We start from the raw sequence: 144179 nt of genomic DNA on the forward strand, positions 1-144179 counted from the left end.
ATAAGGAAGTGAAAAAGAAAGTGACTATAATTACAGCTACAATACTACAAGTTACCCTGAGGCTGATATACATTTCCCAGCATTTTTGACACACTATTTCATTGCAATTGATCACATAAGGGCTGAAGTATTTTAGTCTGGACCACAGGATCAACAGCCTAAGAGCTAAAAATGTAATATTGCTATGTCCAGATTTTTCAAATGACTTTCTCGGTTTAATATCATGTTTGGGTGTATTTATTTTGGTCTAATTTCTATAATACTTCACTTTGGGCAATAATAACTTGTATTGGTAAATCTTCCCTTTTTAAAAAACAAAACACATAATCAGGCAAAAGCAAAAAATCTTGATACAGCAGACAGTTCATTCAATCACACACTCTGTAAGTGTGATAGCGGTTGGTGTTTTCCAATGCCTTTACTTGCTATAACTATATTGCTTTCTCCCAACCCTTTAAGTCATCTATCCCACACTCCCTCTATCCCAGGGTGCTTGTTTTAAAGTAAGAAATGTGCAGCACAGTCCATCTCTACCTGCTGGCTCGTTCTCTTCTACATGAGCTCAAGTCATCGCTCCATGTACTCTAAACAACAAAGAAGTGTTGAATAAATACTTCAGCTCCCTCTGTCATATATTCTCTTACTGAACTTCCACTTGCCTCCGTATGCTGCTGTCTTAAACTACACTTGAATGTACTCACACCCGCCTCTTGTTTCTGTCATTGATCATTCTGTTCCACGTTCTATCGTTAATCATTTCATGGATTGTGTCACTTGTTAGGGCTCTTTGGCTTTGACCCCTGCACTACCGGCTGGCTCACATACTGATACCCTTTAATATGTGTTCTCCAGTGTGCACAGCTGACATCCATCCAAATCAGACTTTAAACAAATGTGACAGTGTTAAGTTCCTCTCTTCTTGTTATCGATAGTTTGAAAGAATCAAGATGTCTAATATATGATGAATTATAAAAAATGTAGGACCTACTGCTTCTGGAGCCTTAGGGATATCAGGGATACAAGTCAGACTATCTGGCATCAAGCTGCTTTGATTATTACCACTCTTTGTCTATCATGTGTCTATTTTGTGATTCCTTCGTCTTTAAATGTTCTATATTTAATTCAATATTATCTCTATTTGGTTTTACAGCAAACATTTCATTCTAAAAATAAATCACAACATGTTTATTATCTCAATAAGACTAATATTGACAACACATTATAATGGATGAGTCTGACTTAAATGCTGTCCACACTAAAGAATATGTATGGTTAGGATACAACTGTTGCCAAGTCACAAGACTGTAGGTACTGAAGCTCTTCTCATTTGAATGAGTGAGTTGTCTGTCCTCAGGGGCTTCAGGTTTATCCATATCTCCGGATTAATAAAATGTCATGCTAACATTCTTCTGACTCAGAAGCTTGACCTGCTTTTGGCTAAAAAACAAGCCTGCAAACCGCAGAGGACTTCAGGGTAACAGCTGATATATCATTTAGTCAATTTCTCTGCAAATATGCTAATCATTCAAACATTTCAGCAGAACAAAAGCATGCACTGACTTTACAGCTGCGCTTCAGCTGTACCGTGTAAAGGGTTTGTTCCTATTCGGTTTGAGTGCTTACACTAATCTCTTTTCAAGAGAAAACCAGCGATACAGTCTGCTAACTGGTCCGGTTGATTAACGGACACATTCGGCTACATAGCATATTTCACAAAACCTTTAACATGAGAGCAGAGTTTAACATCAAAGTGACAGCATCATCACACAAAAGGGCCTATTGCAATAATAGCTCAAGTGCAGAAGCAAAACATTTGAAATAGTTTTATGAAGAGAGAAGAGTGGAGCTTTTGGATATACTGCACAACTTTTTCTATAATTTCCACGTGTCAGAAAAGAGATGAGGCCTGCTGTTTTCTCAGTGTGATAACATTACCTTGATCGCAAGATTATTGAATGTCAGGGGTCAGTCACTTTGGTCAGGACAGAGAGGAAAGTGTTGGCGGGAAATGTAATGTCTCAGTCGGTTACTCCTGCACTGACGTGTGATATTTCATGAGTGTCGACAATGCGCTGCATATGTTACAACAAGACAAGATTTAGACAGCTTAAAAGAACAATTTAAAATGTTACTTGTGGAAAAAATACAAACCTGTTTATTTAAGCAACATGTCATGTGACACAAAGATTACAAGTCAAAGTTGGATAGGCGGTAGGTTTCTTTAATAAAAGGACAAGCAGCTGTTTAAGTCTCCATGATAACGCTTGCAGGAGGTGTAATCTTCAACGCACCCCTTACAGTAGCACTTACTGGCCACGGGGTAGGTGACAGGCTCTGCACACCCGTCAATGTGCGTCACCTCGTAGGACCAGTCCCCGTTACAGGTCTCCTGTTTCCTCTTGTATACACGCACTGTATAACGCTCAGGCAAGATCGAATCCTGTGAGGAACAGAACACGATTAGAAGTTCACGATGACTGATTCAAAAGGTACCCTTCTAACCTTTGTTGAACTGTCTGTTTTTATTATGAGATCCAGCATAATTGTATTTATTATGTTTTATTTGTAGTGTCAAATAAAGTTGTATTAGGCTGAACTGAGGCAAAAATCCGTTCTTATCAGCAGAGCGGGAAAAAGTACTCAGATCCTTTATAAATATGATGGTGTTAAAATACTCAATTACAACTCAAAGACCTGTACAAAAAACAAGTAAAAAATACAAAAGTATTAGCACCGAAACCGAAAATATTGTATTTCTGCACATTAGACATCAAAAGTAAAAGTACTCTTCTAGTTAATATTAAAGAATATTTTCTTATTCTGTTTTTTAAATCTTAGAAAATACAGGGCACATCATATAATTTCAATGTTTAAGTTTGTAAATGTTGATACGTTGATAGCCGTTAAGTAGTAAAGAAGTGTGTCATATCATTTAAGCTTCTGTTTTTATAAGTAAAAGTAACTATAAGTGCATAAAAACGGTAGTGCAGTAAAAAGTACTTATTTTTCCTCTGAAATGTTATGAAGTTAAAGTATAAAGTAGCAAAAGAAAAACAGGTAAAGGACAATTATGTCATAAAAATACTTACAGTAAGAACTATGCTAGAGTAAATGCACTACATTCCACCTCTGCTTATCAGACGTTTCTAAAACTCTATAAGTATACAGTGGCAGCTCCGTACACCGGGCAGAGCCTATCAGAATCATGCATATCAGCTAAATGAATGCACCTGCAGTTTGAATCACCTCAGAGGGATAATCGTTCTCTACCTCATTGGGACACTGTCCGACACAAATGGTGGTGTTGATCTCCTTCTTTATGCCACAGCCCCTCATGGTGATGGGGACCGTGGTCGGGTAACACCTGGACCTGCAGGGCTGCCCCGCCCCCGCCAGAGCCAGCACTGCTGCCATGACAACCAGCTGCATCATCTTCCTGGTGCAGCACAGACGCCTGCCACGTGACAAGATCAAGTAGATGAGGATTACATTGAGGCACAGTTTGACTTTGTCCAGAGTTGTTGTGATACAAAATGTTGTGGGTCAGTTGTGGACATATTTATCTTTTGTGTCTCCTAAAACAAAACGAAATGATCTCTGGATGCAAAAATATCTTGATATATCCGAGCAGCTTTGCTTTTGACATCACTATTTAAGTTGGTCAAGTAGAAGTATATGTTCCTGCTGTGGAAAAAACATGTAAAAAGAAATATGTATATATATATAGAGAGAAGATTAGATTTGATTAGAGAACTGCGATACATTAATTTCAAGAATTGGTACGATCAACATAAACAGATTTGAATTTGTTTCACCTAAGTTACATCTATCTTTCTACACAGATGATTCAGGTATTTGTTATGGAGATCAATGTCATTTTGTTTGTGATAATCTAAGCTTTTTTTCCCTGTAAAAAGTCGAACCCTCACACATTTCTTCAGACTTTGCAGGACACAAGTATATAATTAAAACATTACGACTGCATTAAATCCACATGAATCTTCACCACGTCTAAAAGGTGTACCTGTAGATCTCCGTTGTTGCGTTGAACCTCCGCTGTGTCTGTCGTTTCTTCTGTTACTCTCTCAACATCTGCAGCAGCTGTGAACCTGCGGCTGTGCTGTCTCCCTCTTAAATAGCGCTGCTCATAAAGCCCGTTAATCTATTCATCCTTGGCCTCGGTGCTACTTCCCCACCTGTTTAGTCTGAAAAGCTACATTTTCCCTCAACAGTTTGGGGGAGGGCCCAGGGTTCAAGGATGCTTTGTTTCCAACATATGAGAAGGAGCGAGTCGCTATCTACAGATAATCTTGTTAAGATTACACGAATGGAGGATTGGATGGACCACACAAATGTAAAAATAAATCTGCCCCCACAGTGAGATGGAAAACACTGACATGAGCATCATTCATTTGTCACACTCCGTCTTCCACGCTTTGTGTCTGCCATTTTCCAGTGTTTGAATGTCATGTTATATCTTTCTACATACATATATGTCAGATTGTATAACTATCTACATATATATAAATATATATGTTCTGTATTGACAGAGAAGCATTGACCAGTCAGTGTTTTTCTCTGAAACCGCCTATGTTTTACACAATTACAGCTTTCCTCCAAATCATTTCTGTATTGCTTTTTGTGTTTTAAAAAAAAAGACATCATCACAGTGATTATTCCCCAATCTTAGTTGCTGTCGTGAATTCATCCTTCACAGACCATTTTGTAAACTTAATTATATGGGATGCACAAGTGAAAGAAACCGCAGGGAACTTTGTTGGCACTGTCTGTCCGTAACATAATTATATTATGATGTGAAATGTAGTTTTCATGTGGATGCAGTGATTGTGAAAGTATTCAAATCATGAAGATAATAACAGGCACACAAAGTAATCAGTCAAATGTACTTTATATTCCTGCATCCTCGTCAATAAAACACTTGAACAACTAAGTGCAACTCATTTCTAACTAATGTTCTTTCATCACTTCACGTCCACAATAAGCTACACTGTGCTGAGCATCACAATGACATTGCATAGTTCAATATTATGTAGGTTTACATGTTAAAGTACGACTTATTAAACAATGTGTACATACATATATCTTAATAATGACACTTACAATTCAGTTCAGTTGAAACTAAGTGAAGTGACCTGAAAACAAAGTCATTAAAACAGATTGTGAGTTTCATGATCAGCACCATGGACAACACTACACATCAAACACATTGTGAGGTGTGCAGCTCAAGTTGTATTGTATTGTGTTGGACTCTTTCATATTTACATCACTCAATATTCATATTTTAACCACCTCAAATCTGGAAAATAATTCAGAAAGAAACTGCTTCCACATACATTGTGAGGCAAACACATCACTTTAAAACAAGGTTAAACTAGTGCAGCTCAAATAAAGCATCCATTTTCCAACCTGTCTGCTCTCAAGCCTTTCTCTGATTTTCACCATACTGCTATTTAGTCAACATAGATTTGCATTTGTATTTGTTTATTTAGGAAAGGATAATTAATCAGCAGGAGCACTTGAGTCCATCGTGTAAATGTGCCAGATGTAGCCATCGAGGCACATTTCCATCTGCACTACCGAGCAGGTCGATGGCATTAAAAGAACACGTATAATCTAGTCCTGCATCCCATGGTTATTTATGTTTTGTTTCTGTTTATATTTCCTTCCAACCACCTGCATTGTGCTACTCAAAAATGTAAAATCATGTCGGCTAATTTGATTTGTTGGCCTCTTATCACCTGTCTCTTGCTATGCACATTATATAAAACATTAAATACAATTGTGTATTTCTGTAAGTCTTTTATTTCCAAGTTGTTTTTCTGTTTGTTTTTCTTCGTGGGAAGATGTGTTCTGTGCAGTGACACATGATGGTATTTGTCACTGGACTGGTATTATAGTTATGGAAGTTAATAAAGTACACATTAGTGATCCAAATAAGTCTGTTTGGGACCCATTTTTATAATTGTAGTAATGCGCTTTGCTAGAATGACCAATTAGCATGAAGGTATACATTGTCACACTTGTGATGTCAGCAGGTATTCATTTTATAGCTCCAAAGACAAAGAATGAAACAGACTTTGTTTATAGCTAAATGAGCTTTGTTCTACCCTGTTCTCTAATCTGAAAAATACAATTCTTAAATGTGAATATACTTTAGCCATGTTGTTTTCAGGTTATTGAAATTAAACACGCCAAAGATATGCTTATTAATTAATCAGGGATATCAAATGTATACAAATACGTGCACCTTACGATCAAAGGACTACTTCATGTAAGCTTTCTTTCTTTGTTAAAGCTTTATATTTGTCATGTTTAAGGGAAGCGGCAGAAACTAAAAGGGGGAGCTATTTCTCCTAAAGAGAGAAAAATAAAAAAGGAGAACCAGCTGCACGAGCATAACTGAACAAATAAATCCTAGTAGAAGGTATAAGAGACGTTAAAATGTCTAAAATATCTGATCATATCTACTACAAACTATTTTCCATTGACATCTGTTCAATTTGAACTCCAGGTGTGTTTAATTGCAGAAACGGGTTGGGTAAGGGGAAATATTCAGAATTAAAAACGGAGATTGTAGATGAGAAATTAGAGATGTTTTTGTTTGCCCAAATATGGAAAGCAGCAGAAATGCTGTACTATACAAGAAACTGCTGCACAACCATTTGTATCCTAGTAGCCTTTACTTAAACCAAAAATATGAGATTTGGTAAAAGGCCTCTGTCACGTATGTGCATCAATGTCATGGAAACGGAACGTTGGGCCTGCAGTTAGAGCTGTTGACCATTCTGAGCTCACTTTGCACTTGGCCAAGAGCACATCTTCTGCAAAACTCACCTGTGGAGAGAAAAGTCTTTGAGATTCAACCCGCTGGAAAACAGAACTTCTGAAAAACAAAACTACTGCATCCCTGATCTGCTGTGGAAACCCTGAGAGGCTCAACAAAACCCCCCGGTCTCCCAGAGGAGAAGAAGCACCTGCCGCTGGCCATCGGCCGCGTTGGGAAACTACACTCCAGGTAAAAAAAGAAAAATACACTTTTAAAAATCTTAGCCTTTTAATTGTTTAGTTATCCCCTTAAAATCACACAAAGCTGTTTCTGTGTGGACATTAGTGAGATTGTTTTAGTTTAAAGTTCAGTGCATTACTTTTGGTCAAAATCAAATTTGGAGAAAGCAGAGACTCACTCTGTGAAATTCATATTTGTGGATAAGACTGACATTCTTTTGCGGTTGAGGTGTGGAATGTATTTACAAAGGGTGTATTGATTTGAAAAACACTGTTATTTTTGATTTAATTGCGAAATATCGTCGAAAAATGACCAAAAAACGAAAACAAACAAATGGCGATTGAGCCTAATTTCATAAAATGCAAAAAAGATGGCCAAGTTATGCACCATGGCAACGACGCACAATTCCCTGCAGGGCATGTTTTTCTGTGTGGTTGCCTCCCTGAGCTTTTGTTTGTTTGATTGTTTTTTTTTTAAATTTATTGTAGAAATTGCTACTCCTAATTTATCATTAAATAAACTTTCCTTTTAACATTAATTATTAAAATGCGCTTTTCTCATTTAGTTTTTGAGGGAACACAGATGTGTGTGCGTCCAAGACGACACACGCCTACTTATAAACTAGGAACATAATGACTAATAAACTCTAGAAATGTCTGCAAACTGCTGTGGTACTTTGATATAAATGCATACATACATTCATTTTGCTGTTTATTGTAACCAATTAGAGTTTGTCCACACATACACGTTTGGTTTTTTTGGGATCCCGGTGTTGCATTCTCCACAGTCAGCATTTATGTATCTTGTTGCACATATTTCTCTTGGTCTAAAGAAGGCTTTGCAGATGTGGAAAAATGCAATTTACTTTATTTACAATTATAGAGCGTTGTTTATGTGCAGTTGTATTATCAATCGTACACTGTTTGGAGATGTTATAACTTATAACACAAATAATATTGCAAAAAAAATACTGATAATACGTATTTTAATAGTTGTTGCTGTTTATCAGGAAAATGATAATGTATAATTCACAATGTTATTCAAATCACATTTAGCAGGCTTTTAATATGTTCTCCTGTCAGCTTGGTGAATTAAAGTCATGGTTAAGATATGGTTATCCTACTTTTTTTTAAATTGAAGAATACATTTTTCTCCTCAGGTTCTGAGAACTTGGTCATGGAGAGTCCTGAAGGCGTTGAAGGTTATCCCCCTGTCTTCAACGCTCCTGATGAGGAAGAGGTAGGTGAGGTCAGGAACGCTGTCGAGGATGAAGGTGAGGTTGCTGTTGGTGTTATAGGTGGTGGCCATGGACTGATGGAAGAGGAGGAGGAGGAGGAGGAGGAGGAGGAGGAGGAGGAGGAGGAGGAGGAGGAGGAGGAGGAGGAGGAGGAGGAGGAGGAGGAGGAGGAGGAGGAGGAGGAAGAGGAGGAGGAGGAGGAGGAGGAGGAGGAGGAGGAAGAGGAAGAGGAGGATGAGGAGATGGAAGAGGATGAGGAGATGGAAGAGAGGGAGGAAGAAGAGGAGGAGCAGGAGCAGGAGCAGGAGGAGGAGGAGGAGGAGGAGGAGGAGGAGGAGGAGGAGGAGGAGGAAGAGGAAGAGGAGGATGAGGAGATGGAAGAGGATGAGGAGATGGAAGAGAGGGAGGAAGAAGAGGAGGAGGAGGAGGAGGAGGAGGAGGAGGAGGAGGAGGAGGAGGAGGAGGAGGAGGAGGAGGAGGAGGAGGAGGAGGAGGAGGAGGAGGAAGAGGAAGGCTGGGTGTCCGAAGATTCTGGATACGAGTCCATGTCCTCCGAGGAAGAAGATGAAGAGGAGGAGCAGGAAGAAGATCAAGAGGAAGAAGAGATCAATGAAGATGATGGTGATGCCGACATCGGACGTCTCTTGCCTCTCGTCCAGGTGTTCCCGCCGGTTGGTTTTCGGCGGGTATTGCTTTGGAACTTCACCCCAAGCTTCCCCCCTGGACCTCCCTGCACCTTCCCTTTTGGTGTTGCTCCTCCTGAGGCTTCTGCGCCGCAAGTGGAACGTCCTGAAGAAGCGCCACCCTCAGCCCCTCCAAGGTCGGAGGGGTCCGCTCCATCGACCTCAGGCCTTGGCCTCCCCACCAAGAGGACCTGGGAAGAGGACTGCAGGGAAGAGGACTACAGGGACTTGCCAACCCCCACCTCAGGCCTCAGCCTCTTAACCAAGAGGACCAGGATAGAGGACTTCAGTGACTCGACACCCTCCACCTCAGGCCTCTGCCGTCCCATGGAAAAGAGATACCGTCCGGAGGACCAGACGCCCTCTGAGGACAGCGACTCAGACTGAGACGAACACCTGCTGCAAGATTTGAAAACCTTTGCGTCTGGCAGGACTGATGAAGCCGCAGGCAGCTTCCAACATGTCTTGCTGGGTTTGCGATATGTCAAATCTTGCACCGGGACCTTTTATTAATATATAGGTTATCTTTTGAATATTGTTTGTTTGTTTTGATAATATCCGATGATGGTCGATGCTCATACCAGCTGACCCCATCTGCACATTTTTAGCAGGCATTGTGTCTGAATTGTTCTCCTAGCTTTCCCCCTGGACATACCTGCTCCTTCTCTTTTGGTGTTACGCCTCTGGAGGCTTCTGCGTCGCAGGTGGAACGTCATGGAGAAGCTCCACCTTCAGCCCGTCCAAGGTCACAAGAGTCCGCTCCATCAACACCAGGCTTTGTCTTCTCAACCAATAGGACCAGGGAAGAGGACTGCAGGGACTCCACCTCGGGCCTCTGGCACCCCATGGACAAGAAATACCACCCAGAGGCCCTCTGAGGACAGCCACTCGGACTGTGACAGACCGTTGTTGCAGGATTTGAAAACCTTTGCATCCGGCAGGACTGTTGAAGCTGCAGGCAATTTCAAACATGTCTTGTTGAGTTGGCGATTTGTCCAAACTTGCACCGGGGATTTTATTCATATATTACTGTATTTTATAAAAAATACCAGAGTCTGAAAATGACTTTGAAGACGATGGTGATGCCGACATTGGACTTCTCTCCCCTCTCGGTCAGCAGCTCCCATCCGCAAGTTTTTCGGCAGGTGTGTAGCGGGAAATGTTCTCCTAGCTTCCCCTCTGGACATCACTGCTACTTCCCTTTTGGTGTTGCCCCTCCGGAAGCTTCTGCGTAGCAAGTGGGACGTCCTGAAGAAAGTCCACCCTCAGCCCCTCCAAGGTCGAAAGAGTCCGCTCCAACGACAGGGAAGAAGACTGCAGGGGACTCAACACCCTTCACCTCAGGCGCCCCAGGGACAAGAGATACCATGTGGAGGACCACAGACCCCCTGAGGACAGCGACTGAGACTGAGACGGACAGCTGCTGCAGGATTTGAAATGCGTCCGACAGGACTGATGAAGCCCCAGGCAGCTTCAAAAAGGTCTTGCTGGGTTGGCGATTTGTATTAATATATTCCTATCTTTTTAATATTGTTTTTTCTTTTGGATAAATGTGATGATGGTGGATGCTGATACCAGAGGTAAGTTAACATGGTATGGTTGTTCTCTCTGAATTTCTCCTTTTTAAAGTATAGATGGCTAGACAAGACCGGTAAGTAAATAGTTAAGTTAGTGGTTAAAAAAATGCAAGCGCATATACTCAAGCACTATTTAAGTTCACTTTGTTTCTTGTGGGTAGCAGCAACATACGGTACAGTGTTAAAGCAATGACAAATAACGTTAGGGAAAGTCTCCAAGTCTCTTGCAGGTATTGTAACAGGTCTCCGGCATTACACGCGATGTGTCAACCTCCATTCAAGACGCAACTCTGTGGAAGACTGAAACTCAACATTCAGATAGTTCAAACTAGGAAGATGAGTTTACTGCAGACCAGACCAAAAGAAAGGATGACTTCTGATGAAGAGCGTGGGTCGCCTTTCTATCCAAAGGCTAAGTAAGTAATCCCCTCACAAGGATTGTATTTATTACGTGAGTTTTATCATATGTTTTCATCATTGGAGTTTACATTTAACAGCTTGCAACAGTTCAGAGGTTGTATATCTAGGTTTACTCCTCTTTGTGTTTTTGGCAGCTGAGAGTGGACCACCAACCGCTGATTTAGGAAGACTCTGCACCACAGCAGAGCGCTCTCAGCACCATAGTTAGTCCCAGACCCTGTGAGTACAGAAAGGAGCTCCATGTCCTCCACCTCAACAACCCCCGCTCCACCCACCAGCCGAGAGGACGAGGAGCTCCCCGGCTCCACCAGCACAGAGGACATTGTTACTACTTCTTCTTCTTCTTCTTCTTCTTCTTCTTCTTCTTCTTCTTCTTCTTCTTCTTCTTCTTCTTCTTCTTCTTCTTCTTCTTCTTCTTCTTCTTCTGTGTTGGTAGGATCGAGAAGCTCCTCAAAAACACAGGAAGCTGTCACCACCTCCACATCTGTGCTCAGGAATCAACAAGAAAATATGACTTTGTATGACATCTTAAAAAACTAAATAATTCTAATGTAAATATGATTTTGTTTGCCATTTTTGTTTTACTCAAAGGCTGTTATTACTGTAAAGTGTATGTATGTATAATATAACATGTTGATATTGATGCCCAATCTAACCCTTTTTATTTTTGTAAGTAACCCAAGTAAAGGCAACACACATTAAGATGAGTACTTTCTTAGTGGCGACTGGTCATTAGGGGCAGGTGGGGCACAGCCCCACCTAGTGTCAGCAGAAAGTATTACAAATAATGATTACAAAAAAATGCAAAAAATAAATTAAAAATATATAAAATATATCTTAAGATCATGTTTAATCATCTGATTCGTCTGTACATTGCTGTTTTAGTCTGTGTTCTTCTAATGAGTGTCCGCAGCCAGACTCTATTGCCTATTGAGCTGTTTTGAGCCATGTGGGACAACACCCGATCCTGCCCCTCCCTCTCCCTGTTTAAGTCAATGGTGACTGTAAAAACTACACTGCGCATGCTCAGAATATTGTCCTATGTAATGTGTGTGGCAAAAAAAGAATGACCATAGTGCTGCCATCCCGACCATACGTCATCTCACATAATTCAGAGCTGATTGGCTGTAAGTACGTGTGCCGCGAAAAGTGTGGTGTGTGAAGAGGAGACGAGAGAGCTGCAGTAGAGGCTTCTCAATACTCAAATTTCCCCTCCTCGACTCCTCGACTCCTCGGTCCTCCGGTAGTGACCCGGAAATGAATTTCAGCGCGCCATTTTGAAGGACGTCTCATTTCTCTAAATGCACACCGAGGACCGAGGATCGAGCATCGAGGAAGCTCTCTGGAGGAGCTATAACCGAGGATACACTGATGGTTCCTCCACGGCTCCTCCACGGATGCATTTCCGGGAACGGTGGAGGCGTGACGCACGGCCGGACTTATCTCAGCCAATGACAGCTCTGCATGCATCCCCTGGATATTATTTGAGAACCTGCTCTCATCGCAACGCGATGTTTACAGTGAGAACAGCTGTGAGGCCCGTGCAGAAAGCAGAGCAGTGTGTAAAATATATATCACTCAGTAGAACAGACCTACTCTCTTTATTTGCTTTAGTTTAGTAGATATCTACAAAGAGTCCATATTTTTCTAAAACCATTTAGTGCTTCACATAATAAAATACACAACGGCTGTAGCCTGATTATGCTTTAGCAGCTGTAGGTATGTGTGGTACAGTATGTAAGTGTGTGTTGTACAGTGTGTAGGTGTGTGTTGTACAGTGTGTAGGTGCGTGTTGTACAGTGTGTAGGTGTGTGTTGTACAGTGTGTAGGTGCGTGTTGTACAGTGTGTATGTGTGTGTGTTGTACAGTGTGTAGGTGTGTGTTGTACAGTGCGCAGATGCCGCGGACAGACGGGTCTCAGTTGGTTTGATGTCCTTACTTTTAATACTTGCAAATACAACTTTTGGCCCGTAATTTCAATTCCCCATTTCAGCGACCAGAGAGAGAGAGGGGGGGATATATCCAGTCTCTGATTGTGTTACGTTATTATGAGAGTGCTCTCATACTTTAAATTGCATATATTTATATAAATATATTTGTGTGTGTGTGTGTCCGCATCTGTAGCCTGTTATTGTCTCATTATACCGCACTCTCAATGAATTCAAAGTAAATATGTGGGGGAACAATGTTCAGCTGATCTAACAGAGATGATAAAATATGACAAAACACTCGACAGCTGATGCAGCTGTTGTAATAATGAACGGACGTCGCTTTAATATGACCGCTCAGAGGAGAGGAGTTCTCATTTCTTTAAACGCCTGCTGCTTCCCCTCCTCTCTCCTCGGTTCCCCTCCTCGGTCCTCCGCTCGCATCTCCTGTGGGCGGGTCTAAGTCTCGAGGAGGGGAGTCGAGGAGGGGAAATTTGAGTATTGAGAAGCCTCTAGTGACGCGTCCTAAAACCCGGAAGTAAACTGCGCATGGCTTCCCTCGACCTAAAAGCAATGAGATTTCTCCATAGGATTTTAGAAAATAGCTCAAAATAAGATCTGTGGGAAACAAACCTGTTAGATAAATGCATGTTTTGTTCAGCCGGATAATATCCACATGTCTACCCTACTTTTATAATTTTCGAATCATAAATCTATTGATTAGATTAGATTTATGATAGACTTTTGAAACTACAAGAAGATAAGGAGGACTTTTACAAAAAAGTAATAGAGATTTTTGTCCAGAAGGATAGGCAAATGGACTTCATCTTCATGTCAAGGTAAGACTGCAATTGTATTGAAAATGGGATCTTACTAAGAGAGAACAATTCAATATTTAAATGATAAAATTACATGTTTTGGGTATCCTTTTGTTGAACTGTCTGTTTAAAATTAATTGAAGCGTCAGACAAAAAAAGCTTTTGAAAATAATATTATATTTTGATTTAGGTCAAAATATAATATTTGTAAACCTGAAGAGTCAGTGCCAGTGCCTCACCAGCCATGAACCTCACTGCAGAAGCTTATATATAGACATCTACGTTTTTTGGGCCCCACCACTTTTGTACATATAGAAACGCAAACTGTTTTGGGGAAAGAATCAGGTTATGTAACTCATATCCCTACATTACTTCATATGTATAAGGAGGTGTAAAAAGCAGTTGCATGCACAGAGTGTTAAGTTTGTTCTCGAGTTTACAAATAAATAGTGTTTATCTAGTTATTTTCACTTACTCCAAGGACCATTTTTGAAACAAATAAAAGAAAATGGTGGATAATATTAACATATACTATATGTAAACGCATTCGGACATAAAAACTATGTGTATCATTTGGCAACGCATACAACATAAGCTCAACATTTGTGCGTCAAATAAAACTTCAGGATCAAATAAAAATGCTCACAACTCAGATTCCATAATTTCCGACTGTTTGTTTTACAGAAACCCGGTAGTCTGCTGCACTCAGAATAGAGTCATCTCTGCAGCAGGAGCTGTACAGTGCAGTGACAGAGCAATATAAGCTCTTGGGCAGCCGCCACAGTTCATCCTGCTCCGTCTGCCCTTGCAGCCCCCAGGGACTCCGGCTCCCAGCATCCTGCCGACTGCCATACCGTCCTAACAAGGCTGCAAGGACTTTTATAGACTGTCACTCTTGTCCTCTAAGGCGCTACTTCCTTTAGCTGAAATACATCATTCTTATCATATATTTTGTCCTTTAATGAACACCAGTCAAAGTTCATTAATCTTGACACATCATTAGTCACTTTCTGACTCGTCTGTATAACAGCGGGTAACTCCTCTTAAATGAGCGCATCTGCAATGAGGAATGATTTATTAAGTATGGAGCTGAACCTATTGATATGCTAATTACATGAATAACACCTTATTTACAGTGACGCAGGAATTTGAAGAGGGTAGACGTTTTAAGACGTTTAAGATCATATCAAGATTTTGGTTCTAAAAATAGTGACTTTGTGTTGCAGCAAATTTAAAGACAACAATACTAAAGAAGCATTACATCGATGTCCTAGTGAGAATATAATGCAAGCTATGAGATCATAAGGCCTGCACTGAGATGTCACATTATTGTCCACTGGGAGGCCATTTAGACGTGATGGATGAGGTAAAGGTTTCAGTGCCCCGGATGGTTTCTTGGATCATAACTTTAAGCACTATTATAACAAATAAAAAAGCTCATTTGGGGTGCTCAAACAAGCTTTATATGGAGCTGCACATAAAACAGCTCAGAGCAGTACATCTTGTGGACATCTCATATTTGAGTGATGGGTCATTTGGTTTTGAGCTCTGTGTATCAACACACCGTAAACACTGCAAAAAGAACACACACTCAGTCACAGCCTGCTGCCTGCAGAGCCCCTTCCATCATGCTGGAGGGGACAGCAGTTTAAAAAATCAATGGGCTTCATCCAGGAAAAGAGAAGAAAGAGAAGAAATGTGTTCTTATATCACATAAGAATAAATGTCTTCTCTTTTTCTCGTATCCATAATTTGATCTTATTTGGTTACTACTCGTTGATTTATGGAACCCCCTGATGTTTTCTTATTTTGGCTCTTCTTTCCAAGAGTATCTTTTACAAGAGATAGAAAGCACTCTTGCCATGATAAGACAATAGCATCTCGTTTTTTACAGTCGACAGATTTTCCAAGGTGGGGAAACACAAGTTTAAAACTGCGGGACAAAAAAATGGCACGCAATTAGAAGTTTGAATATTTTAGATTTTAGAGTAATTATGTTTATTAGATTATTACATTTGTCGGCAAAATAAATTTGATTCAGTTAAGACTAAAACAACTCTTCTATTGGCTTACATACTGCTCTTACTAGATGCTATTTTTCCTCTAACGCCAGTATTGACGCTCTGTAAAATCACATTTAATTTGTTTAAGTTCATTAAGAAGTACCTGGAATTCAATACTGCGGAGGTTCTTCACCTTTTTGACTTTTTGTTGGCATCTGTCCAATTCCTGTGCATACGCCAGAGTATTTGCACACCTGCCCTTGTACAGTGGTTAGGAGGCATTACACTACAATAAAGCAATCAACAACATGTCTCCAATTGAGACAGATTATAAGATACATTACACAGAATCTTGCTGCATAAGGCTGGTTGTGTCGCACGCAAAAACACCCACTGAGGCCCCAACAACCTGCACCCCCCCTCCCATTTCCCCCTCCTTACATCAGGTCTATACAAACGCCTCCACATCGCTGCCAAGGACAGGACCTTTGTTTGTTGACAAACTGGATGTTTGTGCCTGGATGTAGGTGGTAGAGGTGTTTGTGTATCGACAACTGATTATTTCTCCTCTGTTGTCTCTTCATATATCATTTCAGATCTGTTGTTTTATGTATTATATTAGCATATCTGTGTTTTATTGTTTGTTCAATATCTTACGATCACATCATTCAGAACATACTTGCTGTGGTATTAAAAATAGGCCGTAGACAGGATTGAAACATATATACAACGATTTTCCCCAATGCAAACCCACTGACGCTTTTTTAAAAAGTCATTAAACACTTCTGCCATATTTTATACTTGTACAAATTCTGATATTCTTAAATTGTATTAATTCATTAAAATAGTAGTATTTAAGTGCATTAGGGTCTAAATGTTACAACCCTCTGAATGCAACACAGACTCAAGTGATGTCTTTTGAGGATTGTGGACAGTTACAGTGAGATATACAAAACGTTTTTAGTATAACTTTGCTGTTTCATATTCGTGGAGTTCCCATTTAACAGACAAACTGCCTTCTCTTTGATCCTGTACATTGTTTTTGTTATTTGTTGCAGCTGCAGCCATACTGTACCTGTAGTGTGATGTCACCTGTAGATCACTGCAGCAAGGTGAGACGTCCAACCACTAGAGGTCAGCAAAGACTATTTAGAAGGGGCAACTCTTTATATAGTTTTTTCTTTTTATATTTGCAGAAAAGAACACTGCAGATCAAAAGTTAATTGTGATCTTATGATATTCATGTTCACTACATTTCCGAGCTAAATCATAACAGAATGAAATTCATCGTGGGGCTCCAACAGTGACATCTAACACCAACAATATCTAGACTGATAAATAAAACTCAAGGTAGGAGAAAAATAAAATATGTTTGGGTGAGTGGTCCTTTTAGGAAGTTATTGTTCAAATAATAACTTTTACACTTTAGTGACAAAACCCAAACTTCTCTGACCTCATCGGCTATAACACAAAGGGAACACATTTTTACATTATTCATAATCATTTTCATGGGTAAAAGTACTTACTTTAATTATAAATAATTAAATAGTTGATTGAGTATGCTGGTTTGTTCACTGTGTATGTTTATAGGGTGTGTCAGCTGATGCAGCTGTGTTGCAGCTCTGGCATCAGTTCAAAGTGCACCTACATGTGTGTGTGTGTGTAATAAGGTGCCCTCTATCCTCACTCTAGCACCTCTTATCATTACTGACCTCACATCTCCCCCTGGTGCTGACTGAGGCGGATGCTCAATGAACTGCAAAAGGAGTGTGCAGGATCTGTGTGTGTGTGTGTGTGTGTGTGTGTGTGTGTGTGTGTGTGTGTGTGTGTGTGTGTGTGTGTGTGTGTGTGTGTGTGTGTGTGTGTGTGTGTGTGTGTGTGTGTGTGTGTGTGTGTGTGTGTGTGTGTGTGTGTGTGTGTGTGTGTGTGTGTGTGTGTGTGTGTGTGTGTGTGTGTGTGTGTGTGGTTGCAGTTGCCTACATGTTCTGCAGACTAAAAGAGTTCTTCTTATGTCTTAGCTAAGTATAAAATACAGAAATTGAACACGAGCTCTTCAAAAGAAAAACAGTGATATGTGCACTGTCAGCGGCACAGATTATTTCACAAGCAAAAACCTCCGCATTGGATTTTAAATGTCCTCTTAAGAAAAAGAAGCAGAGGCAACCAAAAACATCCCTAAAGGAATATTACAACGAGAGATTTCAGAAACACCTGAGGGAATGATTAGGATTCCTTAGAGGGATATTGCATCAGGGTTCTGCTCTGGAATAACAGTTTATAGACAGACATTTATATACATGATGTGGGTCAAAGTATTGATGCCTCTGTACATCTATATGCAGATGATACTGTTGTGTACGGTTGTGCTAGCACTGTTGCCCTTGCATTTGAACGTCTGCAGTCTGCTTTTGACACTTTTCAGTCACATCTGTTCCACCTTAGGTTGGTGTTAACTTCAGATAAAACAAAAGTCATGTTGTTTTCCAATAAGAAAAAGTTACAAACTGTTCTTCTCTGCATCATGTCTGCACAGCATAACCCCATTGAAGCTGTTCACACCTACAGATACTTAGGCGTCACCATAGATGAAAATCTCTGCTTCAAACCACATAATGACAATCTCTTAAGGAAATTGAAATTAAAACTGGGATTCTTTTTTAGAAACAAGGCCTGCTTCTCCACAAGTGCGAGGAAACGGCTTGTAGCTGCCACATTGTTGCCGCTCTTGGACTACGGGGATGTTGTGTACATGAACGCACGCCTCAGCTCACTCCCTTCATCTGCTGGACGCTGTCTGCATGGGGCTCTGAGGTTCATAACCAACTGTAAACCCCTCACACACCGTTGCACGCTGTACTCTTTAGTCAACTGGACATCATTATCAATGCGCAGAATCACTGCACTGGTAAAACTCATCTATACCGCTATGCTTGGACTGCTGCCCCTCTACATATCCACTTACTATCACACAAACAGTACAGCTATAGACTACGCTCTCAAAATGACATCACTCTGTCCGTCCCCTCAGTACGCACGGTGCTTGGGGAAAAAGCCAAATCATACTCTGCCCCCTCGACCTGGAACACACTTCAGCAGGAACTTAAGCTCACCAGTTTGATACCCATCACGGATTTTAAACTCATTTTAAAAAAGCTGGAGAAATCATCTGTGGGTGTTTGCACCCGCTATATCTGACTACTGTATATGGATTTCAAAGACTACTTTTTTTACGATGTTGTATTTGAGTGTTGCCTCTGTGTTTAGTGTCCTGTCTGTCTGTAACTTTGTGTGGTAGTGTTACCACTGAACAGGTCTCTCTTGAAAATGAGACCTTGTGTCTCAATGAGATTTTACACCTGTATAAATAAAGGCTAAATAAAAAAAAATAAAAAAACAGGCTGTTCTTGTCCTCATTAGAGTTTTGGAGTTAAACACACTGGATTGAATATAGCAACTGATTGCTGTGTATCCCAGCTCCAGGCTTGTGGTGGTATACCTGCAGAAAAACTAATTATCCAAACAATTAAATTAAACCTGGGAAGTTTCAAAGGGGCAATGAATAAGAACTTTACTGTCCCATAGCGCAAAACGATCCAAATAAATCTGTGGTGGCAAGAGGGGGCTAATCAATAACTGTGACTCAACGGATACATCACCAGGGGCTGCAATGTCTGGTTCTTAAAGTTTAAAAAACGTTTTTAAAGACTACATTCATTTCTGATTCCTCAAGGAAGGGCCAACAGTAAAAACATCTGTTTTTCTTCAGAATATTTTTGAAGCCTTCATACTTCTTCATACCAAGCACTCACAAGGTTCGGCTAAAATGTACTAGTCTGTAAATCTTAGACTAATCTTCAAAATATGGTACATTATTCCAGAATCGAACCTGGAACAAACAATGTAAATCAATGTGTTTGACCCGTGGATAGTCACCTAGATATTAGATGTTGTTGTTGTCATGATCAATGCTGGTATAATCCAATCCAGAAAGTAACTTCTCCCACCTCAGAGCTGCTGCTTTGTCCTATGGAAATGACTGCCACTGTCAGAGGGGAGAGACACAAGTTACACACTGCAGCTTTAAGATTAATGATGTAAACAAACCTCTTACAGGTTAGGAATCATGATTGACTTCAATTTAGTGATTGTCCGGTGCTTAACTCTGCATTAAGAGTTCTTCTTCCACGTTTTTAAGGTGTGTTGTTCGTAGGTGACTCTTGAATCAGGGACTGTTGATTTAGGAGGGATACATCACACAAGAAGTACTTCCTTAGAGTTAATTAATGTTGGTTAATTAATGTTTCCCTGCAACAACTCTGTGGTTTTCCATCTGATTTCTATTGACAAAAACTGAGACGCAGGGAAAGATAAAGAATGAATACATGACATCCGTAGCCATTTACTTTGAAGTGCTCCGATGAAGGGGTTGCAGAAACACTGGACAATAATGATGTTTAGCTGTCCTGTTAACTCATGAGGGACATTTAACATACATTTACATTTTTGTAATGTTTGTAAAAAATGGAGTTAAACATCTAAAATGTGTCATTAGGGGAATAATCATTTCAGGATTAAATACTTCCAATGATTTACATATTCTGAATGTAAACTGTGATACCCAGACGTGTGAAGATTAAGGTAAAAATATATTTATGGTTTTTTCTTAATGGGTACAATTGATGAAAAGATAGGGAAAAAAGTGTTCCAAAAGCCCTTATGAGCAATACTAAAACATACAGGAATTTAACATACAGGAGAAATAACTACAACAATTGTTTTGTTAAATTGGGAGAATATATTCAATTGTTGGCAAATGTACTTCGTTTTACGCTGTTCTGCCAGCAAGGTACACGTATCTACGTTACTTTAGGAATGGATGGATAGTAATGGATTACATTTCGGGGTAAGGACACCGGTTGCCACCCAGCAGTGGAGATGAAGGGCATGGAGGCTCGGGTGTGAGACTGCAGCACGGTGCGCAGTGACCGGCTGCGTCCACTGGGGGAGGACCGAGGACCGCCTGCATGCGCTGCGGTACACTAACGACTTTCTCACAGAAGCTCTCCAGCATCACACACACTTATACACAAATGCACACACGTGGGCGCACACACACGGAAACACACACACACACACACACACACACACACACACACACACACACACACACACACACACACACACACACACACACACACACACACACACACACACACACACACACACACACACACACACACACACACACACACACACACACACACACAATGGGAGGGATACAGGAGTATAGGTAGGGCTACAGCGGCAGACAGACAGATGTGTGATGCTCAGACTCCACCATGGGGCCATTTCCCCTCGCCTGTGTGAAGGTAAACTTTTACCCACCATCACATCTTTACGCCGTGACCGTGTGGAGCTGTCATTGATGCCAACTCGCTGATTGCACACCTGCTTCTGTTTTTGTTTTTTTTAATCATATCATAATTGCTGCCGGTACACTGGGAACGATGCAGCAGAAACGGGGAAGTGGCGGTAGATCCTGTTGAATTGAGAGCAGACGTCGAGACACAGCCACAAAGTGTCCTCCTCGGAGTGCGTCAGAGCATGGATGTATAGAGTGGATGATATATTCGCTGGTTGGATACAACGAAGGATTTGTGAAATTACCCCCGAAATCAAGACGTGAATTTGGGCAGAAACGAAGAACTGCATCCTCACCTAGCCTTCCTCCCCCTCCTCCTCCATCAGATTTGTTTGAAGGGGCGCTTAGGCTATTTCGTTTGGCCCCTTTTAACATGTAAGTATAAATGTAAGAATGAATGGAGGCTATTTTAATAAGCAGGAAAATGTCATGCGTTATGTCGGTTCTCAACCTAAATGCATTCATTTCCGAAAGCTTACCTCCATGCTACTCAATGATAATAAACCCCAGCTAATTCATAAAAAATAAAACACTATAATTATATTATGCCAATGAAGTGTACCACCCTTTTATTTCAAAACATGCGTTATATCGTGGACTATGGAGTCGCCAAAACAACGGACATATATGTGAATTAATCATTTGTTTTGGTTAAACCAACTGCTATGCTCTCTTGTCTTTTTCCTCGCAGCTCCAGGGAGCGTCGGCGAAATAAAGTCCTTCAGATTCACTGGAGCTATACAATATACCAGCAAATTCAGTTGTTTTTGTATCACATAAAATGGCAACCAGGAGTGACCACGGATAATCAAGAGACGCATTTGGGCGCAAGCCGCGGCCGTGGATAATTTAACCACCTGATGGGCACCGGATAAACCGAGGAGAGACTGCTTTGGTAGCTTGTTGACTTGATGATTAATAATGCCGAACAAATAAACGGCGCTGCAAGTTTGCAACAGAGCGCCTGCGTAACAGGCTTTGTCACCGGCCCTCACGTTTTTTGGATATGGTAATGATGTCATAACATATTGGGGGCCAGTGCCTAAAAAGAAAGATAGGCTGATCAATGCCCCCTATCACGTAAGTAGCCACATGGACTGCTCTCAACATGGACCTATGTAAGGTGTGTTTGTTATTCTGACTTTCTCATATTCACAACTGATTGGTCGAACCGGTTGATGTCTCATTTTCTCTCTCTGCGCGCGCCGAGCTGCAACTTTTATCCTCTGGCCTCCTTCCACATCGTCCCGAGGCGGTCACTCTAGCTCACGGACCGAACCGCTCGTTGACTCAAGATGGAGTTTGCCATGGTGGGTGCGGACGGCGGGTGCAATAGTCACCTGCCTTACGGATATGCCCAAGCTCGCGCACGGGAGAAGGAGCGCGAGAGGGAGCGCCAGGCTGCCCAGTCGGGAACGGCGGCTACTGAAAGTGGGTCCGGTGCGGAGGAAGGAGGTGGTGTTGGTGGAGGTGCTAGGGACGGCGTGGGGGAGTCCACCTCCTCCTCGAGCGCTCATCTCCTTAACAACCGCCAGCATCAGTCTCGCGCCACCTCCTTCACGAACGCCAACATCAGCAGCGGTGGTACCGCCTCGCGCCCCTCCTCCTCCTCCTCTTCCTCCTCCTCTTCCTCCGAGCAGCCGCCACAGCACCAGCAGGACCCCGAGCAGCAGCACAGGGTTCTCAGAGAGCGGAAAAAGCAGCGCGGCGTCGGACGCTGGAGACGCAACCGGACGACTCTCGGCGGGGACCTGCGCCACTCGGAGCTGGCGCTGCTCGGATCCGAGGAGGACATGATGATAGAGGAGGAAGAGGCCGAAGGAGCCGAGGAGGAGGAGGAGGAGGAGGAGGAAGAGGAGGACCGGGTTAGCAAGAGGTCCAGCTTTCTGTGTAACATGGATGATGAGGAGACCGTTTCGCTCACTGACAGACGTCCTCAGTCCGGATACGAAAATGTTTACAACGAGTGCGGCTGCTGCGAGAGAGTGGTCATCAACGTGTCGGGGCTGAAGTTTGAAACTCAGTTCAAGACTCTCGCTCAGTTCCCGGACACGCTCCTGGGAGACCCTGACAGGCGAATCAGGTACTTCGACCCGCTAAGGAACGAATACTTCTTCGACCGGAACCGACCGAGCTTTGACGCCATTCTTTACTATTACCAGTCAGGGGGGCGTTTGAAAAGACCCGCAAACGTCCCATTTGACATTTTCTCCGAGGAGGTGAAGTTTTATGAGCTCGGGGAAGAGGCAATACTCAAGTTTCGGGAGGATGAGGGTTTTGTGAAAGAAGAGGAAAAACCTCTGCCGGAGGACGAGTTCAAGCGCCAAATTTGGCTGCTGTTTGAGTATCCGGAGAGCTCGAGCCCTGCCAGGGGGATAGCGGTGGTGTCCGTGCTGGTTATAGTAATTTCTATTGTCATTTTCTGCATGGAGACGCTGCCGGAGTTTAGGGATGAAAAAGAGTATCTACAGCCACGACTCAACTCCACTCACCCTGATCATGGATTTACTCCTTTCAACGACCCGTTTTTCATCGTGGAAACGGTTTGCATCATCTGGTTTTCCTTTGAGATTACAGTGCGCTTCTTTGCGTGTCCGAGCAAACCGGTTTTCTTTAAAAACATTATGAACACAATAGACATTGTATCCATTTTGCCTTATTTCATAACTCTCGGCACGGACCTGGCGCAGCACCAAGAAAACGGGCAACAGGCGATGAGCTTTGCCATCCTGAGAATAATCCGTTTGGTCCGGGTGTTCCGCATCTTCAAGCTGTCCCGGCACTCCAAGGGGCTGCAGATCCTGGGCCACACTCTGCGCGCTAGCATGAGGGAGCTGGCCCTCCTCATTTTCTTCCTGGTCATCGGTGTCATCCTGTTCTCCAGCGCGGTGTACTTCGCAGAGGCGGACGAGCCCTCCTCGCAGTTCACGAGCATCCCTGACGCGTTCTGGTGGGCCGTGGTGACCATGACCACGGTGGGCTACGGGGACATGAAGCCCATCACTGTCGGTGGGAAGATAGTTGGCTCCCTCTGTGCGATAGCTGGCGTGTTAACCATCGCGCTCCCGGTGCCGGTCATAGTGTCCAACTTCAACTACTTTTACCACAGGGAGACGGATAACGAGGACCAGGCGCCGGTGGTGGAGAGCTTGCCCCCGGGCTGCCCGTATTTCCCGGACTTTTTAAGGAAGTGTAAAGGCTCGCCTTCTGGCTCCACGCTGGGGGACAAAGCGGAATATATGGAGATGGAGGAGGGGGTCACGGAGTCTCTTTGCGGGCTGGACAAGAGCCCAAGTAAAGGAAACGGCACAGACATAGGCAGGAGAAACAGTACTAACTCAAAATCCATACAGACTGACGTGTGATTACAAGTAGAATTTAGTTTTACCATTTTTTCCTAAAGAAGATTACGCCCTATAAGATACTGTTTGCCTATAAGCAGGTGGTCCCCATGACACACGTTTTACGCACACAAACATACACACGTAACACTCGTTCACAGTTCACCAATTGGAAGATTATAATGTTTCATTATCTCCATCTCACAACGATGGTTTCTCCTAAACCTCTCCTTAACCTGTAGGAACAATTATGATGAATATTTGCCTAATATAAATAATTATTTTGTCTAACCTTCGGGCTTCCAAATCTGTCATAAATTAAAAGGCTATACAAGACAGGCTATGCATTCGCACTTTATCAGTTTCATCTGTCAGTATAAAGGTAGGGACGATCGTTTTGCTGTTATGCAATAATGTTAACATTTGTTTGCACTATGTAGAATTTGCGCTGGGTTAGGTTGATTTTTATTTCAGAGACAGAAACTGTAGGCCATGCAAATGACATTAATTGAGTCATCCTCTGACCATTTAGATGAAGAATGTTTGAGTAACTTCCTTTAAGAGGCAAACTGAGGTTATTAATAACCTCTTTCATACTCTGCCAATACAAATTGGACTCTAAGAAAGGAAAAGCCTGGGATAGATAAGATACTTTTGTTACTGCTCCAACTCTTAGAACAAAAACTAATTAAAACATAGCATTTACCAGACATCAAATAACCCAGTGCTAGAATTATTTGTATTACATCTACACAAATATGCTTTTCCATAAAAAGCCTTGTGTTGTTGACCCGCAATGAGAGCTAAGCACAGGAAACATCAGAGTTCGAAAAAGGCTGGAGAAATGCCCTGCCAGGTTATGTAAGGACAGGCTTGGAGCCTTGGTGACAACAGTATCCCCAGTTTCATTTAAACCACTTCAAAATGACAATATCCCTTTACACGGACGTAGATGGAAAGCTATAGCAAAACCAACTCTAATGTGGAAACTCCGCGAAGGGGAGTTTGCGAGCAACTTCCTTTCCTGTCCCCTGGACTCTGTGCACAAAATATTTTTATTTTCTCAAGAGGACTATGATTATCTTCTTGCTCAGAGGATCACCGAGATGTGGATGTCTTCCAAGGTATGTAGCCTGCACTTTGTGTGACAGTGATGGTAAAAACAACTACATGAAAGAGATAGTCAATAATGCCCCTGAAAATATGGAGACATTTTGGATAAAAACAATGAATGCATCACTCACTATATGTATCAGCTCATAGCGCATATTCAGTGGCATCTCACTCAACATTTATTTTCAACACTTGGTTGTCCCCTAGACTCATGCGTAATACTGTGGAACTATGGCTTTATATGGCGCACAATCCAGTCATCATGTTTGGCTTGAACACATTTATACAACACTAAGGCCTCAAATCCAACAATATTACAAACACCTTCTCATTCATAATAATAAAAGCTGTAATTATCCGCTACAGGATGACATCAGGTCAGCCTGCTGCAGACCTATGGCAAGGGAAGATTTACCACAAATGACTTTGTGGAACATTTATAGCGTCTGAATTTATGCAGCAGTGATTTTTTTGTTTTATAACTTTAAAAGTAAAGTGCTACAGAGCTTACACCCTGCTATGAAGGATATGGTTGATATTACTTAAATAAAAGAATAATAGATTTGATTTGTTATTAAGGTGTCCTTATGTTGTCTCTTGGTAGTCATCTTATTTAAAGTTAAGAAAGTATTCTCACCCTTACATTAGGTGTAGCTGTAGCATGAGGACATTGTGTCACATTGTATTTCACTAAATGTATCAGCCTAAACTCCCTTGAAAGCTAAACATTTTAACTTGGTACAAAGTGTGTCCTTCACGGTGTCACCTGGTTTACAGATAGGATCACAAAAGGCACAGAATATATTGAATAAATAAAGTTAAATAAACTATACACGTTACTCCTTTCATCAGTGCTCTTCTGCATTCCTCAGCACATTATCACTGCATATAATCATTTATTGCATGTTTTTTATATCCTCAGAGGAACTATTCCAACAAGATATTTGCAACACCTGCTCTCACAACTGAACACACACACACACACACACACACACACACACGCACGCACGCACGCACGCACGCACGCACGCACGCACGCACGCACGCACGCACGCACGCACGCACACACACACACACACACACACACATACACACCGTCCTGGCATGGTGCCAACTCCTTGATACCTCACATTTAACACTTACATAATGTGGTTTATGGCAAGAGGCGCAATCTGAATTTTTTTTCAAGCAAAGTGTGTGTGTCAGGCATATTCTTAGGCCTTTAGCTGCTGAGCCGACTGTGAAAAATAGGCTGTATCATCGGGAGCCACAGAACAGAGCTGAATGGGTCTGACTCTTCATAGCGTCTCATTGTCACATGCACGGCGAGTCTTTGTAGTGCAGATTTAGACCATATGGCCAGGCCATGTGACAAAGTGAGAGTTATTTATGGTTATTTCTCAAAAGGTATTCTATCAAATCAAATCAAGTTTTATTTCTATAGCACATTTATAAACGATTTTTGGTCGAGCCAAAGTGCTGTACATATAATAAAAATAGCCTACAGTAGAGACACTTTACAGCAAATACAACAGCACAGATTGTTCAGAATATCAGTATGAGAAAAAAGACACCCTCTATCCTTAGACCCTCACATCGTACAAGGAAAAACTTCCAGAGAAAAACCCACAGTTTAAAGGGGAAAAAATGGGAGAACCCTCAGGGAGAGCAACAGAGGAGGGATCCCTCTCCCAGGACGGACAGACGTGCAATAGATGCCGTGTGTAAATCGAAGAGATAATATATTTTACAGCATATAGACCGAATGTTAGGAAATGCATGTCTCTGTAATAAGAAGATGAATCCACGAGGATCTCAGCTACAATCCCGTGGAAGCCATCAGGGAAGCAGCATGACGAGACCCAAGGCAGGACCGCAGAGACAGGTTCAGCCACAACCCGAAGTCCACGACTTAATCCAGAACTCAGGATAGAGGATCCAGGACACAGGACTACAGCAAGAGGATCAGCCTCAACTCCGGATCCCGGCGTAGATATAGATACAAAAGTCCAGAAAAAAGATTTGGCTGGGTTAATCGGAACAAGAGAATACACAGACACAGACAGAGAGGGAAAAGGTCATTGGATAAAAGTTATTCTTGATAACCCTCTAGAAAGATCTCATGAACTTCCCCACTCAATCTATCAAGACCCGAGCAGTTCTATTATGGCGCATTTCCACTGCAGCGGGTAGCTCGCTTTAAGCGTGCCGAGCCGTGCGGGGCCCGTTTTTGGTTGCGTTTCCACTTGGCCTAGTTTTGGCCCGGGGCTACTTTTTCACCATTTTTCTGGCCCGACTAAATCGTGGTTCTAGGGCCAGGAACAACCAGGCTGAGTCGGGCTGAGTATGCTAAACTAGAGAGAGAATCGCTGGCAAGGGGGCTACAACTACAACAAGATGAACATATTTGACCGTGATTTAATTGTAATACACGTTTCAAAATGATGCCGAAGTAACAACATACTGATACCGGTTAGTAAAAACCATGAATTAATGCTTTGACAAGTCTGCAGACAGACGGCAGGCGAAAAACCCTTTTAAAATGCTTGTTTTCTAAATGAAGCTTGGCTAAGCTAACGTTATATATGCTCCGACCGTCCACACTCACAACAACGGCCTACAGACATAAATAAACCAGCGACTGTATTCGCCATGACACAGGCAGTCTGTGGTTTGGACTAGTTTAACTTTTGTCTAGTTTCTGAACAGATATGAAGAGCTGTGAGCTCTGAGTGCTAAGAGCTAACGGCTGTGTTGTTTTTCTGGGGCTCTCATTGAAGATGACGTCACGGCTCCGCCTACACTGCGTTACTGTAGTAACTACCCCAGTTCCTAAACTGTAATGGAAGCGCAGCATTAAAGTGAGCCGGGCCTAATAAGGCCTAACCAAACCGAGCGAGGCCGAGCGAGGCCTGCAGTGGAAACGCGCCATAAGATATAGGATAAGAAACAGAGATAGGGAGCACAACAACCTATCTCTTCGTCAGATGCACTCCCCCGCTTATCTAAGCGACTCTGTACCCCGTTACCCTCTGTACCCCGATACCCTCTACAAGGCCATAGACCAGCAGAGGGAAAATGGGGGGTGGGTAAGGGTAAGGGTTTTAAAGAATAAACCACAAGGGTCTAAAGGGAAAAAATATGAAATATAAGGTACTATATTTTAAGTAATCCTATCTACTATTCCTATATTCAAATAATGTATAAACTATTTTAAAAATACTTTATGAAATCCTATGTTATGTTATAAATATTAAAATAAAGAACTAAATGAATAAATAAATAACTATATAAGTAAATAAATGAATACATATTCATGTCAAAGGACACAGATGAGAGGTGGAAAGAAAGTGAGTGTGCGGTACATAATGTCACACTAGGTTATGTAATTATAGTACAAGTGAGGAGAGTGAGATCAACAGTTTAGGTCACTAAGACAAACATGTGCTGGTTATAGCTTCTCCAGTGTGGCCAGTTGCTGCAAGCCCCCATTATATAACATGGGCATTTTCTGTAAATTGAACTCTAACGGAGCGTCCACACTACAGCTCCAAAAATAGCTTGGAGCTGGGCGTGTCTGGAGCTTGGGGCAACACGACCAACAACCAATCACATGAATCTCCCGCCCCCGACATACAAAGCAAAAACCCCCGGGGATTTTATGCGAGCAATAAATATATAAACTCCCCAAACAGGCGAAAACTACCAGTTTCCCCCACTGTCTCTGCCACCTCCCTCCATGCCTGGTTCCTCCGGTTTGTATCCCGGTAGGTGAAGAGGGTCTGGTCATACAAAACCGGGTGATTCGCTACGGCGATAGTTAGTTTCTCCTCCGACTTTTTTTGAAATATAGAAATGAACGGCGGGATATCTCTCCCAGCTTAGACGCGGTTTGATTGGCTACGGCTTCAGCTGTCAGATTTTGGGAAACGGGATTTGATTTGCTGGCACTGGCTGGCACTGGCTACTCCGGCGTCTCAGGCGACAGAAGTTGAACATTGTTCAACTTCTGTCGCCTGAGACGCCTGAGACGGACCGCTCTGCTACCCACAATTCAGTTCGGCGAAAAAGCGCGGCTACGTGACGTCACCCCATTGAAAGTGAATGGGCAGATTGGAGCTTTCGACGCTGTCGACGCTATAGTGTAGACGGGCCGTAATTACGGTGGCCCTGAAGTGCAAGACACCACAGCATTTCAGAAAACACCACAGCATTTCACATTGGACGGAAAGGGTATTCCTTTAGGGAGAACACTTCTTGTTTGTGATTGGACAGAGCCAGCCAGAGAAGCACTGCTGTGATTGGTTGTTTTTGCTGCCAGTCAAGAAATGACGGTTCGTGATTGGTCAACACCCGACAGCCAAATATGTCCCAACCATGGTCCCACAACGTATGATCCCATTCCCAACACATCAGCCGTTAGCACACACTCAGATCTCACAGCTCCTCATATCTGTTCAGAAACTGGACAAAAGTTAAACATGTACAAACCACAGAGTGTCTATGTCATGGCGAATACAGTCGCTGCTTTATTTATGTCTGTATGATGTTGTTGTGAGTGTGGACAGAGCAGCAACAGGTTAGTTTAGCCTGATGTATCCGATTCAGAAAACACGCATTTTAAAAGCTTTTCGCCTGCCGTCTTGTCTTCAGACTTGTCAAAGCGTTAATTCATGGTTTTTAACTGTTATCAGTATGTAGTTACTTCGGCATCACTTTGAAACGTGTATTACAATTAAATCACGGTCAAATATGTTCATTTTGTTGTAGGATTTACATGGAGATACGCCCCGTCCCCTCTCCAGCGCCTCTTGTTTGAATGACAGCATTGACAGGAGCAAACACAGCTGACAGCCGCGGTGAAACTCGAGCGATTAGAGCGATGCGAATATTGGGTGGTCTACCATAGTATTTACATGGAGATAAGCCCCTTAAAAACCATGAGTTAATAAAGCATTAATTCTGTATTTACTCCTGTCATTCAAACAAGACGCTGGAGAGGGGGCGGGCCGTATCTCCATGTAAATCCTATCGGAATCGGATCCATCAGGCTAAACTAACCTGTAGCTGCTCCGTCCACATTCACAACAACGTCATACAGACATAAATAAAGCAGCGACTGTATTCACCATGACATAGACAGTCTGTGGTTTGTACATGTTTAACTTTTGTCCAGTTTCTGAACAGATATGAGGAGCTGTGAGCTCTGAGTGTGTGCTAACAGCTAACGGCTGATGTGTTGGGCTAATCACGAAGCGTCATTTCTTGACTGGCAGCAAAAACAACCAATCACAGCAGTGCTTCTCTGGCTGGCTCTGTCCAATCACAAACAAGAAGTGTTCTCCCTAAAGGAATACCCTTTCCGTCCAATGTGAAATGCTGTGGTGTTTTCTGAAATGCTGCGGCGTTTTCTGAAATGCTGTGGTGTTTTGTGAAATGCTGTAGTGTTTTGTGAAATGCTGTGGTGTCTTGCACTTCAGGGCCACCGTACGTAATGGTTATAGGTACATTGACTTGAATTACCAGGGGAAACTGTCCAGGGTCCCTACATGCCCCATGTTCTACTGTGACAATCACTTTGTTGATCTTGAATCAAACGCTTTTTGTTGTTGCAATAATCAGATATAAGCACAATTACAAGACTGTCGGTCTGACAAAATGTCAAGGATTCAACGTATTATTATTATTATATATATTTACTATTTTAGCAGGAAGACTTTACATATTGCCTGTTGTATGAGAGTCAAAATGACAGACATGAGATTATATATTCATATTCTTTAAGAATACTTTTAACATATCACAAACTAACTCTCATACAGCAAACCTGCATGTGAAAACGCATTAGTGTGTGTGCATGTGTGTGTGTGTGTGTGTGTGTGTGTGTGTGTGTGTGTGTGTGTGTGTGTGTGTGTGTGTGTGTGTGTGTGTGTGTGTGTGTGTGTGTGTGTGTGTGTGTGTGTGTGTGTGTGTGTGTGTGTCCAGTATTGTTCAAAGATGTGGCTATTTCAGACACATGGTAACAGTCTCTCTGCACTTTTGGAATCCATGCATACCAACATACGACAACCAACATACACGTCTGTATGCCATGCAACTTATTCACATAGCTATAATGGAAATGAGCTGATAAAAGACTCAACTTCTAAATGAAGAACAGCATCAGAGTTAATCCTATTTGTATTGGGTAGATTAAATGCCACTGACCAGTATTCAGAGCTTCTACTGTGATTATCACACTGGCATACAACATTTACAAATGCTTTATTGATATTATTCGGCCTCTTACATTCCAGTCCATATTTAATGACAGTTGACTCTTATATTGAAACTTCCTGCTCTGCATAACAAATTGACAAATTGTGCTGATAACCAGAGGTCAGAGTCACCGCTGACCCTTCAGAAAAATGGCTCATTTTGCTGTTTGGAAAATGACTCTTACCTTCAGCCAAGACATCCATCCATCTTGTTGTTCAGGGTCACAGGAGGCTGGAGCACATCCCAGCATGCACTGGGCAACAGGCAGGGAAGAATGAACGGTTTGCCAGTTTTTCAAAGAGCCTAAATAAAGACAGACAAACACATTTATAATCATTTTGACTCCTTAAGGCAAGGCAAGGCAAGTTTATTTATATAGCACTTTTCAACGCAAGGCAATTCAAAGTGCTTTACAAAAAATGAAAGACATTAAGCATTAAAAAAAAAAAAGCTAATAAAATAAACATTAAAAGGAAAAATACATGGATAAAAGTTACAGTGCAGTCTAAAATATGAATAGTTCAATTAAACATTAAAAGAAAAAGTACATGGATAAAAGTTACAGTGCAGTTTAAGATATGAATAGTTCAATTAAAAGTAGCGACAAAAAGAAAAGTCTTCAGCCTGGATTTAAAAGTAGTAAGAGTTGCAGCGGACCTGCAGGTTTCTGGGAGTTTGTTCCAGATATTTGGAGCATAATAACTGAATGCTGCTTCTCCATGTTTAGTTCTGACTCTGGGGACAGAAAGCTGACCAGTCCCTGAAGACCTGAGAGATCTGGATGGTTCATAGTTTAGCAAAAGGTCAGTAATGTATTTTGGGCCTAAACCATTCAGTGCTTTATAAACCAGCAGCAATATTTTGAAATCTATTCTTTGACACACAGGAAGCCAGTGTAAAGACTTCAGAACTGGAGTGATGTGATCCACTTTCTTAGGGTCAGTGAGGACTCGAGCAGCAGCGTTCTGAATCAGCTGCAGCTTTCTAATAGATTTTTTAGTGAGACCTGTGAAGACACCATTGCAGTAGTCGAGTCTACTGAAGATAAAGGCATGGACAAGTTTTTCCAAATCCTGCTGTGACATTAGTCTTTTAATCCTAGATATATTCTTTAGGTGATAGTAGGCTGATTTAGTAACTGTTTTAATGTGACTGTTGAAACTCAGGTCAGAGTCCATGACTACACCTAGATTTCTGGCTTTATCTGTTGGTTTGAACATTGCAGACTGAAGCTCAGCGCTAACTTTTAAACGTTCTGCCTTGGCTCCAAAAACCATTACCTCAGTTTTATCTTTGATTAATTGGAGAAAGTTCTGACACATCCAGTCATTGATTTGTTCAATGCACTTACTCAGTGTTTGAATTGGAGCATAGTCTCCTGGTGAAATTGTTACGTACATTTGTGTGTCATCTGCATAGCTATGGTAACTTATTTTGTTGTTCTTCATTATCTGAGCCAGTGGTAGCATGTAGATGTTAAAGAGAAGAGGCCACAAGATGGAGCCTTGAGGAACCCCACATGTCATATTTGTCAACTCAGATGTGTATTTACCTATAGAAACAAAGTTGTTTCTATCCTTTAAGTAGGATTCAAACCAATTTAGAACTGTTTCTGAAAGTCCCACCCAGTTTTCCAGTCGGTCTAGTAATATGCTGTGGACAACAGTGTTAAACGCAGCACTGAGATCTAATAATACTAACACTGAAGTTCTGCCACTGTCTGTGTTTAAGTGGATGTCATTAAAGACCTTTACAAGAGCAGTCTCAGTGCTGTGGTTTGGACGAAAGCCTTGACTGGAACACATCAAAACAGTTATTTAAATGCAAGAAATTACTCAACTGTTGAAAAACAACTTTTTCAATGATTTTACCTAGAAATGGGAGGTTTGATGTGGGCCTGTAATTGTTCATTAAGGGTTTACTGTTTCCAGTCTACTTTACCAGCATCCATTAGAGTGTAAAGATGATATTGGACAATGTGCAATGATGGCTTTGACATCAAACAACTTAGAAATATTGCAGTCTAATGCAACACTTCTACCTTCAATAATGTTTTAATGTTCAGTTTTGGAGCACTTTGTTTCTTTTTTTAAAGGCTGGAGTTTTAATGGATGGTTATTAGGAGACTCGATCAAGGTTTATACAGATTCCAACATTACCATTACATCGAATCAGACTTCTCCAAAAAAGCTTAAACAAATTACATAATAGCATTTATGAAGGTTAAGTAACGCTCAAATTATTAAAACAGTAAAAAGGAAATCACAAACCTAAACAATTTGGGATTTTCTGCATTTAGTTTAGTTTATTGAATTTTTCCGAGCGTGTAAAACTAAAGAAAATACAAATTAAACAAAAGGTGATACAGACATGATACAGTACTATACAAATGAATGCAATAACAAAACGAAACGTTTAATTAATAATTGAATAATCTGTAGTATCATCGTCTGATATCAATAAACAACAAAGCTTTAGCTAATTACACGTCCGAAAAGGGGTCGGAAGAAGTTTACTTATTTAATCCGACCCCTTCTCCCTTTTTTTTTTACATGTTAATATATGTTAACATACAATATATATGTATACTTATAATCTTGAATAATTTATATAATCATTCATATAATATATACAGGCAAGTTAGGAGAGTGGTCTCTATATATTTATATATATACATATGTACATACACAAATTCATACAAACACAAATTCATAAATATTTTGTTTTAACTATATATCGTTGGATTAGTATTAGCTGGGTGCACTTAATAAAGTGGCAACTGAATGTTTGTTCCAATGTTCTCTTCTTACTGCGAAAAAGTTACGTTTTTTAGAACCGTCTTCTTTAAACACTTTTTCAGCACTTCCAACAAAAGTACATACAAGCTTTTATTTGTATTGTTATAATGTGTTCTTGTGTTAATGCCTTTAAATGTTGTTAGGACATGACACACATGCAACACAGATCATAAAAGTGGTATCCAAAGGGATGAAAAGTATTCTTCTATTTCCAGAGGTGATAATTAACAGTGACATTTAGGTTGTTTCTGTGATAATAATGCATTGTGTTGGTGTGCAATATTTCACTTTTCAACTAAGTTCTGGATTATTTCTACTCGAACATGTTTACACAATTTAATGTTCAAAAAAACATTATTTCCATACTGTCTGTCTAAATATACCTTTAACTAACCTCTGTCTGAAACGCTCCATTTAAGTTATTGCCTGAAGTCTGCTCTGATTGGCCTGCAAGAAAAAATTGCAAAGGTAGTTCTCAAGCCGTACATGTACTGTAGATACTCACAATAATGTGTTCACGTCCCCTTTAAACATTGTATCAGCACATCACTGCCTACAAAATCAACGGTTAAATGTTAAGAATTTAAGCAGGAAAGCTATTCTTGCTCTTACATTTTTCCCACTGATCGAGCTTGTACCTTTTCCATAATTGCAATGATTTTGTGTAGGGATCATTAATTGACCAAAATACCATAGAATGGAACAACATAATGACGCCTTTTTGAGTAAAGCACCTTACTTGTACTGTTGTAATTATAATAAATAATATATTCATAGATGAGACATCATGTCTCACTGATCAAATATTTTCCTTGGAAGTAACCAAAGCAAGAAAAGGAAAGAAAAAATCGTGAGTTGAATTTCATGAGGCTGGAACGTTTCTCGATTCATTTGTCCTGCCAATCCATTAATCAGGCCTGATAAGGGGCCGTTGCCAACACACAATACACAATCCCAGCTGTTGTCAGTATTTATGGTGATTGTGGTTCCTTTAAAAAATGAGCCTGCTTAAGTTACCTTCTTGTAAAAACGGTTCAAAGAGGACAGAATTCATGAATCAATGTTAATTGAAGACTGTAGTTTGACTCTGATTACAGTTAGGCTGCTGTCCAAAACGATTGGTGAAAGAAAACAGAGAGAAAGAGAGTGCAAAAGCCAAAGTAGCAAGTACAGAGATTCAGAATAGGACAAAGCTAACTTTGGATTTTAGGAGTTTTTCTAAACCAAAATCACAAAAAAGGTTGATAATTGATCAAACGGTTTTTGTATGTTCTAAATGAGGCTGCATGCATGTCCAGCTAACTAGTCTACTTCATGCAGTAGTAATCAAAGTTACGTTTCTTTTAGTATCCATGTGTTCCACCAGATGTCTATTGGGACACTGCAAACAGAAAGTACTAACAGTCAGTGTTCATCCTATATTATTTAAGTCTTGTAACGTTCAATGTTAAAAATACTGTACCATATGAAGATATGAAAACTAATTGAATCCAAGTAGACCAACAGGTTTGCATTAAAAATACATAAGTCACATTTTCCATGTCATACTTTTTCTCACCTTAAGGCCTAGCTCTACACTGCAATACAAGAGCAATGCTGTAACATATTTCGTTGTGCATTATCAACTGAAGAGGATGCTGACATTCTGCCTGTTTTTGTAGCTATCTATCATTTGGCAGAACATCATGTCTGAAACCATCAAGTGCATCTTCAAAACTCTTTTATCAATATTCTTAATAAGCTAGCTACCACTTAACATGATAAACCAGTCCCCTTTAAAATGTCAGTCAGCAAAATCCCACACTAGATTAAGAAGCCTGCTTTTGTGTATCTCTATCTGACCGAGATTGTGTATGAATTGTCTAAAAACATTTTACACTGTCTAAATGTTACACTGTCTAACTGTTTGTTACACTGCACATGGGAAGTGTAACAAACAGTTAGACTACTTGCCCTTCCGTTGACCTAACGGTCTACAGTGTATTTGACAAAGATTGTTTGTCACCTCCCATTTTCCACGATTAACAACATGTTCACAGCCCAGGCTGACGGAGCAGTTAAGAAAGCACCCTTGGGATTACAGCCCCAGAGTAAATTTAAACCAGCTCGTGCAGGTTTCCATGTAGCAGTTACATAATGTGCCTCTATTGAAGAATAGCAACCTGATTCTTTGCCCCCTCCTCTGTATCCCCTGTATCCCAGAGAATCCCAGGCTTTATTATGTTACATCATTCTAGACGTGTAGATTGTATTGCTAATTACACATATGCCTACGTGTTGGGTTTCTCCACCCACACAAATCATCTGCTTTGTATGCTATTGCCTTACAGTTATATAAAAACACTAGTTGATACATGTTCGAAAGAGAAATTAGTTTTTTGAGGTTCCAAAATGCAAATTAGAAACACTTATTTACAATATAATGAGGTATACAGCTCAGTCAGTTTACCTGCAGTACGCACAGAAGTAGTCAAAATGTTGATTACGTTTGCTGAAAATCTGGGGCAACAGAGGATTACACATTTGTTATGGAATTGAGAAAGGTAAGCATTTCAAAGATTTGTCATATCAAGTTTAGGCTTTTTACCCCCCCCCTGTCATTTTTCAGAGTGCTACCTAAAACCCCACAGTGATGGAACTTGTTATGAACAAGCTTGAGATTGAATTAAATGGGGCAGCTGCTCAACCATAAAAAAGTGTTCTCTTCCGCTCGTAGTGAAGATGAGCTGGTGAGCAGAGGGCTGGCGCCTTACTGACCCTGTAAACTTTTTTGAGGGGCCACAGATGCTGATCGCACAGTGTGAATCAAGATAACTCACACACATCGGTATGTTTCTACAAAACCATGGAGAGTGAACTCGATGTGGTATGACCTGTACCAATTAACCAGAGTAACCACAGCATGATTCGTGGTTCAAACTGTATGTATGCCATTGCCTACCAGGTACAATATTAGTCAATCAATCAATGTTTATTTATATAGCCCAATACAGTGGCGGTTCTACGGGGTGGCTGCTGCCACCTCAGAAAAAGGCCTTGCCACCCCAGCTGCCACCCCATTTGGCAGCTTTGTTTTTAAAGAAAAGTTGTGGCTCATTGGACATTTATGAGACAAAATCTCTAATGTCCGAGTGCAAGTGAATGCAGCACAAGACGCGAGCCTTTTAACCCCTCCCCCCTTGTTTGTTTGTTTGTAGCCTTTATTTAACCAGGTGAAGCCCCTTGAGATCAAAAGATCTCTTTTTCAAGGGTGACCCCTGGCGCGAGCGTGGAAATATGATTGGCGGCGATTTCATTTGAACGGGAGGACAGCTCAAAACGAGAAGCATTTCGGATCCAAGTAGACGGAAGGAATGAGGTATTTGCGGTCAGGGTATGGCTGGGGTAGGCTACAGCCATACCAAGAAATGGCTTAGCCCCACCATGAAAAATGATGTTAAAGTAAGCAAAATAAACTCCGCCAACTCGCGCGGAGTAAATTGCACAGACAGCAGTTAGTAAGATTGGTAGCCACTTGTCTGGAAATACCGAAGACTAGAAACGGTTTTGAAAACTTTTGTCACGTAGTGATCGTCTTCGCAATAGAACATCTTTGATAATGTCTTCTGGCCAATCAGAATCAAGATAACGGCTTGGTGTTGTTGCAGGAAGTCCCGACAGAGAATACTTTTGCGGTAGTACATCTCTATATACATCGATACAACATTACGTGTTGATAGAAATCAACACGTAATGAAATAAGACCCCACGGTTTGATGATTGATAGGTGTGTGGGCTGTCTTTCATTTTGACACACAGAATGGGGCAGGCTATCCACCCTTATCCACAATGTAAAGTAATTCACACAGCCTCTTCCCTCTTCTGCGAGGAGCAGGAGGTTCAGCTTTCAGAACAAAGTAACAAAAAACTAAAATTGCATTCATTTTTTTTAAATATGTCGTAATAGATTTATTTATTTTTCTTCTCAAGTGAGGACCAGAATGTGTATTTTATGTTAGTATTTCAAAAGATCTCCTGGGGGAGAATCCCCCCAGACCCCCTGCAGGGGTTGGGTTTTCAGCATGTCAACTCTTTCACCTGTGGGGAAATTGCAGGATTGGCTCCAGGTCGCCCTTTTTATTTACTACATGACAAATGTGCCTTTTTATTTCATACAGTTCAATTTGGATTGAGACAGGGACATAATCTAAACCTCACGTGTGGCGTTTCACTGTCAAGGGGAGCATGTAATTACATTGCAAATACTGACTTGAGCCCCACCGCTGCATGGGTTAGCCCTACCATAGATTACCCAACACAAATACTCTGGCACCGCCACTGTTTGCGGTCTACAACAATGACAGAGACGAGACTGTCAAGTTTGGCTGTACTCAGCATTGAATCAAAACGCACCATAGCTTTAAATCTGAATAAGTTTGCTGATCAAGATGGTAATCGCCGCATTCAGCTGTTATAGGCATGCCAACTTGATGCTCTGCTCATGGATGAGTCGATGAGAATAATAAACTGTTAAGATGATGACCTTACGTGTGTATAATATTTTTCTTCTTTGTGGGGGTCTGCCCTCAAAAAACTGTTTCAAGTCCTGAGAAAGTCAAATAAGACGGTGTGTAAAACTTCACTGCCCAGCCAAAAAAAAGTAACCACTTAGATTGAACTAGGCCAGTAGGTAAGGGCTTTCCACTGGATCATAACTGCAGCGATGTTTATGTTTTAGCTGAATATACGTTTTTTAACCCTAACTTATGCAGTTAGTCACTTATTTAATGTGTGTTCTTTCTGATGTAAAGTCAAGGTTGTAACTGTTTGCAATGAAGTTGTGGGGCGCTGAACTGTTCCTTTGAATATTTTGATTTATGATAATTACTTGTCTTTCAAATTTGAAGGAGGATGAGCAAGCATCTTGAGGAACATTCATCATTAACTCCTCCAAAAAATATAGTTTATTCAATAATAACACTGAATATGTGAATCATAACAGTGATTGACAACTGATAGGAATAATATGATTGTTAATATTATCATATTCATACAGACAAACATCGATGAGACAGTTAATTAATGTACTTATTGCAGCAGTCTGCATACATTTGGTACCCCTGCTGGTCAGAGTGAGACAAACTCATTCAGTTGTTGTTCAGTTAAAATTCATTAAATGATGTCTGCCACCTTATATATTTATATGTAAGGCTATTGAGTTAAAATATCAATATTGTGGCTTTCCAAGTTAACATTGTTGATATGACTGCGATTAAATCAGCATATACTTCTGCCAGGGGATGCCACCCCTGAAATTCTCCTGCCACCCTCTTGCCACCCCATGAATATTTGTCTAGATCCGCCCCTGGCCTAATATCACAAATGTTACATTTGTCTCGGTGGACTTCACAGTGTGTACAGAATATCAGTATGACAATACGACACCCTCTGTCCTTAGACCCTCACATCGTACAAGGGAAAAACTTGAGAAACCTCAGGGGGAGCAACAGAGGAGGGATCCCTCTCCCAGGACGGACAGACGTGGAATAGATGCCGTGTGTAAATTGAAAATATAATACATGTTGTATCAACGCCCATACATTTTCAAGAACTTTATAATTTAATCCAGTCTTAAGAAAAAGGTTAGAAAAACAGAAAATGAACACTGAGTATGATATTAGTCATTGTAGGTCATATAGAGAACATCTTTTTGATTGGCTTGTTGTTGAGGTCAGCAAAGTAAATCAAGTTTGTCAAAAGGGTAGACAAAGTTATCCAAAAGATCTTAAGGTGTTGTTTTCAAAGTTTTAAATTATGAAATATATGACCTGTGAACCATTGGGGGAAGAAGTATACAGTACACACAGCCACATACAGCGCAGCAACTGGATTGGCTTGGAGAACAAGGAACAAGCAATGTCATGTTATTTGGGTCGAACTAGTATGTCTCATCAAAGCAGAAATCTATTTGTAGAGTATAACTGAACAAAATCCATGGCTATAAATAGTTTAGGACTTTATTTTAGGTTTAAATATTTGAAAAAATAAATGGCTGTTCCATTATGGATTCATTTGATTTCACTCTTTGTTTTCATAATCTCTAATTGGATCAGTGGTTTTCAGACCTGCAGTTATATGCAGAGTGTGTATGAAAACAGTTTGTCTAAAAATACCTTATGATTAGATTAGAACAGACAAATTCTCCTTTTCCTGAGCACCAAGGGCTCATGTAGGACAAACCAAACCTCATGACATGGGGATGGGGGGGGCTCACATTAGGTCATTATCTACATTATACTTCAATGGTCAGTCTGGATGTGAGGTGGCACTTGAGGAGAGCAGTTGGTATTATTTTGTTATGGCAATTATGACATTTTCATTTAAATTGCAGTCCACAGTTATTACAGCCAAACTGAACTTGTCGGTGTATAGAAACCATGGAGCTTTTTTCCATCAACACATCTGCTCAATGGACATAAACTGCTGAATAATGTAGGACAAATAACACGAGTAGGCTTTAGAGAGGCGATGACTAATGATGTGTCAAATTCCATGATTAATGTAGGCCTGCTGTATTAGGCTTCAGCCACTCACGCAGCCTTAACTTTTATAACTTCACATCCAACTTTACAGCTAAATTAGTTTGCTTTTTATTTATCATAAACAAACAGGAAATTGTTTAAGATGCAGTGTGCTGTTTTATATTATGATTTCCCTTTAAAAATTAATGAATGTTTATGATTATACAAAGATCATTATGGACAACTCTGTATCTCTTTGAGTCTGTTTCAGACTCTGTCAGCTGATTGTTTTGGATGTACAGGCTACACATTGATTATATCTTTCCATCCTCTCATCATTCCTATTTAGAGCAGACAGTCTCTGACCCTCAGTGTGTATACCTGTCAGACAACAAACTGGAGACAAAGTAAACAACCAGCTAGTAAAGAAAGTTATAGACCCAGATCAGATGTTTCCCGAGTTATTGGAGACTAATACAGAGCCAAGGACAGTGAACATTGGACTCAAATTCATCAGGTGGCCAGATACATTACTCCAGTGGGAACATATGGGTGCCCCTGCTGTCCTGGATGCATAAATAGGCACCTATTTGCCAACACATTTGCTGTAGCAACCTTGTAACACAATAATAGTATGTCAGGGCATACAAATGTTTAGGAGTAATTTATTCATAAAAAAAACATTCACTTAGATTTAAGTTGTTTTTTAAGATACAGCAGTTGAGTTGCCAGGATAGTGACATCTTCCCTTTTTGACTGAACTATTTATGCAAGATGATCGACTCACAAGACATCTTACACCAACTGTTACAAACATCAAACAATCAGAGAAATATATTTTCCTATAAGGAAATACTGTAAAATACTGTATTGTACTACTGTGTCCTTTGGGGTCAACTTACATGTAGCTCAAACCAACTAAACAGCTAACTTTGAGTTGTTACTATCTTGTACATTTGTGTTATTATCAATCTGTTTTATAGGTGCCTTTTGTGGTGAGTTAAATGTTTAATTTGTTTGGAATATTTCCTTTCATTCTTTCAATTTACCAACTCGATGTGTCGCGTTTGAGCAGTATACTTAAAGCAGCATAACTATTACACATGTAAATCTGTTGATATATTGCAAGTTGTATTGTTATCACAATATTCTGCCATATTATCTTATAATACTTATTAGTTTAATGAAAACTGAAGGGCAAGATAGTTTCAACATTTACAAAAAGCATTGACTGAAATATCATGTTTTTGTTGACTAAAATAAATCAAATATAGTTTTCTTTGACTAAGATAAGATTAACTCTTGCTGACTTTAATTTCCCTTTGACATATGACACGGGACTAAGAATAAGAACAAAATGGCTGACAAAGTTACCACTGCAGTTACACGAGTGTTTTGAGCACTAGATTAATTATTCATTATACATTATGTTGCACAGTCCAAGTGCAAAGGTAATAATCCTTCTTGCTTCCATCTTTTCTCCAAAACCTGTTTGGCTCTATTGCATTTCTTCTTGGTTTGTCAGATAACAGCATCTTGACAAAGCATTTCAATGATTGCATCTTACACAGTTTGATAGTGCTATCAGTAAGCAGTGCATCACCATTACAGACATTACAGACACATAGTATATTACTCACTTGTGGCGCTATTAAACCACCGACAACTTCAAGATTCGCATCAAGTCAGAGCATTATTCTTTGCTTCGTACGAACTCAACACGCATTGCTTGGAGAATTTTCACTACCAGTTCTGGACAGCCTGACAACAGTTAATGTTTAACGCTGATAGGTAATACCCCGTTATATAAGTGCCACGTGAGCAGTCACCATCTATTACAGTCAGACGACCTCAAGCTTCACCCCATGGTCAGTCTAGGCCGGCGTGAACATGGAAACACTGATCCTAGATGAGCCAGGATCAGGGGGCGTCTCCTCATGTATCGATCAGGGTTATGTCAACTTGAGCCAGGAACTCAAACTCTAAAGCTTTCTCGGCTTCTGTCCTGCCCAAGAAGCCATTGTACGTGCTGGAAAATGGCTGCCACAACCAGACCTCTACAGACCTCGTCTCCCACTCCTTCTCCGTGATCTCCATGCTTTGGAGTGACTGGATGCTTTTATGTGGAGTGACTAATGCTCGCTCCAAAGAGCCCGGGGTCTATCTCACTGTGTGTGCGGGTATGTGCGTTTGTGTGTGTGGAGTGCCCGCGAATGCTGTACGCAGCCAATCAGATGGCCGGGGCTCGACTCGCTTACATGAGGATGAGTCAGTTTCATGGTCTGCAAGGGCCAAGATCCCCCCACACACACTTCACCTCGATCCAAGCAAATGGTTTGATTTGTAATCGTGCACAAGAGCTACTGTGCACCATAATGCTGTCGTGCTAATTCTTACGCATGTAAGGGCACTCGGATGAGAGTTACAGTGAGAGAAGGGGGCTGGAGGTGAGGCTGATGAGAGCAGAATGCCACAAACAATACATTCACAGTGTGCCTGTTTTACAAGAAAAGAGTCGGGAAATGGTGTTGTTTGTGAAAAATAATAGTAGGAATTGTTGTAGTTAGATTCACATTGAATGAGGTGGCATTATCTTCATGTGTGCTCCACTATTATACATATATATGTCAATGATTTCGTCTATATTTTGTACCTGGAACATCCTTACTAATAGTACATTTAGTAAACACTGGTACAGGAACAAATACTAGTAGTAAGTGAAATGTTGGTGGCTAAAGATGTATTGGCTGTATTATAAAAAGAGTATTGACTTTATTGTCACAACTCTTGCTCCTGTTATTCTTCTAATTACTATTTCCAGAACGCCTGCCAAGGCGAGTGATGACACTCACCTTCAGTGTCAGAACTCATATGCTATAACTTTGTCATCTTTGCGATGTGTATGTATGGACATTTTCAGTGCGGTTTCTCACAGATTTCATCATGTTGCATTATATTGGCTTAACATCTTAATAGGGTAATTGTTCACTGGTGAGCGAAGGTTAAAGCAGCTTTAAAAAAGGAACATCACTGTGGGTGTTGCACATCGTCCTTGTCGCTTCCCTCTTCAGGGCATTGTCACTGCAAACAGAAATAGAGAGCCGAGGGGAAGGAAGAGCATTTTACAGAAATTAATTCAAAGCAGCAGCTGCCCAACGGGTAAAGCATTGCAAATAGAATATCTACCAACCTGTTCTTACTCGCTATTATCTTTTTTCTCCTGTTTTCCAACTCTATCGATAAGAAACTACATTGTACGACAAGATACTACCAATTTGTATCACAGAGAATGACGGGATATGTCATTGTAGCCTGGATCATGTTCAACATTCTGTTTTTGAAAAGGGAATGCTACATTTTAGCGCACCTGCACTCTCAATAACTTCTGTTAAAGGTTAGAAAGATTTTTGGTTTGGTTAAATGTTGAAGTTGACTTTTTTGACTTGCATCAATCCTAGACTATCATCTTTCCCTAACCTTAACCACCCTCATATCTGCAAATATGAAGCTACCAGCACTACTTAACTGTTCTCAGGTTGGGAATAAGCTGTGTATGGACTAAAACAAATAAGACAATGTGTTTATTAATTAGCAATGTTCTAGGGTTCATATGTCCATATATTATGTTACCTTTGTACAGAGCCAGATTACCTGTTTCCCTCTGTTTTTAGTGTTTATGCTATGCTAAGTTAGCCAGCTGCTGGCTACAGCTTTATAATTGTACAGATACATTTGTACCTATCTTCAAATATAACTCTACAAGAAAGAAAAAAGGCATATTTCCCATAAATGTAAAACGATGTAGTTGCCTCAAGCCAGAGGTGGGAGTAAGTCATGTATGTGCACGTCATGAGCAAGTCTCAAGTCACTGTGGTGAGAGTCAAGCAAGTCAAGTCAAGTCATTGCTCAGGTCAAGCAAGTCACAAGTCAAGTAATACGAAATTCTGATGAATAACCCCAGTTTCCGCATTTAAATCAGTTAAAATATTGTGGTTATGAAAAGTTTAGTTTTATGTTCCACATAAACAGCAATGGAGAGTGGGGCGCTGAAAAAGGGTTTGAAAAAATACCACCCGCGAATCACTTTTTTTGCGGGGTACCCGACCCGATGCAGGACTCTGCTTGGCGCTCCAGTAACTTTCTCGTGCAAACGAGATACTGTAGCTTATCTTTTTATTTTTTTCAATGCCCTTTAGGGGCTCCATACGATACAAAAACAAATGCAAATATTTAATTTCCTTTCGAGTCATCTGTCTCAAGCATAGACTGGTCTCAAGTCATGAATACCAAGTCAAAGTCAAGTCTTTTATCAATGTTAGTCAAGCAAGTCTCAAGTCCGAAAATATGCGACTCGAGTCAGACTCGAGTCAAGTCATGTGACTCGAGTCCCCCACCTCTGCCACAAGCATATATTAAACTGCAAAAAGCTAATATTGTAGGAAAACAAATTAAATACATTATCAGTGAACATATTATTGAAACTTTCACCATTGTGTGACATGGCCAATCATTTAAATAACAATATTTCCTCATTAGAGTCATGCAAATTAATCACCAAATATTTGTGTTAATATCAATGTTTTTTTTAGGAAAAACACAACATATATTTTAGTTCTAGGTTTGCAAATGTGGGATGTGTTGCTGTGTTGTTCTTAGATTGGTCTTAAATATGTATGTGTTTTGACTGTTTAATAATAAGTCAACTTATTTTCAATAACTGGGTCATATTTCGCTTCTTACTGATTTTTTTATTTACTAAGGGTTTAGTAAATTAATCAAGAAAATAATCGACAGGTAAGCACATAATAAAGTACCATTAGTAACAGCTGACAGCAAATAAGAACTAGAATATAAATGTATCCGTCAGAAGACGGGGAATTGTTGTAAATACACTTTATCTAGAGTGGACATACTCCTTAGAGCAGGGGTTCTCAAACTTTTTGTGTGTGGACCACTATTTATTATCAAGGATATTCGCGGACCACCTCATATGCAAACCGTAAAACTAAGCTAAAAATAATAAAAGAAGTGACTAACTGCATCAGTTAGGGTTAAAAAACGTGTATTCAGCTAAAACACATCGCTGCAGTTATTATCCAGTGGAAAGCCCTACTGGCCTAGTTAAATCAAAGTGGTTACTTTTTTATGGCTGGGCAGTGAAGTTTTACACGCCGTCTTATTTGACTTTCGTAGGACTTAAAACAGTTTTTTGGGGCAGACCCCCACAAAGAAAAAAATGTATTTACACACGTAAGGTCATCACCTTAACAGTTTGTTATGCTCATCGAGTCATCCGTGAGCAGAGCATCACGTTGGCATGTCTATTACAGCTGAATGCGGCGATTTCCATGTTGTTCAGCAAAACGCCTCACAAACGTATTAAGATCCAAAGCTTTAGTGCGTTTTGATTCAATGCTGAGTACAGCCAAACTTGACAGTCTCTTCTCTGTCATTGTAGACCGCAAATACCTCATTCCTTCCATCTAATTGGGTCCGGATGCTTCGCGCCGGGGGAGGGGATACAAGGCTTGCGTCTTGTGCTGCATTCCCTTGCACTCGGACATTAGGGATTATAAATGTCCGATGAGCCACCATATTTATTTCAAAACAAAGCTGCCATCCCGGTAGATCCGCCCCTGGAGCTACGTCATTGCAAATAAGCAGACAGTGCCGCTTCTCTCCCTCTCCCACACACACAGAAACATGGCGCTGCCCCTCACACACACAGGCTGTTTCCGTCATTGTTACAACAAATACACACTTGCAACTGATAACACTGGCAATGATTTTATATTTATCAGACTATTCAAAAGAAATACTACTTCAAAAAAGTGGGGGCTCCAAATAAGTGGGGTAACGGCGATCCCCCGCGTCCAACGACCACTACACCACTCCTGATATCATTAGAAAGCTTGGAATCTCCTCTTTCCAACAGTGTATACAACTCAAAATGTGTCTTCGGGTCAATGCGACTGATTTCGATGGAGCAGGTCACATATGAAGTGGTCCCCGAAAATCCTTGATAGTAAGAAGTGGATTTTATTTAGCTTTTTTCCGCGGACCACAGTTTGAGAACCGCTGCCTTAGAGCACACTTGATATGAGACTTTGGGACAGTACTGTGGTGAGATGGTGGTTACATTGAGCTGCTGGTCCTCCAAATGTATGTGTATGTCTTTGGTCACGGATACAAAATGACTATTGCTGCACTGTTTGCTGAAATAAGTACTCCTTCTGTCTTCTGCAGATATCTGTTGAATGTAAACTGGAACCTGTGTGATTAACCAAACTGCTCCACTGTTTCCCTCGGTGGCACATTGCAGCATTTAATTTATTGGGCACAGCATTAGCATTTGTGGCCTTTTGCTAAATGTGTGAGTGGGTCTGTTGTCCAGCCTCGCCACTAATTATTTGCAAGTTTTAAGTAAATTGTGGTCTTTGACATTAGCAGCAGGGATGCACATAATGTGGAATATAATGTGGAATTGGGGAAATAGCTATTTTCAGTGTCTTTTATAATAAACTACTTGAAGTTTCACTTTGTTTATTCTCTCATGGATCTGACATAAGTTACATAATGATAAGGCAGTATGCCAATGCAAAACCGATTTTCTGAAGAGCTATGTTTTCATATATCGGGTAGTTTATAAATTCTACGGCATGTTTTTAAAAACAGGATATGGAAAAATTCTCCCTGCGGTCAACTGTTACCAGTTTTGGCTCTGCTCACACGTCCCGGGGTAAAAAACTTCTTTATGTTCAAGGGACTTTGCAGTTTCATTTTCCTTGGGCCAGGTCCACGCAGCTATTTTGGAAGCCTTTCACTGACGTCTGTTGGATTATGCAGAGAAACCACAACGTCCTCTTTTAGGATTTTTGTTTTACTTCTCAGGCCACTGACAGTAAATCCTTTCTCCCTCCAACCAACTGCTGGTTTTATACAGTCATGGTTTTCTGCCTCTTCATTAGACGTTGGACTGCAGTTGGCACATTGAAATTGCTACCACAGCACTGACGGACAATTCCATTGAACTTTCACTGTTAACAGAATGTTTTATGTGTTGATTTTTCCTGCTGCCACAGTGTCTCTTTGTGTGGGCAAGAGATCTTCAACACATGCTTTTTCTAGTGCACAGAAATATCATCAGACTATGACTGAATTGTTTAAATCCTACAAAGTGGGTGGTTTTTCTTAAATGCTAAATAACCGACAGAAAGTCACAAGAACAAATAAATTAACAATTTTGTCATTTTGCTACGTCTCAGGACAGCATCTATATACTTCAGATTAAGCTGAATGTTTTAGCCTTTAAATGCTTCTTACAATTTAGCTGTGACTGAGACAAGTTAATCCGTCATCAGTGCAGATAATATCATGACGTTACTTTAATCTCCTATTTGTAATTAACAATCTTATCTGTCAGTACATAATTGACATTCATTTAAAGGGGAGGACACAACGTAGATTCAAACATGTACGCTGTTAATTTTGAATCATGTTAGCTGACAAGCAGCTAGAGCGAGTGAGTGAGTTGTTAAATATAAGATATAACCAATAAAATAGTCAGCGTATAGATGGAAGAAGCTGTGAATGAAGTGAATTAATTAGTCAGACAATATTCAGCCAGCGACTTACTGATTTGATTGAATTACATTTCAAGTAGAAGCGCTTGCAAAACTCAAATAAAGTTTAGGTAAGGCTTCCCAACCCTTCGTAAAACATCAGATTCAAGGACCACAAAAGAAAGGGGCATAGTTTGAGTCACATATCAAAGTCCATTACTGTTGCAACACTGACTTTTTCATAATGAGAACTACAGTCGCAGCCTTTTCAGAAGCTCACTGAGAACAATTAAAAAGAGAGAGAGGCTTGAATGTGATAACACTCAATGTGCTGTTACAGTGATAGCAGATGTTGAGCTCTCTCACCTACCCTAATGCATCACAGCAAAACAAGGCAACAATACATTTCAAAATAACTTTCCCTGCAGAAAAGTGCAACACAATGCTGTTGTTTCCTTTACTGTTTACAGGCCATTTAAATGTCCTCTAACTACAAGTGTATTCTTAAATCACACATAGCACACAATATGATACTCTGCTATGCATAGAGATATATTTAAAATGTCAATCAGAAGGACATTCTTCTTCCCTAACTAAGTTTCCTCCTGACATGTTAAGTTGCTTCTCTTGCAGTGTGTCAGCATGTGGGGAAAGACACATTATTAGTTATCTCTGTTTGCCTCTGTGGGTTTCCTGTGAGCTAATTGGAGGCCTCCCATGTGTCCCGGCTGGAAAGACTGCATGTTTGTGGTTAAAAATAGGGACAGCATTTCCTGCTACAGTATGCCCGCAATGGGATTTGTTTCAAAAAGACCCACCTTGGATCTGCTTGTTAATTCTAGTGGTGGCTGCTGCATCTGAAATAGTTCAATCATTCAAATCTGAAAACAAAACTCATTATGCATAGTGATTTTTAAAAAGGCAAAATAACGCAACATAACAACAATCCGTGACTGAATAGTCATTTTTATTCGAATGCCAAACTTTATGTAACATCATGACTATGAATAATAAACCAGACTTTACACACTGCGTTCTCTGACAGTGTCAAATCCACCTGCCGCATGGTACCAGGAGTCACATTTTTATGGGCAACTAAAACCAAATACAGATAGATCTAGAGGTTGATTGTATTTCTACTATTAATATCTATGTGAAGTTGGTAGAGTACACATACATTGCATTGGCACATTTACTGTGACTGGAGGCACTCTACCAATGGGACAATACATCCAGCTAGCAGGCGGACTTACTGAACGTGATCCAATAAGGAAGATTTGATTTTGGTTCACTTTGCTTTCCCTTCCACAATCAATTAAACATATTTAAAGAAAGTCTTTATAGATCAGGACAGATATTCTGCAAAAACTTTAATCTCCACTATTTTGAATCAAACACAATGATATTCTTCAATGATGTAAACAAGAAGTACAAAGTGAAACAATATTTTAAACTATTTTTCTGTCAGCTATGAGTTTATTCAGCCATAAAGCAAAGATCTGTCAGTGAAAGTCAGACACATTGATGATGCATTTATGCATCCATCAAAACCCTTTTCTTTAAAAAGTGTAATAGTGTCACCCCTCTGGAACCCTCTCACATTGACTGTGACACATTATCAGTTTGTCCTGAAGATATTTTGCGTAATGAAACATATTCTATCTTAAAGAAAAATATCTCAATCAGCTTTCTACATCATTTATGTACTGGTTTATTGAATATATCTATTAATTACTGCATCAACCTCAGATGCGGTGCTGTCTCTGTTGCCTCGGTCAGCTTGTTAACCATCATCAGCGTGTATGAAGCCAGGCAGTACCAAATCATTTAACTGGTAATGAAAGCAAAACGATACAGAATCATCTATTTCAGGTGATAGCCTCTCTCAAAGCCACAGGCCCCATTAGAATTGTAACACACAAGCAAAGACGTCATTTGTCACGTAATTTGAAGCATGTCACCGGAGGCTCAAGCCGCACAATGGACTTGACCTGAGGTGTTGGATGAGGTCAAACGTTCACGTTTAGTGTTAAGAGCCTTGTTACGTGACGCATTGACATTGGAAGATAGGACAGTGGTGTCACATGACCGGTGCAATGGGTCCAACCATCAGCGAAACATTGCCTATATCTGTGACTTTTACAAATACAAGCAAGGTTTCGCTGATGGTTGGACATTATGCTTCAATAAAGTACAATTCTGAATTGCTAAATAAAAAAATAAATCAGAAAGGCATGAAGATGAGCGAGTCATAGAAAGTCCCTATAGTGTCGGCCTCCCTCTTATATACCGTCAAAAGCACTGCATTAGGAGAGATACATACTTGAAAGAAACTGCTGCAGCCACATCAGATGCATATTTGTCCTTCATTTTGCAACTTGAGCTGCTGTGAGGCAAGAAATCAAGTTTTGTGTCTGTTTGCTTTATCACTTTATTTGACTATCAGCGGCATTTCTCACAAAAACGGAATTGATTTCCCAAAGTCAATTCAGCAGAGTAAGAGGCTTTTGTGGATTTAGAGGTGTTCAATTATACCTGATCACACTTAAATCTACTCCACGCAGCTTCAGGATGTTTTCAGAGTAGGTGACAGGTACGATGTTGTCACGAGAGACTGCAGGTTTGTTTAGTGTTGGCAGAGATGGGTACTTTTTAAAAAAAATTGTTGTCAAAGCGCGTTCCCTGTGCACAGCAGGCGCTCCCCGCGTGTCATGATCAATCAGCTCTGTGTGACGCTGTTCCTGTGTTGCCTTCCCCTGCATTATGTTGAAAACACACTCCCAGAGGATGAGGCGGAGGGCAACACAAGGCAGGAGAACAAAACTCCTGGTTGGGGTAATTTCTATTGTTGTCATGGCAACAAGGAGTGGAATCTCTGATAAGGGCTATTTGTCTACGGAAAAAACTATCCTCCAGAGTGTGTGTGTGTGTGTGTGTGTGTGTGTGTGTGTGTGTGTGTGTGTGTGTGTGTGTGTGTGTGTGTGTGTGTGTGTGTGTGTGTGTGTGTGTGTGTGTGTGTGTGTGTGTGTGTGTGTGTGTGTGTGTGTGTGTGTGTGTGTGTGTGTGTGTGTGTGTGTGTGTGTGTGTGTGTGTGTCATGTTTTTTAGTTTGTTCGTTTAAAAAGAACATCTGTTTGTGCATACAGTACATTTATACTTTCTGTAATTACTTTTTCCATGCTTCACTCTCAGTTTAGTTTGGAGAGTGTGTGTTCTGGAGAGCAAGGGTTTTTCCAACCTGGCAAACAGAGGGGTTTTAAAAAATATTAATATATGAATGACTTTCTTGTGTGAAATTCTGGGGAGAAATGTAGCTGCTAAACAGCCACGAGGAAGCTCATGATATCAGTAACACTTCAGGTCCTGGCTGTCATGCTACATGCTGTTTTTAAGTGGCGCTCTGTAACAGTTGGCGAGCAGGGTTTAATCCACAGCACGGGCTGAATTATGCATTATACTGTGAATATTACACCGTGTCTTTCCAAATGCAGTCTCGCCCTGTCTTTCCGCTCTGCAGCTACTCAGCTGTGGATGCCACACAGGGAGAAAATATACCAGCTATTTCAGGATTATATGGTAGGAAGTCTTTAATGTATCACATGCGGTAGTCTTTGCCCCTTCTAGATTTAGGGACATTAAACGTGTATGCTTAGGGGGTGTTGTGCATATGTTTTTTATACTTTCAGGTTAGTGTCAGGGCCCTACATAGATAAAGGGCAGGGGGATTTCATTGTAAATTGGACTTTAGTTCTAGGTGTTGAAATTGTGCCACAACTGAGCCATCATTGCTCTGTGCTGCTTGTATGTATAATTATTATTGTACGTCAGAATTATCCCTCCAGATTTCAACAATACAAAGCAATAGGTTGTTTGCTGTTGATTTAAATTCTAATGTCAAGTTGATGTGGTAGTAAAGTGTCAAGTTTAAAACAACCTTAGATCAATTGCAATGTATGCCTACTGTCTACTTCAATTCTCCGCAGTGAGGTTTGATTACATGTACACAGAAGGCAGATAGCAAGAGCTCGGAGTCAGTGCCATATTCGACAAAAGTTATCAAGTTACCGGTCGCATGTTTAAAGCCAGGCAGGAACATGTCAAATGGTAATGGGAGAATCCTCTATCTAAATTGAGAGCTTCTTTTAGAGCCCTAGGCCACATTAACATTGTAACACGCTGAAAGACAGTGTTGTTTAATTTGATGTAGGCATGCCACTTGAGGCCCAAACACACTTAAGGCGATTTCAAAGCTAATGTGCATTATGAGCAAACAAGGTAAAGGGGAGGGGGAAAAGCAGCTAGGAGTTAAATAAGATGCTACAGACCATAATTAATCAGAGTGTACAGAATTACTAATTTTCTTAGCAGACCTCCCCGTCCTCTATAAGTCACATTCAGGTTCAAAGCAAATTCCCAATTGCATATTTATTTGCCTTTAAAGAAAAATGGTGTCTCCCATGACTTCTGCCTCTCACCATAGAATCCCATTTAAACATGCAGATACACTTGAGAATTAATTATCTTTTTTTTAATGAGTTGAGCTATTCTGCAATCTTTCCAAGTAGCAGCAGACCTTCTTGTACACATACTCTTGTACTTTTTAAATGGTTTTTCTTGAGTGTTCTATGATACAGATCCATAATTGTAATCTAATTACCTCTTTTTTATGTATTTCATATACAGTTTGTGGTGCATTAAGCACAATTGAATCATTTCATGTGAACAAAAGCACAAAGCCATTTTCTTCCAAAATAAAAAAAGCTCTATCTGCTCATCCCCGTCAGTCACGTATTCCACCTCCGAAGCAGCAGCCTCCTCCATCTCATTTAAAAACGTATTTATCCATAAAGAGATAATAATAATTTTGAAGATACATTTTTGATTGATAATTGGCAGTGAGCGCTAGCCTCTGTGGCACCAAAACATTGTGTTTACTGTGAAGCCACTTTGAATGTGAAGTAGCAGCACAGATAAGAGTGAAATAAAACCACTAATGCTATACTGTACATGCATGAAATAAGATAGACGACTAACAATGAAAACTCCTATCAAGCCGATTACAGAATGTACCAAGTTGAAGGTTTATTGTGTATTCATGTTCATTACAACACATTTGATTGGACTTATAAAAGTTGCATAATAATATTCTGGTTTTATGTTGATGCAGGTTTTGAATCTGAACTCCCTTGAAGCATTGGGAGCAATTAAATAGTGTTCAATAGAGAAAGAGTTGGAAGTAGGAAAATAAATGGCAGTACTACAGTAGATGCACATTGGAATCATAAAAGGCTTCTTGAAATGAGAGAGGAAGGAGATCTACAAGGGAACAGTTCAAAGAGGCAGAGGTGTTTGTGAGGAGCTGCATCTCAGTTTCTTGAAAGAAGCACAATGCCTTAACAGCAAACATACAGTATGTGCTCTGTGTACCAAAAGTCAGGAAAAGACTTTATTGTAAAGGATTGTGTGAAAGAGGCACAACTAGAAAGAGACAGCGATTTGACATTGAAAGAGAGGGATGGAAGAACTGCAGTCTTATCGACTACCATCATAGTCACACAATGAACAACTGTGTTGTGACACAATGAACTATCCTTGTGTGTCCTTTTAGCACAAATAAACAATTATAATGTCAGCTTGTCCCTTTATACAACACGATAAATAAAGTTTAAAGCCAAGACAGCTTGATATTTCTTGCATTTTATTTTATTTTCCACATCATGTATGTATTACTTACGGTGAAAAGTGCTTCTCATGTTTCAAGCAGAAAAGGAATACTACATTTAACAAAAATTCTATCAACATTTTTTTTAGACTTGTATATTTTTTAGGCTTGGTCTACAAATACTGAACCTTATAATGACAGACACACAATCACCTTTACTTGTCAAATACAAAGTAGGCTACACCTAAATACTTTATTTAAAACCAAAATGTGTTTTTTACTGTAGCTTTCTGTGAAAATACTGCATAGTTATATATATATATATATATATAGTGTTCTTCACATTTTCAGCAATTGCTTTTTGATATATGTTCATTGTTATGCACTCAAACAGTTAGCCATATTCCTTACACATGAAAATGTGAAGATTAAAAATCAGCTTTATGGGTGAAATATGGATATTATGTAAGGAGTTTGATTTGATTCTGATTCTGGAAGGGGCACGAGTAGATATTGCTATATTTAATAAGCATAATAGGTTAGAAATAGCAGATATAACCAATTAGAGATGCATATAAATCCTCTACCCCCAGGTTGCTGATGTAACTAATGCAAAGTTGACACAATAATCAACAACTAAACATGTTACTCCAGCACAGATTTAATATCACTGCAATGTGGCCTGCTGTGAATTATTGCTTCATTATTTATCCTCACAAATTGCCAAGTTGAGTAGAGCTGAGTCAAACCAAGCAGGTGAACAGGGCCAGCGTGTGAGTCATTGCTCTTGTGTTCATGTTGGGCAGATTTACAGATTCATAATAAATGAAATATGTCAAGATCGAGCATTGAACCGACTGTTATACAGGTAGTGTTTGCACATATGTTTTCAAACTAGGAGGGTAAACCCTTTTCTCTGAGCCAACCCAGTGTTAGGGATAGGATAGGTTTGCTTGAGGCATGACCAATTGGAAAACAATAAGCACAAAAGTAGCCAGTTGGAAAAGAGACTTTAAGAAGTCGGCCATCTTGGGGAACAGCCAGAGGTTGTGGGAAAAATGTTTGTAAGGGATTGGATTTGCAAAAGAAAGGTTGCCATGTTTCCTTTCAAGACCTCACAGCGCATGTCCCTTGATCACATTTCCAGGTTACATATCTTCTTTTTGCAATAATTTAAGAAGCAGAAATAGAAACATGAATGTTTTGATTCTAATATTAAGTTAGGACTTCAGGGTAACATTGCTCATTAATATTTTCTGTGAAAGACAGAAAATAAAGATTTCAGGGAAAGGCATGATGTGGAGCGGACAGCAGTCGCCGTGGGAGATGTGACGGACAAATCAATTCAGTAGTTTGACAAGAGACCATACTGTGGTTCAGCCATGAAGACTCAGCACACTTTGGGTTCTAATGCCAAATCATGTGCATTTCTACATTTGACTAGGGTGTTTTTTTTACACCTAGGAGCTTTAGAGTTTACTTTGGATCAGACACTCATTTTTGGTTCATTTAATAGAACTATTTTTGGGGCCTCGGGCGAGATTAGGGATGGGTATCGTCTGAAATGTATTGATTCCGATTCTGCTTATCGATTCCGGTTCTTATCGATTCCCCCGTTTCGATTCCAAAATTGTAAAAGAAAGAGGTCAAACGTTTAGATAACAAAAATATCTTTATTCTTTTAAGCTTTAACTGACATTTTTACAAATCAAAAAAATACATGTAATACAAATGTATTACACAATAGCTGTGCTTTATTTTAACTGAGCTATGCCTGTGGCAAGCTATTAACAGGCATTACACTGTGCCTTGTCTTTTTCTTTTTTAGTGTAGTGGAGCCTCACTTCAGAGCGTTTACCGCGACCCATCTTTGATGTTATGAAGTGACTGAGCTCATGAACTGTCTACGGGAGGGCGGGGGAGCAGGGTTCGAGTTATGTGGGAGTCAATGGGAGCTGAGCTCCCATAAGGAGGGGTCTGATACATATATATATATATATATATATATATGTATAAGATATTTTTTTATTGTGTATATATATATATATGTTCACATGGATAGGTTCCGAAATACATTTGCAAATTTTTTAAGATAGTGTTAGTTTCAAAGACCCCCATAGAGCTCAGTTTATAACTCGAACCCTGAGGGGGAGCCTCGCTGCGGGGCAACTGTGGACCTCTGTCGCCTGTCAGCGCAACTTACATGATGCCGTTTAAAAAAATTAAGGGCGGTGTCGGTCATCAGCGAACCGAGCCGGCCTGTGATTCTTCAGAACACACAGATGGCCAGTCCGCCCCTGTATTCCACCGGGTCACCGCAGCGCAGACGGACCCGGTGGAATACAGGGTCTACCGCATTTAGAAACCGTTAAGCAGAACCTAAATTGTGTATTTTGTATGGGTACCCAGCATTTTCTTATCGGTTCTCATCTGGAACCGAGTTTCGGTTCCCAACCCTAGGCCTAGGCGAGTTACTAAGTCCCTAATTGCTCCCGATGGCACAGCCAGCGGTGTGTGAGTGTGTGTACATTTCCCCTGAGGAGCAGGTGGCACCAGCCTCTGTATGGCAGCCTTTGTCACTTGAGGATGAATGTGTGAATTCATGTGTGAATGCTGATGTGTGTTGTAAAAGCATTTTTAAATGATTGCAAAGACTAGAAAAGCGCTCTATAAATGCAGTCCATTTAAGATTAGACAACTACAAATGTGGATAAAATGCATTTTAACCAGTAGTTCACGCATGTAAAAGAGATCTCAAGTCAACATTTGTTAATGCTTATGTTAGGTAAATATGCAGATGTCTAAAATGTGTGGAGTAGTGTAATGTCAAGAGTTAAGAGTCTATAGTGGCTACGGCACTCCTTTGCTAAAGTATCCTTCTCCAGTTTGTTTGTTTGTTTGTTTGTTTGTTTGTTTGTTTGTTTAGTTGAGCTGCTTCTCAAAATGTATCTGCAAGAGTGGATGTTGAGTGGGCAGTAATGTGGTGTCTGCTCTCATAAAGCCACACCTCTGCTCATGCCAAGACCACTGGGAGGTTGGCTACAAAACCAGGGCAAAACCATCAAATCATGTTTATGCAAAGCTCAGCACTGGGGCTCATCTGGAGTTATCATAATGTGACTCTTTGTGACTTTCTGTTTCCACTCCTGCAGGAGAATTGAACAACTAGAACGATGAGCAAAGACAGAAGTATGCATGCATACTTCGCTTCAGATTTATAAAGCTGTGCATGCAGATGATTTCTTCTCCATTAGTCTAAAAGTGGTCAGACGGGGCAAACATAATTTCTGCTCCCGCGCATACATTGCTTTAATCACTCCCCCGACCCTACGACAAGCACATTTTGGCACGGTGTGCAGGTGGGATGGTGGTTGGGGATAGTGTCGGCCCCATTCCTTGGCAGTTCTCGCAGGCAGGCGTCTAGCAGTCGTTTGCAGAAGGGGAGGCACATGATCTGTCCTCATTAGGCCAAAGGACAGGTTGGCAGTGTCAACAATTATGGATATAACCATTAAAATGTTCAGGGATACGGCATTAGTGTGGTAGTGCCGTGATCCAAACAAATCCATGGTTCAAGAGTTGTTTATATGAGCTCTAGATGCAATTTGGGGTTCAGTATTTTGCCGAAAGACAGTTTGATTATTGACTGCAGGGGCTAGGGATCGAACCCACTGACCCTCTGATTTGTTCACTATTCACCGCCCGAGCCACAGTTGGCTTCTAGCCTTTCTCTGTCCCATAACATCACGCCAAAATGAGTTTAATGTGGCGTTGATTCTCGGTGAGAGAACATAAAAGCATCACTACATTTAAACAAAATGTCAACCCTTAGAGGTGTATCTTCTTATTGACAAAATACTTTTTTTTACTTAACTTGGTATCACTGCTATATCTTTTATCGTTGTTATGTATGTTGTCAGTAAAGTGTTTTTTATTATATAAATGCATTTTCAAAACAATTCATCCTGATGTTTCAATTGTACATTTGAGTTGAAAACAAAGAGCACATTAGTGATAAGACAGATTTACGTCCCCTGCAGTACACTTTAGGCTGTTAGCCATGCTTGAAAAATCAAACTGATCAGACAGTCTGTTGGTGATCACGCTGTTCAGCAGCAGTATTCAAAAATAATTTCTTGTCCAAAAATAATCGGAAGAAGAAAAAACCTTGCAGATTGCCAACAGCTCATCTTCTTTAATGTTCTCAAAGTGGGGAGAGTTTATTCCTCCAACACAAAAAAGTTAGTATTACTTTTTTCAGATATTTGTTATATGTGCTTTTGGGTTGGGCATTGGTACTTGTATCTACTAAAATAAAAAAATTACAAACACATACTATAACCGGTAGAAAAAGAAAAAAAAGTGGAATGTGGAACTCACGTTTTCACCTGAGAATTTTCAGCATTTTTGCATGTTAAATGTAAGTATTCTCTTCCTATATGGGGACTGATTTTCTTCTCCAAAAAATAATTGCATATACTGTGACATTTCACATATAAAATGCTTTCCCACTTTACATGGCAATTTATACGTTATAAATACATTTTTGTTTTTAGTAAGCACATTGTATGTTGGAAAACTTTTTTAATTGAAAAGACGCCATATTAAAAGACCTCACATGGCACTGAGCATCGCATGACTTTGCACCACAAAGAGTGAGATTACAAATATTTTTAAAAGTCTGACTACTTCAGTAGTTGGGAGGTTGTCCGAGGAGATTAGCACCCATCTCGTACCTCACCATGTTTTGAAGCTGATGTGTATAATCAAATATTCAAAACACAATTACAGTGGGTCAGTTGTACAAAATGAGATCTAGGATTCTAGGATATATTCCAAGCATCCATTATCAAGGGAAACAACATGGTGATTTTTATGCTTGGCAGCACAACCGGCAGGCATACATCTGCTGTTGGTAAGTGATTATAGGCGTTTCATTAAGTCACTGCTGAAGAGCACATGTGAGAAACGCCTGCGGGGGTGCGGGATGGAGGAGGCTGCGGGATGGAGGAGGCTGCTTCGGAGGTGGAATACGTGACTGACGGGATGAGCAGATAATGAGCTTTTTTTATTTTGGAAGAAAATGGCTTTGTGCTTTTGTTCACATGAAATTATGAAATTGTGCTTAATGCACCACGAACTGTACATGAAATAAATAAAAAAAGAGGTAGTTAGATCTGTATCATAGAACTCTTAAGAAAAAACATTACAAAAGTATATGTGTACAAGAAGGTTTTCTGCTACTTGGAAAGATTGCAGAGTAGCTCAACTCATTCAAAATACATTCTCAAGTGTATCTGACAGGGTATAGGGGTAATTATTTGCAAAAGGGTTGTGATCACTGCTTCTGCATTACATTTCTAACAAGACTAAAAGTTAAAAATCCATGCTAGCTGCTTTGTGAGGCTCGACAAGCCTCCACAGCGAGGTATTCGAAACCACTATTATTGTTGTGGCCAAATTGTCGAATGGAAAATGTCCCTCGATGCCATCGGGCCCAAAAATACTTTTCCCCATTGACTGACATTTGGAGAGAGATGTCTGTAAATCAGCTGATGGTTGTTTAAGATAAATCGTCTTCCCAGTGCAACACTTAAATAGCCCTTATTAATGTCATTATGTTCTAAAAATGTGTAAAGTGCCTTAGTGAGTGACTTTCATTCTGCTGTTCATATGAATGAGCCCAGGACCGAGCAGTTGGGTGGCTGGGTTTCTAAATGTTTCTATATCCATGGTTATCCATGTTCAGCATCTTAGTTAAGCGTGTGAGTATGCTAACATTCACTAGTTAGCTAAGTCTACAGTCCTAAGTCCTTAACAACATATTTGACATATTGATAATGTTGACCAGATGACTGCGCTATTTGGAACTTTTCGGATCAACAAAGTGATTTGAATTGATCCTTTGGGGAGTATGAGTGTCTATACAATTCTAGTGGCAGTCCATCTAATTGTCATTGAGATATTTCAGCCTGGAACAAAAGGAAGGGCCGACATTGCAATCCCCTAGAGCCGAGCAGCATGGCTAAAAATATTCTACTCAAACTTCATAGATGAAACTCTCAGTTGAGGTTAGGGTTCGACACAGTTAAACACATGCAACATCTGAAAGCAACATTGTATTCAGTTGCATTTGCATTCTCTCCATTTCCAGGCTTCACTCACACACTTCTCAAAGAGGAACAGTGCCTTGTCCTGCTTTACTTCACCATGACATTCTGTCATGGTTTAATGTGACTCACAGTGTTGCCCATGTGCTTTCCAAACAGCACCTCTCACCCTCAGATACAAACATAAACAAACACACAACACCTGAAGCTTGGCTTGTCATGCAGCAGCTAATGCTAAACACATCTAATGAGCACTGTGCAAGCCGACAGGAAAACAGCAAAGAGGCCGCTCGAGTTTTGGGCTCCGCAGAGTGCATTCATGGGCGACTGTGGCTAAATGAACAGCATCAGATGAGCAGATGTGTGATTTCTTTCCCACGGAAAAGTGCTGACAGAGAGCTCGGTGGCAGGGTTGAAATAAGCACGGTGTGTGTTATATCCCCTGTGTACATTATGCTGCACATACCGCTGAATGCTGGCCTGAATATTTATAGTCTATGGTGTGTTCATCTGTGTATGTTTGTTTGACTGGGAACGCCGATGTGGATCCGAGAGCCCTGCAGGGGTGTGAGGCAAGAAGCAGCAAGAGGCAGAAAATCCCCGCTGCTTTTGGATTAGTGTCAGCAAGCAGGAAGCCAGGCGCCGTGCTACATGTGCACTCTCCTAAAGTCCCTAAAGGATTATTTTATTTTTCTGTCCAGGTTTTGAACATAACCCCTTTCATTTAGTGGTACATTTTGTGGAAAAATCCTAAATGTCTATATTTCAATCATTGATGATTCATAAAAATGTATTTGTTGATGCGAGTCCTTCAATCAGATCAGTAATTGCCGTGAAGTTATTTGTGGGATTTGAAGTGCAGTACTTATGAGGTATACATACATCATGCCACATTTGTCTTGGTTCAAACTTTGTAGTGATTTGTTAGTCCTGCTAAATCTGCATCCTGTGATTTTAAATCTTCTTAAAGGGCCTGTAAATATGGTGGTTGGTTCTGGGTCATGATCATTATTTGACCTCTCCAACAAGCCACATAAACACTTGGCCATGACAACAAAGGACGTATAAAATCCTTAGCAAGAGGACAGCCGATATTGTGTCTGTGATAATACCATCTAAGATAATCCGTTTCTTGGACAGCATTGAGGCTTCTTATGAAACCTGCAACAGGTGATTTGCCTGTGAGGCTCTGTCTGGTGCTTTGATGATGGACGTTTAAAGTGTTTGTGGCAAACAGATCACAGGATGATTTAGAGTATTAACGAAAAACACTTCAGTGAGAGGAGAGAGGATAGAAGGGAAGGAGAGCTTAAGTGCAAACTGTCCTAATCGTGCAGTTTTAGCTAGAGAGGGTGAGGGGTGAGTTTCTACCTGAGCTGCTCCGTGCTAAGATGACAAATTATGTTTATGTGACATTGAAAGCAGAGCACAAATAAAAAATCATTGGCTTATTTTCAGGGGCCATTGGCAAAGGAGATGCCTCATTGCACCAGTACATCAAGGAAAGTACCCCCCCTCCTTCTTAAATAAGAACATGTACAACAACACTCTTCATAGTTTAGGCTCCATTATCTTGTCAATGTAAAGTGGGTGTCGTCTCTGTATGTCCAGATCTCAGAATATCAGTCTGTAATTGAAATATTATATTTGTAGCACTAAAAATACATGAATGTATAGGATGAGATAACCAAAACACATCATTATTTAAACAAAAAGTATAGTGCTATGTAGTTTAGACAAATGTATGTTTTCGTCTATCAAGAAGGGAGAGATCTTAACTAGACAAGGACACACTAAACAACACACACACACACACACACACACACACACACACACACACACACACACACACACACACACACACACACACACACACACACACACACACACACACACACACACACACACACACACACACACACACACTGCTGGGAGAGGTTGGATTAATTTAAGACCTGCGATGTATGAAAACAGATTTGTCCTTTAAGTGCCTTGTAGAAAAGATTTGCCACCTCAGAGGCTGCAGGAGGCTGCAGGGTTGATGTGCAGTGACGACTAATGAGAAGCTGTTATGTCTCATTGCCCCAACTTAGGCCTGCTGTAATGGTATTCACAGTCAATGTCCTCACCTATGTGGCCTCTCGGGGAGTTTGTTCCAGTTGGAGGTACGAACATGCTCAGGCTCTGTCTGGGTGGTAAACCTTTTGGCTCTGCGGAGGTCAGGGGAGAGTGAATAAATGTGGTTCTGTTAAATAAACGCCAATCATTGTGAAACTAAGTGACGTATGAGCATGATTTGTACAATACATTGAACCATTAATACTGTAGATATGTAGTCTGTGGTCTGCAATCTTTAGACCTGGCAGTAGGATCTAAAAAAGTAGCAGAATTACTGTATTGTCCGCATCAGAGGTCCTCCAAGAACACCCGGGCTGCTGTCCTTATTCCCCCACATATGCTCAGCGTTGGCTATTTATAGCAGCTATATTGGCATTCATTTATCATGCAAGTGCCTTTGTCAGCAGTGGTATCTTAATCATCAGCGCTTAATGACAGAAAGGTGATGAAAGGTCAGCGCACAGACACAGAGTTTGTTCTTACAGACTCTCTTGTAATGTATCTATATCATGCTTGTGCTCTTGTCCCTAACTTACCTCATTCATTTATTCTGACATTTTCTATATTAGCCATTTTTTAAGGAGTGCTATTTGGTTTTGCCATAACAGATGAGTCCCACCAATACAACACATCCTCACTCCCAGGTCGGCCTATATTGACGTTATGTCAAGTCCCCTGCCGGCTTTTTCCAACGCAAGGGGGGGGGCCTTAGCGTCCATTTTCAACGCAAGGGGGGGGGCCTTAGCGTCCATTTTCAACGCAAGGGGGGGGGCCTTAGCGTCCATTTTCAGCTTTCCGGGATGTCCATGTGCTTCTATGGATGCTCATGGAAGCACGGCATTCGTTTGTGTCGACTGCCCTTAAAGGCAATGTGAGCGTCCATACTCATTGAATAGCGGAGAATTGTACACCCGGAAGTAAATATTCCCCTTACTGACGATTGATTTTACAGTGATATCTGCACTACTCATCGACTAAAAAACACCAGATTATCCTTGTTAATTACACAACATTGATTGGTTTAAATTGTGTGCAATGCTTTTGTATTTTTCCCCTTCGATTCGGAGAAACTAATCTTTTTTCGGAGTAAAGGATGGCAGAAGACACTACACTACCCAGAATCCCCAGCTATCATTTCTCCCTGCAGAAAAAGAAAACATGGCCGAACTTCGTTTTATTCTGGGTGTAAAATGCCTATTTTAAAGTTAGTTTGGCCATTAAAATGCATTTTGATGTCATTTGATGCGAGAAATATGAGTTGTTATTTCAGATTATGTGTGCAGTGGATGTACATGATCTTTAGTTTGCTAGTTATTACGAAGATTACTTCAGGAAATTGCGTCCAACGTTTTCATTGTTACTAAGGTGGTTGCTAGGGACGCTGCTATCGATATTATTTATGTTATGTTGTGTAACTGTTTAATGGTGTTATCTTTATTGCTACCCCCTTCCCCGTCAATGTATAGTGTTGGTCCACAGCGATACGTTATTTCCCCTTGTGCAATTCCAGTCTCACATCTCACAGCACATCGTCATTAACAAATACCGGAAACAGACCGAAAACATTTAAAAAAAATAAAATAATACCTTATTCCGAGTGTGCTTGCTTTTCTCTTTGAAAGTCATCACATAACGGCATTGTAGTACACGGTTCGGCTGCATTAAATATTACATATCTGCCGTAGTTCTGTATGTATAGCCCTGATGAGAAGACAAACATGAGGAACTGAAAACGTGACGTGGATCATAAATATATCAGCCATTAAACAACATCTTACATTTCTTTTCACACAATACGTCTCCTTGCCGTATCAACACTAATTCGGCTCACTTTTATATTTGATCCAATTGGTAGATAGGCTGTATTTACACCATAAAGGTGCACAGATGATATAAAGAGACACCTGGTGGTTAAAGCATGTTATTGCATTTCATTATTTTTATTATTAGATATTAATAGGATCCCTATAAAGTATATTCATTACTCGTTATTCTCTACTAATAGTTAATTAAAGACTGTATATAATGACTATTTTGCACATCCCGTTCAAGATTTCAAGATGTTCTAAGGTTTATTGACATATCATATAGGCCTAACACAACTATGGTGTAGTTCTGCATTGAATGAAAAACTTGGGTCGCAGGTTCCTCAACAGTGCATTACAAGCCATCTATCAATATGTGTGCATACCTCCAGCAATGTTAACTATGTTGAAGCACTTATTTTAACTGATATTATACATAATGTATTATACTCTTATGATGTATGCAGATATTTCATCTCCGGCCTTGTCAGGTATTGAACAATCAATAAATAAAGAACACAGAATTGTTAAATATAAAACACAGAATTTGTGTGATTATACTAAATTATTTTCAAATAAACACCACTGCATATTTAACTGTTACACATGCTGATGTAACGCAAATGTTCCAATTTGGGATCAATAAAGTATATCTTATCTTAAGCTGATCGATGGCTACTGCCATATTTGCAAAATGTGCCTCTGAACCTTGACAAGTGCATGTTTCAGGCTTATCAATTAATGTAATGTAATGTAATGTTATCAATTAACAACAGGAGGGGTCACAAACATAAGTCCAGCTGTTAAATAAAGCTCTTCTGACCTTAGCTGGCGTGTGGGTATATATATTAATACTGCCCATTATGGGCACCAGCAATTCTCACCCATTTATTAATTATATGTTTTAAATGTGAGTGTTTCCTGTCCCCTAAACCTCCAGGGATGTACACAGTTTAATACTGGCAACTTCTTATTATGGGAAATACGAAAACGTCTTTTAAAACTACAACTCCCAGTAGAGACGTGCCATAGAGAACATGTTGCGAAACAGAATAGCCAGCATGTGTAGTTCTGGGGACGGGGTGGGGGAGGGGGGGGGACGCGGTGGACCCGTTCAAATCCAGTTTTGAACAGTCTGCCGTGGTTCCATCCCATTTCAAGTGCTGTTCGAGGCTCGGTAACCCTCGGAGCACACTCTACAATCACAGAGCTTGAGGACTATCACGGGGTTTGTCAAACAGAGCACATGGTGTCCAAACGATAGCTGGGGATTCTGGGTAGTGTAGTGTCTTCATTGCCTTTAAGGGCAGTTGACACAAACGAATGCCGTGCTTCCATGAGCGTCCATAGAAGCACATGGACATCCCGGAAAGCTGAAAATGGACGCTAAGGGCCCCCCCCTTGCGTTGAAAATGGACGTTAAGGCCCCCCCCCTTGCGTTGAAAATGGACACTAAGGCCCCCCCCCTTGCGTTGGAAAAAGCCGGCAGGGGACTTGACATAACGTCAACATAGGCCGACCTGGGAGTGAGGATGTGTTGACCAATATCATTTGAAGGAAGAAGTTGCATCAGCTGTTGCTCAAAGAAGTTAATGTTTAAGGAATTTGTCAATTAAAGTCTGTCTGCTATTTCTAATATATGATCTAGGTAGCGTCCCACTTGTTGATCCCACCCTACTAAGCTCTGACTGGCCAAACAGCTACCTTAATGGACCGATACAGTATGATTCAATAAACAAGCTGTTAAGTGTTCTGTAAACAGTAAAGTGAGTTTCAGGTGAAATAACTGTTGAGTCATTTGAGTTTATTAACTCTATCAACTCCCTGCAGTTATGTTCATATCATTTAAAGCTTTGGGGCTGTTCAATTCTCCCCTTCATAATATCGTACCTGCTGGTTGGGTCTCTTCCAGACACACAAAAGACGCTTTCCACAAACAACATAATCATTTTATAATGGTTTTCAAATCCAATCCAACGACAAACACCTCCAGGGCTTTGTAAATTGGGAATAGTGAAAGCTTGTGGCTGGCAGCTGGTTGTGTTGATCTGAGCAGGTGTAACACGGCGGGTGCCCCTGGCTCTGCCGTGAGGAGGCAGTGCCCCAAAGTGACGGGTTGCGAGATGAATGGCGTTCTGCTTGCTGAACTGAAAACAGTCCTGCCTCCTGCTGGGCCACAGAAGTGAGAGCATCCAGGTGTGTACACAGCTGCCGGGCAAGGTACACAACTTGCAGGTTGTCAGTCATGGCACAGGTATCATTTCCAGGATTCCCTGTTTTGTGTACAATAAATGACACACTTTGTCTCTGTGCATTTTGAGCTTCACTGGTGATATCCATCAGTAGTAATGTCCAGGACGGGGCATTCAGAGTGAGGTCTTACTCCGTGTAGGCAAGTTGTATTAAAATGGCTTTTAAAAGTCAAACCTAAGAAACAACTCAGTATTAAAGGACACATAGATGTTGAGCAAATGTGCACAGACGTTCCTGCGGCGGTTCACTTCACACTTGTATGAATTACTGTGGTTTGCTATTTGGGTTGATGTCGAGTTGAGTTCTGAATTCTCTTGACAGGATGATGGATGAACCATTCAGCTTGCTTAAAGAACACAACACCATTTGAGATTTGTTAGATGCTTGAGCTTGTGTGACCCACAACAACATTTCAGCAGAAAATAAAGCAGAAAATAAAAATGTATACTTTAGATCTGTACGTGGTGAGCCTTATCTACAGTAGTTTTGGGCAGCTTCTTACTGTGTTTATTTGTTGGGTCAGATGTACTGTAGGTAGTGTTTCATGAAGTGTTTGAAGTGTAACAAAGTATTTCTCTACAACTAAGGTATTTTGTGCGAAGTTAGCATGACAAATAGAGCCATATTAATACGACAACTAGAATGCCCTTTTCCAGGTTTGGTCATATGACAGCTGGAACACTAACGACCCAATAAACATCTCTCCACCTCTTTATATGTGTTCGCTTCATAAAGAGCACACTACTTTCTCCAGCACCTTTGGACTAAATCTGGATTGAAATTGAGATTTATCGATATGGATGTAAATCTTACGGGTAATGCCCATTTGAGAATATTTTATCTATTACTGAAAAGAGTATTATCACGCAGAAGAATTAGGTTTAAATCTGTGGTTATAAATTATTAAAATCAGCATGCTATTCTGACAGCCATTTCTAAAACTAGTGGGGCTGTTAGGCTCTTTATTTATTATTCATCTTCAGAAATCTCATTGCAACAAATGACTCACTCTAATTTTACAGCCCATCATTAGAAAGAAATGAAGCTTGTGTTGCCGTGATATCTGCACATGAAATCACATAAGGGTGTGTTTTGATGTCTTCATACACCAGTTAAATCGACTTTAGGCCTCAGCAGAGACCACAGCATGGGTTATGTCCTCATGTGGCAGCAGCACACATTACATTACATTGCATTTAGCTGACGCTTTTATCAATAGCGACTTACAATAAGTGCATTAGACCAAGAAGATACAAACTTGCAAACAGAAACATATAAGTACATCAGGTTTCATAGAGCAAAAACATTTCAAGTGCTACTCAACTGGCTTTAGGTAAGCCAGTCCTTTATTAGTATATAAGTGCTTTGTTAGTAATTCTTTCGACTCGAAGTGGAGTCGAAAGAAATGAGTTTTCAGTCTGCGCCGGAAGGTGTGTAAGCTTTCTGCTGTCCTGATGTCAATGGGGAGCTCATTCCACCATCTTGGAGCCAGGATAGCAAACCCACGTGTTTTTGCTGATGGGAACTTGGGTCCCCCTCGCAGCGAGGGTGCAGCGAGTCGTTTGGCTGATGCAGAGCGAAGTGCACGCGCTGGGGTGTACGGTTTAACCATGTTGTGGATGTAGGCAGGGCCAGATCCATTCGCAGCATGGTACGCAAGTACCAGTGTCTTGAAGTGGATTCTAGCAGTTACCGGAAGCCAGTGAAGGGAGTGGAGGAGCGGAGTGGTGTGGGAGAATTTAGGAAGGGTGAAGACCAGACGAGCCGCTGCATTCTGGATGAGCTGCAGAGGTCGGATGGCTCATGCAGGTAGACCAGCCAGGAGGGAGTTGCAGTAGTCTAGGCGTGAGGTGACGAGAGCCTGGACCAGAAGTTGAGTCGCTTTCTGGGTCAGCTGGGGACGTATCTTCCTGATGTTGCATACATGTATAGAGTTACATTTAATATCAGTGGGGATGTTGTTGTAGTATTATATCTCTGGTACTGTATGGCCCTCTTTCCCTCCAGCTGTAATGTAGGTTGCCCTCTTCAATCTACTGACACAGGAGCAGCTTTTATGTCAACACATGAGAGGTACCGCTGTACTCTACTGTCGACTGTCTTCATATCGCTCCAACTTAACCTAATCACCATTCAAGTATGAGGTTACAGAAACTGAATAACAATAAGGATATCCTCTGCAGTAATTTAAATCTCTCTAAAACTCTGTATATTCATTGGATTCTATATTTGGCCTCTTATCCTTACAGGTACAGGCTATTCTACAGGGTATTATAATGTAAACAACCACAGGTTTAGCTCTTAATGGGGAATTAGATAAAAGCACTTGTAATTGCTTTGTGCCTGCTGCAGCTATGATTGCATAAAGAATGTTTCTAGCTCCAGAGAGACTTTGTGGAAATCCTCAAATGATTGAGGTGGAGAATTATATAGCTGCTCTGTTTAAAGAGGACGCTTGCATCTTAATAAGCACAAATAGCAATGACACAGAAAAGTTATTCCGTGACATCTTTCGCCCTATAGGGGGTAGCCACAATAACAGAAACAGTTGAAATCAGCATTACAACCACAGTTAGTGCCTCTGAGGAGGGGAACATTAAGGACAATACCACTTTGCGGCAGATTATGGTGTGTTGGTTTGTTTGAAATTTGACCAGTATTACTCTTGTTGGAATTGTTGTTTTATTTTGGACAAGTACCTGCAGTTTACCTGGGTCTGACATACATTGCCATGGTTCCCCAGGCTTTAATTATTGACAAATGAAATCATTCTCTTCACTTTGGGCACAGATGGTTTAGCCTGCATGCTTGGAACTCTGCGTTTACAGCCAACATGCTGCCAGTTTGTATTTACCCGATTATAACTCATGTCAGGACATTACTTACAATTTGAAGTTTTACGCTCCACATTAAGTACATGTTATGCAAATCTTTGATGCAGGTTTGTTCTATAATCCCAAAAATGTCATTCTTATTTCAAAGGATATAGCTGTGCATATTGAAATTGTACAAGTTAACGCCTATTTCTGCCTTCAGGATATCACAAAAGACGTGTTATGATCGTACACCAAATCAATCATCTAGTTCGTTCCACAACTTCATAAAACCATTCCTTCAACTACTGTTGAAAATAAATCTTATAATGTGACAATGCCATGGTTAAAGGTAGGGTTCGATTTAGGGAAACATTGTGGTTTGTGTTAAAATGAGTACTTTGTTAAGGTTAGGGGACTTTTCATTTTCGCAATATTAAACATACAAAATGTAATGCCTTGGAAGTAACTGAAGACTATACAGGCTTAAACATTGTTTTAATGTTGTCATTAACAGATTAAGAGGGGGCGGTGGTGTTTCTCCCCTTATGTATTACTTGTAAAGTGGTTTGACATCAACAGTAACCCGAGCTGCCCATCTGTGCACTCGTCATTAGAGCATCACCCGAAGGTGGGTTATTGTATGAGTCAAATGTACAACTTGCGAATGTTGTATAAGTTAAATTGCCAATTGCCATATTAAAACATCAGCTGCAATTCACGACACGAAGAAGGCAGTCTCTGCATAGCATATAGGCTAATGGAGATGCAGTTATTTCCAGCATTTTTTATTTAACATTCATTTAAGTATGTTATGCCTTTTATCTGCTAATGTACAGGAGGAAGAGTGATACACTGTCTGTCTAGTTGGCTTACATAACAGTTCAAGTTTACAGCCTAAATACATGGAGCATTTTTTCCCCTTTTCTTAATTTGTATGTCAATTGGCACATTTCATGGTGATACTCAGCCACTCCCCTTAACTGCTAACAGTCATCATCATGGTGATGCTCAGCCTCTCCCCTTAACTCCTAACAGTCATCGTCATGGTGATGCTCAGCCTCTCCCCTTAACTCCTAACAGTCATCATCACGTCAACCACAACACAGAGAAATACTGATAGAAATGTGTGTGTAGTTGTAGATACATTGCTGACAGAGGGAACTACGTTTGAATACAGATTTAAGAAATATCAGTTTTTGAGCATGTCATAAGCATGTTTTGTCTTGACTATTACAACTATATTACAATACAATAATATAGTATTTATTAGTGCTGCGTACCTGGACTCACATTCAGGTTCAGGTCCGGACTCAAGTCCAGAGGTTCAGGTTCAGGTCCGGACTTATAAGTCCGGACCTGAACCCATGGCTTGTGTCAAGTTGTGTGAGTAACTAAAGTGAACTTATTGTGAGCTAATTATCAATTGAAAATTAACTCATAATCAACTCAAATTCAAACTCATCAGGTTTATTGTGCTCCCTTCCAACTTGTGTCTACATTTCTCTACAAAGTACAAATGTGCCACTTAGTCTACAAATGACTTATGACAGCAACTACAGTGAACTACTACAAAGTTCAAACATGTATTTCATTTACCAAACTAAAGTAACCAAACAGTCCCTGAGCTGACTGAGCCAAAATCCCTAAAACGTTGCTGAAAGGTAGAGTGTAGAGTAGACTATACGCATCACACTGTTACACACCTAATATACAGTATAGGCTACACTCTAGTGACTGTACAGTCAGAGTGTACTGTACTGTCTGTGCACCATGTATTTTCTACAACTCTACAATACATACTGTTAGAAATTAAAATCAATGTTGATATGGCGTAATTTTGAATTAAAAACACTAATTTAAATCACTTTTATTCTGAAAAAACCGAAAGTTCACACTATTAACTTAAAACTTTTATTCTGAAAATTCTTCACTTCCGGTTAGCATTAGCATGTGGCGAAATTCTACGTTTTCAAACCGTAAATCGAAGGTGAAATGACATGTGATGTTGTACACTGAGCACACTGGGATTAGCACTCATTTATTGACGCTGAATAACGTTTATCAGGGAATGTTTAAATAACCACAGACACCAGAATATACGTAAGTGCTAGTTTTTTTGCGAGTCCAAGTACCGGTTCCTGACGTTCCGGTTTTAACCGGACTTGAACCGAAACTTTTTACAAGTCCAGTACCGGTTCGGCGTACCGGTACGCAGCACTAGTATTTATATTATCGAATTGATTATGATTATTATTAGTAGAAGTAGTTTATTTGCATTAATTATATTGTAATCTTTTTGAGGCTAGTATTTGGCAGGAAATGCAGACGCACCTGTAAACGCATACTGAACGACATACATGCACATTTACCATTTACCTCACTGTATAAAAAAGTAACTGTGTTGATAATAATAATAAACAGGAATTATATTTGCAAAGTAGCCTACTTTGTTTCCAAAAACATTTTTTTTTACTCCTGTCGGTGGGGGGGGGGGGGCCTCATCTCACAATGTCGCTTGGGGCCCCAAGTTGGCCAGGGGCGGCCCTGCATATGGCTTTCATATTTCACACACCATAACACAACATATCTTCAATAAAGTAAACAAGCTAGTAGATGGATATGATACTGTCAGGAAAAGCGAAATACAATGATTTTAAGAACATTGTAGCTACTTAAGGGTGAAACAGTGTGGAAAACGGAATGTTAAATGAAGTATTTATGTAGCCTAGCTCAAGCTTTGTGTAAGTACTCTACTGTGTACAACAAAGCTCAGACATTCCCCCTCTCCGTGTTATTCAGAGGGAGTTGCTGCTTTATGGCCCTGATGATTATCTTGAATGTTATACATCTTGCCCGGCCTCTGAGCTGGAAGGGAAAATATGTGCAGTATCAGCTGGTGTTTTGGGGCAAAATTGCTCGATCTTCAGGGTGCCATTTTCTCAAGAATGATGACAGATTTGCATCCGTTTCCTGTTTCTCTGTGTTGCAGCGCTGCCAGTTACAGGGAGAGGGAGTATCCCCCACATCTCTGGTAATTGCAGAGAACAAGCAAAACATTGTGACTGGTCATCTCGAGCACGAGCGGACACTGAAAAGCAACAACTACTGGACGGGACTCGGCCCTCGAACACGTGGGGGGGAGCACCGCTGCGTGACGTCAGTAAACAAACCCCGAGGGTTCAGACTTGAGATGGAAACGAGTAAGTCGTGGCCCAAAATGATTGCCTTAATTACTACACATATAGTGATGTATGGAGTGATGAAACTAAGAGACTTATAGTTCAAAGATGTTTTCTTTACATGTGAAAAAAGTGTCTTGTAAGGAACAGATGTGAATATTTTAATATGATAGAGATAATGTTTGGTTGTAACGTCGACATAATGTTTTAGTTGGGTCGGCTTTGTAGGTGTTACTGAATAGTGAGTTTGCTCTGCTTATGTGCAGTCAGCAGTAAGACTTCATCTATTTTTTATCTTGTTTCATATTGTCAACCAAACAAGGCTGGCCTGAGTTGCTCACTCAAATGCTGGCAACAAACTCTTAATTCACATCGTGTCATAATAGCACATGATAATCCTCATTCAGAAAGTGTACAGGGAGATATTGGGAGAGATATATATTGACTGGCTCAATGCAACACACTGAAATACATCAGAAGAATATCCTCTTACATTAAGATCCACTTACACTAAAGCAAAGATGTCAGGCACATAAACACCCTCATGAATATCTGCCACACTCACTTTCTATTAGAGAAAACTCGCCGGGCTCTCACCGTAAAGATGAAATACCTTACCCGTAGGTGTTTTTCTCAGATGCAAATGTAGAGCGGACCAGCTGCTTTGTTGATATGTTTTCACTTTAACTGTATGCAAAAGTAACATGGACGTGTGTTATATATTTTTTTAAACCTAGCCTTGATAATTACATAACCAAAGGTGAAACCCTGAATTTATTGTATGTTGTGGACTTCTGGAAAATGTTGTGATATAGATGCACACTGAATAGCAGACATTTATACTTGTGTGTCCTAAGATGTGTTGCAGATAGAGTTATGTGAGACTTTTTACTTTCTTTGACTGTTATGACCATCAACCATAATCCTCTGTGTTGGGTTTTTTGTCCTCGCTGATACAATCACAATCCTCATATTGTTGTGAATGCTGCTCCAACATTCTTCTTAATTTGTTATTTTCCTTTTCTTTCTTTTTTCCTACATACTGAAACATCCATCGACTCAATCATTTGGAATTCCAAAACATGAGGTAGCTGATGTCGTTTGTGGCGTTGGATCTTGTAACCTCCCTTAGACCTGCGTTGTTGCCCATGAAAGAAACAATTATAAGTTTTATATTTCCTTGTGGAAATCATATATCATCATATTGAATGAAGTCAGTATATTATTTTTGTCTCGGTTATTTCCCTCGGAAGAGCTGTTTACTGAATGTTAAAGATGTTTCCTTAGTAGTAGAAAAACAAAACGTGTGACCACAAAATAACCACAATAGTTTAAAAATAGATGTCAATAGTTAACTTGGGAAATCTTCACAATGAAGATGTTTTGTTTATTGTGAAGGCGTTTCTTCACATCAAAGGTTTTACCAAAAAGACCAGAATACTCCAGCACAACTGCAAGGTATTGCTTTTTTAAAACAAACATTACACTGAAACTAGAAAGGTAGAAAGAGTGAAATCAACTTGCATGGTAGTAGATTATAATAGCAGGTTGTACTGTAGTTTAAAAATCTAATATTATTAAAGGTTAGTAAAGCCAAAAAAGAAAAGCAACACAATTTGGCGGATTCGTCCAAATCATAGCTTTGAGATTAAATGAACTCAAAGGACTGCTCCCTTAATTATATTTAAGTAAACAACGGCTTTAGAAGGAACTTGTTCCTATCAGGTAGTGATGAATACAGCAATTACAAACCAGCACACATTACTTTGACTACTTGGGTTAAAGAAATACTGTTTGGAAATGCATGTATGTGCTTTAGTTACATAAGATGAATGATTCCTCTTAAATGGAGTACATTTGAAGCTTTAGGCAAGAAAACTGTTTGCTGAGTATAAACACATGTATGTATGTATCTAATCATATCATTATCTTATGCTCACAACATTCTGTGTCAGGATTGGAATTGGAAAATGGCACAAACACCTAAAGAAAAAAGAAAACACAACTTGAGCAAGGTTAGCTGTTTCCTCTCTTTTCCAGTCTTTATGCTAACCTAAACTAAGACATCTCGGCTACATGGATATTGTACAGACTGTCCACAAGAGCGAGAACAAGCATATTTCCCAAAATGTAGGACTCTTCAGAGGTAAATGGATTGAAGATGAAACTGGTCTGTAGAGATATATATTTTCAGATGTGATTTGATTATACTAATCTTGTGAGAATATGAGCCTCAAGCACAAGCTGTCCCTGAGTGGGCTCTGACCTGCACTTTCAACCTGGAAACAGTCATGATGTGGGCTCACATAAGGATGTGAGATTTAGCTAGCCCACGTGCACAAATACCATACTAACAGCCAATAGTAGCCAAAAGCTGCACTGCAACAATACTGCTAAATCTGTAAGAGGAAAATTAATCTATCGAGCATCATGTTTAGCTACAGCTGGGTATTATCACCAAGCAGCACAAAAGGCGCTAAGCCAAAGACTTCTATGCCCACAGGTTACTATAGAGAGGAGATCAGGATCAGCGTGATTGATCCCCGGGGCCAACATGTCCAATCAAGCAGAATAAACAAGCACCAAAGGAGACTGAAGGAAATCTGTTTAACTGGACAGCCTCTAACCCATTTCCTCAGTCTATAAATTATACTCATTTATTTGGTTAGAGGCTGCAATTATGTCAAGTACAAGTTCACTTAAATCTGCTTTCATCAGGATTTCAGTAGTGACCCAGAGAGCTCAGATGTTCAAGCAGATTGAATATTACATTTATTCTTGTATGAGAGCAGAATGAGACTCGAGCACTGAATAAAAAGGTCATTATCATACTGGATATTTTTCAAGAGGTCATTCAGGTCATACAGTATGAGTGGGAAAGGATTAGTGGACACACATGGAACATAAGAATAAAGAACCAATTCATTTTCTCTTTGACCTATACCTGCAGTAATAACTTGTGTGATGCTGTTATGATGCAGCGCAGTCAGCGAGGTTATCACTTGGTGAGAGAAAAACATTTTATTTATGAGCTGGAAAACTCACAAGGCTACATTTATAATCTAGTTTTGAGGTGTAAAAACGACTAAAACTGACCTCATTCAAAATAATGATTGGCAGGGATTGATTTCCCTTTCAGGAGGGCTATCTCGACGTTGTAAGAAAAGCAGCTTTTGTGTTGAGGCTCACATACAGTATTTCTTTGGCCTAAATTACCCTGAGACTCGAATCCTCGACTGGGCAAGATTAACTTTAAGATAAATGCCTCTCCAAATCAATAACAAAGGATTTCTTCTAAAACACTACAACCAATTGACCGCAGATCTGAAGCCATGCAAACAACAGCCAAGTGGGATTTAGTGATGTACTCTGTTTTATTCCGATGTCAGTGTTGAAAGATTTGACACAAAACAGCCCAATCGAGCCTGAAGGCGGCTCAATCTTCATATGTGTCCACTTTTTTTATTTCCACGTATACATGAGGTGCTGGGACATTGTCTAGGGATGTTATGTTTTATTTGTTCAATTGAGGCAAGAGGCAATTGAAAGTTAAAATATGATCTAATAGGAAAATAGATTTAAGCAGCTCATATCACAGAGCAGAGTCTGAAATAACCTTTAACAATGTTGAAGGTGTTATAAACAGAAATGTTTTAATGATAATCTGTCATCATTCCTGTCGTGTGGAACCAAGCCTACTGAACTAAACACCATTTTGAGAGTAAAGCACAGAGCTGGGCCACAACAAAATCAAAAATAACCCCAAGCTGCCCAAAGAAATATTTCATATACCAAATTAAACAAACTGGTTTTGCCCATTGTGATTAGGTCAGATATCGTGATACAAAAAATACTATTAAGACATTTAGAGTTTATAGTTTTTGTATTGAACAAGTTATAGAAAATCTAACTTTTAAATGTTTTTGACTCCAATAGCTGAAGGACATCTTTAAAAAAGACGACCTGAGTAAGCCCAATATCTTGCCACTGCACACAGGCAGCACTGTAGACGTTTCTGTACGGCTCAGTTCAATATTACGTGCCAAAGACACTTTCATGAAGAAAAGTAACCAGAGTGTTTACTGTAACATCCACAGTGTTAGATAACACCAGGAACCCGTTGTAAGTCTTAATCTCCTTATAAACAAGGTAGTTTATGAGGAGAACTAAATAAAAACTGTTGAACAGTGACGCAGTTTGTGTTTGTTTGGTACTCTCGCTGGATACTATGTGACTGACTGGATTTTGGGGTTGTTTTTCCCCATCTGCCTCCTGTGGAACAGTATTAGTGCTCTTTGGTGCGAAAACAGAGATTACAGTGTGTACCTGGTTACATCTGTCTTAGATAGGGGGGAAATAATTCATTCCTGTGTGCTGAAAGGCTTTAGACCATACTGGTGATGTCAGCTCAATCTACTGGGTTACAGGTCGCCCCAATACAACTGTATCTAGGAAATACTCAGAGGTCACTACTTAATGTTTCATTTCTGTTCTCAACTAAACAACAACGATGACGAGTTGATTCAAACTTAGTTTCTCCAGAGAGAATCATGAAAAACTATTGCTTTAAATATCATGTTTACCAAAGATGAGCTCACAAGTGTCCTGGTCATAAGTTGATAAATTAGACAACTAAGAGGAGACAGTGCTCGTTTTTGATGTTAGCAAATTATTTCAGAGATTAGGATATTGATTAGATAATAATGGCCTTCATTAGCTTAACCATTAGTCAAATGTAACTTTGTTGTTTTTTGAACACCGGTGTACCAGAGCAGTAAGACAGACACATTATGATATACGCCAGATGAAAAGGGACATTATCTTCCTGAAGTGCTAATCGCTACAAGGGAATTAGCACTTTCACCTTTTTCAATGAAAACAAAAATGCACACATTAACATCTTCTAGAGAGAAACCCTGATAGCTGCAGACCCCCAGCAGCCGGTACGTTAAGAGCTCTCAGACCCTTGAGCAAAGCAACCGCCGGCTTCTCCTGACTGCTGCCGTCCTCTCGGGTGTCTCAAAGTGAAATGTGGATCCTGATTGCAAAAGGCCTTATACATCAAGCTATTGGACATGCATACAGCAAGTACAATCAAAAAGATATATTTTTGCCTCAAGATGGAAAACTTTGATCGATATGAAATTCATTGCTAACTATTTTGATACTCGTCTCAGTAAAGCGTCCTCTGGTTCAAGGGTCTCAAATGGGAGGATTGGATGATTTTAATTTGGAAAAAATTATAATAAATTGAATTCTTCTGAGTTTCAGGCTGTTAATCGAATACAACTAAAAAGGTATCTCATTGGGCTGTGTTATGGGCCCTTTTTCAATTATAACAAGGACATTATATATCGTTTTTTAACTATTTTTTGACATTTACTGACAAAATGAAAAAATGTAACTGAATAATTGTGAAGATGAAACAATAGTTAAAACAATGAATGAAAGCAAGCAACAGAACCGTTCTAATTGATATAATCCCCTCGTGCTCTGTGATAAATGGTCTGTGCTCTGTGATATGCACAACAAAAATGAAAATGAATACAAACATCCTCCCCAATTTTTCAATAAAGATTTGAAGGAAACACGGGCAAAAGAAATAAAACATAATTGCTACTTAAATCTGAAAATACAGAACATGTGTTATTGTGTTTTCTGTGTTTGCAGCACGCACTATTATGTTGCACTTTAGTGAAGATGTGTCCTTCATTTGTTTGGTCTATTTTTCATGTGTCTTCTTTAATTGCAGCGCTTAGAGCTCTCAAGGTTGTGTTAATCATTGAATGAAAAGTATATTTAACTGCCTGCTAAACATGCCCTTTTTGGAAAGCACAGTACTTTAGCCTGTGCAAACACATTACTATGGTGACAGTAGGTCATTGCAGCAGATCCTTTTTCATGTGGGGCATGGCACATCAAGCCTCCAAATGTAAAGGCCAGGGATCATTGCATGTTTAACTGTCGATGTAAATGGCCTTTTTGTTTATTTTTAAAGTAGATGACTCTGACTCAACAATTTTTCATTTTGATGTTGTTTTTCAAAGTTTGCTCCAGTGTTACATAAAACAATGAAATATAGTAAAAAAAACAAAGAAAATAAGAATATATTTAGATGTGAATTTGACAGGACATGGGTGGGATTCAAACCCATAATAATCAGGTGTCTATGCAAGCTGTTGCAGTTTGATCAGCCACGGTCACATTGATATGATGGTTATAATCCAGTTCATCGACATTAGTCATTATGATCACTGTCTACATGCAGAGTCGGTAGTCTTTAGATAATGGCAGACTATATCATAGTTTTTGGGGGATGATTGCGGTGGCTGCATTTCTTTGCTTCCCATTTGTGTATCGTTAATATCCAACATTTGTGAGCGCCTCGTCACTCATAACAAAAGGAGGGGAATAAGCAAAAGGTAAACGGATGGTAACTATTAATGACCGTGTAAAATATTTCTACAGTTCAGGTGTTGAGAAATATCCATGTGAGTTTTTGGCCAGCCTTGCTTTTATTCTGCATGATGCTTTGTTTTGAGAAAAATGCATCCTAACCCAAGGTATGTTTTATATTATTTTCCTGAGGGAGCTCCTCTCCTATCTTTCACTCTCTCCCTCTCTTTCTCTCTTTGTATCCTTGGAGCTCGTCACCTCTGACCCTAAATCTTCTTTTTGTTTTGTTTTTTGGTAAACCTTCTGGATTTTCTACATTCATAACATTTTGTAGACAGCAATATGAGATGTGATTGAAAATGGAATATGTGCAATGTTGATTAAAGAAAAATATAATATATTCAATAAAAATTCAGAAACAGAATTGTTTTTACATGTGCTTTTTTTAACTGCCGATTGCCTGCATGTAGCTGTTTTAACATCATGAAGGTCATTACTAAAATGGCATCTCACTTCTCACTGTATTATATGTTTATTTGTCAGGATGGGGTCAACTGTTTTGTTTGCTGGTTGTTGAACTATTTACATACATTGCTTGTGTTCCTAAGACAGAATCAGCTCTGTCAGCAGGGGCCGAGTATTACAGTGACATTGTTTTCATCCACAGTGGCCTTTTATGGTGGGTGCTTCTGAAACTCGATGCCATAACCGTTCATGTTCGACACCATTTAAATATTTTAAATGGGTCCGTTGTGGTGCAATCACTTGACTCCTGGACAGACACCAGTTCATCCATCAAGCTGCTGATAGACACGCAGCAGCCAGGTTGTGCTCTGCCTCCTCGCTGCAAAACACAAAGTCCTAAGAGGCTGCAGCCGGTTCACCTTCAACCAAAACCTCCAAGAGAAAAAGCAACAAAAAAAAACGTTTGCTCCAGAAAAATGTAAAAAACTAAAAGGAATTTGTCATGAGTTTACTGTGCATGAAAGCAACCCTGAAACGTTGACGTATGACTCTTGGATCAGGTCACGGTAAAGAAAATTAGACCAGCGTTATATATAGTAGCTCACCCTTTACAGCGCTCTTCACAAAATAAGACGAGTTACGCAGGGTCTATACTACACAAGCACAGAGTCATGTGCACACATTCACAGAGCAACCACAAACAAAAACAAGCACCAAACACCCAGACCAACTCATTCAGATGAATGCTTTGTCATCGTGAGCGAACCTGAAGAAGCAGTGATGCAGAATGTACCATTGGCTGTTTTGCTCCGGTGGTTGTATTCACATAAACTATGAATGTGAACAAATAAGCAAGACTGAGAAAATTGCACAACATTTTGTTACATGTTCCTACAGTCTTAAAATATGTGTCTTTGACAAAAGTATTATTTGTGAACTGAGTTCAATTAAGCTTCCCTTGGTTTGTGTGAGTATATATTGTTGAACCCCGAGTGAGGAGTGAAAAACAAATCTCCCAGAATGCACAGCTGCATCAGAGGCACAATTCCCATTTCATGTGATGTGTTGCATTGTTACTGGTGTTGTGATTTAAATTGTAGGCTTTAATTCTAAATGTTTGTGTAGAAATGAGAAAATGTGTTAGACCAGGGGGGTTATTGTGTGCAAAAGTGTTTCCTTGTGCTCCAAATAGAAGTGCATAACTAGCTGGCTAGCTCAGAATTAAAGGTGGGGTATGTAATTTATTTATTTTATGTATATTTATTGGAGACACTTTTTGTTATATTCCATGGAAAGCTCTTAACATCCCGATAGCAATGAATATATTAAATGCTTTGACAATAAATACATAAAAAAAATTCATCTGTGGAAGCCGTAGTGCTGTAAAAAGCACGACCAATCATTTTAGCTGGCCCGGCTAAAATAACTGGATGGCCTACCTGCCTGTCAGCCTTCCATCGGGGCACAAACTTATCTCGTGCCCTCATTGGTCATGTGCGTGTTCATGTGTGTTGGAGGAGGGGCTCTGTAAGGAAGTGGCAGATTTTTTTCGGCTGTGTATTTTCAAATTCGAGCGCACTCGAGCTGGTTTCTCCAAAATTACCTACCCCACCTTTAGGAGTATTAGTACAAACAGACTAAAAATTGCACAAGGTAAAAGTATATGCAAAGTTTGCTATTGGGAAAAAAGTTTCAGTATGAAGAATTGAATTATGTTTCTAAACTGAATTTGTTTGCATTAAAACATGTATTTGTAGAATTATAAACTTAAAGTACAGGCAGATAGAAAAATGAAATCAGAGTGCTGTGACAGCAGCGTGTGCGTCTCCGCTACACACGTGCTCCTGCTGCCAACGTCACCTGCTGTCTTCCAAGAAAAGACCCCATCACTCAGAGGTGTAAGGCAACACCCAACAGGGAACAATATCTCGCCACATGGGCAGAGGCTGGCCTCATACATTCATGCCAGTGAATTTGGCGTTCACCGTTTCCCCTCTGCAAGGAAACCCAACGCCGCTGTACTGCATGCTGTTATATTGCCCCTGAAACCCAATCGCCCAAATCCCAAAAGCTACCTGCCCGCTCCGTTGCAAACAGCCCTCCTGTCTCAGGGCTGGAGTTTCAGCCACAATTGTGCTTGCTGCTATAGACAAACTGTTCTTTTATATCCAGAAAATATCAGGAGGCCTTCTGCCAGACCAATGCAGCATGACTAAGGCCAGTGACCGACCCAGGGGAACATTTACCAGCTTCTGCACTTAGATCCAGTGGCGCTGACCTTGGACTTGCTCCCCTGGCCAACTCCTTTCACTCTCCATTTATTACATTTGAAAGTCAACGTCATTGGATAGATGTGTTGTCAAGGATAGCTATAGCATTTCACAGGTTTGCTGTAATATTGATATACTGTATGTCCAAGAGGATTTATGGAGACTTGAAGGAAAACAATTAAGATGTAGAGATAGCGATAACAATTGAAGGAAAATTAAGATGGATGTATGATGGATTGACAGGTAAACTTACTAAATGCATACATCATTATAACAGGCACTAAAAAAACTTGATAAAGAGACTAGAAAAAACAGCATCAGAATTCAAGTCAAGCAAGTTACATCAAAACATCAGTGATTTCCACTGGAGTTATCTCACAGCCCAACAGCTGCTTTGAAGTCGGGAGGCTCAAGCAGCTTGTTAGTTTTCAAATCTATCTGAGAAGAAATCAGTGTTTGGGTTGTCAGGATAAGGTGTTATTAATCTGATAAGACTGCTGAGTGTGAATTCGATCCAATGCGCTTCATTTCTCCCAGCTTACCCACAAACAGTGAAGAAGGGGAAGCTGTCAGATGTTTTTTTTTTGTTCAACAATTAGCGTCACATCAACATGTTAAAGCCGCTTGAATGTATAGGCTTTTGACAATATACGCTCTGAATTGAGGTTCAATATTTTCAAAAGGACAGAAAGTACCAGCCGTCAAAATGTCAAATCTGTGATGGTCTGAGCTGCACGGCACCCAAAATAGAGCTTTTGACCAATCAACATCAATCTCTGACACTTCAAGGTGTGAAAATGGATGGACAGAGGGTCATGGGTCGAAGTTTCCAAAACAGGCCCAGGTCTGGTCTGGCATTTCAGTGTCTGGGCCCCGAAGTGTGTACACAAACTCGCTCGGATCAGTCATTAGCCCGCATGGTTTTTCATACCACTGCTACGCTGACGACACCCAATTAATTCTGTCCTTTCCCCGCTCAGAGACCCAGGTCGTCGCACGCATCTCTGCTTGTCTAGCTGACATCTCTCAGTGGATGTCTGATCATCACCTCAAGCTCAACCTTAACAAGACTGAACTGCTTTTCCTTCCGGGAAAAGATTGTCCCACTCTTGACCTAACTATCAACATCGGCACCTCTGTTGTTTCCCCGACCCAGACTGCAAGGAATCTAGGTGTGACCCTAGATAACAACCTGTCCTTCCCTGCAAACATCGCTGCTACAACCCGTTGCTGCAGATACACGCTTTACAACATCAGGAGGATACGTCCCCAGCTGACCCAGAAAGCCACGCAGGTTCTGGTCCAGGCTCTCGTCATCTCACGCCTAGACTACTGCAACTCCCTCCTGGCTGGTCTACCTGCATGTGCCATCCGACCTCTGCAGCTCATCCAGAATGCAGCGGCTCGTCTGGTCTTCAACCTTCCTACATTTTCCCACCCCACGCCGCTCCTCCGCTCCCTCCACTGGCTTCCGGTAACTGCTAGAATCCACTTCAAGACACTGGTACTTGCGTACCATGCTGCGAATGGATCTGGCCCTTCCTACATCCAGGACATGGTTAAACCGTACACCCCAGCACGTGCACTTCGCTCTGCATCAACCAAACGGCTCGCTGCGAGGGGGACCCAAGTTCCCATCAGCAAAAACACGTGGGTTTGCTATCCTGGCTCCAAAATGGTGGAATGAGCTCCCCATTGACATCAGGACAGCAGAAAGCTTACACACCTTCCGGCGCAGACTGAAAACTCATCTCTTTCGACTCCACCTCGAGCGATAGAATTACTAACAAAGAACTGCTAACAGAGCACTTATATACTAATAAAGGACTGGCTTATCTAAAGCCAGTTGAGCAGCACTTGAAATGCTTGGCTCTATGAAACCTGATGTACTTATATGATTCTGTTTTCTTCAAGGTTGTGTCTTCCTGGTCGAATGCACTTATTGTAAGTCGCTTTGGATAAAAGCGTCAGCTAAATGCAATGTAATGTAATGTAAGTGTATCCTTGCTGCTCCCTCTCCAAGGTGGAGGAGAGTCTATTTCTGTATGGAGACCCAAAAAAAGTGTTTTCTCTGCTCGTGGTGAACGAGACCAAACAGGATATTTAGTGTGTCCTTTTCCGACTCCTTCATCCTTCCGCTGCGGGCCAGATGGAGCGCTTCCCTGTCACTGCTCTCTCAGACCGTGATGCATGATGGACCGAAGTGGTCGCACAGCTGGGTCACAGCTGAGCACATCGTCGCTCCGATACATTCGGGAACAACAGCTCAATTCATCCTGTTGCAGATTGTGCGGCTAAGTCATCGCCATTTAGTCAGAGTAGCTCGATCTCAAATTGATACCGCTTGAGAAGAGAAAAGAATCGAGTCGGTGATCTCACTGACATCTGAATTAGTCATGTGATCGTTCTCGCTCTGCTCGTCTGCAGGAGATCAATTGAAATGTATTCCTCAAACTCACGAGGAGGCAGAGAGGCGGGTGGTAACTTAGGGAGTGAGGATTGTTTCAGTGTTGAAAAGCACTTGGTGAGGTGTGTGAAGGGAAATTTCAGTTTGTTGTCATGGTAACAGGCAGTGTGGTCCACAGCAGAAAACCCATCCCTAGCATAGAGGCTCGATCAGGATCCAGCGGCTCCTCGCAGCACAGCTCCTCTCCTCCATTTTGAACATAAGAACGCCGGTTGTGTTACAAATGTTTAATGATTCGTAAAGCTCCGAATCATACGAAGTATACAGATCAGCAGAGCCTAAGAGAAACAGGCAGAGTTTCATAAGTAGCGTGGGGCTGTAGTACTATCTGTGTGAATGTAGGCTTCATAAATGTGAGGTGAGTCACTGCATTGTTGTGGGGAGCGTGAAGAAGACGTTTCTTTTCATGGTGTGCAGGATTTCAAGGCAACCATGCGTTAAGGTAAGAGAGAAAAAATGTCAACAACAGTAACATTTACTGTAAGTGTGATACCAAACAAAGACAGAATCTGAGGAATAAAGCAACATAAAGAAGATTTTAACACTGTTCGGTAGTTCTCGAATATTTTCAGTGATTTCTAAATGTAGTTAACTTGTCATAATGTTGTATTCTGATTACAGATCTGCAAGAAATATTGTCCTCAAGCCATTTGAAGTGTGGCAGTGGACAGTTCTGCAGAAAAAACCCCGTGTCTCTGCAGGGCCTGATCATTCCTACAGTACTAAAATCACCAGGACCCTTATCTTGATTATTCTTGCTTTTTGCAGGGTTTTGTAACTTGTTCTGTAAAGATAATAGAAGTGAAAAAAACCTATGAATGTATAAAAGAGTATATCCACTAGTTGGGAGTACTGTAGGTCTTTACAGGATTGACGAGAGGTGATTAGTAAACTTGAAGGCATACTTAATGTTACCTTGATTACATGACTTTAGTTTCCATATGACTCAGTGTTTCTGTTTTATGAAGATGCTTCATTATGGTCTTAAAGTTGGATTTATTTATTTTGTAATAGGAAAATGTTCTAAAATTGGCAATGTATTTTTTGTATAGCCCTGAAATAAAAGTTGTTTTTCTCACTTCCACGTGCCACAAATAAAAATGGCCCATCTGTCCTTTAAAGGTATAATTCAGAAATGTTTCGAAAGACAGAATACTCTCCATTTGTTTCAATGAAAATATTAGTTATAGAAACAAGATCCACTTTGGTCTAATTTCAAATGATTTTAGCTTATTGTTGTAATTTCATCTCTGTTTAATTACAATATTTGTATTCAGAAAAGTTAGTTCTGAATTAAAAAGATTAAAGTAAGACTGACGCATTAGCACAGCGATAAGCATTACACCACAGTAAATGAACCCTTAGTTTACCCCACCTTTTGCCCTAAAAAGGATAAGTGGATAAAAATGATGGATACAAAGGAACCTCACAGTCACACAAGTGACAAATATAAAGTCTTGATTTAAGGCTGGAAAATGGAAAGTAACCTGACAACTGTAAGGATTAATATTAAGGTTAGGATGGGGATTAAAATGTGGAATTAGGAAAATACAGGGGTTTAGGTTACGGTTTATATTGAGTGCCAGTGGGGGTCGTAAGAAGTGTAAGACAAATGTGTGTGTGTGTGTGTGTGTGTGTGTGTGTGTGTGTGTGTGTGTGTGTGTGTGTGTGTGTGTGTGTGTGTGTGTGTGTGTGTGTGTGTGTGTGTGTGTGTGTGTGTGTGTGTGTGTGTGTGTGTGTGTGTGTGTGTGTGTGTGTGTGTGTGTGTGTGTGTTTCACGGAGGAAGAGACATCCTATCAAAAAGCAGGAACGCCGCCTTGTTTATCTACAAAGATCCGGTGTGGGATCTGAAACTCCACTTTGAATCAGACAGATTTCCGACTTCCCTTTGAATGTAGCAAACAGAGAGTGAGAGACACCTGCACACACTTTTTCCTTCAAGGTACACACTAGAAAAACAGACTTGACGTTCCTCTCCTCTGCCTCAGTCACACACACACATAAGAAGAGAGTGAGAGTGAGTGAAGAAAGCAGCATATGCCTGCCATTCACTCCTGACTGTAATCCCCAGCGCATCCACAGCTGTAAACTGTCAGGAGTCTGCTTTGATTGTTTGAGTCTCCCTTTCCTTCAAGAAAACCGATCTAAAATTAGATTGACCTTTTTAAATCGTGTTCTTCCAGGCACTAAAATAGAAATCAAATGAGAAACAAAAGCCTTCCCCCATTCTGAATATCACACAGTCTGCGCCTGGGAGCTCAGGCTTTACATAAAATGAGCATTGATACATTTAGCAGTGCTTACGTAACTCACGCTCAGTTTGAATCTTACTGATGAGGCAGAAAAAGACTTGATTTCACTCCAGCTTCCATCTGCTACAAATGTTTTGCGGTAAAGCCGCAAACATGCAGCAGCAGTGACAGCGGCGCTTGACAGGGAGCAGGCACAGGAGTCCCTAAACTGAAAATGCCACCCTGTGAAGGTAATTTTATAGAAGGGTTTGTCAGAAGTTAACCTCCCTCCCCTCCCCTCCTCACCTTCCTCTTCGCAAACCTGCAAAGGCTCCACATGAATATCCACATCCAAAAACCTCAGAGAAGCTGTCAGTCTATTTTGGTGTGGCGTAGCTGTGGGTGGGCCCGGGTGGGACTGGGCCCACCCACATGCACGTCTGGCCCACCCACAGCCAATCAGCGCTTCATAGCGCAGAGCCGGAAAGCCCAGAAGGAAGTGCCACAAACTGCAGTTCATCTAGTGGCCGACAGGGGATGGATGCAGAAAGGAGCCGTTTCCATAGACCCCCATGTTAAAATGCCCAACTTTACAGCAGAAATAAACATGTTTCTAGCCTGGATCCAATAAAACTTATTCTGGATATAGTTAGATTCCACCTTCATGACAATGGAATAGGGAGTGCATTTTTTTACCGTGAGTTTTTATAGTAAGTAAAGTAACTTTTGCCGTGAGTGAATGAAAGTATTATTTCTTCTTGAGGTCTGTAGTTTAGCGTGTAGGCTACACATTTGCTGAATATGAAAACACTCAGTGTGTGCCCACTGTGCGACTGTCAAGGATAAACAACTTGTGGCCCCCGATATATGTCATATATTGCTACACAAACATTACATTGCAGTTTAAGTGTCGCCAACTCCGTTTCTAACATGCAAAAAGACTGCAAAATGCGTCTGATTATTTTTAGTATTTTAGATCTTTCCAATCCAGACAAGAGATCTCTCTCCCCCGCCCCGTCTGTGTGCGAGGGGACGGGGCAGTTTACACACACGCAGCTGCTACATGCAGCAACACACACACACACACACACACACACACACACACACACACACACACACACACACACACACACACACACACACAAACACACGCACACGCACACAGAGGAGATGGTGGAGAGAACGCGCTCCGAGGTGTGGTTAAACTATAGCCGTGTCGATGTGGACAATGCTCGTTACCAAAAGTGCAATAAGAGTTTAGCATGTAAGGGCGGTAACGCGAGAAATGTGTCAAAACATCTTGCAAAAGTGCTCCACATCCAGACGGAGGAATGCACCGGGTTCGACTGTCTTTCTAGCAGCTCTGTAGCCCCATCCACGAGTAACGTTTCCACGTCAGGTATGTTATGTATGCTAGCAGCAACACACGGAGTTAACTACATTATACACACATGGGTTAATGATTAGAGGTCACTGAGTTATTTATTTTGTTAAAGTTTCAGCTATTCTGTTTACAGTTCTGTCATCACATTATTTAATACGATTTGTTAAAACATTGTTGTTTCTTTTGATGTGAAATATTATGTATTTAATTTAAATAAAAAGCAATGTTAGTTTTGTTCACAATTTGTTTAGTTAGTTTACCTTATTTTTTTCTCCAAAAGAACCGATAAAAGTACTGTTAAAGGACCAGATCGATAAGCGTTATCGATAAAAGTAGTAGTACCGTTAAAACCTTTTACACACATTCTGAGGCCGCCGTGCCTATGTTTTTTGTTTTCACTGCTAATTTATGCTTATGTTCTATTAGTGCATTAAAAAATCATTACAATCATTAATGAAGTTCCAGCTCAGACCCCACGCTTAATATGTCTCCAGGCCCACCCACACAATAATTCCTGGCTACGCCACTGGGCGGTTCAACTTTCACTATGTAGACTAAAAGCTTCTGGTAGAGATTTTTCCTAAAATAAAAAAAAGGGAGTGCCCTATTTTAATATTCAAAGAATCGACACCAAAGAGTAATTGTTTTACAAATATCTCTGGCAGTAAAAAGAATAAACCCTGTCAGTGTGCAGGATGTGTTATTTTCTCTTCACTGCGTTTGGAGGCAAGAAATGCTCAGATGCACCGAAGCATGATGGTAAGAGATACCATCAGAGAGTGCGTAAGCCGAGGAGAAACCACTCTCCTTCACTTCGATTGGACAATTCTGTATCAATTTGAATAGCACAGTCACAGGCCCATCTATTGTATTAATTCAAGAGAGAGGTGATGCATTTCAGAGGGCAGACGGGGAAATAAACAGCAGCACAGCAAAGCGAATGTCAATTCATCTCATCACCGGGAAGCAATTACCTCCCTGTAGACTGTAGCTGCTTCTCTGCTCCACAGAAACATCCACAGGACTTTAAGGGAGAACATACTGAAGGCCTGCACACAATCTCTTCCAATTCTCCCCCGGCAAAATGACCATTCAGCCATGTCAAATGTGGATCAGGAGCGAGAGAGAGATGAGCAAATCACAGGCAAAAGAAATTCTGGGTAATACAATGCCAGTGATAAGCCTTTAGATACCCCGTCCATTTTGTTCAACATGAGCAGACACTGGGATGGTTGTAGGTGGAGAGAACGGTCTCTCCACTGCTACTCCTGATGATGCAACAACAACAACAACAACAACAACAACAACAACAACCACAACAGAGCAACAAGAGAGGAGATCCTTCTGCAAAAAGTGAAAATAATTTAAAGGGGGCAATTCTTTTAAATACTATACTATTATACTATACTATTGTGATCCTACAATACTGATATTAAAGGTCCCCTATTATACTGTTTTTCATCAATATGTTATATGTCTCAGATAGCCTATATACAAAACATGTCTTTGAAGTGTTTGGCTCGAAATACCCAACAGATCACCCATTGCAGCATCCCATAATCCCCTCTGTTTCAGCCCTGTTTCAAAAGTGCTGATTCTCTGTCTGTTACTTCAGATGAAAATAAGGAGCCCCTCCCCACGCCCCTCTGAGAGATATTTGGTTAAAAAGAACACAATGGTGCTCTAGGAGGAGATTCAGGTGATAAGATGGGGGGGGTTACCTTAGTTGGTGATTGGCTAAAGGTTACACAAGCCAAATAATCGTTATGACATCATAAAGTGGCCAAAATCTGATCAGCTCATTTTCAGACAGGTTTTTATATAAATGGATCAGGACAAAAAGAGAGAGAATCGTTTTTCCTGAAACTTTCAGAATCTCTTTACACAGAGGGCAGGGACACCTGCAGTTTATTTAAATCTAACTTAAAAACATGGTTAGTGGAAAGTCAGCTCTGTCAACACTGACACAATCTGTACATGACAACGCTCTGTTTATATGCCTTGACCTGTATCTGTCTGCTTTGTGAATATGTATTTTAGTTTAGTTTTTATGTATATGCTTGTATTTTAGTTTAGTTTTTATGTTTTTATATATGCTTGTATTTTAGTTTAGTTTTTATATATGCTTTTATCATAATATAAGTATCTCTGTTGAATGTTGTTTTACTGATTGTATTTACCTGTTATTTGAAGTGAATTTTTGTTTTTAGGATAACTTTTTAAAAAAAAAGGGGACACATGTTGATGTATAAAGGACAGGAACAAGTGGATTGTAACGGTGACCGTTAAGATGTGTGGATGGAGTAGAATTAACTGATACCATGGGACAGTGTCACGATTCTCATGTTATGTCACGTTTGTAGTTTTGTCTGTTGGTGTTTTTCTTGTCTTTGGGTTTCCTGTTTCATTGTGTAAAGTGTTCACCCCCGTTTCCTGCCTGTCTGCTTTCTGTCTGTTTCCCTCCCTGATTACCCGATTGTGTTCACCTGTTGTCCTTGTGTTTCTCCTCCCCTGCCCGGCTGTTTCTCGTTGTCGTGATTACCCCTCCCTGTATTTAGTCTTAGCTCTTTCTGTGTTCAGTGTTGGGTCGTTGTTTGTTGGTGACTGAGTTCACCGGTGAGTGTTCCGTGTTGATTATCCTTGAAATAAAGGTTGTCTCAAAGTTATCTGCATTTGGGTCCTGCTTCCTTCACTCGACCGTGACAGACAGCTTGCAACAACTTAGCATCACTTATCAATATTACTAGTACTTGTGCTGTTGGGTTATGTACAGGAGGACAGGTGTGTTTTTTCCAAACCGGTTTCTAATTGGACTTTCTGAAACAGCATAGATACGGACATTAAGTGAGAGGGGGATGGTAACAAAGTATTCATTCCCAACTTGGAACGCTGTGGAGACTAGACTTTGACAATCCATATATTCTAAATACCAATGGTGAAACCATTTCCTGACTATTAAATAAGTAAAACCGGATATTAATGGTCATCTGGAAAATCTTTGCTGTTTTCAGCTTCAAAAATGTAAAGATTTGCAAAGTTTTATATTATTGTAAACTGAAAACATTTGTGTTTTGGTGCATTTCAATATGTCACCTTGACAGTGGGTAATTTTCTGCTGTTGATTTTAAATACTAATGTATTTTGGAATTGATTAATTCCTTCATTTGGACTGCAGCATTTTGCAAAGAAATACAGATACATTATCAAAATCATATTGAACAAAATAATAAAAGCTTAAAAAAAAGTATTGCCTAGACTCCAGATGAGTCATAGATTATAAAAACATCGTTAGTCATGTATCACCAATTGCATTTTAGTGAGATGTCAATATGTTAAAACAGTAAACACAGATTGCATTATGTATACACTCACAGTCCTGAACTTTTCAGATAAACTTGATTCCACGCTGAGTTGCAGTGTCAAGCAGCCACTGCAACTTCCTTATTCTGGATGAGAAGTGAAGGACGAGGTATGTCAAACCAAGACAGATGGGAAGCACAGTCCCTTAAGCCCACTTTACTAATTAAGGTCTAATGATATGTGATGTAGAACCCCCTCCCCAAGCTATTTTTCACCACATGTTTGGGTACATAACACTCACGACCTCTGGCTTCCACAGATGCTGTTTCTGAAAGGCACGAGGTGGCCTTTTGCTCTGTTTACTCGCTGCATGTAGACGACGGAGAGAATTTTAAATGAACTCATGCTCTCGGCTTTGCACGGTGTTGATGAATGGTTAATGTCCCATCTGCACTTACTACGGGTCAGTCCAGATCTTCTCCTGTTATCACATTGCTCCTATAAAATGTCAACAGCCCTTTCACTGAAACACTTGAGATGGTTCGAGTTTCAGGGGAGCTTTCTTTTCAACGCTAGGTATTTTTAAATGCACACCAAAGCACCAATTACTAGGAGGAATTACCTAAATCAGCTTTTATCGATTGAGATGTTGACATGGTTCAAAATAAAGCGGTTTATTTAACAACACAATTTTCATGGATCAATTAAATAAATAGGGGTACAAGTCAATTCAACAGTCACTTCCTCTTCTAAAAACAAAACAAGTATTGTCTTGCATGTCAAAAGTTGGCTGAGGCACAGTTACAACATCCATCTAGACCAGGGGTGGGGAACCTTTTTCCTCTCAACATCCTCCGAGGGCCGTAAAAATTATTGACCTCTGCTTAAAAATCACAGCCCATTCATTTGGCCTTTCTTTCATGCTGTGCAAAGAAAAAGCAACCTCTTAATCCAGATATCTTGCCATGACTCGCGTATGCATGCACGTGCACGGTGTGGTATGACCACCAAACAGAAAGATATGGACACAAGATGTGTGCAAATGTATTTAGTTTCCTATCCATGTGGACATGATTTAAGTGGGGGGGGGGGGACCTAACCTCCTCTAGGGGGGAAGATTTTTTTTTCTTAAATGTTGAAGTTAAAAGCATCAATCTGGTGCACTTTGAGAGCAACATGAAGAGATCTATGGATACATCTCTCAACACCCATATGAAACAGAACTGTAAGCAGATTTACTTTTTCTTTATGGATATTTTACAAATCACTCTCTTTTCTAAATGTATTCTTGTTTATTAATAACAACTTTTGTTTACTGTCATATACTGTAGTATTTTATACCTGTTTACTTTATTCTCTTGTTTTTTGATAACTATAATGTTCATATAAAGATGTGCCTTTACCTCACTGGTTGGAGAACAAGCTTCTTATATTCGTTAGCATAGCTAGCTAAGCAGATGCTAATAACAACAAAGTTATTGACTGTATGACCAGTATGACAGATGAACAGATCGCGACTGGGCAACTAAGACACAGCCACGCAAAAACTGCAGCATGTGTACGGATTTATGGGTACTGCAATTTTAAAGTCCCGGAGCGGCGTTCTGGTGCTCTCTGTCAGAACCATGGTCAGAACTGCACCCAAGTCAGACGAGACATATACCACATGATGACACGTTAGGCTCGTGTTGTGTTCAAGGACCATGACCGTTGCCAGGAAAAACAGGCACTCGCTTGTTTAATTATTGTGCGGTCTAACTTTCTTTAATTTTTTTCTTTTTTGCGTGTGTTTATAAATTACCTCGAGGGCCATACCAAATGGTCTCGCGGGCCGTATGTGGCCCGGGGGCCGGAGGTTCCCCACCCCTGATCTAGACATACAGGGACTGAAAGCGATCAGGCTCAAGAGATTAGGTTGGTCTTCATGTCTTCATAAATAACACACCAGATGGAGGTGAAGAGTGGCGTTCCCTCCACTGTTTAGAAGTTAAAGAGCCTGTGACACGAGTTTCCCCCATCATCCAAACCGATCAATTTGAGTAAATATTGTCCCCTTGAAAACCGTTACTGAACTGATTTTGGATATTTGTACTTTGATAACCATTAATCTGCCCTTCAATGTTGACAATTTTCTGGATCTTCTCAGGGATTCTTCAAGTCCCGCCAAATGATGTGTGACGTCATTGCGGGCACAGCGCTCCAGCTGCACCGTTCAGGATCCCAGCTTCTGCATGTAAACCTGATGTAAACGCACAATGGCACAGCAGCAAGCTCAGACAGCGAAGACAGTTTAATTTTGAACGTGTCTGAGAGCTCAGATGAGGCTGAAGGATTGGTTTATGTTGTATCTGTTAGAAGTTTAGGAATGAGGTGCGTCAATATGGGCGATCATATGGTCATGTAGCCAGTGGTGGAATGGGACTACAAATCATCCCGGGACTCTCAACCGGCCCACTTCGGTACCGCTAGTAAATTGTCAACGGGGGCAGTGGGGATGTCAGGGGCGGCGGGTGCTGTAAATAGTAAATAATATGTAAATATTTGTGTCACTGCATCCTGGTAAAATACAAATATAATGTATAATGTCTGTGTCTTTGACATTAGCGCTGCTAGCCACCTGTGCCCTGTACTACGAAGCCAGTTCAACAGACCCTGGATATGTTTGAGTAACAAACAAACTAACAACAACAAACTAACAAACGAGATCTCGCTAAGCGGTCCTACGATGCAGGTTATCAACTCGGTAAATCAAGCCAGGGTTTCTCTCTCCAGCTGAGAGCGCGTTCACCTCTAAGACCAGTGTTGGGTGTGTAACGCGTTACAAAAGTAACGGAGTTACAGTAATATATTACTTTTTGCTGTAACGAAGTAATGTAACGCATTACTAATGAAATGTGGGTAATATATTACCCGTTACAATGCTCAGTAACGCAGTTACAACACATTTTAACCCGAAATTAAATGGTGTTTTGTTTTTTAACAATGTACTAACATAGCGAGACATTCCGACACCAGACAAATTGTGCGGGTAGTAGATTAGTAAACCTGGTGTTTACTCTTCAGGCTTCGCGCCGGGATCTTCGGGGCAGTTGCATTTTATTCACCCGCTATTCAAAAAAGAGAACGGAGCGAAAAATACTAACAACAAATTGTGTCAGGTGCGCGTGACCTGCTCCGCTGCGCGTGCATCATTTCCAAAGTGCTTCCACAGCAGTGACACACTTCTGTGGATAATCATTTATACGAAAATTGTTAAAGAAACCATCACTAAACGCCAGCAACACTGCATCTACTGCAGACAGTAGCAACGGGTCAGATGGGGACATCTGACCCGTTGAGATCGCTTGAGACTGAGCGGAAGGAGGAACCTATTGCGGTGAGCACGTTGCAACTTCCGGTTGTTGTTGTCATCTCCGGGTATCCCGTGTGCCTGTTCTGTTGCTGATAGCTTATTAACTTAAACTTAATCGATCGTTTTAAAACTCTTGATCACGGCAACTGCCTGACGTTGTAATCACACGTTACTACAGCTTAAGCACTCACAACTCTCCTTCTCTTAGCGACTGTAACTCCACAGTTGCCTACACTCTTTTCGGGTTTGCTAACGGTAGCTACTTTAGCTTGATAGCTAGCCATGGCTCTTTCCCCACCTTCTGGTGCTATTTCCTGCTCTTCCTGTCTCATGTTTGGTTACTTCCCGGCCTCCCTTACTGGTAAGGATACATGTGTTAAATGTAGTATAGTTGTTAGGTTGGAGGCGGGAATCATAGCCATAGAAGCCCGGCTCCGCATCTTAGAAAGTAACTCAGCTAAAGTAAAGCCCATGTTAGCATGTGCGGACCGGCAAAATGTAGCTCCTCTTAGCCGTCCCTCGGCAACTCCCGAGCAGCAGGGAGGCTGGGTGACTGTTCAGAAGGGGCATAACGCGAAACCCGCAGGTCCCCACCAACCCGTTCACGTATCTAACAGATATTCCCCACTCAGCGAGACACCCGCTGAGAAGCCAACTCTGGTTATTGGTAGCTCTATTATGAGACACGTGAATTTAGAGACCGAAGCCTCCACAGTCACATGCATTCCGGGGGCCAGAGCGGGCGACGTTGAGGCGCATCTTAAACTGCTGGCTAAAGATAAACGTAAATACAGTAGGATTGTTATTCACGTCGGTGGTAATGATGTTCGTTTACGCCAATCAGAATGCACCAAACTTAATGTGGAGTCGGTGTGTAGTTATGCTAAAACAATGTCGGACACCGTAATCTTCTCTGGTCCCCTCCCCAATCTGATCAATGATGACATGTATAGCCGCATGTCATCATTTCAGCACTGGTTGTCTTGGTGGTGCCCAGCAAACAATGTGGGCTTCGTAAATAATTGGACAGCCTTCTGGGGAAAACCTGGTCTGATTAAGAGAGACGGCATTCACCCTACTTTGAAAGGTGCAGATCTCATTTCGGCAAACATTTCAGGGCTTTGTGGACGTAATCCATGACAAACTGGAGTTGAGACCAGGAGGCAGAGTCGCAGTCTTACACGCTTCTCTGCGCTCTCTCCTAGGCAGTCACCCATAGGAATCCCGAACCCAATAAAATACCCAATATTAGCGGTGTGTGTGTCTGCCCAAGGACAATTTAAGGTAAAACCTAATAGAGGTGTCGTACATAATAACCTAATAAAAGTAAATGTAACAACTACTACAGTGCAACAAAACAGGAAGATTAAATGTGGTCTCTTAAACATAAGATCTCTAGCATCTAAAGCAATATTGGTAAATGATTTAATATCAGATTATAATATTGATATATGCTGTCTCACTGAAACTTGGTTGAGACATGAAGAATATGTCAGCATAAATGAGGCCACTCCACCCAGCCATGTCAACACTCATATTGCTCGAGGCACGGGCCGAGGAGGTGGAGTTGCAGCAATCTTTGACTCAAGTTTACTTATCAATACTAAACCAAAATGTAATTATACCTCTTTTGAAAGCCTCGTTTTTAGTCTTACGCATCCGACCTGGAAAACTTTGCAGCCAATCTTATTTGTTACAGTGTATCGTGCACCAGGTCCTTATTCAGAATTCTTATCAGAATTCTCTGAGTTTTTATCAACTTTGGTTCTTAAAACAGACAAAGTAATTATCGTAGGTGACTTTAATATTCATGTTGACGATGATAAAAATAGCCTTACTGTTGCATTTAACTCTATATTAGATTCTGTTGGTTTCTGTCAGAGTGTAAATAAACCAACCCACTGTTATAATCACACTCTCGACCTTGTTCTGACTTATGGTATTGAAATTGAGCAACTATTAGTCGAACCGCATAATCCTGCTTTATCCGACCATTTCTTAGTAACTTTTGAAGTACTGTTACTAGACTACAAAGCATTAGTCAAAAGCTCTTGCAGCAGAAACCTATCTGTTAGTGCTATAGCCACATTTAAGGAAGAGATTCAACCAATACTTAACTCGATACCATGTCTGCATGTAGGGGAGGAAACTTATACAAAATGTACACCACCCCAAATTGATCATGTTGTTGATAGTGCTATAGATGCGCTGCGAATAAAATTAGACTCTGTTGTTCCTTTGAAAAAGAAGAAAATAAAACAACATAGATTAGCTCCATGGCATAATGCCGAAACCCGCAAAATAAAGCAAAAGTCTAGACAACTTGAAAGGATATGGCGTTCCACTAAACTTGAAGAATCTCGTTTAATTTGGCATATTACTCTCAATGAATATAAGAAAGCACTGCGTAAAGCGAGAGCAGCCTACTACTCTTCATTAATAGATGAGAATAAGAATAATGCAAGATTTCTTTTCAGCACTGTAGCCAGACTGACAGAGAGCCACAGCTCGATTGAGCCTTCTATTCCCTTAGCACTCAGTAGTAATGATTTTATGTGCTTTTTTAACGATAAAATTGTTACTCTTAGAAACAAAATTAATGACCTCTTGCCTTCGACCAGTATAGTGTTATCAACAGCTCCCGGAATCGTAAGTTCTAATATTACACTAGATAGTAAACTAGAATGCTTTTCAGCCATTAACCTTGAACAATTACATTCAATGATTCTCTCTTCTAAACCATCAACGTGCATGTTAGACCCAATTCCAACTAAGCTGTTGAAGGATGTTTTTCCATTAATTAGCACTTCTTTATTAAATATTATGAATATGTCTTTATTATCAGGCTATGTTCCACAATCATTCAAAGTAGCAGTGATAAAACCGCTTCTTAAAAAGCACAACCTCGATCCAGAGGTTTTAGCCAACTATAGACCTATTTCTAATCTTCCGTTCCTCTCAAAAATTCTTGAGAAAGCGGTTGCAAAACAGTTGTGTGATTACTTAAAAAACAATGATTTATTTGAAGATTTTCAGTCTGGCTTTAGAACACATCATAGCACAGAGACAGCTCTGGTTAAAGTCACAAATGATATTCTAATAGCCTCAGACAAGGGACTTGTCTCTATTCTTGTTTTGCTCGATCTTAGTGCTGCATTTGATACTATCGACCATGATATCCTATTGCAAAGACTAGAGCACTTAGTTGGCATACAGGGAACTGCTTTAGGCTGGTTTAGGTCCTATCTATCTGAACGCCGTCAGTTTGTACGTGTTAACGATGAATCTTCCACGCAAACCAAAGTTAGCCATGGAGTGCCACAGGGCTCAGTGCTCGGACCTATTTTGTTCACATTATATATGCTTCCGTTAGGCAATATTATAAGGAATCATTCTGTAAACTTTCATTGTTATGCGGATGATACTCAACTATATTTATCAATCAAGCCTGATAAAATTAATCATCTAAATAAAATTCAAGACTGCCTTAAGGACTTAAAAACGTGGATGACCTTAAACTTTTTGATGTTAAACACGACCAAAACTGAAGTTATTGTACTTGGCCCGAAGAATCTACGAAACAAATTATCTAAAGACATACTAACTATGGATGGCATTAATTTGGCCTCCAGTGAGACTGTAAGGAATCTTGGTGTTATATTTGATCAGGATTTATCCTTTAACGCCCACATAAAATCAATTTCAAGGACCGCCTACTTCCATCTACGTAACATTGCAAAAATCAGGCATATCTTGCCTCAAAACGATGCAGAGAAACTAGTCCATGCATTTGTTACTTCTAGGCTGGATTATTGTAACTCTTTATTATCAGGGAGTACTAAGAAGTCAATCAAGTCGCTTCAGCTGATTCAAAATGCTGCGGCTCGTGTACTAACCAGAGTTAGGAAAAGGGACCACATTACTCCTGTTCTGGCTGCCTTACACTGGCTCCCTATAGAACACAGGATAGAATTTAAAATTCTTCTTCTCGCCTACAAAGCCCTTAATGGGCAGGCGCCATCTTACCTTAAAGAACTCATTATACCCTACTGTCCTACTAGGGCATTGCGTTCCAAGAATGCAGGGTTGTTGGTTGTTCCTAGAATCTTTAAAAGTACAATGGAGCCAGAGCCTTTTCTTATCAAGCTCCACATTTGTGGAATCAGCTTCCAGTTTGTGTTCGGGCGGCAGACACCCTATCCGTTTTTAAGAGTGCGCTTAAGACCTTCCTTTTTGATAAAGCTTATAGTTAGGGCTGATTAGATTCAGCCCCTAGTTTTGCTGATATAGGCTTAGTTTGTCGGGGGACATCTTACTTCTTCCTTCTCTCTGTCTATACCCGTGTACACTCATGTTCCGATTAACCCAGCTTCCCCAAATGTCTTTCTTTTTGGTGTCTATATACGCTGGGATCCGGAGTCATGGATGATCCTGCGGTCCTGTGTCCTGGATCGCGAGCGCTGGATCTTGAGTCGTGGCTGTGGTCCTGGATCATAGGTCCTGGATGGATATCCTCGTGGATTCATCTTCCTATTATATACACACATGCATTTCCAAACATTTGGACTACCTATGTTGCAAATGTATTATCTTTTCAATTTACACACGGCATCTATTGCACGTCTGTCCGTCCTGGGAGAGGGATCCCTCCTCTACTGCTCTCCCTGAGGTTTCTCCCATTTTTCCCTTTAAACTGGGTTTTCTTTGGAAGTTTTTCCTTGTACGATGTGAGGGTCTAAGGACAGAGGGTGTCGTATTGTCATACTGATATTCTGTACACACTGTGAAGACCACTGAGACAAATGTAACATTTGTGATATTGGGCTATATAAATAAACATTGATTGATTGATTGATCACGTTACCCTCCGTTGTGGACACTAGCTTACTCCCGCCTGACTCGCCGCCCTCCACCCCGGAGCAGCAGTCTTCATCGCCCGAAACACCGCCGCCCCTCTGTGGCCCGCAGGTGCCAGCCAGGATACCACGGCAAAACAGAGACTGCCCAGGTATATCTAAACAAGTACCCGCCTGTACAGTGGGGTTAGGTGGTCATTTTGCAGCTCGTGGTATTCAAATAGACAAGGGCTAGCATATGTGAAAATAGTGCCATATTCTGCCATGCCTGTAGAAATGTTGGGTCAAACATAATGCATACAATAGCACAGATGCCTTCACCACGAATGGCTACAAAAATATCTCATATCCCAAGCTTATCAACAAGCTAATGTTGCAGCTGAAATGATCTCCAGGTCACACATTCAACCACATGATGATGTGATACCAGTTTTCAAGCACAGCAAATATTCTCTTCCCAGAGTAGCTATATGATGGGACCAAAGTGATGATTTAGTAAGCTACATGGTTTTAATAATACTTTTGCTTTTCAATGTTTGCCATTTCAAACCATGAGCTGGTTCAAATAATATTTGCCTTGATTTACAATATGTTCTCATTTGTTTTATCAGTACATTTTTGAAGCTTTAGTGCTTTTCCTTGCCACAGTCCACTTTGGACTATATGAAATATTTCAGGATTGCACTTTTAACTCACTTGAAATGTTCTCACTTGCTTGGTTTCAAAACATAACAAATGCCATAATCTGTTCATTGGGACCATCAATGCTATTTTTCATTGCTGTTGCCGGCCACTATTGCTCATGTAAACCTACTACTGCTGCTCCCCCTGTGATCTCAGATTCACCCCGAGTCATTTTGTTCTGGAACCGTACACGGCCATATACTAAACACACTACAGAGCCCATTCCATGTCCTGTTATTATTCACGTCCTCTCTGCCTTCTTCTGGTGATTTATCTGACATCCAGTGCTCCGTCTTTTAACCTTTTTTCCTTTCTCTTTCTTGATTCTCCTTAGCAACCTTCATTATAGTCCTTGACAGTGGTCTGTACTACTGTATTAACAACGTGTCACATGTTAAGAATTTACAATCAGAATCGAGTATTCAACTAACCCGTGTAATACAAGTTGTTAGTAGCCTTAAGGGCCTACACAGTTGTTATGCTGCTATACCACATTGCCCTTCATGGGATGTATAATGAGCTGCACTAAACTACATTTTAGCATTTAAAATACCTAGCCATTCTTTTGCGGTTATGTTGGTGAAAGTAACTAGAAAAGTAACTAAAGTAGTGTAACTCATTACATTTGAGAGATAGTAATTTTGTAATGTAACTTATTACTTTCAAAAGAGAGTAATAAGTAATATGTAATATATTACATTTTGGAAGTAACTTGCCCAACACTGTCTAACACACGAGTGGATCTGACTTTAATTACATTTGACTCGAGTGTTTCGTCAACATAATGTGTTGCTTAAAATAATACTTCTGCATACAGTATGTGACACTGAGTGTTGCACGGCCAGATACGGCTCGAGAAGCTGACTCAGATAAGAAAATATATGATATATTATGATATTATATGATCGATGATCTGATTGATGATGTAATATGAATGATAAGTGCGACACGTCGGCGTCTTCTCTACATACTGCAGTTTAAACTGTATTTCCTTTATCCTGTAACATGACTTGAGAGATTTAAACTCCGCACACTGAGTTGTTCTCTTTTCTATAGACGCCGGAGGCGGGCAGCGTCAGGTAAAAAAAGTCATTTAGCCTTCTCAAACCTGAGCCTCACGCGCCGCCTATGGGGGATGTGCTAGTGACTTATCCGACCGGCCCACTTCGATACCGGCCCATCGGGATTCGTCTCGATGGCCAGTCCGCCACTGCACCCAGCCCACGTAAACTGTCAATGGGGGGAGCCTCGCTGCGGGGAAACGGTGGACCTAGTGTCCCGATCGGAGTGGGAATAATAATAATAATCCGTGCATTTTATCCATTAATTTCCCCAACATTGTGGTAAAAAAAACACACGTTTAATCCATGTTGGTGTACTACAACTACAAATCGGTTTGTTTTCGCATCAGGAAATGCAGACCTGCACAAACAAACGATTTTTAATCATCATCCTCACGATCATTTAATGTATCATATGTTTGCCGAATTGACAACGAAAACACTAATAAATGTAGTTTCATCCACTTGAGTTTACGACTACAAAAATAATCGATTTGTTTTTATATCACATCCTACGGGAGGAAATTCAGCAGCTCTCACTACCGATTTTTAATCCTAATGTAATCATCATCTTCACACGATCATTTATGTTTTTGTTCGCCGAATTGACATGAAAGCACGGACAAATATGAATATACTGTAGTCAACTTCATTACACCGTTATTAACGTGCCTAAACTCAGTAATTCACCATTTCTACGCATGACAACACACTTTGTCCGTGTTTGGCTCTCTCGCCGCACAGTGAAGCGTTCCCGCATTGACGTCACTTCCGGCTTCCCCCAAAACTTCAAAATGAGTCGAAGGAATTTCCCCGCGATGTTCGAAATTATTGATATTTAACGGAACGGTGTCGGTTTTTCTTTTTTAAACTGACGGTTCGAGATTACTAGTAGCCCAATATTTCATTTCACAACAGTTGTTGGGATGCTGTCACAGGCTCTTTAAGTGGGAAGTTATTTTGGGTGTACTTAAATCAAAAGTCCCTTAATATTTCTGCAAAACAATGGCAGGTGACCAGCAGTCTTCTTCTTCTTCTTCTTCTTTGCAAAAGAATAGGACTGTTGAATGAGTTCAAAAATATTTGGTTATTTGAAGTAAGAGGAACAAACAAGTGTAATTAAAAGGGAAGTGAAAAGGCGCATTTTTTTAAACAAGCACTGGGCTCATTAGAGTGTAAACAATAAACATGTAAGGTAAAGATTGCACAATTGGAAATCTAATAAATCATTCGGTATTTTAAAACTAGTTCACTTTCCGATTCTAGGTCATTTTAGGGTAACTATGGTAACTATGGTTATGTATTTTCTCCCAAATTTCAACATCAGATTATTTCTCAGAAACAAAGGTTAAATAATTCAAATGTAAAGCCACAACAAAAACCTAGAGGATTGTTAAATTGTCCAATTTATTGTCTTTGTTGAGGATCATTTGGGATGTCATTTTAAAGCAAATTATGAATTAGTATGGAAAGAACAACCCTGAGTTTATTATTGAGTATGTACAACAGCACGGCAACAATTAAATGTTAGATTAAATCACCTTTGTAATATGTTTAGTCAGTTAAACCCATGGTTATTTTCCCAAGAGACAGTTAACTTTGTGAGCACCAACTATAGACACACTGTTGCTATAGATACCTGCAGTTCTATATACTCTTAATAAACTATGTTTGGTGTTAACAATGTTTTAAGTGTTTTGTTTTTATAATATTTTACCAGAAAACTTCGAGCCAACCACAAACAAGTATTGTAAGCAGAACTACGGCTGCTGGAGGGGCTTTGCCACTAAAGCTAACAGAATTGTTGGGACAAAATTGGATTATTAAAAAAACCCACACTGCATTTGCTGTTAAACACTCCACTGTAATATTCAGTAGTATTTCTAATTTCACTAAATCTATGCACAGGATTTTATCCTTGGCACACATTTGTCAAGAACATCTTGGACGAAAAGTTAGAAGTACTGAAATATGAATGTTTATAAATGATCCACTGTGTACCAAATCACTAATGCATGAAGCTGCAGCAGAGAGCAGATGAAAGGCTGACAGCAGAGAGTATGACTGCTGAGAGAGACAAGCAGGGAGAGGGAACAGAATACAGAGTCCCTAAAACATCCTAACTGTTAACAAAATAAAGCCTATACAAACACCTGATCTTTGTTTGTCCCTTGATATGATTCCTTCCTAAACTTAGCAGGCAGCAACTCCAGTGATACATCAAGTGTAAGCATCTCTCCCAATGAGAGCCAGACTGATAAACTGGCCGTGCTGATATAGGAAAAATTGACATTTCAATACCAGTGTATAAGTCAACCAAAAAGATTCCCAGAGGTTGCAAATCATTTTAATGCAGATGAGTAGTTCTCCTTTGTAAAGATACTCCCTTCACCTTAAGGGAGTGTTTGGTTATAAAGCATGATAACAATACACAGGTGTCCCTTGGGCTGATCACAACAAAAGGTGCTGACATTGCCGATGTGTTTCCACGGAGAGAGTGGGGCTGCCTTGGTGTTTGTTGCGCACCGCTCAAAATGATCACCAAGCACGCTCAAAGTTTCAAATATTTAAACTTTGACCACTTTTACCGGACCTTTTCGACATGCAACCAATCAGATGAAAGCTGAGTGAAGCGTTGCAAGCTAGCAAGGTAACAAACAAAGCAAAACAAAACCTAACTGTTTTCACTGCGTATCATGTGAATTCAGCTTTAAATGTGCAGTTTCATCTCACAGCGTAAAGCCAAAGATGTTGCACTGAATGTTCATTTCACCTTCATAAAGCAGTCTCTGTTGTTTGAAAATGTGGCAGAATCAGAACCACACCTTATGTGCAACGACGCCAACTCAGGACCTCAATGTCTTCAACTGCAGACCGTCTAGGACCAGCCCCCAGCTGATGTTACAGTTGGTTTACAGAACAAAATCAATTCTGTAAAATGTTCAGAAAGTGTCTGAGTGAAGCTAAGTGTGGGGCTCCTCATCCTAATCAGGGTCTAAACACAACTTGATTGGGCAGCTGCTCACTTTGGATAATGTATTCTCTTTATGAATGAATCATTTGTGAGCATAAAATACATTTGTGTAGCCCTTGGCATGTGTAATCCTTATCCTGATAAATGTATTTTTTCCATCCTAAAGTGGTTTTCCATTAGGACCAGCCCACGGCAAACCTATGTAAAGACCATGCTGGTTAATCAGCACATTGATATGCAACACCTGTCAGGTGGATGGATTATCGTGGCATTGGATTATCTCAAATTTGAGAGCAATAAGTATTTTGTGGGCAAAGAAAAAGTCTTTAATTTCAACAAATGAAAAATGGAAGCAAAATCAAAAGCTTTCCTTTTAAATGTTTGCTTAGTGAATGAATCTTGATCACAGTTTTGAAAAAAGTTGAAGAAGGCACTATCAGCAGATATATACAGTATGCATACCCCTTGAACTTTAAAACACTTGAGCCGCTGAACCTTGAGTTCCTAAGGCCAATATCAGTATCAGTTGGAATTCACAAGAAAAATAGAATTCATCTTTGTTTTCAAAAAGCACAGCCCTCCACAGGATGAGGATCCAGGTGAGTCAGACACTTGTTAGCTATAAGCCCCATGCACACTTCTGCTGGGCGGGTCCCCTGCTCACAGGTCAACTGTTGGCACGGCATTCACCTGCAGCCTCCTGGAAAATAAACGACACCACACACTTCTCCGACTCCTTCAAACCTCTCAAAGCGTGTGCGACACTGCAAAACAGAGCTTTATTTCCTACAGTGTCAAACTCCAGCAGCTCAGGAGCTGTGAGGGACAGACAGCCCCCCTTTTCATGCTGACAGCCCTCCCGCAGTGATAACAGAGACAGAGAGGATGTCATGTTCACAGTCATCCTCCCCTTGTTCAGACACAGTGGTGATACAAAAAGAGAGACCGAGAGAGGCGGTGAGACAAAGACAGACGGAGACAGGAACAGTGAGACAGGCAGAGACAGAGGGGGGGGGGGGAGGCGATGCAGTGAGCTGAACGCCCGCAGTGGACATGACCCTCCCCGTCTAGACACCAACACACAGCAAGTTCCCACTGGCTGCAAGCTTTACTTCATGCACATAAACAAAGGCAGGCATTCACTTATTTAGCAATGCTAAGCTCTTCTTGCTGTGTGCACATCGTAGTCATTTTATTATTATTCATAACTTTGTGAATTGGTGCCCTTTAATCAATACAGTTATAAAACATTAAAAGCCCTCTATGTGGAGGGAAATTGGACTTTATCTTACAATATATACAACTTTTATGATAAATCAGCAAATCAATATATGGCAGTCAAGACGAGTCTGTAACGACTGCAAATCAATCCATTAATTTAGGCAATAAATCTCTCTCCCATACCATCCACTTCAGTCTACTGTTACTCAGAAAATGTTCCCATAAACCCCACAAATGTTTAATTACTTTGTTGTTTGTATGATCGTATTTGCCAGTTAACATGTCCTGTTCTTAAGTTCTGCTGAAACACATTTCTTTGCTGCTGCAGTGACAGAACTTCCCCACAGTGATCAATAAAGTTTCAGCTCATCTTATCTTTCATGAATCTGTGCACAAGGGCAAGGCTAACAGTAACATAACAGACACAATGATTGTGAAGCTGGGTACAGAGAGGTGACCTGGGGGGTATACTGCGAAGCAGGATTTTCGCTTAGCCGGCTAAATTCAGGGCAAACTCCGGCTTTCCGGTCATCCGAAGCTGGTTCTCTTTTTAGCAGGCTAGATCTCCATGGTAATATATGCTAAGCAGCTAACCTGGTCGGGACCGGGGCCCTTTCTCATTTCATCAAATCCCCCTCCTCGACTCCTCGACTCCTCTGTCCTCCGGTAGTGACCCGGAAATGAATTTTAGCGCGCCATGTTGAAGGACATCCCATTTCTCTAAATGCGCGTCGAGCATCGAGGAGGCTCTCTGGAGGAGCTCTAACCGAGGATACACTGATGGGTCCTCCATGGTCCTCCACGGCTCCTTCGCGGATGCATTTCCGGGAACAGAGATGTTTCAAAGAGTCGTGACGCACGGCCGGACTTATCTCAGCCAATGACAGCTCTGCATGCATCCCCTGGATATTATTTTAGAAACTGCTTTCATCGCGACGCGATGTTTACAGAGAGAACAGCTGTGAGGCCCGTGCAGAAAGCAGAGCAGTGTGTATAATATATATCGCTCAGTATAACAGGCCTACTCTTTTTGCTTTAGTTTAGTAGTAGATATCTACAAACAAAGAGTCGATATTTTTCTAAAACCATTCAGTGCTTCACAATAAAATACACAACGGCTGTAGCCTGTTTTAGGAGCTGTATGTGCGTGCGTGTGTGTGTGCGTGTGGTACAGTGTGTAGGTGTGTGTGGTACAGTGTGTGCGTAGATGCAGCGGACAGACAGGTCTGTTGGTTTGGTGTCCTCTGCTTACTTGTAATACTTGTAAATACAACTTTTGGCCCGTAATTTATTTTCCTCATTGTAGCGACCAGAGGGGGGGGGGGGATATATCCAGTCTCTGATAGTGTTACGAGTTATGAGAGTGCTCTGTTTGATTCTGAAATTGTATTTATTTATATAAATATATACACATATATATGTGTGTGTGCGTGTCCGCATCTGTAGCCTGTTATTGTCTCATTATACCGCACTGTGAATGAATCAAAGTAAATATATAAGTCATCATGAACACATCTGTCCATCAGACAGAGGGCTGCTGTGCCTTCTGTCATCATTAATGGACGTCTCTTTAAAATGACCGCTCAGAGGAGAGGAGTTCTCATTTCTCTAACCGCCTGCTGCTTCCCCTCCTCTCTCCTCGGTTCCCCTCCTCGGCTCCTCCGCTCGCATCTCCTGTGGGCGGGACTAAGTATCGAGGATAGGAGTCGAGGAGGGGAGTCGAGGAGGGGAGTTCGAGAAATGAGAAAGGGCCCAGGTTAGGTTGCAGGCTAAGATCTCAACTCAGTGAAAACACCGCCTGCTGACCAATCAGAGCTCAGTGTGCGGAGTTTAAAGCGATCAAGTCATATTACAGGAGAAAGGAAATACAGAAAAACTGCCGTCGCAGGAAAGACGGCCGGCAAAAATCACCGACTGTGTGAACGTGAACATGAATAGAATATCACCTCCATCTTCAGAGCAATCTGACTATTATAACATTAGCGTTAAGAAAGCTTACTTAAATATCGGCCACAACATAAGTAACCGGATCAGAGTACATTAAGTACAGTCCGCGGCATATCACTTCATAATGTATCATATATCTCCTGATCTGAGTCAGCTGAGCCGTATCTGGCCGTGCAACACTCACACTGTCACATACTGTATGCAGAAGTATTATTTTAAGCAACACATAAGTTGACGAAACACTCGAGACAAATGTAATTGAAGTCAGATCGTGTTTTAGATGGGGCAGTGATATCATAAACCTGTTGATGTACGCATTCAAACACTTTTTCTTTTGCCAGAGCATTCACCTTGCAGGTTCAGCTATGTGGCTTTGATCCTGGATCAAGTGTTTAAGTCATGGATGTTTAAAGTTTAACTTCTTCATTTTTGACTAGTATTATAGTTGACTTTTCATTCAGGAAGTATGACGCTGTGCTGTCAATACGCTTCTCCATGTTTGTGATTGGTCGAATGCTCCAAATACCACCCCTTTCATGTGAACGTGCACCTAACTAGATAGGACACGGCTGGCTTGAGCGATCCACTTGATAACCAGCGTCGTAGTACAGTTTAGCGAGAGCGCGTATGTTTTGGATTAGGCCAACCGGCTAACTCAAACATATCCAGGTTAGGTTGAACCAGGTTCGTAGTATAGGCCCCTGGAGAGACTGCAGCTTTATGTTGTGTACTTTGTTTGTATACACATCATATGCATGCCACACAGATTAGGTTTGTCATCATTGGGAGAGATTTATATTGAATACATCTATGAAAAAATATGAATTGCCAACTATATTCTTTCAATATCAATGGGCAATGCTACTAAAATGGTGTCTTTGGTTTAAGCTACAACTTGTCATATTTGTATTATTGGCAATCCTTATATGATATTTGTGTACACAGTCACAACATTATGTAGATTGTTATCAAATCCACAGTTTTATCCTGTTTCTTAAAACCCCGCATCGGAATTGAAAGGGACTAAACATGAAATGCTCCTTATACTGTAATTGTCCATGGCATGGAAACAGGACAAAAAGGTTTTAGCCACTTTGGAAACATCATGGGCGCTGTAATGCTCATTCGAAATCGGTAAAATAATACGACTGGAAGGTTGAAAAACTGAAAAATTGCTTTGCATGAAAGTCCATGTTGTCATCTAAACAAATGAATTATTATCTGTACCGAGGTCCTTATAGGACAGCTCACAAAGAGCTACATTGTGTGGTTCAACCTTAGGTCAAAGCAACACCCAAGCTGTGTTCAGTTGTGTTTTGAGTAGAGTCAGACTAAGCAATGTTAGCATGCTAACTCAAATTGCAGTTATTTCACTGCCTCCCTTATGTTTCCCTCTCCTCCTGTGTCTTCCATGTCCCCGGTTTGCATCAGTGTGTGTGTGTGTGTGTGTGTGTGTGTGTGTGTGTGTGTGTGTGTGTGTGTGTGTGTGTGTGTGTGTGTGTGTGTGTGTGTGTGTGTGTGTGTGTGTGTGTGTGTGTGTGTTCAAGGTATTTTCAAGAACTTTCTCTCATTTGAGGATCCAACACAGCACAGTTTGAGTCACAGAACAAGGTTAATTGTTATAGCACTAAGATGTTTTTATAATGAGAAAATAAAGTCTTAACAGAGGCACCGATTGAAAAGAAAGAGGCTTGAATCTGTGAACACTTCTCAATGTGCTGTTACAGAGATGGCAGACTTACTGCTCTCTCTCGTCTAAACTTTCACAAAACAGCAAAACAACATATTTTCTAAATTGAGTGATAGTATTCTTCCTAAGTAGAGAATTTGTATACATTTTTCATGTAATAAAGGGGGATTCAAATCCAGTAAAGAAACAGTGAGGCTTACTGTACTTGCTTATTTACATGAGATTTCAATTAAAACATTGTCGTTTTATCAAAACAATATTGATATAAAAAAGGGAAAAGTACAAAAGAAAATTGATGAAAATAGAGGTGTGGCGTACTACTACAGTGTAGAATCCTGAACTGATTTGAAGTCATTCCACAATAAAGAAGCTTTGAAGAGATTTTAATTAAAAACTGGTGAAAGAAACATTCATATTAAACAGAGGTTGGATTCATATCCAATAAAAAGGGGTGTGTCCTGTGTCCAAGTTACAATGCCGCATTGGAGTTACGAGCTCCCATGATATTGAAGCTACTGAGAAAATACAAGACTTGCTGCTGCACAAAGTGTTTCAATCTGTTTTTATATGTGGGTTAGGATCAACTTTACAAAGTCTAGGGTTTAGATGTAAAAGTTTATAAGCTTTCGGTGTGTTCAAAGATGTTGATATAATGTAATGTAATTTCCAATTGTGTGTCAGACCACAAATGACGTAGCACCTCTATTTCAGGGGTCAAAAACAACAACTTAATAACAATAAAACAACAGTGAACATCTGGAAAATAACCTTTGCCCCAACATGTTCTTTATTGTTCTGATTTAAGTTCTCTAAACAACAGCATGGCTGTTAACTCTGAGAGTGAGTCAGAATACTTCTTTAGACAACATGCATTATGGGGCAGGCTACTGCCCCAAACACATGTATGCCTACCCTGATTTCATTTCATTTTAGAGCCAAGAAAGCCATTCATTTTGTTTTTTCATTCTTATGATATTCCAGCTAGTGGGGAACGTTCTCACAACTTTGGCTAACGTTACCTACAGGTTCTAATAAGGTTTTAAAGAAACGTTTTAATCTGATGTAAGATTACAAAGAACCTTTTTATGGATGTTTATTTTTTCAAATAATGTTCCTATAAGGTTTAAGGTTAACTAAGACATAATGTTTTGCCTGCAACATTCTAAGGATGTGTTTTGGACGTTGTTGGGTAACACATTAAAGATGTTCTTTATAAACGGTCCCTCAATGTTACATGAAAATCAAAGAAGAACATTTTGAAAGCAACATTTGGATAATGTTTTCAGGAGGTTATTCTTTTTTTATAAAATGTTCCTGTGATGCGAAATATTAACAGGGTCATGGTCAACGTCAGATGTATTTGTAGTGCGCTTTAAAAAACAAAACTTGCTGCATTTGTTTGAAAAGGCTGTTTAAAAGAAATCTGATGTCACCACATTTTCGTTTTTAGAAAAAAACAAGCACGTAATTCATGATATTGCACGTTTGCGTAGGCATGTCTGAGTTCCCAGCTAGACATTGTTGGTTCTAAAAACATTCTGAGAATGTTACCATTCATTGTTCTAGGAATGGTTTTATTTTGGTTCCTAGAATGTACTTCTGAAAGGTAGGATAACGTTCTCTAAAAACATTCTTAAAATGTTTGGTGATAACATTGTTCGAACATTATATCCCAAGTGTTTTTGTTGTTTATGCACATATCTCTATGGTCATATGGATCGAATAACACTTAGAAAACCAAAGACAGACATATCCGACCGACTATCACTGCCCGTCCCTGAAACCCCTGTTAGTGGGTTAGTGCCCCCCCCACCTGCCTGCTGGTCTGCTCTACACGGCTGGGAGCAATCTCCAATCAACCACACCTGCAACCTGCTCATCAGCCACACTATGAAAGCCTGCAGCCTGCACTCATTCCCTACTGGATTGTTGCCGTTAACGGTTTGTTGCGTGCCGCTCTAGCTTTTTACCAGCATATTATTTGACAACTTTGCCTGCTTTTGCCTCACACTCATTTTTGTGTCTCTCCCAGGAGGAATCCAAGGCCTTCCACACTCCCAAGACCAGCCAGGCCTCTCTCCACCCTGGAACAACTGTTTCCCACTGCCGCCAGAGCCAACCTCCACTCCCAGCTCCCCTTTTCTCATAAACAAATGTTACTGTCACCAGCTGATTCCGAGTCATCCTTTTACATGTGTTAATAGAAAATTCCAATAGTTAAGTAAACTATCAAAATCATCCTAATGACCACAGTGGTCAGTCCACTTACCCAGGAATTTTGAGTTGAAAAATTTACAGGAATAATGTAAACATATTTTAGTAAATTGTTACCACAGAACATTTGCATACTTTTTTTTAACATAAACCATGTTATCCTTCTCTAAAATAATAACATTCTGGCAACAAACAAATCTAACTTGCAGCTGAAAATGTTTTAAGAACAGTAGGGCCTAATATTCTAACACTGTTATCACCAAACATTTTAAAAATGTTTTTAGAAAACTTTCATTTCATTTCATTTCAAACCTTTATTTAGACAGATAGGTCCCTTGAGATCATGGATCTCTTTTACAAGGGAGACCTGCATCAATTTAGTTCCACATGAAACTTAAAAACAACATAAAAACAAACAATAGAGGACATCATATTTACATATTCACCAACACTTACAAACAACCATAGTGTCAGAAAGCATCTCGTGCAGACGTGCCTTAAAAACATTCAGAGAAATAAAATTGCTCAATTTTTATTTGGACTGTAGGCTGTTCCAAGCAAGTGGAGCTGCGCACATAAAAGCCGTTTTACCTAAGACAGTCCTCACTCTTGGCACATCTAACAAGACCACATCCTGCGATCTCAGACAATAGTGGCCCGCAACTTTCTGCTTTACCAGAGAACAGATGTAATACGGGAGTTTGCCCAACATAGCTTTATAAATAAAAGTGTACCAGTGACTGAGTCTCCGTACAGAGAGTGATGGTAAACCTGCCTTGGTATACAGTGTACAGTGATGTGTAAGCGCTTTACAATTTGTGACAAATCTCAGAGCACTGTGATACGCAGCATCCAATTTGCTCAGGTAATTGGCAGGTGCATTCATATAGACCAGATCCCCATAGTCCAGCACAGGTAAAAAGGTCACAGTGACTAGCCTTTTCCTGGCCTCAAGCGAGGAACAGGACTTGTTTCTGAAAAAGAACCCTAGTCTAACCCTCAGTTTTTTAAGCAGGTTATTAAAAGGGACCACATTACTCCTGTTCTGGCTGCCTTATACTGGCTCCCTATAGAACACAGGATAGAATTTAAAATTCTTCTTCTCGCCTACAAAGCCCTTAATGGGCAGGCGCCATCTTACCTTAAAGAACTCATTATACCCTACTGTCCTACTAGGGCATTGCGTTCCAAGAATGCAGGGTTGTTGGTTGTTCCTAGAGTCTCTAAAAGTACAATGGGAGCCAGAGCCTTTTCTTATCAAGCTCCACATTTGTGGAATCAGCTTCCAGTTTGTGTTCGGGCGGCAGACACCCTATCCGTTTTTAAGAGTGCGCTTAAGACCTTCCTTTTTCATAAAGCTTATAGTTAGGGCTGATTAGATTCAGCCCCTAGTTTTGCTGATATAGGCTTAGTTTGTCGGGGGACATCTTACTTCTTCCTTGTCTCTGTCTATACCTGTGTACTCTCATGTTCCGATTAACCCAACTTCCCCAAATGTCTTTATTTTTGGTGTCTATATACGCCGGGATCCGGAGTCATGGATGATCCTGTGGTCCTGTGTCCTGGATCGGGAGCGCTGGATCTTGAGTCGTGGCTGTGGTCCTGGATCATCGGTCCTGGATGGATATCCTCGTGGATTCATCTTCCTATTATACACACATGCATTTCCAAACATTTGGACTACCTATGTTGCAAATGTATTATCTTTTCAATTTACACACGGCATCTATTGCACGTCTGTCCGTCCTGGGAGAGGGATCCCTCCTCTGTTGCTCTCCCTGAGGTTTCTCCCATTTTTCCCTTTAAACTGGGTTTTCTTTGGAAGTTTTTCCTTGTACGATGTGAGGGTCTAAGGACAGAGGGTGTCGTATTGTCATACTGATATTCTGTACACACTGTGAAGACCACTGAGACAAATGTAACATTTGTGATATTGGGCTATATAAATAAACATTGATTGATTGATTGATTGATTGATTGATTGATTGATTGATTGATTGATTGATTGATTGATATTGACATGAAGTTTAAAAGTGAGACAATCATCAAGCCAGATACCAAGGTATTTGTAACAGACAACAACTTCAAGTTGTGTTCCTTGCGTAGTTACAATATCTAAAACAGCCTCTGGTGTCTTTTTAGCTTTTGAAAAGAGCATTACCTTGGTTTTATCCACATTTAAAAGAAGCTTTAATTCAGAGAACTGAGTCTGAATAGTGTTAAAAACAGCCTGTAATTTAACAACAGCCTCTTTAATGGAGGGACCTGCACAATACATCACAGTATCATGCGCATAAAAATGTAAAGTAGCTTCATCCACATTATCACCTACGCTGTTAATATATATGGAGAATAAAAGTGGTCCTAAAACAGAACCTTGTGGTACACCATTAGAAATGTTTAACCACTCAGAAGACAGTCCATCAAAATGAACACATTGGGACCTTTCAGAGAGGTAGTTCACAAACCACCCCACTGCATGGCTGGATATGCCTATACTGAGTAGCCTCTGCTTTAAGATGCGATGATAAATGGTGTCAAACGCTTTGGAAAGGTCAATAAACAGAGCTGCACAACTCTGCTTATTATCTAAAATACTCGCCACATCATTCACCACTTTCATTGTCGCAGTGATGGTGCTGTGTTTCTTTCTGAATCCTGACTGATGCTTAGACAGGATATTATTTATACATAAAAACTCCTTTACTTGTTCACTCACAAGTCGTTCGAGCACCTTAGACAATTTAGAGATTGGCCTATAGTTATTTAAAATAGTTGCCTCCCCTCCTTTCAGTAAAGGCAATACATAAGCAGACTTCCATACTTTTGGAATTGTATTTGTGCTGAGGGAGAGGTTAAAAAGAGAAGTAAGAGGTGGAGCAATAAAATCTGCAGCTATCTTTAAAAAGAAAGGTTCTAAGTTGTCCGGGCCGGCCGGTTTCCTAGGATCTAACTTGGATAATGCTTCATGAACAATACCAATAGTTAAAGGAGTAAAACTGAAAGGGTTTTCCAGACGACATTGTTCAGAGTCAAGGATTGGAGCGTTCACAGAAGCAGAAGTACAGTCAGTGACAGAATCAAACAGAGAGCCACAAGACACAAAATGCTTATTAAAGCAATGTAGCATAGTAGCCCTGTCTGATATAATGCCAGATGCTGTGGTGAGGCACGGAGGTAGCTCATTTTGGATATCACCAGTGGAAATCGATTTTATGGCTTTCCAAAGTTTCCTAGGATTATTCAGGTTTTCTGTGGTAACTGACAGATAGTACTTTGATTTAGCACTTTTTAATTGAGATGTGAAGTTATTTCTTAGCTGCCTAAAACGTAGCCATTCTACCTCTGAGCCTGATTTCCTAGCCTTAGCCCACGCATTATTTCTCTCATGAAGTAGACTGAACAGCTTAGCAGAAAACCAGGCATTGTTTCGTCCCTTCACTCTAAATTTACGCAGAGGTGCATGTCTATCTATAATTTTCATAAAACCAAGATAAAAATAAGACCATGCAGTTTCTACATCAGCACACAGATTGATTTTACCCCAATCAAAATCAAACAGATCATGTAAAAAACCCTGCTCCACAAAGTGTTTTGTGTCTCTCTTTGTGATGACACGTGGTTTAACCTTTTGGACCTTAGTGTCCCTAATTGTGGCTACAACACAGTGGTGACTCACATCATTAGCAAATACTCCCACAGATGAGTATTTATGTGGAACATTTGTTAAAATTAGATCAATTAAGGAGGATTTATTTGGGGACTTAATATTTCGGCGAGTAGGACTGTCTATAATCTGGGTAAAATTCAAAGAGGTACACAGGTTTTTAAAATCCTCTGACACAGAAGTTAACCAGTCCCAATTAAAATCACCAAGCAGCACTATTTCCTTGTAGGAAAGTTGTGATAACAGTTTTGCCAATGACGATAAAGAGTCCTTGACAGCCGAGGGGGCCCTGTAGCAGCCCACCACCATGACCTGTTGACCCTTTGTTACCTCAATATTCACGGCTAAAAATTCTAGCTGTTTACTAACAGATTTGGAAACCATATTAGTTACACAAAACTTATTTTTCACATAAATGGCAACGCCACCACCTTTTTTAGGCCCGTCAGTACGATATACACTGTAACCATTTATGTAAATGTCAGAGGCCAAAATGGATTTATCTAGCCACGTTTCTGATAAGACAATGACATCAGCATCAGTTGAACTCGCCCAAATACGGACAAAATCCAATTTAGGTAACAGACTGCGCACATTTAAATGAATTAAACCTAGCTCAGATCTAGATATAAAATCGTTATCCTACCTTTCAGAAGAACGTCATATCACCCAGCTCTAATACCTTATATCTGCCATACCCCCTGATTCTATGAAATCAACAACATTGATTTGATTTATTTCAAATGTTTAAAACAATAATACAAAAATGTAACATGAGAATTATTATACAATACAAAATGAAGCCGTGTCAAATTGATATACAAAAATATTACTGATTCTAAGTTATGTATACAAAAATGATCTACTTAATTACACGTCCGAAAAGCATAAACATAATGTTGTCTTTTACATAATGTTAACAGACACTACCAAACACCAATGGGTTCAGCTTTTCAATGAGCCCTACAGTATAGCACACCGTCCATGCAACAATAATTGCTTTAAACAATGTGATTCACTTTAGCATTTAACTATAAATAGCCTGAGGTGGTATCAAAAATGTCCTGATTTTTATTGTGCAGGCTTACAATTTCTCAGCTGACAATTTATTTTATCAATGATGAAGAGGATTTAGCGAAGGCCAGTTGGATAAAGACTAATCGAGGAGTGCCAACCAAAATGAGTTGGCACACTACAGAAGTTATGAGGAGCGAGCTTCCAGCTGCCTTCTGCTCACTGCTATTGATCATCAGAACAGACAGACTGGCAGGAAGTGGAGATGCTGGGCTGGTCCAGGTCCCCGAACTGGCTCCTCTGAAGAATGCATGTCTGCTGCTTTATGCACAGACCGTCTAATGAGTTCTGGACCGACTCTGGTTATAATGAACTGTTTGTGTTCAAAGCTTCAGTCTTTTTCTATGTTTTCTTCTCACCTGGAGGGAGACTGTTTACTATTCAAATTACAATGCTTTATCTTGGAAGCATATCAACTCTAAAGGCAGTGTGAATGATATACTGCACAATACATTGAATACATGTGTGTGACATAAAGCATAGAAATATAAATTGATTTAAAACAAAGGGGTAAAATGAAATGAAAGTGCTACTAAAGCCATCACTATGATGTAATGGACTTAAACATGGTTGTGTGATGTACTGCAAGGCATTGTAAGCTATGAAAATGAAAAGGTATCCATTATTCATGCCTGCTTTGTGGTACATATCAAGTATTTTGGGGTAAAAGTGGACGCACCGCACAATCTAACCCACCCTGCCTGCTATGGCTCTCCATGGACTTTTGTGGAGTTGTAAGTCAAAAGTTGCCCATTACCTCAAAAGTAGCCTTTTTCTTTTTTTATTGAGAAGCCGTTACACCCACCCACAATGTGACCACAGAGATCGTTGTTGAGATTGAGTCATTTCAATGGACACAAATGAAAAAAGAGAGTTATGGTCAAATCAATTGTTCAATTTAAAGTATAGTCAGAGGAGCTTTGGCTCCTTCATGAGAAATCATTATGAAGCTTGAAAGCAGGAAGCAGGTTTTATGAACATGATACATGTCTACTATCATCCAATGCACCAAGTTGTCTCTTCTTGATTAAGTTAAGTCTGACTAGATTGCCAGGAAATGTGGGTAAAAAGTATGTGTTTTATTTATAAATGTTTACATGGACTGCTCCCCCCCCCCCCCCCCCCCTTAGGGGGGGACCTCAAAAAAGACACTGGACGCTATATTGTATTACCATGTCATAAATACTTGTGTATGCTGCTCCTGCTCTTTTGCACTTTTTGCATATCATGTATTTTGTTTTTGCTATGTTTGTAAAATGTAAGTTTCTTAAATGTTTTATGTGAGGGACTGTAGATGGAAATTAGCTCAAAGCTAAATCTGGCACCGTTACGCTTGACACATTTGAATGTTTTCAGTGTTCATTACTGTGCATTTTCCCTGCCAAATAAACGATTAAATACATTAAAAAAAAATTGGGGAAATAATGTGATTGCGATTTTTATGACAGATATTGCGATTGCAATTCAATGTGCGATAAATATATTTAATCTAAAAGGACATCCACAGGAGAGTGTTTCCATAGATAAAATACACACACACAGAGACACACACACTCGCACTCAGACACACACACGCACCCCTACTCCTACCTGCAGGTCTTTGTCTCTGACCCAGTTCATTAAATAAAATATAATACACAGACTCTTCACTGATTGTACTTGAACGCATCATAATGTTATGGTGGTGCATTCACTGGTCGTAGGATATAGAAGCAGTTTTTCTTTACTGTAGGATTGTAGGATACTCAGAACAGAACTCTGCAGGACGCCTTGCAGACAGTAAGTAATCGATTAGAAACTTCAAGAACGTGACGAGCCTTTAGAAACTAACCAGGCGAGCAATAAATACAGCGTGTGGACCAGGACAACGTGCAACAGAAACACATACAATTACCTTTAAATGCATTAAAACAGGTAGTGCGTTATGGAATTGGTTATCTCACGGTGCCTTCGTGAACCCTTTTCATACGGCGTAACAGCCGCAAACGACTCTAAAACACTAGTTTTCTTAACGTTAGACTGGGCTCCGGGACTTTCACTTAACACTTTGTTTCTGACCGTACACTCGTCATAAGGCACATTCACAGCGCAGTACTTTTCCCACAAAGGTTCATGCGAACTTAGTTCATGCGAACTCTTTAGTTCTGAACTAAGTACAGATCGCGTTCACACCGGAATAAGTCCCTGGGGGAGGATTAGGCAAATGAAGCCGCTGACGTCACTTCTTCTTCTTCTGCTTTGGGTTTACTGGCAGGCCGCAAACCACTTCACAGCGTATACTGCCGCCCAGAGCCATATAATATTATATTATATTTTAGCCATATAATATTATATGGCTCTGCTGCCGCCCAAAGTCCCCGGCCGGAAGTCCCCGGAGTTGGGGACTGGCTTCAGTAGAAGCTGCTGGGACTCCCAGCAGCTTCTACTGAAGCCTTCCGAGTAAATCGCCAGAACGCCGACACCTCCTCATCTCCACCGCTCCCATGTTTTATTTTGTGTTGCCATAAGTTAGTCTCTCTGCGTTTCTGCGCTGGGCTAATGCTAATGCTAATAATGCTAATGCGAGGATAATAAAATGGCGGCTTCACAAAACTTTTTGGGAGTTTTACGGGGCGTGGTTTGCAATCCGCCCAGCCAATCAGAAATATAACTATTTTCTCACAAGAGAGCCGCACGAAAGTCCCTGCTCTCTAGCAGGGATTTTTGTGGGGGTAAAAAGGTTCGCATGAACTCATTTTAGTACCGGCTCTTTTTGGTGTGAACGCGACAAAAGAGTTCTCATGAACTAAGTTCTCATGAACCTTTGTGGGCAAAGTACTGCGGTGTGAATGCGCCTATAGAGCTGCCTGTGGTGCTTTTTCAAGTGCTGATACAGGTTTGTGGTGTTGCCTCGGGATGTAGCGACTTTTCCACAACAGGTCGTGCTCAACACCTGCTTTTGTTGCACATCTGTCGTCCTAAACCTAAATATACAGTCTACGTCCTAAACCCGAAAGATTTCCATACAACCGAAGTGCTGCTTTTCTTCGGGACTAAATTGTCCAACGTTGCTTCTGGCTCGGCTGAAGCCATTTATCTACACCATGAATGTTGCTAGAAACGTCTTCACACATGGGCGTTTCACATGCAGTGTTGTTGGGCGTATGCGTAGTTACCATGGGCCACTTCTGATTGGTTAACAATGGCTGGTACATGTGGAGCACAGCACTTCTGATTGGTGTGAATGACTGACCCACAAGAAAAACATTGAATCCGACGCGCTGTATAACATGTATCCCAAATCGCAGGCTTTGCGATTTGCCAATTACATCATTTGAAATTGCAATTTCAATTTAAAATCGATTAATCGTGCGGCCCTACTTTCCTAAGGCAAACTGTATATTTCTAAAGAGTGACATGTGTTCTCTAAAAACAAACCCGTTGTCATTTGGTGCCACTGGTTGCCGCTGATTGTTACCATGGAAACAAAGCTCTTAGTCCTGGTGGCTAACATTTAGGATAAAAATAAATCAGTCTTTAATTGTGAAACTGTCTACTTCTCCTACAGTAAGTCACTACGACTAGTTCACCACCACAGACCAGCAAAATATTTCTTTGTGAGACTGGCTCCATGTAATAATGGCAACAACAACAAAAAAAGAACGACTGCCTTCATAGCATTGTATAGCATGGCTTGGTACGGCATATTTTGCTTCTAGAAGATGTGCTATCAATGGGAGCAGAATTATTTTTGATATAAACAGTTGTAAATTAGCAGGAATGTTGCACGACATGGAAGAAACCGCAATAGTCTGTATTCAAATGCAAGTGTATTAAAACAAAAAAATATTGTACTGATATGATTATAGTCATCAAGATGATCATTTTGGTTATAATCTGCATCCTTGTTTAACAAATAGTAAATGCATCAGAGGCAGAAAGGCAGTCATATATTTGCCCTTAACACATCATGTTCAACTGGTGTAGTTTCTGGATCAAGGAAAAAATAAAGAACACTATGAAAATAAATAAAACAGCTACTGCATGTTGAGGTAGGACCAGGTTGGATGTGCCTTATGAACAGCCACAGTGGTCTGAGCATTTAACATTAAAGCATCAGCATCATGATTTAAGAGAGACATGATCTCATTTTACAGAAATAGTGTTTGTGTTTCATATTTATTATCAATAAAATATAAGATATCTTTTATCTGAAACGCCTCAAATCAAAATGTGTTTTTTTTATTTGCAGTCCTCCTTACATGTGTTTTTACTTAAAAGAAAGTGAAAACAGTTCAGCTTGTCTGATGCTGACAACAAACTGAATTAATTTTCTCCATCTAATCCACCAGTCAGGGCATTTGGGGAGGTATTTGCTGCTTTGTGTTTTTTTTTCCGGAAAGAGAGTTGTGATCCTGTTCAAATGAGGGATAATCTGTGAGCTTGCATTGTGTATGTTGTGTGCTCTGCGTGTCTTAGCCTGCACACAAAGATGAATTAGTTGCGGTTAACAAAAGCCAAAACTTGTTAACAGGGAAATTGCGACGTCACTAATAGGCTTTGAGGTTGTGTTGGAACGAGTTAATATCAGACTGGCTGATTTTGCCATCATTTCATCCAGCAGAACAGACACAGAAATAACTTTCACATTACTAGAGGTCTCTTTGTGAGAAGAGAAGATAGATGCAACTCCTTAACAACTGCAAAAGCCTTTTCACAGAAGAATTGCATTATGCCTCTAGAATTGGAGCAACCTGCTGCACATTTGTTGCTGTTGTTTTATTTGTATTGGTGAGCTACAGTTAAGGTGGACCTCAAATACATAAAAACGTATGTAAATACATAAAAAGCAACATTAACCATTAACAATTAACCATCCCAGTACTTAACTTAAACCAGTCCTTCAGCAGATCTCCTGCTTACAGTTATATCGGATATCATTGTTGTTGTAAATAACTGAAGATCCCAGACAACATAAAACCAGCGAGTCCTTTTTTAATGGCAAGAGAATAAAAAAGGAAGAAACATAGTGTACATTTGCAGCAAAATTATCCAAATCATTTAATTGAAAACGAACAGGGCGGCAATTATTGTAACTGGAGGCGCAGAAGAGCAAGAAGGTCATGTCTTCTTGCTCTTCTGTACTACACCCAGCAAAGTGAGAAGCCCTGCCTATAATGAAGCTTGATATCAATAGATATATCTCATTCAGAAGTAAGGTAGGACTAATTTGACAACTATTTTCTAAAAGGCCTTTACAGAAAACATTTTTGACTCGTCATAGGAACAGCACCAATGTTGCTTACATTAACAATGGCTTTTCAAATGTACCAAGACCCTAGAATGAAATGTGGGCATCATTAATTTTATATTTTACACCTGTGCTTTTACATCTATGTCAAAAGTGCCTCTGGGAAAAAGGTCAATTGAGATGATATAATATTATATAACATATAGCCTATTTAAACCATGTGACTTTGTTTTTAGGGATCCTAAGGTCCTTTTTCAACCTTCCACCTAGGGCTGCTCGATTATGGCAAAAATCATAATCTCGATTATTTGGGTCAATAATTGATATCACGATTATTAAAAGCGATTATCCATTTACTTTGAAAAAATAAAAGGGTATGTTTTTAATGGTTGATTACCCTGAACTTTAAGTATAATTCAAATGAAAAACCAATACAAAACAAATTGTTTTATTTCGATTATGTTGTTTTCATAATCGTTGCAAGCCAAAATCGTAATTGCGATTAAAATACGATCAATTGAGCAGCCCTACCTCCATCTGCAGGTTCACGGTGGCACAGATGACGATTATCATTCTGGCGGATAAAAGTGACCCACATCTGTCAGCTGCCAATGTATCATTTGCTGAACGAAGTGCAGCAGCCAGTGATGAATGGACCTGCCTCCCCTGCTCAATATGACGCTGGCTGGCGCGCTGTCCAGCAATGGGCAACTGGCAACAATTGGCAGAGCAAAACAACTCTGCTAATGTCCAGCTTTGGGTAATGTCTTTAAATAGTGAACTAGAAAATGATTGAAGGAAAAAATGAAGCAACAAATGTCAAATAGAAACTCTTTTGAGAGTGCTGTCTCAATATTTGTTACATAATAAATAAGAACACACTTGCAAAGAAAAGGCACAAAAGATATACTAAATTACAATTTCCAAACACTAACATCTTAAGCAAAATGATGGAGTGAAACATATAATATATTGTTGAAAAAGACTCTGTGTCAAGGCTTTATTTGTAATCATAAGTTGAATTATAAATATTTGTGACAATTTTCATTAGGATTTCTTACTTCTAGAGAAATACATGGATGTTCTGGTTTTAAGTTGGCTCTCTAAAAGTCAGATTTCTGCCAAACAGCTGTAACGGCTATTTGAAGAGTTTCAACTCCCCCCCCCAAAGAAATTGTGTTGAAAAAATATTTTTCCCAAAACAGGTTTAAGGATATTTTGAAAGAAGAGAACTAAGGGAAATGACTGTGAGAGCCCATCAACCTTACTCACCCTCCCCATCTCTTAACACACTGACGCTGAGCTGCCTGCTGGATGAAGTGGATTCCCCTTAGGTACTTTTTTCTGCAGCATGACTAAGTCCCTGTTCTTTCTTCCCCCAACTACAACAATATCAGCATTTTTTTGCTGTTTTGAGCAAAGACAAAAAGCAGAGAGGGCAGACTGGTGCACAGTGACAGTGGGATGATTGTGGGATCACCTGCGGGTGGGTGCCTCCATGTGTAGCGTTTGTTTATTTACCCCTGTCTTTTGGCTCTAGGTCTTCTTTGTGCGTGACATTGAAAAAACCCTAGCTCTTAAAATAAAAACCGCCACAGACTCTGCCAGTGGAAAGTCCCAAAGACCGGGGACAAATGTCCAATGTAGTCCGTGTTAGTCAGAGTGGATGTCTCGGTTGTACCACCATTTAACAGAGGAACTGAATAAAAGGCTCAGTTTGGGGTCAAAGAAGACAACAACAAGATTATCTAACAGTTGACAATGTTCTTAAAGCAAGTCATATATCAGCTCCACTCAAATCACACTCTGAAATGCAGCATTTCATGCAGTGGTTTGATCTACCGTCTGTGACACATCATTTAAAACGTAATCCAATGATGAAGGAAAGATGAAAACCTGGTAAATCATTTTAGGTTTCACATATTGGTGAGTTCTAGTTGGAAGAAAAGATGTGGCTTGTGGTGCAAACTGACAGCTGATAGTCTGACGTCATTTAACCTCATCTTTAAACTTGTGAATGCACCGCTGCTCCTTTTCCTCACGCTCACAAACGACCACAAATGCTATAAAAATGCTCCAAAAAGCTTGTATAAACAATGTTTTTTGACAGTGCTTCAACATGTTCTCAGTTTGGCAACTGGATTTGTTTCATCTGGTTGCATGTTTAGAAAAGCACGCCGCAAGGTAAGAAGAATGGAGAAACCAGGCAGAGAGCTGACAGCTAATATGCACAGAGCCCATTAAGTGCATTGAATGAGAGATGATTGTGTTGAAGCATGAAGTATAGTTAAATGGTTAATGAAATCTGTATTAATGAAGTGCTAAACAAAAAGTATAAATATCCTGCTATAAATATTGAACCCAAAAGTGGGGATCCACTGCAGGTTAAAGATGGTGAGTTGGTTCAGAAGGGGCACAGAGGCTTGCCCGCCAGCGCCTGTGTGTGTGTTTGCTGTTAGGTGGAAACAATTGGTTGATTCCATCAGTCAAAATGTTCATGTGAAATTATTCTCTGGAGCCGACTCAAGTCACATCCGAGTACTGTACGTGTTGACTAAATCTCCTGCTGTGCAGCGAGTCGTCCCGGGTGATGCCTCACACGCCCCAGAATCAGCCTGACAAGCTGTTCATCACGTCCGCTCATTTATCTGTCACAGTCTGCCAAAGAGTCCCGCAGTGAGGACGGACCATTCCCCACAACACCGTCACACAGACACCTCCAGCTGTCCGCCTGTTGTTTTCCCAGAGCCGGGGTTTATAGTTTGGGCCATGATTCATGCACTTCATGAGGTCACTCCAACACAGGGGCTTCAGTCAGGCACCTGACGGACACCGAGCAACACTTCTTGTATTCATTCGCTGTGTTTATTTGGCAGCCTCAGCACTGTAGCTTTTTCCAGCCCAACTTTATTTTTGACAGTCTTGCTCGACAGCTTTGAGTGCAAACACATTGTATCTGCATGTGAACAAAGCAGACCAACGCACTGTGCTGCATATGCTTTTAGACCAAAAGAGTCAAATGTAAGTATAGAAAAAGCAGTGTTTATCATACTAAAATAAAAGCTTTTGTTGCTCATCCTTTACCTCTTTATCTTACATTTAAGATTAGACTAGAAGATAGGATTAGGGTTTGATAACATCTGAAAATAGCCACACAACATGAATTGGGCTCATACTAAAATATCACCCTTTCTGTGACATAAGTCAGGACTGTCAAAACAATCACAATGCCTCAGATGCTTTGCGGAAGTGCTGCACATAATGTTAAAACATTCCCCCTCAAACACTGTGAGTCCCTTTACGTCAAATAAACTTGATCTAAAGTCATAAATCTAGACATGCATATAACTCGGCAGCCGGGGGAAACTAATATGAAAATACTGTGCCTCAAGCTGCTTAACTGTTTAATCAATACAAAGTTAGTCAGTTGACGGTGAAACGGTGAACTTTGAACATCCCTATATAAAAAGGACACTGTAGTTCCGCAATGCAGTACCAAGATTATGATAATATGTCAATAGTTGTACTGGCCAGAAAATTAAATAAATAACTCCCACAGCAACAAAAATAAAAACAATGAACTAATTCTATAAATTAAACTAAAAGTAAATGTTAAGGATTTGATACTATTTCCTTAAGGCTGTTTAAAATGCTGCTGGAAACACATATAAAGCACACGTGCAACATTCACATTGACTATCATCGGTTTAAAAATAAAAGCCAACACAAGAACAGAATTTTGTCTGCAGTGCTTCCTCAGTAGCCTGTTAACTCAGAAGTGTCCCGTCACACCACATTCGATTCTCTGTGCAGGCGTTTGTTCTGGCCAAATACCAATTGATTTTGCAACAACGAGTGGCCGGTGGCCAGAATGTTACATCATCATTCATTGTTTCAGACCCAGATTCATTTGATCACAGCGGGATAAAAAGGCTCCATCAGGCTGTAATGTAGCTGTAACGTGTATGACATGATGAACCAACCCCACAAATTAGGAGGAGGGAGCGCTGAAGTGAAAGGAAGCAGATGCTCGGGCAGCGTTCTCTGACGGCAAACACACAGATTGTCTTAAAACGGAATCATCATGTTGCACTGCAATGTGGAGATTGGATAAAACAAACACTGCTGACATGTGACTTGGAAAACTAGTCTGTAGTTGATGATGACTCCCTAGCCTCGTGTTTATGATGGAAAATGTGTTGGCCAGAAGCATATATAACTCCATCCACGTTTATACAGTGGGCTAATTGCATTTAGTCTGAATATTAGCAATATTTCAAAGAAGCATGCCCAGAGAATGAAAGTGAATTCTTCATCATACTGTAACTAAAGCCATGAGCTGATTTGGCTGTAATTCCTGGAGCTCAAAAGTTCAGGTTTGAAAATCACATCATCAAAGAAAGAGTATTAATTATATAAACATTATTTAAATAGGCTAACACATTTAAAGCCAATGTTGTACTTCTCAAAATCTATCTTGATAAACAACTAAGTCATTTCCGTTTGAAGTGGTTCAATTTCACACTGCATTTAATTCATATATCATCAAGCAGCATTTCATTTGATACCTGTCATCTTTCACTGGAGTGGGCATTCATCTTATGGAGCAGCAGGAATGCTTTCAGAAACATGACAAGACCTCACAAAAGCTTTATGATAGGAGAAAACAATTATAAAACCACATGTGTAAGCAACACAGCACTGTGTAAGCAACACAGCACTGCGTGACTGAAAACCATCGACATGTTTATATTCAGATATTATAGAAAAACAAGGAGGGTCTGCAACAACGTTATATTTATTGATAGGTTGCCCTGGTGCTTTTGCACATTGAACTGCAAAATTGATTCAGTATTTGTTGTGCAAGATTTTATGAATGACAGCCTTTGAATGTCCTTTACATATTAAACTGAATAAGAATATCATTGATTAATATGAACATTATTTGAAAAGTCCACAGGCATGTTTTTGAATTTGACACAGTGCTGCTTTCTTTTGTCAACCTAATTTTCACATTTCTTTCCATGGGAAACACCGCCGTGCCTTTAGAGCCCATTGGAATTTCTTTCAAAGGCAATGCTTTTCATATTTCTGCTTAATCAAAAACTTCACAGATGCGATAGAAAAATGTGATGGTAAGTAACAAGTACAAAAAGTTCAAAGCTGATCAGAATTTTACTTTAAGGTGAGAAGGTGTCCTACTATGTTACCTTAAAAATGTCCCGAGTACATAGTATAACCATCCTACTGCATCCGACACAATCACTTAACACCAACCACCAACCACTTTTACCGTCTTTACTTCCTACTGTCTATACCCGTATACGTGAAAGGGTCTTCATCTGCATCAAAGGCACTTTTTGGCCCAAACAATATCTGAATAATTTCTTTTTAGATTTGGCAATAAATCTATTTCCTATCCAAGAAATAGATAGGAGAATGTCCTTATATACACAAGTAGTGGCTACTTCTGTCTGTATTTGTACAAAGCCATTAATGTTGTGTAGAGGAATAAATTAAAGCATAATGTTGGGTATTTAGAGTCACATTTGTGAATTGTTTTGTACTATAATTGGCAGATATTATATATTATAATCAAAATACATCTTACAAAAGCAGGCATATATTATTAGAGATCCCTCTTACACAATTACTCATTATCATCCTGTTTATATACATATGTCGCCTAACTACTAAAATTACTGATCAAATATACTATAAGAAAAAATCCAATCATGAGCCCAGTAGTAATGCTTCTTTAATTATAAGCTCTCCATCAGTCTCGATCCTCACTAAAACCCCCACCTGCTCCTCTAAGACAGAAAGAAATGCACATTAGGCTGTAGAACGAAATCTGAAACTAATATATAAATAATTAAATTCTCATTTCGAGTCCCCCAAAAGAACACCTCAAGCTATTGTGTTTGAACAACAGTTATAAATCCCCATTTAATTTCCATTGATGTGAAACAGGGAAAGGCTGCAAATTGTCACAATCAGCTATTGTTTGACTCTAATGTTTCCCTCTCTGCATATTCCTAATTTGTTTTTTGCACCAAATCATGTACTTGAACTTTGAACATGTAGAAGGTTATACTTTATGATGTCAAGTCCTATCCAGCTCCAAGTATTTCTGTGTAGGCTTCCCTCGCTGTCACTGAGAGTTAGTTAGTGAGGTCAGCGCCCGTTACATCACTGCTTACACTCAACCTGATGAAACCGCCCTGGGAGGAAATCTGCCCAGTCGACAAGGACTGTGGCCGACAACGTACTGTATCATGTATCATGTAACAAGGTTTTACGGATTCGCAGTAAAAAGTCTTCAAACGATGAATCAGCACCAAATATTTTCAGATAGTGAGATGTGTCAATACCACACCACCTGTGTGCGTTAAACACTCATCTAATGTCACTGTTGGGGAAAGTTCAGCTGTCACAACTACTTTGAATAAAAATACTTGTTTGACAGCGCGTGCACCAGGGAACAAAGTGCGTATAAAACAGTACTACAAATTGTCCTCGCTGTCGAGTTGGGTTGACATTAATGAGCACGTCTGAACGAATGGAAAACCTTCTCTGTTCTGATCCAAGCTGCAGCCGTGTCACACACAACTGCCTCGGCCCAGAGCAAGGCTAACATCCTCAATTGAGTCACTGATGCAGCCCTAACCTATTTCCAAATGAGCGTCTGGCAAGATCCTCCTTGTCAACGCAGATAGGCTGACTGCTTGGAGTCGTGTGGACAAATGGTGAGCGCGTTGAGCTGCAAACAGAATGAACATGACCAAGAGAGACAGAGGGAAATACGGAGGGAGAGACAGGGATGGAAGGAGGCATCTCACTGGCTGATGCAGCTCCCACATACTTAACGTCTTGTTGTCGTTTTTATATGTTTTTGCAAGGATGATTCTGCAATGAATCATCCTGTGACCTACATCTGAAAACCCAGGCTAAGAGAAAAATAAACAGATATCATTAGTTAGCTTCTACCGTCCATTTGTTCCAAATGACAGTATCACGCTATTTGAGGGAGGCTCCTGCTCAACTGTGGAGGTAAAGTGCATGTGATTGTTTGTGTGGCATCTGGATAATAGGTTTGTCTGTTTGAAATTGTGTGTATGCAAATGTGTTTTTGGATGATCACAGCTGCTGAAGTGCAGTCAGCTGGCAGCTCCTTTTAATTTCAAAAGCAAATCATTTCCATAACTTTCTCTTTCATTTACATCTCGTGCAAAATGATGAAAGGAAGTATTTGAATCCTCTTAAACTCTCAAATCAACAAATGTAGCAGATTTAATTGTAACTCGTTAAAACCCAAGGACAAGATTTATAAAGTGGACTTCTAGTAGAACTACTACTGTAATCACAGCTTTCACACAAACTCGACCCAAACATAGCAGTAGACTCACTGGTCCTCAGTTGATCCTTTTTACAGACAAGAAACAAATACAACTAAACTACAACAAGGAAAGCTGGCTAAGCCTTAGCCTCGGGATCTGAGAGGCACATTTTCATATCAGGACCAATGAATTATCATAACGAGCCGTCCATGGATGTCGATGTGAACTTATGACAACATGCGGTTCCCTGAGGCGCAGTGGACATATATCTTCGTGTGAGTCCACTTTACTGTTGACTGAATGATTCGGTGCAATGTTCACTCCTAGAAAGTCCTTTACTTGCACAACGTGGGGGAGGATGCTGCACTGAGAAGAGCTAAGAACAAATTGAACATGAAAATATTCGACAGTATACTAAGGCGAAGTAAGGAGTTTTAAAATGTAGATGAGACAGTTTGTTGGATAAACTGCTTTATTGTAAATAATAAGTCGGAAATGGGCAGGCGGAGAGCTAGAAAGCATTGCTGTTAGCAACCGGTGAACAGAGGATCCATAGAGAAACACTGTGGTGCATTCAAGGTCTCATCAGTAAAAATGACTGTTGGGCAAAATTGAAATGTTTTCATGATGTTTTCTTATGTTATATTGTACATTTTTGGGCGCGAACCTTCAAGACATACAGTTGTTTGAAGATGTTTTCGCAGCTATATAAAATGGGGATTCAAACTGTTTAACTTCCCAACAAAAAAACCAGTATGCAAATCATTGAAAGGTTATATGTTGTTTTGTTCTTTACTGTGGAATGGAATGGGAATGAAGAATCATGATTTGACTGGTACTGGTATGATAATTATACCTTGCCATTAAACATTAAATTGGATGATGTAAAGCATGATCACATGAAAAGACACAATGAGGGATTAATAAAGGAATTTCAGATAAAGGTATTCTGAAAAGCAGATGGTGTAAATAATAGATAATAGACAATTATAAGCTCCTCCAGTTTCAGTGGAAAATATTTGTTTATCTAAACCACCAATGTGTCTTTGATTAAATTGTTTCAAAGAGCACAAAGTTAATCGTAGATATAATCTCTTTAAGTGCACTAGATTTCACACTAAAATGTGAAACATTTTCTTACAGATCTAACCATCAGCTCCATTCAAGAGTTCATCACAACGTTCAGAGAAACTGCTCTCTGTCTCTCCCCCAGAAGCAAACTGCCTTCATCGCTCTTTACTGCAGAAAGCTGGGCATTAATGCCAAAAGTGACTGTACTGGAAATGTACAAAAAGTGGTTAACACAGTGGGCCGACCCACCTGTGCGGCCCTCTTAGGCTGCTTTCCGATTGTGCAAACAGTGTGACTGAAACACAAGTTTTGGCCCTAATGCAGCAGCTGTTTGGAAGGAGCCTGCCGTTTCAAAGCCAGAGTACAGATTTGGAGTCCAGCAATGAAATAAAAAAGAATTGTATGAAACTGTGATCGTGTTTCCACAGAGCTTCCCAACACAATGCTGTCACTGGATCTAAATATAAACATTCACTCTTCTCTCTCTCACACACACACTTTAACAGACCGTTGCAGAGGGTTTTTCCCCTCAACATTACTCCCACTCACGACTCTCTCTCTGCGGCGCTGCATGTAGTCAGAGCTTGCAGCTTCAATCCCCCCCCAGCTAGTAAAGCGAAAGAAGGAGAAAACAAACCACATGTGTGCACACGCAAGCGTGGATCTTCCCTGGCCGCCCACATAATCACATGACATCAGATAATGACCAAGAATCACTAGATCTCCATTAAAGCCAGAATAAAGGAGACAGGAGCTGTGGTGGGTTTGAGGCACTTTGACTGTGAGATAATGGGATGTGAACAGAGTGACACATGGGGAAATACCAAGCTGAGCTACACAGAGGCAAGAGCAACATAGCAACTGTCCAGCTTGCTTTGAAACAAAAAGAGACGTCTTTTTAATTGCATTTTAATTTAAATAAATATATATTTTAGCCTTGCAAAATACCCATTGGTTCTGAATGAAAAATGCCACGCAACCCGATTTTTCGTTGGATATGTTCATCAACTTATCATAAATGCAGTTCAGTAAGTGTTTAAATTACCCTGATAATAAGCCAGAGGCAAAAAAAGAAGAAAAAAAGATAGTAAATCTATACAATTATTAAAAACATAAAATAAATGGATTAATCACTGAAATTATACTAGGGTTTTTGATTAAAAAACTACAATTGGAAAAGGTAACTTTAACGAACTAAAGACTTGGAAGAAAGAAGATTTTTTCACCTTTCTTTTTACGATTTACAAAACAAAAAATTTATCGATTCTGCAAATTAATTATCAATATTGTAACTACAATGATGGTAGAACCACAGTATAATGACTTGATAAAGAATTTTTTTTTTTTCTAGACCAACAAACTTTTTACTCGTAATGAGCTTTGGAAACGATACAGTTTGATTCCAACTTCGTAATCCTCGGAGTCAGAATGCAGTTGTGAATATGATGAACTGTGCTTGTACCCCCCCACGTACACTAGACACAATTACACACAGATGCATGTCCTTTCCCCCCTCAGTTATGTAACCTAAATGCAAGAGACAGCTTGACGAAGACATGCTGGACCCATCATGGGATCGCCGTTTACTCAGCATGCCGGGGAATTCATTCATTATCATGTTGAGCTGATGATGACCTGTGTGTCAAGAGATGAATCATGTGGACAAGAAGCATTGACCAAGGAGCTTGTGTGTGTGCGTGTAGTAGAGATGTTTTACACAAAGCAAATCCACAAATCCCCCTTTTACAAACACACACTGCTCCATGCAAGGCCAGGGTTGGACAGAGACAGCTTTGGTGTGTTATAAATGGCCTTGTACAATTGTTGCTCATGAGAGCACCAAACTAAAGAGTTGCTGCAAGTTTAACCTTCCTCTAAAATCTGACATTAACCCCATTAAAGTCTTGTGAAAAAACACAAAAACAACATTCAGCACCACCTCTAAAAGTTAGAATGTTAATTTAAAACAAATTATTGAATGAGTGGGTGGTTGTGTAATCCAGCATCTGTTTTGAGAAAAAAGGTTATGGAGCAGCTACTGCCTAATGCTGTTAATTATTTAGCAACAAACCTGATTTTCAATCATCAGTTCCGTGTGAAATGTTCCCTTTTTGTTTCTCATAAAACATGGTAAAAAAGACCAGCCTTACTTAATAATATTATACTTGCTTACACAGCTATGGTCAGCCGACAGTAGTTCACAGATAAGCTTCCCCTATTGGCTACATGATCTCGTCTTGCAGGTCAAAGCAGCCAATCGAGAGTCGCTGACATATAGTTAAAGGTCCCATGTCATGCTTTTCCGTTTATTACCCGTCCCCTTGTGTGTTATAAAGGTTTTTATGCATGTAAACGGTCTGCAGAGTCAAAAACCCTCAAAGTACACCCTGTAGCGAGTAAAACTCTAACACAGTCTATGCTGCCCCAAAATGCCTCGTTGGAGATTTCTCATTTTCCATTGTTTACTTCCTGGGTACTCTGACGTGGGGATACCCAGAGGCCACACCCTCTGCCAGCCTTTCACGAAACAAAGCTTCCCAAACCTTTCAGCGATTAGTGATGGGAATTCCAATTCCTTTTGGGGACACGAATCTTTTGATTCAGTTCACTTGAAAGATTCGTTCACTGATTCGTTCACCAGTTCGCGAACGACTTCTGGTGATTTGCACGTTCGCGAACGATTCGTTTTTGTACTTAATTCGTTCAGTGAGTCTTCACTACTGCCGAAGTCCGTACAAAAGTTTGCTGGCGTAACATTTATGATATTAAAACACATTTTACACCTCACCTTGTTGCCCCATGAATTATGCTCTGGGAATAGGCTACATATTATTTAAGAAATATAATTGGCCATTGTTAAATCTCTCATAAATGTGTGCCTGACTATACGATGTATTACAGCAGGCTAGCACGTTATACTTTCAAACCCATGCACGTACTATGTGGCCTAACTTAAATCGCAAAGCATTAAACTCCATTTGGCCGAGTTCAAAGTGAATAAAAAAATATATCCTCTACATCGGTGACGATTTATTCATATTCTATAGTATGTACTCATCTATGTTTACCTTTAGCTAGCGGCTAAGCTAGTGGGACGCTACGGAGCCCAGCTATCCGCCCTCTGAAGCTTTTAGTGCCGACAGGGGGAGGAGAATGTCCCGCTAACGCTGTGTGTGTGTGATGTCCCGCTCCTGTGTGTGTGTGTGTGTGTGTGTGTGTGTGTGTGTGTGTGTGTGTGTGTGTGTGTGTGTGTGTGTGTGTGTGTGTGTGTGTGTGTGTGTGTGTGTGTGTGTGTGTGTGTGTGTGTGTGTGTGTGTGTGTGTGTGTGTGTGTGTGTGTGTGTGTGTGTGTGTGTGTGTGTGTGTGTGTGTGTGTGTGTGTGTGTGTGTGTGTGTGTGTGTGTGTGTGTGTGTGTGTGTGTGTGTGTGTGTGTGTGTGTGTGTGTGTGTGTGTGTGTGTGTCAGAGCTCAGGTGAGAGGGCTCTGATTACAGTACACTGTAGGAAACAGTTCGGAACTGTTTCTGCCAGTTCTGAACTGTTTCCGCCAGTTCTTTAAGTTCGTCGTTCGCGAACAGCTTCTCTTTAGATTCTGGCGGAAGGCGGCGACTCAAACAAACGAATCGTTTGTGGGAGGAATCAGTTCATCTCGTTCACTTCAAAGATTCGTTCTAAAAGAACGAATCGTTCGCGAACGACCCATCACTATCAGCGATTCATGCCGGATATGTACAGCGTAGGGCACTGAAGCACGATGCTGTTCCTACTTTGTTTCGACCAGCGGGAGATTTGGGTACACAACCTGTAAGTATTCATTGTTGTTTGTGTATTTATGATGTTTAAAACAAACAAGGTATCTACCACGACTGTTTAAATGGGTAAACGTTTTTCGGGCTACACAGCAAAATCAAAAGTGTTATATGTTCAGTGTTGGAGTTGGAAATTTAAATATAGAGTTGTTTCAACTCATTTTAAGTGTCATTCAACTCCAAGATAGTTATTATTCAAAACGAGTTGGTGTTGAAACAGGGAGTCAATTGTTGAATTCTCCAAACAACTCTAGAGTGTTGATTTAATTACATAGCCAGTGTTACAATCTCTCTTTCTGTGGATCACTGGCTGTTGCTCTGTTGGGTGTGGCCGTGACTGTGAATGTGTGCGCGCGCAGTCGAGGAGGGAGATCAAATCGGAGTAGCATACCACCACATTCTATTTGGAGGATAAACTGACCAAAGTGTAAGTAAATGTTTCGAACCAGTAGCCTAGTACAGGTATTTATTTATTTAATTGAACAGCGCTTACCTTCAGCTACATAAATACTAATTATTTTACATTGACTGCTGTCTTCGCTCCACATGCTAGTAATATGTGCTGCTATCATTAGCCAGGGGTGTTTAACCTAACATCTTTTTAATATCATTACAAAGTCTGTTATTGGGGCGTTTAGCTCCATGTGTTAGTATATTAGCTGCTATTGTTAGCCGCGGGTTGTAAGCTTAAAGTGTTAGTAAGTTTAGCTGCTATAAGTAAAGCTAAACACCTGCGGCTAACGATAGCAACTCATATTAACAGGTGGAGCTAAACGCCATAGTAGCTAATATTACTAACTAACACGTGGAGGTAAACACCTGTGACCAACAATAGTAGCTCCTGCAATATGAATTAGATGTGAGGCTAATATATGCTACTTTAATATATATTACTAACATGTGAAGCTAAACATCCAAGGCTAACGATAGCAGCTAATAGCTCAACTTGTCAGTCATATTAGCTGCTATCGTTAGCCACGGGTTTTTAGCTCCACATGTTAGCATGTTCAGCTCCACATGTCAGTAATACTGCTATCGTTAGCCACTGGTGTTGAGCTCCACCGTTAGCATGTTGCTAAATTATTTCAACGACACTTAAATGCATAATTATATTTTTGTAGCAACAGGTCTGTTAGATATTTCTGTAATATGTTTGCTAATACATTTGTATTCTTATAGGACACCGTGTTGGTGAAAGTAAGATATGGCGAAAGCCAGAAATATGTGAAAGTGGCTGAGACTGAAGAAGGCTATTGTAAGCTACAGTACATTTCTTCAGAAAGGTATGGATAACTTGAATACATATCACTGATTGTTTGAGTCTAACAAATGAATCTTGTTTTAGTTAAACGTACCAATATTGTCAGGTGGTACATTTCAATATTCTCTCTCAGTCATAGAAAAGTTAGGTTTACCACTACAGAGTGAGCTGCACTTGACTGATGAATCAGGGACAGAGGTGGATGCAGATGTCTTTGAAGAGCTTTTACAAGCAGGGAACCTTACAGTCAAAGTGTCCACAGGACAGTCTTCAGGTAAGATTCAGATGGAAAATCAGGGACCCATCCCTACTGAGTTTTTGCTGAGATTACCCTGTAACATCGTTTGGAGGGCTGAAAGTATGTTTTTTTTCTTCTTTCATTGAGTATGTCATTCTTTTATCTATCTTGCAGTTGTGCTTCAAAATGTATCGCACACTTTGCTGGAGTCGGACCTTTCAGACACCTCATTCTCCGTGACCAATGCTTCATCCTCTGCGGTGTCTGATTCATCAGATGCAAGAATAGTTCTTGAGAGAGACAGTGGAGTGAAAAGAGTCCACGCTGATCGGGAATCAGCCAAAGAGGTACAGGGGACTACACTTTTGCAATTTACTCAGTTCTTTATTAATCATTAAACATGGATATATTGGGCAGATAACCTATGATTTGTATGGAATGCCCAAGATAATGACTTCCCATATGATTCTTCTTTATCTTCTAGATCAGGGGTGTCAAACTCATTTTCACCGAGGGCCACATCAGCATAATCGTTGTCCTCAAAGGGCCAGATGTAACTTATAAATGTAACTAAATGCAATGTAACTAAATGCAATGTAAAATAAATGTAACTACTCCTTAATGTTAAATAACTCTGAATTTATTACTTATTCAAGTTACAAATATTACATATATATATTTGCATAGATGTAAAAAATATCTTTGCTTGTTGCTTTGTTATTATAACAAATCCTTTTAATTTGTCAGGTTATGAAACCCACATTACTCCATCAATCAACGATCAAACTATCCAAGTTAATAAAGAAAAATAACATCAAACAGAAGTTATGACATTAACTTTGTTCAAAACTTGAAATAACAAATAACTGTAAAACCAACAATTGTGAGCTGCTAAGAACATGTGTGACAGATGTAGCATTTTACAAAAACAAATGGCTGCACACAGCCTTGCAGGGGGCATACATCCAACTAATGAGAGATGGTTTGATTACAGTAAACATTTGTCTGCATAAACACATAAAACCTGCAAACACTAAATACATTTCTACACATATAAAGTAGTATATGTAATAAACTCACAATAAGGGTTGTCTCAGTCCACAACTATATTGGTCAAGTTTTTAGGTTAGTTTTTGATGAGGAGATGCTGCCTGTCCTTGAACACACCATGTGGATCCCCTCTCCACCATCCTCATCCAACGATCATGTTCTGAAAATAACAAACACAAAACAAAATGCAAGCACAATCATTACATTGCACATAGTTTAACTATTCTTCTTCTTGGTTGAATTATATTTTATTAGGTTTTTAAAAATGCTTACCAATGTGTTTTCTGACCAGATGTCTGACACCGTTTTTCCATGGCCAGTGTGTCAATGTCTGGTTTTAGGTCCTGTGCTGTAGCAATCCGTAGAACAGCGTGGAGGTTGCCGTCAGTGATGCGTGATCTGTGCTTGTTTTTGTTTAGATTCATTATTGAAAACATCTGTTCGCACAGATAGGTGCTCCCAAACATAGACAGAACACGGGCAGCATGAAGTCGAAGCTGTGGCATGGAAGCAGGGGGCAGTAGACGGTAAAAGTCCTGGATTGTAGCATCCTGGAACTTTGCTCTCAGGCCACTATCGCTTTGAAGCTCTATTAACTCCATCTGAAGGTGTTGGGGTGCAGTGCACATGTCGGTGGTGAAAGGACTAGCAAAGATGGCAAATCCAGAGTGCTGTGCTCTGAAGTCAGAGAAGCGCCGATCAAACTCATTCATCAACAGGCTCAGTTTGGTAGCTAACTGAGCACATGAGAAAGTACCGGGACATGAGGCTGAGATGCTCTGACAAACAGGAAAGTGGGCAAGATTGTCCTGTTTCACTTGGCACATCCATAGGTCAAGTTTACGCTGGAAAGCCGTGATCGTGTCGGACATCTGCGTGATGACTTGTTTGCGTCCCTGCAGCTTCTGATTCAGTTGGGCGAGATGCTCGGTTATGTCACACAACATAGCAAAGTCACACAGCCAGTTTGGATCTGACAGTTCAGACAAGGGTTTTCCCTTACTCTGCATGAAAAGAGCAATGTCTTCCATAAGCTCAAAAAATCGTTTGAGGACTTTGCTCCTACTCAGCCACCTTACTTCTGTATGGTACGGCACGTCTCCGTGCTCCGAGCCCATCTCCTGCAAGAACAGCTGGAACTGACGATGATTCAGGCCACGCGCCCGAATGAAGTTCACTGTCTTCATGACCGTGGTCACTATATTATCCATCCCCAGCACCTTCCCGCACAAAGCTTCTTGATGGATAATACAATGATACGTTATCAGAGGCGTGTGACAGTTACATTCTTGCATTTTCTCCTTCATTAGTCCAACCAAGCCCACTTTTCTTCCACACATTGCAGGTGCACCGTCTGTAGTTAATCCCACCAAGTTTTCCCAGGGCAATGCGTTTTTAATGACTGACTTCTCCACCGCATCAAAAATGTCCCGTCCCGTTGTGGTCCCATGCATGGCAGCCACATCCAACAGCTCCTCAGTGACAGAGAGGTCCGACTTCACGCCTCTAATAAAAATAGATAGCTGCGCTGTATCCGTGTTGTCTGTGCTTTCATCAACAGCTAATGAAAAAGCTATGTAGCTGCGTGTCTCTTCGGCCAGCTGTGTTGCCAGGTTTCCTGCTAGTTCCTTAACTCGGTCCGCGATAGTGTTTCTTGATAAACTGACATTTTTAAAAGTCTGTATCTGGTCGGGACACACCTGCTCACAGACCTTCAGCATGCACTGCTTCAAAAACGTTCCCTCTGAAAAAGACTTTGAAGCGCGTGCGATTTCTTCAGCCACAACAAAGCTAGCTTTCACTGCCGCATTGTTTTTGGTTCTGGCTTTCGCGAACACATTCTGCTGCGATCGCAGTTTGCCTTTTAATTCTTGGGCAATTTGTTGTTTTTCTTGATGGCTGATTTTGGCATACTTAGCTCCGTGTTTGGTCTCAAAATGCCGACGTAGATTGTACTCTTTGACAACCGCCACCGCCTCATAACACAAAAGACATACCGGTTTTTCTCCTTGAAGCACAAACATGTATTCACCTTCCCATCTTTCTTGAAACAGCCTTCCATCTGCATCAATTTTTCTCTTCCTTGACATTTTGGGATCATTATTTGTATTTCTCAATTCCACTTGTTGGTTAAATCGCATCGATGTGGAAACACTGCAGTCTAGTGGCGGGATGCCGTCACTTCGCGGGTAACATAATCAGCATGTATTGTGGGAAATGTAGTTTTTGGTCACTGCACGCATTTGACTTGTTTATTTGTATACAATCAAACCTTTTAAGCTCTCGCGGGCCACATGAAATGACGTGGCGGGCCACATTTGGCCCGCGGGCCTTGAGTTTGACACGTCTGTTCTAGATGGTCAGCGATGTTCTCCAGTCTAAGCTAGGGGGAGAAAAAAGCTTGCAAGAGTATGCGACAACTAAAACATTGATGGATGGTACACGACGACAGATGGTAAACCTACTGGTGGCTGACATGATCGAAGTTCATGGGTAAGGACTGAATATTCCCTTTTGGTGTTAATCATGTTTTCACAGATAGTGCTAAGTAATGTACATTTTGGAAACAGCTGCTCACATGTTAAAACAATCTAAAGCTGTAAGGCATTTATACTTTTAAGATAAAATATATATATTTTTTTTTAAAGGAGGATCCCGCCAACACATGTGCGAGAAAAGTGTGCTCTCGACATCATCACTCTATTTCCATGTCTAAGAGATCCATACTCAAAGAATGGATACGTAAGTCTATGAATGAATTACCTGTATTCGAATTTGTGAAAAGGAAGTGTGTTCATTCTTAACTTTTTGAACAACCTTCCTGTAATGCTATCACTTCTGTGTTCTCAGTTTTGATTTATTTTTGGATGTTACAGGAACACTACTATGATGCAGATGGTGGATCTGGCTACTTGGCATGGAGGATAAAGACGGTTCAGCGCAACACTGCGGTTCAGTCCCGGAGGTGCTACCCCAGCACTACCTATCAAGATGGTCCAAAGAGCAAGAGGGATTTTCTCTTGACTTGTGAGCAACTGACTGGCGAGGAATGCAGAGAGGCAATATCCTTCATAAAGCATTCAGCTGACGAATCAGTTGTCAAAGAGAAGATGAAGGCAACATTTCAGTGTCGGATGACTCGGGACCAGCAAGCCTCTTCAACAGTCCTGGATGTGTTTCCTCGACATCCCTGGCTTGGTAAGAACAACATGTCATATTTTGTTTATTATTTGGATGGTCTGAGGGGTTGCCATGACTCATGGTGTTTCTCCTGTAGGTTGACCAAGATTTCACAATGATGTTTGGAGAAGAGATTTCTGGAAAAATGTTGGCGAGATGGCCCACTTTCTTCAAACCTAGGATCTTGGCAGACTGCAAGAACCTACACTCTAATGTTCATGTTGATGACCTCTTGTCTGCACAACAAAACTCAAATGAGTCAGGCAAGTATTTTCTCTTGCAGATTTTGTTTACTGAAAATCTTGAGACCTTTCAATGTTATCGGTTGCATAACCTTGATTTAAGACTATTTTCAGCTTTAAACGACTGACTGTTATATTTGCATATTTTTTGCCCCTAGGATGGGACAGTGACCTGTCAAGCATTCTACTCTTGGTTCATCTACTCCCCCCAACCTCAAAAGGCCATAAGAAGAGTGCTAAAAGTAGCTCGTATCAAGCTGTCAGCCATGTTGTGAGATATCTCAAGGTAGGCATTATTTTAGTTTTTGTATGCAGTTGTTATATCACTGGCACTCCTTGAGTTGGGACAATTTTGTTTTAAGTAGCTTAGTATGCCATTAAAACTTCTCTGTCTCTCTACGTTTTTGTAGATTGGAGCCAGTGTTGAGACCTTCCTTTCGAGTTTGGAACCAGGGCAGCCCTTCCTGCTGTGTGTTGGTGAACAGAAGAACAACATTCAACGGTTCTACGTCATCGTTGACCACAAGGCCATCCCTTGCAAGGGGCAGACATCCATGGCAGCCTTCGATGAACTCTTCAAAGCTCAATTCATCTTCAGTGTCAACTACCATGAATCCCTCACCAGCTTCTACACTTTCATACAAACCACGGTATTTAACATTGATATTGGAAGTGCCAAGGAAAGTCCCAGAGTCAAAGAACTCAGAGCAAGGCTTCTGCACACTGATATCTGAAGTTATTTACATCACTGGATGCAAATATGCTGATTTGTTTTATCTGTAAGGGACACCACACAAGTTCTGCATTGCTTTGTCAGCATTTGAAATTTCACCATGGTTTATATCCTGGAAAGTCATTACGTTTGAAATGTGGCCAGCCGGGATGTTCTTTATCCTTTTGTACTTATTCAGGGTTCAAAAAGCACCTCTTCAGTCTGCACAGGGACACGGTTCAACTAGTACTATGGACAATGTGGACACTCAACGAGAAACTGATGAATCTTCAAGTTCTCAGGCAGTTTGTACTGACACTTCCGTAACCTCCCAGGTTACTTTTGATAAACAGCACGTGTTAAACATGTGTGGTTCTGTTGTAGCCCAGTTACAAGCATCTGGTGTTGCTGAGAGCACTGTCCAAGCAATGGTGGGGTCCATGGAAGAGCTTGTAAATGATATTCATAGACAAGCAAGAGATGCAGTTCTCAACTGCAGTTCAGAGGTCCAAGGCACTGATTTGGGTAAAAAGTTGGAAAATAGTTTTGATCAGCTAGAGAATCCTTTCACATCCTTTAATACAGGATCCAAACGACAAAGGTTCTTTGAAGAAAAGTGGGAGATTGTTGAACCTGTTGAGTATGTTCTTGGGGTCAGATTTGATTTACGCAGAGATCGAACAACAGGAGTTTACAATCAGATACCTGTAACAGATACATTTGTGTATGTACCCTTGTTGGGAACCCTTAAGTCCATATTTAAGAACAGTGAACTATGTGAATTATTCCTGCAGGCAAAACAACAAGAAGAAGGTACTGAATAAAGACATAAGTGATGGTTCATATTTCAAAAGCAATGATTTGTTTTCCAAGCAAAAACACGCTTTACAGGTTCAACTCTATTATGACGATTTTGAGACAGCAAATCCCTTAGGTTCAAAGAAGGGTATACACAAACTTGGTTGTATTTACTTCATATTGAGGAACCTACCCCCAAAATGTAATTCTGTGCTGATGAATATTCATGTCGTGGCACTTTTTCATGCACAAGACCTGAAAAAATATGGATTTGATGCAATACTAAAGCCTCTCACTGATGATCTTAAAATACTCTAAATGCAAGGGATAGAGGTGCCTTTCTCTGACTCACCATTGCTAGGATCTGTTATTCAAGTAACAGGTGATAATCTGGGTTTACACGGGCTGTTTGGTTTTGTTGAGTGTTTCAGCGCAACATATTGTTGTAGATTTTGTTTAACTACCAAAGGAGATTTACAGTCCGTCTTCACTGAAGCTGACCCTGGTATGGTTTTTCGTACTAAAGAAATCCATGCAGAACATTGTGCAGCTCTACAGGAAAATCCTATTTTAGGGTCAACATTTGGTGTCAAGAAGACATGCTTGCTCAATACACTAACATTTTTCCACACCTCTGATAACTACGCGGTGGACATCATGCACGATTTACTTGAAGGTGTAGTGCAGTACGAACTGAAACTTGTATTTCAGTACCTTGTCAATAAGAAGTGTCTATCTCTGGAAACACTGTCAATGAGGATCCAAAGTTTCAACTACGGATATACTGAGAGACGGAACAGGCCAAGTGGTTTAAAAATGGATGAGAGCAAAAATCTTGGATTGAATGCAATTCAGTCATGGTGTCTCTTGCGAAATGCTCCCCTTATTCTTGGTGATGTTGTTGAAAGAAACAACAATTGTTGGAATCTGCTCCTCCTCTTGATTCAGATTGTGAATATTGTTTTTTCACCAATTATTACAAATGGTATGACATATTATTTGAAGCATTTAATCATTGATCACCACAAGCTGTTCAAATCTTTGTTTCCTGACAGAAGACTTATTCCAAAGCATCATTTTATGATACATTATCCAAGGTGTATTCGAAAAATAGGTCCACTCCTCCATGTATGGTGCATGAGATTTGAGGCCAAACATAATTTTTTTAAAAGATCAGTGAAGAATTTCAAAAACATTACAAAAAGCTTAGTAAAACAACACCAAAGACATTTGGCTTATCACTGGGAGAATTTTAATTTTCAGAGGTTCGAGTTTGGTCCAGTCAGGAAGGAAATGATCGACAGTTTGGAGGGTGGTGAGGCTTTAAGTGCTGCATTTAAGGTGAATGCATACTGCGACGTGTCAACTACTAACTGGGTAAAGAACTATGGAACTGATTATCAAATTGGAATGTTTGTTTCCATAAGAACTGATAAAGAAACTCCTGTTTTTGGAAAAATCAATAATATCATTCTAAATGAAGATCGAGCTTTCATTTTGATTTGCAAAGTGGACACTATTTTGATGAACACTATAGTTCATACTGTATTGAGGAGACGATTGATTCATTTTCTGTTATTTCTATTGATGATTTACGTTATTATAGACCCTATGACAAACAGTTTTCTAATGAGATGGATGGAAAAACATACATAGTGCCACATTGTCATATTGTGTAACAGTGTGGACCTATATAGACACTTTAAAAGTGTTGGATTTGACTCTATAAGAGTTAAATTAGCACTGCTGATTTTGCTGTGTACTACTACTACGGGCTAATGCTCACAGCATTATAAATCTTTTTCTTACTCAATATCAAGCCACACTTATTGTTTTTACTTCAGCTGTGAGTGTTTGTGTGTGCTCAGGATGAGTTTCGCTTGTTCTCGCTGTATCGCCGACACGGAAGCCTGTCTGCTCCTCGCAGCAGCAACGAACCTCTCAACGTCTCAAGTGGGGGGCAGGAGCTCCAACAAGCCGTTTAGGACTGAGAGTGAATACCGGTGAATACACATACTTTACAGAGATGCTGTATGAGAAACCAATGTGAGTTTGGAAAATTGCACAGTATATCTATTTTAGTATACCTCAATAATGGAATTATGATCAGTAGAAATGGCCATGACATGGGACCTTTAAGGCGAACTTCACCTTCTTTTACCCTCTCAGTCTCTATTGCAAAAACACACACTCCCATGCAGAGCGAGCAACAGGGGTTCAGGTTCCTGCCTGGCAGATGCACGCAGTGATTTGCAGGGCTCCCAGAGGCCTTTGCTGCGGCATGCAGGCGGGCGCCACTGACAGCCGGGCACACAGGCAATGGTGACAAATAGTAGTGGACTTTTTACGCCCCAGCAACTCGCAACCCCCAATTCCAACACACACACACACCCATATCCAACACACTCCCCTCGGCATGGCACCTTCCTCCTCCATCTCTTTTCCCATCAATGACACACAGAGATTGGAGACACAGCCTATCAACAGCTACTGGCTCCTCGTGCAGAGGGAATAAAATAGAAAACAAAAACTGCAAAAAATTAAAACGCTAAATCTGCAGGAATATTATGCACTGTCGTCATCTTCCCCCCCTAAGATGCCATGAAAACACCTTGACCCGTGTATCCATAAATCATTGAATCTTATTGAAGTCAAAATTAAAACTTGATTAGTAGACCTGGGACGCCTCTAGGATGGTAAAAAAACATAATCGGATTTGTGTTGATTTTGTGGACGCTTGTAATGCAAATATGGTTTTGAAAAAAGAAGAGAGATGCATGCAGATTAATTGCATGTAAAATCATTTGGATAAAGAATGTTAATCAATGCAATAAAGAAGAAGAAACTCTCACTTTTATTATCAAATTTGAGCCACATGTCCTCTATTAATTGGAATGTTGTATTAACTAATTAGACATGAATGTGGCTACTAGTTATTTTAAGGGTTGAATTAAGGCAGAATGCAGGGAAGTAATAATGTAAACAGGTGTGGTCATCTGGATCTGGGATTTGGATTAATACTGAGCAGAACCCAGAGGTATCACGCTCAGTGGGGGATGGATGATCCCCACTAAATGTCTCTTAAGGCCCGGACACACTAATCTGACACCAAAGAACTGACACAGACGGACCCCCGACTGTTGTGTCGCCTCGTGTTTCTGCGTCTTTGCCATGTGTCGCACTGGAACACACTGCAAAGACTTCAGCCGACGGGCCAAGAAGCACGTACGAACTGTGCATGCGTGAGTGGCAATAACTCTCCTTACCAGCAGGCGGCGGTAGTGTGTATTCGTCATTCAAAAGAGGCAACAACCGGAAGACAGACTGCGATAACCGAGAGAAGAACAGACTGCGTGATATAAACAAA

At 40.4% G+C, this 144179-nt stretch overlaps 4 protein-coding genes and 2 long non-coding RNA genes across 6 annotated transcripts; 4 read left to right on the plus strand and 2 right to left on the minus strand.

Annotated features, from left to right (window-relative positions):
- Positions 1-2221: 2221 nt before the first annotated feature.
- On the minus strand, positions 2222-4038 carry LOC117442256 (gonadotropin subunit beta-1-like). Its single transcript, XM_071202655.1, has 3 exons — positions 4025-4038; positions 3271-3454; positions 2222-2440 (listed from the first exon to the last, which is right to left on the minus strand). Exons 2-3 carry the CDS (start codon positions 3430-3432, stop codon positions 2222-2224), a joined length of 381 nt encoding a protein of 126 aa, XP_071058756.1. The 5' UTR covers positions 3433-3454; positions 4025-4038.
- A 5831-nt stretch (positions 4039-9869) lies between these two features.
- Positions 9870-11779, plus strand: LOC139433147 (uncharacterized). The gene is made up of 2 exons (XR_011642726.1): positions 9870-10940; positions 11079-11779. It is a non-coding gene; the product is annotated as an uncharacterized lncRNA (long non-coding RNA).
- Positions 11780-22410: 10631 nt separating this feature from the next.
- On the plus strand, positions 22411-72816 carry kcna4 (potassium voltage-gated channel, shaker-related subfamily, member 4). Its single transcript, XM_034106685.1, has 2 exons — positions 22411-25580; positions 72440-72816. Exon 1 carries the CDS (start codon positions 22411-22413, stop codon positions 24478-24480), a length of 2070 nt encoding a protein of 689 aa, XP_033962576.1. The 3' UTR covers positions 24481-25580; positions 72440-72816.
- A 60621-nt stretch (positions 72817-133437) lies between these two features.
- On the plus strand, positions 133438-135438 carry LOC139433150 (uncharacterized). The gene is made up of 5 exons (XR_011642727.1): positions 133438-133758; positions 134511-134614; positions 134726-134866; positions 135005-135177; positions 135315-135438. It is a non-coding gene; the product is annotated as an uncharacterized lncRNA (long non-coding RNA).
- An 81-nt stretch (positions 135439-135519) lies between these two features.
- Positions 135520-138184, minus strand: LOC117461336 (general transcription factor II-I repeat domain-containing protein 2B-like). Its single transcript, XM_034103161.2, has 2 exons — positions 136154-138184; positions 135520-136040 (listed from the first exon to the last, which is right to left on the minus strand). Coding segments are annotated over exons 1-2 (1869 nt in total). The 5' UTR covers positions 138022-138184; the 3' UTR covers positions 135520-136039.
- A 56-nt stretch (positions 138185-138240) lies between these two features.
- Positions 138241-140170, plus strand: LOC139433153 (uncharacterized). Its single transcript, XM_071202030.1, has 6 exons — positions 138241-138373; positions 138529-138622; positions 138757-139078; positions 139158-139323; positions 139461-139588; positions 139713-140170. Exons 3-6 carry the CDS (start codon positions 139052-139054, stop codon positions 140034-140036), a joined length of 645 nt encoding a protein of 214 aa, XP_071058131.1. The 5' UTR covers positions 138241-138373; positions 138529-138622; positions 138757-139051; the 3' UTR covers positions 140037-140170.
- Positions 140171-144179: the final 4009 nt, after the last annotated feature.

The sequence above is a fragment of the Pseudochaenichthys georgianus genome, chromosome 3 (genome assembly GCF_902827115.2).
Source record: "Pseudochaenichthys georgianus chromosome 3, fPseGeo1.2, whole genome shotgun sequence".
Lineage (NCBI taxonomy): Eukaryota > Metazoa > Chordata > Actinopteri > Perciformes > Channichthyidae > Pseudochaenichthys > Pseudochaenichthys georgianus.

What these genes read in the sequence shown, in the direction of transcription:
- LOC139433153 (XM_071202030.1), top strand. Translation starts at nt 139,052, where the DNA reads ATGTGTTTCCTCGACATCCCTGGCTTG. An exon ending in ACAAAACTCAAATGAGTCAG is followed by an intron (nt 139,324 to 139,460) that starts GCAAGTATTTTC and finishes TTTTGCCCCTAG; the next exon opens with GATGGGACAGTGACCTGTCA. An exon ending in ATGTTGTGAGATATCTCAAG is followed by an intron (nt 139,589 to 139,712) that starts GTAGGCATTATT and finishes ACGTTTTTGTAG; the next exon opens with ATTGGAGCCAGTGTTGAGAC.
- kcna4 (XM_034106685.1), top strand. Translation starts at nt 22,411, where the DNA reads ATGGAGTTTGCCATGGTGGGTGCGGACGGCGGGTGCAATAGTCACCTG.
- LOC117461336 (XM_034103161.2), bottom strand. Translation starts at nt 138,021, where the DNA reads ATGCGATTTAACCAACAAGTGGAATTGAGAAATACAAATAATGATCCC.
- LOC117442256 (XM_071202655.1), bottom strand. Translation starts at nt 3,432, where the DNA reads ATGATGCAGCTGGTTGTCATGGCAGCAGTGCTGGCTCTGGCGGGGGCG. An exon ending in TCGGACAGTGTCCCAATGAG is followed by an intron (nt 2,441 to 3,270) that starts GTAGAGAACGAT and finishes TGTTCCTCACAG; the next exon opens with GATTCGATCTTGCCTGAGCG.